Source organism: Bos javanicus, chromosome 27 (assembly GCF_032452875.1).
Source record: "Bos javanicus breed banteng chromosome 27, ARS-OSU_banteng_1.0, whole genome shotgun sequence".
Taxonomy (NCBI): Eukaryota; Metazoa; Chordata; class Mammalia; order Artiodactyla; family Bovidae; genus Bos; species Bos javanicus.
Genome location: NC_083894.1, coordinates 8,507,514 through 8,651,692, shown reverse-complemented (window position 1 = coordinate 8,651,692; position 144,179 = coordinate 8,507,514). Strand labels below are relative to the sequence as shown.

The 144,179-nt window shown below is 40.0% G+C and overlaps 1 protein-coding gene across 2 annotated transcripts; it reads right to left on the bottom strand.

Moving 5' to 3' along the window:
• Positions 1–23,442: 23,442 nt before the first annotated feature.
• NEIL3 (nei like DNA glycosylase 3) lies at positions 23,443–69,676 on the bottom strand. Of its 2 annotated transcripts, XM_061404115.1 has the most exons (10): positions 69,423–69,675; positions 54,424–54,551; positions 47,467–47,601; positions 46,949–47,162; positions 40,803–40,877; positions 38,902–39,068; positions 33,144–33,313; positions 31,278–31,695; positions 25,144–25,318; positions 23,443–23,799 (listed from the first exon to the last, which is right to left on the bottom strand). In XM_061404115.1, exons 1-10 carry the CDS (start codon positions 69,576–69,578, stop codon positions 23,617–23,619), a joined length of 1,821 nt encoding a protein of 606 aa, XP_061260099.1. In that variant the 5' UTR covers positions 69,579–69,675; the 3' UTR covers positions 23,443–23,616. The 2 variants fall into 2 exon arrangements, with proteins under 2 accessions (XP_061260099.1, XP_061260100.1); XM_061404116.1 differs by lacking the exon at positions 40,803–40,877 and having other exon boundaries at positions 69,423–69,676.
• Positions 69,677–144,179: the final 74,503 nt, after the last annotated feature.

The following is a 144,179-nucleotide window of genomic DNA, read 5'->3' as shown; positions in this document are numbered from 1 at the left end:
CCAGAAAAATATCTATTTCTGCTTTATCAACTATGCCAAGCTTTCAACTGTGTGGATCACAATAAACTGTGGAAAATTCTGAAGGAGATAGGAATAGCAGACCACCTGACCTGCCTCTTGAGAAACCTGTATGTAGGTCAGGAAGCAACGGTTAGAACTGGACATGGAATAAGAAACTGGTCCCAAACAGGAAACGGAGCACATCAAGGCTGAATATTGTCACCCTGCTTATTTAACTTATATGCAGAGTACATCATGAAAAATGCTGGGCTGATGAAGCACAAGCTAGATTCAAGATTGCTAGGAGAAATATCAATAACCTCAGATATGCAGATGACATCACCCTTATGGCAGAAAGTGAAGAACTAAAAAGCCTCTTGATGAAAGTGAAAGAGGACAGTGAAAAAGTTGGCTTAAAGCTCAACATTCAGAAAACAAAGATCATGGCATCTGGTCCTGTCACTTCATGGCAAATAGATGGGGAAACAGTGGAAACTGGCTGACTGTAGTTTTTGGGGCTCCAAAATCACTGCAGATGGTGATTGCAGCCATGAAATTAAAAGATGCTTACTCCTTGGAAGGAAATTTATGACCAACCTAGACAGCATATTGAAAAGCAGATACATTACTTTGCCAACAAAGGTCCATCTAATCAAAGCTATGGTTTTTCCAGTGATCATGTATGGATGTGAGAGTTGGACTCAGAAAGCTGAGCGCCGAAGAATCGATGCTTTTGAACTGTGGTGTTGGAGAAGACTCTTGAGAGTCCCTTGGACTGCAAGGAGGTCCAACCAGTCCATCCTGAAGGAGATCAGTCCTGAGTGTCCATTGGAAGGGCTGATGCTAAAGCTGAAACTCCAATACTTTGGCCACCTGATGTGAAGGGCTGACTCATTTGAAAAGACCCTGATGTTGGGAAAGATTGAAGGTGGGAAGATAAGGGGATGATGGAGGATGAGATGGTTGAATGGCATCACTGACTCAATGGACATTTGTTTGGGCAAATTCTGGGAGTTGGTGATGGACAGGGAGGCCTGGCGTGCTGATGTTCATGGGGTTGCAAAGAGTCAGATACGACTGAGTGACTGAACTGATCTGAACTGAAGCATTATTTTATTGGATTGCAAATTACTGTCAATGGCAAAGCAATAATTTATTGGGCAATATTTTTCATGCTTTATCTACCTTAAATGTCTCATGCTTCATTTCACATTTTCCATATATTGTGCTGCATTGTGCTTTCTGTGCTGTATTTGAGTGATTTCTTTTGCTCTATCTTCCCATTTAATTATCTTCCCTTCTGTCATGTAATGCTGTTGAATTTATTCACTCCTTTTTAACTTCATTGATTATAAAAATTCTGATGTAGAATTTAGTATTTAAAGACTGCACCCTCAACAGGGCTTCCCAGGTGGTGCTAGTGGTAAGAAGCCTCTGGTCAATGCAGAAGATGTATGAGACTTGGGTTTGATCCCTGGGTTGAGAACATCCCCTGGAGAAGGAAATGGCAACCCAATTCAGTAACCTTGCCTGGAGAATCTCATGGACAGAGGAGCCTGGTGGGCTATAGTCCACAGCGTTGCAGAGAGTCAGGCATGACTGAAGCAACTCAGCATGCACACACACCCTCAACAGCCTCTGTAGCAATCCTGCAGGCAGATTGGGTGGGCAAACATCTGAAGAGGGAGTCAGCCAGGCTGCACGCAGTGGAGATGAACGCAGAACCCAACCTCCTGCCTGGATGATTCACTGAGACCCCTACCCCCTCAACCCCCACCTTCCCTTTAAACACTGTCATGGCTGAGCAGAATCTTTGGAGTTGGTCTCCGGACTTGAGTGTACCTCCTACCCAGATTGCTGGCTTTTCTGATGAAAGCACCTTTTATTTCTACTGACACTTGCCTCTTGAATTACTGGCTTTTGAGGGGTCAGCAGCTGAACTTGAGTCTGATAACATTTTGATGTTTGTGTGAAGAAGAGAAAGAGATGAATCTATAGTTCTCAATGATAACTGCTTTGGTTTTCTTTAAAGACACCTTCATTTATTTAAATATTTTTCTTGAAATATTTCAAGTTTTCCGTTAATCAGAATGTCTTAAGCATTATGCTGCTGTAATGAATCACTTAAATTGCCAGGTTATATTTTAAAACTTTGGTTGCATGAATATTTACTGTAAAACAACAAGGACAATGATTTCTATTTTTATAGTTAATGAGAAGATTTGGAAAAATGATTCCAGTTGGTAAAAGTGAATGCAGTGCATCCTCAAAATTTTGTCAAAGTGAATATGGTGTAATTAGAAGAGCAGTGGAAGTGTCCTTATTAAAAGTTGAGCCACCCACACCTTAAGGTGGAGCTGAGCCACCAATAACAAGATGCTGCTTGGGCCTTCTTAAAATTCCCCTCCTTCTCACTGTACAACTCCATGTCTTAGTACATTTTCCCACAATTTTCAAAATATTTCGCACTCTTAACTCATTAAATAGTTACTTCCTTTATTGGAGCAATTAAGCCTGAATTTGGATCTCCCAGTGTAATTGTGATGACAATATTTACATGATTAATTACATTTAATTATACTATATATATATATATATATGTGTGTGTGGTCTTAAACCTAGCCTTAAAAATAAACCTTCTGTTATTCTTTAGGTTGAATCTGTCGTCTTCCTGAACTTTTATGTCAATTCATTCTTCTTTCTTTAAAGAACACAGTCTCCTTTTTGCTATGCTAGACAGCAGTTTGGCTTTGCTCTTTTTCCTTCAAAACTCCTACTTTTATTTTGCTCCCAAGGCCCCCAGTAGTTAAGGCATCCTTGACTTGAGGCTACCATTTCCTCCTCTGCCTTTCCATCGGTCACGCACCCTTGAACATGCCTAATATGAGCCCTTACCAGAGTCCTGCCTATGCTGAGATTCTTATTTATATCTTAATCATTTTCTATATAAAATACTACCTCTGTCTCCTTTACAGCCTTCTTAAATCTTTAATCTGTGGTTTCAGATGATCTAGGATTCTGCTGCTACACCATGTTACCTCTGCATTTTTCAAAGCTCTATATTCTCGACCTTTTCCTATAATCTTTAATGGCTTTTCATCCCTTTTTAAACTCAGTTACCAGCTCACTTGCTTTATCCTTGGTATCTTTTAAAGTTCCTTATGCTATTCTCTTGAAATGGTCCCATAAAAAATATCACAGCACAGTATACCTAATCTCGATTGCATTTCTGTGTTTATTTTCACAGTATTATTCAACATACAGTAGTTGAACTCCTACACTCTGTGCTAAAAAATGTGGTGGGCACTGAATATAAAATATGCTGTGTACATGTCATCTGTTGTTCCGTTTACTGAATTGATTACTCAGTGTCATCATTATGAACCTAGATTCCTATTCTAGGCTATAATAAAGGGATGACTTTAAAATTGAATGAGACAAGAAGCTCCTTACATTTTGAATTCTTGGTCTCTGCTTTTTGTGGTTTCCTGTATTTCTCTGTGTTGTCTCGCTTGTATCAGTGCGGATACCAAGAACCTCTCTCCCTACCTTTTATATCTGCTTTTTCTTCCCAAAGTCTAGAGCAACACATGAAAATAGCACATAAAGAGTAAACAGGCTGAGAATTTTATCCTATCCTTTTAAGGTGGTAGGAGTTCACCCCAAAAATAAGATGTGGAAATTTAGTAGTTGCACTTGGGACGCTGTATTTTATCTCCTCACACGCATGTTTTGCTTATGCCATGGTGTTCTATACTTCTGCATGACTGTTGGATACACAGGTTCAAAATAAAGATGTTTTTAAATCTGTCCGTGAGGTAGCTAGGGTATGCTAAGAATTTACTCATCTCTAAAATGCATGTGCCATGGTCACTCATTTAGGTGAAGAGAATAACATGAAGCCTTTTAGGAATGACGATGCTTTATGTCAGAAAAGCTAATTTTGAATTTTAAAAATGTATAGTTATTTGTAGTCTTGTTTTTCCTTTTCAAGTAAAGTTTTTTAGGCCATGTGTCAAGAGATTGCATTTTCTATAGATTAGTGCAGCATGAAGAAATAAACTTAAAATGAATTTTGTGTGTATTTAACCTTATAAACTTGTGACTCTCATTTGTCTTTGGAAGCAATTAGATGTAGACCTGGAGACAGAGCATGGGAAGGAACCTGACTGTATAAATGAAAGAGACATCTGAAATGCTGAAGAACAAGGACTTCCAAGCTATGAAGTGTTTGCAACGATTTTCTGATCCCTCTTCACCCTGGGAAAAGTGAGCTTGAATGTAAGTGGTTGGATATAAACTGAATTGTGTGTTTGTTTGTTTGTTTTAATGTGTAACATTGAGCAGTGAGAAACTTTCTATCATTATTTTTAACAAACTCTGCTCTGCCTGCCCTGCTCCTCCAATATATGCAAGACATTGACAGAAAGTTCAGTCCAAGGCCTTTGGGTGAAAAATTCATGAAAAGTCCTCTTATGTTGGTTGGTAATTACATGTAACTCTCGCCACCATTCGTCTGAGACAAGGAACAGACAGGAAAGGAAGAAAGAGGAGAGTGGTCTGCGGCCTCCACAAGCCCCAGCAGTTATTTGCCAAGGGTGGCTAGTCCTGGAGAAGGCAGGAGGGTCACTGGGGGGGAGTCTGAGATAAAGTCTTCCTCCAAGAATAAAATCAGAAAGATTCAAAATGTAATGGATGAGATTAGTTATCTGTGGAAGTGACATACCCTAAGGAACAGCCAAAAAGATTATGTGGAGAAATTCAGAGACACCCTGAGGAATCTGACTGTGGTGGCAGCTTGATGGTATCCCTCTATTTCCAGTAAGAATCTAATCAGGGTAAATGGATAAAGCTGTAACACAATCAAGCAAGAACTTAATCTGTGATAGTGAATAGATTAAGTATTCCAATCACAATCAATTGTACTGTAACCCACCTGAAGAGAGAACATACCAGCAGATGGTGGGGGTGGTGGGGGCATCTGTGAGAAAGTGGGGAGACCAGGGAGCCAGGATTTGTCTGTGACTCCTGCTCCCTCCAGCGTGAGAAGGGCAGCCTCAGCACTCCACTTCCAAACCCAAACCTCTGTTTCCATAGTAATTTGTATTTCAAAGGCTTTATTCACATGTGGATTTGCCTACAGGGGCAAGAGCATGCTTATTAGCAAAGCAGCGTTCCCTATCAGTTTGGAGGCCAAAGGACTGCATTCTAGAATTAAAATAACAGCCAAAGAGCAGTCAGCAAAATTAATAAAGTAATAGGATCCCGTTAATTCAACAGCTTCTATGGAACAACTACTATATTTAAGCCACTGGCCTAGGAGGTGGGGATCCTGTGACAGTAGAAGAAAAGCCGTGCCCACGTGGAGCGTTCGTTTTAAAAAGAAAGACAGACATTAAACAATTAGGTACCCAATATATTATTTTGTTGCGATTATGATTATTCATAGGCAGAAAATTCACAGGATTTATTTGAACAGAAACAAACAAACAAACAAACAAAAAAACTGCAAAGGCCCCTGAATTGATCTGAGCTTTAAAGAAAGCTCTTAGGAGATGCTCCCTTTGGTTGATTTATGCTTACAAAGGGGACACTCACAGAGTCGGAAACAACTGAGCAGCTATCACTTGCACTTACAAAGGGGAAAGGGATGGAGGAAAATGAGAATAAATACAAGTGATAGGAACAGAGTGAAGGGACAAAGTAGGTGTTTAAATAGTTAATCCCACTAGGAGATTATAAGTAGAAAAAATATAGGAGACCCCTGTAAGTTAGTGATCACTTGAGAGAGCAGGTTTGCTTAACTACAAAACCAAGCAGGCTTGCTTAGCAACAAAACCGTGCAGCAGAGGCACGAGGCATGGCTCAAAACTGTAAAACAACGGCGGCATGAGACCCACATCTGCCCAGTGAGCTCAGTGAGTCAATGACCCCCAGGACATGCTCTCTGCACACATGATAAACAATAATTTGTGGACGTAGCTTGACCATGAAGGGACAAAAGTACTCCCGTGCTCAACCTGGAGGAGGAGCTGATGATGGAAGCATTTCCACTTAAGAAAGACAAAGAATATCTTCTTCCCCTCCCCCACTTTTCCTTTGATTATAAAACTGTAGCCAGTAAGTTCTCAGGGCATGGCATTTCTCACCCGCCTGCTTGTAAACCTCACAAGGGTCCTATTCTAATAAATCACCTCTTATCTATCACTTTGCTCTCGCTGCATTCTTGTCTGCACTGAGACATAAAGGACTATGTCACCAGGGCTCTTTGGAGTCCCTTTAAGGACACGAAACTATTTCACAAGTTGAGGGAGTAAAATTAGATGAATACTGTGTATATAGTGATGTCAGTAAGTAGCTCAAAAATGACCTGTAACAAAACAATTATCCACAGAGAAACGATTTAGAAAGACTTGCTAATATTTAAGATTGGCTCCAAGAGAGACTTAGATAGTGACCCACATTCCAGAGATAATGTGCTCTCCAGAAATGAATACCTTCCAGTATTTTTAGAACAGATAGCCTTCACAATTTTATATCCCTGGAGTTGACCAGGGATCAGAATTATCTATGCTCACTCCCAAAACAAAAACGAAGATTTCTGGAGACAGCTTCTTTTTGTGTTATTGATGCAGTCCCTCTTAATAGCCGGACAATCAGCTAACAGGAGGTAAGACCCATCTAGGGATTCAAGAGTGGCCGGCATAAAGGTGAGATGACTGCCTGGCGGGCTACAGTCCAAAGGGTCACGGAGTCAGACACGACTGAAGTGACTTAGCACGCACACCCGACTGCAAATAAATGCTGAAAACAGAGCGTTCTGCTCTAATTTCCTGTTCGAGACAGAGAAGGGTTATTGAAGTTTTAGAGCGAGCAAGTGCATGCTTTGAGTGGGTCTCAAGGGTGCTCGGGCAGAAGCTGCATCACCCAGACACGTGTTAGGAGTGGGGGGATTGCCAAACCCTGCTCCATGGAAAAGAAGGGAGAGCCACATGTCAGCTCCCCAGTCAGAAATCACATCAGAAAGGGAGTGAGAGCAGGTGAAGCAGCAAATCTAAACGTGAATCAGAAGCTGCACCTCCTTCCGTGTAGTTGCTAAGTTGTGTCTGACTCTTTGCATCCCCATGGACTGTAGCCTGCCAGGCTCCCCTGTCCGTGGGTTTCTCTAGGCAAGAATACTGGAGTGGGTTGCCATTTCCTCCTCCAGGGACCTCCTTACAGAAATACAGAGAAAATATTTTGGAGAGAAGCTCCAAAAATTGTGAAGAAAACCAGTTTACTGACTGGGGCTAAGACTATACTGAGACAGAATTTAAAATTGTATACCTTAAGCTTTTATTGAGAAATTATTTGTTTGGAGTGTTATGCTAAACATTATGGGGGCTTAACAAATTCTGCTTTTTAGAAGTCTGCACTTTCATAAATGCAAGATTTGGTGCCAAAGCTGCTCAGCAGAAAGAAAATCAGCACCAGAGAAGATGGATAGGTGGAAGGAGACATGGTTGGATGGATGGATGGAAGGAAAGAAAGAAGGAAGGAAAGGATATTCTAAAGCACCATATACATAGGGAAGGGTTAAATTTTTTCCCTGGGTCTCTAGCTTGTGAAATCTTAAGTGAAACATTATTTTCTTCTTATTTTCTACCCCCTGTGAATTGTTTGCTTGACATTCAAGACAGAATATTTCACACTCTTAGATGAAGGCTATTTGTTTTGTTTTCTTCTGAAAGTCTATTGGGTAGTTTTCATCAAGGAGTCTTCATGGAAGTTTTAATATGTATAAAAGAGGATCTTACTTTAAATAACTGTGGAGTGAACCAACCACTGACCCAAAAGCAGGAAAGAAGAAAGAAAAGGTTTAAAAATGATGGACCAAAAATAGCAGACAGCAAGGGCTGCACTACTTTCAAAAGACATAAGAGGAGAAAACAGTTTAAAATCATCTGCAAAGAGACTGACATGATTAAATTTTTCAATAATGCAAATCTGCTGTTGTTGTTTACTCACTGAGTCATGTCCGATTCTTTGTAACCCCATGGACTATAGTCCACCAGGCTCCTTTGTCCATGGGACTCTCCAGGCAAGAATACTGGAGCGGGTTGCCCTTTCCTTCTGGTGATCTTCCAATCCAGGGATTTAACCCACATCTCCTGCATTGGCAGGCAGATTCTTTATCTCTAAGTCACCAGAGAAGCCCAATAATGCAAATAACAAATGTTAACACTCCTTCAGAACCACATTTTAGACTTGGAAAGGGGTTTTAGAAATATTCCTGTATAACCTCCTTGTTTTTATGGCTGAAAAACCCTGAGGTTCAAGATAAGTCCATAATCTTGGCAGGGTTGAACATTACTTGGTGGTGATTATTGTTACCATTTAGTGGCAGGGCTGGAATTAGTAACCAGTTGGCCTGACTCCCAGTCCATTCATTGTTTTTTTCAACCTTACATCCTCATTCCACTTCAAATTAATTTACCTGTTACAACACACTTTTAAAAAAATGTTTTACATGTTTATTCTAATTCATTTAGATTAATAAAAATTTTCTGAAACACATGCAGATACTCTGCTCAACAGTGGTTCCCAAACTTAACGTTATAGACAGGTTACCTGGAGCACTGTTAAAGCAGAACTAGCTGGGCCTCCATCCGGGAGAGTTTACTAAGTTCTAACATGATGCTGAGGTTGTAGTACATTTTTGTTTTAAATAAAGTTTTTAAAATTATTTATTTATTTGGCTACTCTGGGTATCAGTTGCAGCACACATCCACATTTTTATTAGCACTTTCCTGAGCACTGGTCCTAGGAGACAAACAATGGTTAAGCAAACCATTCTGGAAAGTTGGATGAGAACAACTGACAATTTTCAATGAGAGAACAACATGGGACTAATTACCAGTTAGTAAAGAATCTTCCAGCAATGCAGGAGACCTGGGTTCGATCCCTGGGTTGAGAAGATGCCCTGGAGAAGGGAACAGCTACCCACTCCAGTATTCTTGCCTGGAGAACCCCATGGACAGAGGAGCCTGGTGGACTACAGTCCATGGGGTCACAAAGAGTTGGACACAACCGAGCGACTAAGCACAGCACAGCTTAGCAGGTGTTAGCTCTATCACCATTCAGAGGTGTAATCAGTAGCCTCTTTCCAGGCCAAATAGGCCTTTACAAACACTTCTCTCTGCCCACAGCCTCTTCCTACGCCCTGCCTGGCACACTCCCCATCCCCAGCCTTACTCCTGGTCTTTCAGATTGTCATGGGAATTCCTTCCCCATCTTCTCCTTGTACCCTGTATCTCTGTCTCACTGAACTGTAATTGTGAGTGATGCTTTGAAGGCTCACTTCCCTCCAAAGACTTTAAACATCTTGAGGCAATATTCTTCATCTACATTTTCAGCACTTTGAGCCTAACACAGCAACAGGTACGGAAATAACATCTGTTGAATGAATGCTTTTATCAATGAGGATAACTCGAGAGAAAATAAATATAATATCCATATGATAGAACTAATTCTCTGTGAGTGAAATGCATGGTTCTCAGTTATATGTTTATTATCTATCCATCCATCCATCCATTTTATCCTTAGCAGGCCTAAAGCATGTGAACATGTGTAAATGTAATTTCACATGATACAAAACATTTCATGCAAGTATTCAAGTACTACCCAAAAGTTTAGCACCATTGATGATAATACATTTATTTATTGCTGTACGATCTCCTCTAGAGATGGGATTTTACAATGTACCATCTCCTCTAGTGTCTAGGATTTTACAATGGGAGAAAAAAAACCTTTGATAAAACCTGAGGTCCTTCTAACCACATCCACTCTGATAGGAATCAGATGCTGAATTTATTTGATGATACTCCTGGCTGGACCTAAGAACCTTACAGTTTACTCACTTCCATTTTAAGAATTCTAATTTTTGAAATTTTGTCTTTATTAAATATATGTCTCTTAGTTATGTTTTCTGGACTTGTATGGAATAAATATGATATTCTTTTTCATATCAGTACCTCAAATTCCTAAAGATAGTCATCATGGTCCATCCAGCATGTTTTCTTTAGTCAAAAAAGGGATTAAAAAAAAAAAGAAAGAAACTGTGTTTTTTGCATTTTTTAAGAAAGAAATACTTATCCAGTACCTTTACTAATTCAAATACAACTATATGTTTACATGGTATATATGGTATATATCACCATCTAGATACATATCAGAATATAATCTCATCCAGAAGGGATATGTGGGAATGTGCAAATCAACTTTGAACTAAAAATACAAACAAGTACAAATGATATACACTCATTAAGAGAACTTAACAACCAGATTTCTGTGTTATCCTATTTCAATTTCCAATTTTACAAAAGCTTTTTGGTCACTGGTAGTGTCCCTGCTTCCATTTCTCACTTACAGACTATATTCACTCGAACATTAGGAGCAGCAGCAGAAGAAAATCTGAAGTGGCCATCTGCTATCCAGCCTTAGAATCATCCTTAATTTTGTTTCATGGTGACACTCCTGCCTAGTTCAAGACATAGCTGACAGACCTCCCTTTCACTTGAAGTCTCCATGTCCGATAAAAAATGGGATACTTGAGTTTATGCAGCTGTTCACCAGCTAATTATCTGCAATCATTTCTGATTACTTAATAGGCCATGGTAGGATGTGTGTTTGCTGCTATGCAGAGTTTACACATTAGGTTTTAATGCGCTGATATAGTTAATTGTTTTGCTCACTGCTGCCTGTTAATAGACCATTCCTGAAAATGAGACCATATCTCAGTGGAATTTGGTTATTTATTTTAAATAAGTAATAACTACAAACTCAGATCCTAGATCCAGTGTTTACCATTTTAAGAACACACTTTTTAAAAATGCTGTATCATTACTAATGTGTTCAAATTATTCAAGTTTGGAGGAAACGAGTTATTAAACTAATGAGTCCATAACTGACTCAAATACTTAGATTTAACATTTTTCCTGCTCTGTTCAGTTTCCTAAATTGTTTTCTGCCATTGATAGCAAAATAAATTCTTTTTAAATGGAGCCAAAAACTGAGTGTACTAATATGAGAAAGATATATGCATATTAAAAGCAGATGAATATTTATTAATATGTAAATGAAGATACCAAGGCTAAGGATTGGAATGAAAGAGACGTGCATTAGGTATGGAATTGTTCTAATGAGACTGCTCCTTTGTTTTTCAGTTTTCCATTTTATGATAGCATTTAGTACAAAAAGCTAGTGCTCAGCTTTAAAAATTTACAAGGCTCTTCTTTTGTTAACTGTCTATATATTTGTGTTTCTGAAAGCTAAAAATGGAGGCTTAGTGTCCACATAGATGCTTTGGGCCTTTCTGTTTGTCTTTTCCTTTCTGTTGACAAGATTCTTTTCCTACCATCATTGTTTCATCTCTTTTAACTTCCTGTTATTTTTTCCCTCCTTCAGCCAATAGTATTTGAATAATAAACAGAAAAATTTTCAATCCTAAAACCCTTGGACTCTTGGAGTTTTTCAACCCTAAAACTCTTGGAGGAGGTCGTTATTAGCCCTACCATAAGCCCCACTAAGCAGATGACCCACAAACTGGGAAACAATTAAACCAAAGAAGTTTTCACACTGTTACGAAAGTTCTAGGAACAACAAAAGATTTCTCAACCTGGGGATCCAGCAAGGGGACTTAAAACACCCAGGGAATTTGACTTTGAAGTCCAGGGGACTTAATTAGAGAACTTGCACAGGACTGGGCAAACAGACTCTTGGAGGGCACAAACAAAACTTTGAATGCACCAGGACCCAGGAGAAAGGAGGAGTGATCCCACAAGGGACTGAGCCAGACTTGCCTGTGAGTGTCCAGGAGTCTCCAGCAGCCTGCTGTGGGGTCGGGGCACTGAATGCAACAGTCCTGGGAGTGGAGTGCTGGCATAAGTCCTTTTCAGGGATGTTGCCATTACCCCTACCGTCCTTTAGCCTGAGGCCAAACTACAGGGAGGGAACACAGCCCCACCCATCAACAGAAACTTGGATTAAAAATTTACTGAGTAAACTTAAAAATATCTGGAGTAACAGGCAAATTTGGCCTTGGAGTACAGAATGAAAAAGCTAACAGAGTTTTGTCAAGAGAATGCACAGGTCATAGCAAACACCCTCTTCCAACAACAGAAGAGAAGACTCTACACATGGACTTCACCAGATGGTTAATACTGAAATCAGATTGATTATATTGTTTGCAGCCAAAGATGGAGAAGCTCTATACAATCAGCAAAAATAAGACTGGTAGCTGATTGTGGCTCAGATCATAAACTCCTTACTGCCAAATTCAAACTTAAATTGAAGAAAGTAGGGAAAACCATTATACCATTCAGGTATGACCTAAATCAAATCCCTTGTGATTATACAGAGTAAGTGACAAATAGACTCAAGGGATTAGATCTGATAGAGTGCCTGAAGAACTATGGAGGGAGGCTCGTAACAGTGTATAGGAGGCTATGATAAAAAATATCCCCAAGGGAAAAAAAAAAGGCAAAATGGTTGTATGAGGAGGTCTTACAAATAGCTGAAAAAAGAAGAGAAAGGCAAAGGAGAAAAGGAAAGATATATCCATCTGAATTCAGAGTTCTGAAGAATAGCAAGGAGAAATAAGAACGCCTTCCTCAATGATCAATGCAAAAAAATAGAGGAAATCAATAGAATGGGAAAGACTAGAGATCTCTTCAAGAAAATTAGAGATACCTAGGGAACATTTAATGCAAAGATGGGCACAATAAAGGATAGAAACTGTATGGACCTAACAGAAGCAGAAGCTATTAAGAAGAGGTGGCAAGAATACACAGAACTATACAAAAGACATCTCAGTGACCCAGATAACCATAACAGTGTGATCACTCACCTAGAGCTGGACAGGCTGGAGTATGAAGTCAAGTGGACCTTAGGAATATTACTAGGAACAAAGCTATTGGAGATGATGGAATTCCAGTTGAGCTATTTTAAACCCTAAAATATGATGCTGTGAAAGTGCTGCACTCAATATGCCAGCAAATTTGGAAAACTCAGCAGTGGCCACAGGACTGGAAAAGGTCAGTTTTCATTCGAATTCCAAAGAAGGGCAATGCCAAAGAATGCTCAAACTACCACACAACTGCACTCATCTCACACGTTAGCAAAGGAATGCTCAAAATTCTCCAAGCCAGGCTTCAGCGATACACGAACTTCAGATGTTCAGATGAGAACTTCAGATGCTAAAGCCGGATTTAGAAAAGGCAGAGCAACCGGAGATCAAACTGTGAACACCCATTGGATCACAGAAAAAGCAAGAGAATTCCAGAAAAACATCTACTTCTTCTTCATTGACTATGCTAAAGCCTTTGACGACATGGATCACAACAAACTGTGGAAAATTCTGAAAGAGATTGGAATACCAGATGACCTTACTTGCCTCCTGAGAAATCTGTATGCAGGTCAAGAAGCAACAGTTAGAATGGACATGGAGCAATGGATTGGTTCCAAATCAGGAAAGGAGTACGTCAAGGCTGTATATTGTTACACTGCTTATTTAACATCTATGCAGAGTACATCATGAGAAATGACAGACTGGATAAAGGACAAGCTGGACAAGATTGCCAAGGGAAATATCAATAACCTCACATACAAAGATGACACCACCCTTATGGCAGAAAGCAAAGAGGAATTAAAGAGCCTCTTGATGAAAGTGAAAGAGGAGAGTGAAAAAAGTTGGCTTAAAATTCAACATTCGAAAAACCAAGATCATGGAATCTGGTCCCATTCCTTCATGGCAAATAGATGGAGAAACAATTGAAACATTGAGAGACTTTATTTTCCTAGACCCCAAAATCACTGCAGATGGTGACTGCAGCCATGAAATCAAAAGACACTTGCTCCTTGGAAGAAAAGCTATGACCAACCTAGATAGCATATTAAAAAGCAGAGACATTACTTTGCCAACACAGGTATGTCTAGTCAAAGTTATGGTTTTTCCAGTAGTCATGTATGGATGTGAGACGTGAACCATAAAGAAAGCTGTGTGCTGAAGATTTGATGCTTTTGAACTGCGGTGTTGGAGAAGACTCTTGAGAATCCCTTGGCAAGCCAGGACTTCATACCAGTCAACCCTAAAGGAGATCAGTCCTGAGTTTCACTGGAAGCACTGATGCTGAAGCTGAAGCTGAAGCTCCAATACTTTGGCTACCTGATGTGAAGAGCTGACTCATTTCAAAAGACCCTGATGCTGGGAAAGATTGAGGGGAGGAGGAGAAGGGACGACAAAGAATAAGATGGTTGGATGGTATCACTGACTCAATGCACATGAGTTTGAGTAAGCTCCAGGAGTTGATGGTGGACAGGGAAGCCTGGGGTGCTGCAGTCCATGGGGTTGCATAGCATCACACAGGACTGAGTAACTGAAATGCTCTGAACTGAAAACCGTTGGCTTTTATTCTGCGACTTCCAAGGACAATAGTGTTGACCCACTTTCTGTGTTTGGGGGCCTTGTTCTGTCTTGTGAAGCATTGGATTCACCTGTTTAAAAATGGATTTCTGCAACTGGGACCCTCTGTACTGCTTGGATTCATCACTCTGGTTGACCTGTAACCCTTGGCTCTCTCTATTATTCATGAATGATGGCTTTTCATAGTTCTTTCACACATTTTAATCCTAAATTTCTGACGTGTAATTGAAAACATAAAACTCAGCCCAGCACCTTCTTCCTGAAACCTTATGAGGTTCCAGACTCCAGCACACCTCCTCCTGCTCCCACACTTCCCTCACCCATCTCCCCTCCATCTGGAGTCCTGCTCTGCCAGTGAAACCCACATCCTTCTCTGAGGCTACTACCCCTGCTACATCCTTCCTCTCTGGGACCTTCCTCAATAATAGCTGTGATGGGAGCAGGAGGGGGAAGATTAATGTAGATAATAAAATGAACTCTCCTGTTCTGATGGCCAGGGACTGTGCTCAGCCCTTCACAGGGATATAGCACTTTATCCTTAAAACAGTGTTGGAGACAGCACCATCATCACCACCACCACCTAACAGGTGAGGTAAGTTAAGACTCAGTACACAGCATCCCAATTCTAATCTTACCAGTTTAGTTCACTCACTCAGTCATTTCCGATTCTTTGTGACCCCATGGACTGCAGCACACCATGCCTCCCTGTCCATTACCAACTCCCTGAGCTTGCTCAAACTCATGTCCATTGAGTCTGTGATGCTATCTAACCATCTCTTCCTCTGTCGCCCCCTTCTCCTCCCGCCTTCAATCTTTCCCAGCATCGGGGTCTTTTCCAACGAATCAGCTCTTTGCATCAGGTGACCAAAGTATTGGAGTTTCAGCTTCAGCCATCAGTCCTTCCAAAGAATATTCTGGACTGATTTCCTTTAGGATTGACTAGTCTGATCTCCTTGCAGCCCAAGGGACTTTCAAGAGTCTTCTCCAACATCATAGTTCAAAAGCATCAATTGTTTAGCACTCAGCTTTCTTTATGGCCCAGCTCTTGACATCCATACATGACTACTGGAAAAACCATAGCTTTGACCATACAGACCTTTGTTGGCAAAGTAACATCTTTGCTTTTTAATATGCTGCTTAGGTTTGTCATAGCTCTTCTTCCAAGGAGGCAGGGTCAGGGATGTGACAGGCCTTTGAACTAGCAGTCTGACTTAAGAACTCAATTGTTTTCTAGCATCTAGCAATTAAACACTGTAACTACCATATTGCACAACACTGGCAGAATAGACTCCTTTTCTCCTTTGCTTAGAAGGCCCTCTGATTGGATCATTAACCCAGCTGGGTCCTGATGCACACTGGCTTCTCCTCTGCCATGGGCTCCCTAAGGGGAGAGAGTGACATTTGTATCTTTGGAACAAAGACCTGGCCCATCTTAGAAACTCCATTTGTAGCAGCAAAATGGAGTGAATTCACCCTTTACAGATTTTCCCCGTTTTTGCCTTCATATTCCCTATAATCTAGCCAAACGGGATTCTTTGTTATTCCCCACACTTTCCCTGTATTCTGGGCTATATTTACTGAGATGCATTTGTACATATGCAGATCTGCACCCAAGTGAAATTCCAGTAGCCCTCTGTCCTGAGGCTTATCCACTCGTCAGTCAGGAGTGGGCTCCCTGCCTGCTCCCATCTGTCCACACTTTGCTTGAAGAACTACATCCTTCATCATTTCTACTTCACTTAGGTGTTGGTATCTACTTTAAAAATATGTATCATTGAAGTTTTCACATAATGGGTGCTCAGTAGGGATTAACTGAATTAAAAGCTAAGAAATAATTTAAACTGGTTGACTTGGTTTCCCGTAAAAGGAAGAAGTTCAAACATATGGGCACTGTGAGGAGTACTCACATTTTTTTTTCATCTCTATATGTTGTGAAGGATGGGATAGCAATAATGAAACCTTATTTTGATGGCTTCTTTACTTTTTAACAAATATATGCTCTTTGGTTTTTTTAAATATAGACTTATTTTAATTAGAGGCTAATTACTTTACAATATTGTATTGCTTTTGCCATACATCAACATGAATCCACCAAGGGTGTACACGTGTTCCCCATCCTGAACCCCCCTCCCACCTCCCTCCCTGTACCATCCCTCTGGGTCATCGCAGTGCACCAGCCCCAAGCATCCTGTATCATGCATCGAATCTGGACTGGCAATTCATTTTATATATGATATTATACATGCTTCAGTGCCAGTCTCCCAAATCATCCCACCCTCTCCCTCTCCCACAGAGTCCCAAAGACTGTTCTATACATCAGTGTCTCTTTTGCTGTCTCACATACAGGGTTATCATTACCATCTTTATAAATTCCATATATATGCGTTAGTATAATGTATTGGTGTTTTTCTTTCTGGCTTACTTCACTCTGTATAATAGGCTCCAGTTTCATCCACCTCACTAGAACGGATTCAAATGTATTCTTTTTGATGGCTGAGCAATACTCCATTGTGTTTATGTACCACAGCTTTCTTATCCATTCATCTGCTGATAGAAATCTAGGTTGCTTCCATGTCCTGGCTATTATAAATCGTGCTGCGATGAACACTGGGGTACACGTGTCTTTTCCATTCTGGTTTCCTCGGTGTGTATGCCCAGTAGTGGGATTGCTGGGTCATAAGGCAGTTCTATTTCCAGTTTTTTAAGGAATCTCCACACTGTTCTCCATAGTGGCTGTACTAGTTTGCATTCCCACCAATAGTGTAAGAGGGTTCCCTTTTCTCCACACCTTCTCCAGCATTTATTGCTTGTAGACTTTTGGATCGCAGCCATTCTGACTGGCATGAAATGGTACCTCATAGTGGTTTTGATTTGCATTTCTCTGATAATGAGTGATGTTGAGCATCTTTTCATGTGTTTGTTAGCCATCTGTATGTCTTCTTTGGAGAAATGTCTGTTCAGTTCTTTGGCCCATTTTTTGATTGGGTTGTTTATTTTTCTGGGATTGAGCTGCAGGAGTTGCTTGTATATTTTTGAGATTAGTTCTTTGTCAGTTGCTTCATTTGCTATTATTTTCTCCCATTCTGAAGGCTGTCTTTTCACCTTGCTTATAGTTTCCTTTGTTGTACAGAAGCTTTTAAGTTTAATTAGATCCCATTTGTTTATTTTTGCTTTTATTTCCAATATTATGGGAGGTGGGTCATAGAGGATCCTGCTGTAAATCCCTGGGATAAATCCCTGAGATAAATCATCCCAGGGATGCAAGGATTCTTCAATATCCACAAATCAATCAATGTAATACACCACATTAACAAATTGAAAAATAAAAGCCATATGATCATCGATAGATGCAGAGAAAGCCTTTGACAAAATCCAATATCCATTTATGATAACAACTCTCCAGAAAGCAGGAATAGAAGGAACATACCTCAACATAATAAAAGCTATATATGACAAACCCACAGCAAACATTATCCTCAATGGTGAAAAATGGAAAGCATTTCCCCTAAAGTCAGGAACAAGACAAGGGTGCCCACTCTCACCACTACTATTCAACATAGTTTTGGAAGTTTTGGCCACAGCAATCAGAGCAGAAAAAGAAATCCAAATTGGAAAAGAAGAAGTAAAACTCTCACTGTTTGCAGATGACATGATCCTCTACATAGAAAACCCTAAAGACTCCACCAGAAAACTACTAGAGCTAATCAATGACTATAGTAAAGTTCCAGGATATAAAATCAACACACAGAAATCCCTTGCATTCCTATACACTAATAATGAGAAAATAGAAAGAGAAATTAAGGAAACAATTCCATTCACCATTGCAATGAAAAGAATAAAATACTTAGGAATATATCTACTTAAACTAAAGACCTATACATAGAAAACTATAAAACACTGGTGAAAGAAATCAAAGAGGACACTAATAGATGGAGATATATACCGTGTTCATGGATCGGAAGAATAAATATAGTGAAAATGAATATACTACCCAAAGCAATCTATAGATTCAATGCAATCCCTATCAAGCTACCAATGCTATTTTTCACAGAGCTAGAACAAATAATTTCACAATTTGTATGTAAATACAAAAAACCTCAAATAGCCAAAGCAATCTTGAGAAAGAAGAATAGTACTGGAGGAATCAACCTGCCTGACTTCAGTTTTCTACTACAAAGCCACAGTCATCAAGACAGTATGGTACTGGCACAAAGACAGAAATATAGATCAATGGAACAAAATAGAAAGCCCAGAGATAAATCCATGCACCTATGGACACCTTATCTTTGACCAAAGAGGCAAGAATATACAATGGAGAAAAGACAATCTCTTTAACAAGTGGTGCTGGGAAAACTGGTCAACCACTTGTAAAAGAATGAAACTAGAAAACTTTCTAACACCATACACAAAAATAAACTCAAAATGGATTAAAGATCTAAATGTAAGACCAGAAACTATAAAACTCCTAGAGGAGAACATAGGCAAAACACTCTCTGACATGAATACATGCTCTTTGATCTCATTAGTTTTTGCCTGTCTGTGTGTAAGCAAATTTCTATCAAATGCCAATTTTTTTTTTCCATTTAAATTACTAGAAAGATTTAACAGCTTTTAGACACTAAGGAATTTCTCTTTTATGATAAACCAGTGAAACTCTTTTCAATGACATTTAAGTGCATTATGTTTGAATAGTGGTAACAAGGTTAAAAATGTTCCAACAGCGTGACATGATATTAAACCTTCATCTATTAGGTTCAACAAATGTTTACCAAGCTTCTACTGTGTACAGGCACAATCCTTGGTAAGATTCTGTGAAGAACAAAGAAGGATTACACGCAGTCCTTTAGGTGAACATCAGTAAATGCAGACAAGACAAGTTATACGACACAAGGGAAACCCTAGCATATGTTCCAGAAGAAATGCAAAGTGCTGAAAAGATATACAAAGAAAAAGGAGGTTAATTTTTTTGAAAACTCATTAGAACATTTGTTCTTTCATTCCACACACCAACTTGCTAATAATGGTAGTCTAGAATATATGATTGTGGGTACAAATAATGGATTAAAAAATTAATATAAATTAAAATTTTAAAGTAATGGAAAGTAATAGGCTTAAAATCAATCTATAGAAATTTTTAACACGACAAATTTAGTGGAAAAAATGACCATAATTTTATTATCACCTCACAATTATTTTCATTTGTATATGTTAGATATTTGTATATACTAATGACACACAATTCTGGATACAGCCACTTTAATTCATGGACAGGAAAGAAGCATATCCGCATGTTTTAGCAGTAAGCAAACTTCAAACCACAGCCTGTGTGACACACATTTCTGAGTTAGCCTATAGCAAGCCAGCTTTCTTAAACTGGAAAATTAGAAATAATAGGAACAGATTTCATGGGGCAGTTAAGAGGATTAGATAAAATAATCTATGGAAAGTGACAACTGCTGTCACCACATAAAAGTTCAGAAACAGCAGCTCTTAAAATCATCATTTTACCTTCTATCTCATTTTTGGCTTTCCCTGAATTATGAAAAGCCTTTGTATTCACAGTATAGTGGTTTGAAATATCAAGAAAAAGGCAGATAAACTCTAAAGGGATGAACAGTAGCAGACCACACAGCAGCTTCCAAAGATTCAGCACAAGGATACACCAATGTAGGACCTGAAGGCTGACTGTCTGGTCCTGGCTTGGGTGCTGTGGGAACCCACGCTGTTGATGGGGACAACAAAAACAACAGTTCCCTTCACCCGGTGACATGAGGAGATGCAGGGGCAGTGGCTCCTGCCCTCTCCCCTCTGAACAAGATGTCCCAGAAACACCAGACAGCCCAGGGATCACCTTTTCTGCCTACAGACAGCACCAGAGGGCTTGATGAGGACTCACAGCAAATCCAGAATAAAGCAGGCCAAAACTGGACTGAAAGGGCTCTGAAAGTTTATCTGCCTCTGGGAATAAAGCCCAAAATTTAAGTCAGAAACTACACACTCAGCTAAACAAAATGACTGCATGTCCTATTTACAGAGGACCAAGTCTCCTAACATAATAACCGAACATTAAAGAGTCTCCAAACATTAATAACCAAATACTTTTTATACAATTGAAAAATCATCTGTCCTGTTCTGAACTGAAAAACACACATCTGAAGGAGAAAAGATGCTCAGCTGATGGACATTTTAGGATAAATCAAGTATTGGGATTATCTGACAAAGATTTTAGAGCAGATACCATAAATGTGCTTTTGGAATCAATTATAAATTATCTTGAAACAAATGGAAAAAAATGGAAAAACCTCAGTAAAGAAACAGAAATCATAAAAAGAGAACCAGGTAGAAATACAGGAATGAAAAAAAAAAAAAAACTGAAACAAAAATTTTAGCTGGACGATCTCAACAATAGAGTGAAGACCAAAAACAATAGTCAGTGAACTGGAAGACAGATATGTAGGGTTTACCCAGTTTGAATTAGTGGAAGAAAGAAATAAACAGAGCCCAGGAGTCTGCGGGATAATAATAATGCAATGATCTAATATTTGAATCACCAGAATCTCAGAAAGAAGAGTGTGAACTAAAAAAGTACTCAGAAACAGTGGTTGAATATTTCCTAAGTCTGATAATAGGTATCACACACACACAAACATACACTTTTCGTAATTAGAATTAATATGGAACCATTCCACACAAAATGTAGAAAACTCACAACTGAATAGCTCCTTTGATCTCTTTGGGCTATCGTCATGTCTACATACATTATAAATCTTACAAGATTATATTTTTGCTTTAAAAAATCCCATATATTATAATGAAATTAAGAGACAAAGGAATACTTTTTTATTCAGATATTTGCCATTTCAGAGTTTCTCTATTGCTTCTTGAAGATTTGAATTTCTACTTGGCATCATATCCATTTAGCATTTACTTCACTGAGCAGAGTTGTAATAGCTGCTGTAAGATCTTTGGTGGGTAGTTTCAACATCTTGGTCATCTTGGAGTAGGTCTTGGGTGCTAAATCTTTTCTCTGAATCTGGGTCACATTATTCTCTATCTTCTTATGCTGTATAATTCCTGATGGAATAGTGAATGTGAATAAGAAGTGGTGGAATCTGGATTTGGTATATTCCTCTGGAGAATGTTGACTCTTGTCTAAGGCAATTGCTTTCATTGGGTTCAAATTGCAAATTCTCCTGGGCGGTAGATAAAATCTTGGTTCAGTTGGTGTATCTTTAGCTGCTCTATACATGAATGTTGTTCAGGGGTCATTCAAGGTCATGGGCAGTTTAAACACAGAACTTAGGGCTCCTCATCTCAAAGTGTCTTCTGAGATTTCCCCTTCTCAGGAGTTGTTGTTGCCCAGACTGCCTGCTGGCTCTTCAAGACAGAAAGATAGTGGGTTGAAACTGACTTTGTGCCACTCTCAGGATAAAAACTGTTTACCTCCAGCTAGTCTCTTCCTCCAAATTTCACAGCCTTCTAGAAGCTGTCTTCTTTTGTTCATTCTCCAGAATGTTTTATTCCAGAATCTAGAGCTGGGTTCAGTTGGAGCTTACGCCTCAATGGAAGCAGAAACCTCCCTGAGGTTTTCATGGGAAATTTCTTTAAAACTCAAAATTAAGTTTGGAAGAATGACCTTTTTTATTTTTTTTTATTTTTATTTTTTTCTTTGGGAATACTGATTTTGCACAACTGTCCACTGCTGCTCTCGCTGCGATGGCAGGGCCAGCCTACTGAAGGATCACATCTGTCCCCACCTTCCAGAGGTTTGTCCTGCTTGCTGATGCCTCTGTCGTCCTGGCCATAGTAACAGGTGGAGAGGAATACTGGAATGGTGCTACCGATCTGGTAGTTAAATCCCCTTCCAGAATGACCTTTTTTAAACACCCATCCTTTTCAATCAAGATGCTGTCTTGTCTAGACATGTTTCTTTGATGTGTCAGTAAAATTTTCTTCATATAAATCTTGCACATTTCTTACTAGATAATCTCTAAAATTACTATTTCATTTGCCTATATTTCCTCATAATTAGTTGCTTTGGGGGACTAGAATTTATGGAATTCTGGTTTGCAATAGGCCTTACCCCTTGTTGTACAATCAACATGTAGTTACTTTCTGAATGCACACCTTGTGTCCTTCACATCAGTCACTAACACCATCAATGGCCCAATTGAGCTCTAAAATTACCCTGTTACACGATTAAGATGAAGATCACTGATCTTAGGTTGGTTCTGTGTCTCTTCAGTGTAAAGTTTAAAGCACATGGTGATGAAATATGCTCTTTCCTTGTTGGTAATTTTGTATGCTGTTAACTTCCAGAGTGCTGCAGGGACTATTTGGTTTTAGAAGGGGCGTGAGGTTCCAGCCATCTTCCACGCTATCCTTTAAAATAGATTGAACCAGCTCTGAATGGAATTTTCCATAAACATGCAGAAATGCATTGAGATTAATATTTTTCTTTTCTTTTGGGAAGTAATTATACCTAGACTAAATATTTTAAAAAGAGGGGAGTTAAAACTAGAAATTAAAAAAATAGCACATTAAGCTTTTGAAATGAACTTAAGCAATTAACAGGTATTAAATCACGAGCAGAAAAGTTTAAACCAACTTCTCTTTTAAAGATATACAGATGACTTCTTCTTTTCTTAAATGTTACTTTTATATTCTGAATCCCCATAGCTTTTCACGAAAATGTGTTTGAAGTTATACATGTGTTCGGCATGTCTTTAGCATCTTGAGGAACTTGATGTTTGTTGAATAGAATAAAAAGAAAGAAAATATTTTCTATAAAGAAGATCCCATTTCTTACATTTCACTTAGGAAAACAAGAAGTTCCTTTAATCATATATTATGAATAGTGGTGATACATGAGAAATTATTCATCACAGACAGAATACCACATTATTTTATTGAACTGCACACTCCTCTCCTGAAAGAAAAAAAAATTACTGCTTCCCTAAAGAAGTTAAAACAGACCAAGAGCATATTAAAAATACTTTATTGTCATAACTAAATAGGTTAAACATACATTATAAATGGAATATATTGTATATTTGATGAAACATATAGCATTCATCAAGCAAAAAAAGAAATATACACAGCTTTTGAATGGAAAGATGACACACTTAAATGAATAGCTCTCAAATACTAGAAACTTAGCAACCTGGAATAATGTTTATTCCTGGCCCATTTTGTGCCCACTGGAAAAAATTGCACTGTTTTTCCTTCCCAAGAGGGCATACAAAAAAATTCTTTCCATTATTTGGTCCAATCTTCAACACTGTTCTCATGATGGAGCGTTTGCCATGGTTGCAGAATGGGAAGGACAAATCCGCCCACTAGAGAGAAACAGATTGTAAAGTTTAGATGGAGGTAGACTGATGAGGTGTACTTGATTAGTACTTTGTTGTTTCCACTCCTTTTCCTACTAATCTGACATTGTAAGATACATGTAAGTCATCAGTTATTGCCCTTTAAAAGCCTTATATCCTATAAGTAGCTTCTCTAACAAATTTGCCTGAACCACACGAGAAATTCTCATAATTCCAAGTCTCCTTCTTCCAAAGGCTTACTTACAGAAGTTCCTTCACTTTTTTGAAAATCTCACTGTAAAGCAAATCAGCAATGTTCCTGCTATAGATCTGTTTCAGTTCAAGCTATTAAGATCAAAGATTTATTATGACTTTAATACTAAACTTTCTTACTCTCTTAGGAAAAGAATCCAATACAGAATTACCCAGACTAATTACTACCAGATTCCACTGTATTATTCTTATCCTTATTAATTTTGGCCTCAAGAGAGTTACCAAGAAGACTGTGATGAATATTGTTAATATTTTCTCCAGTAAGTCTATACAAGCTTCTAGGGGAGATGTGTACATTGAGTAGGATGGAGTCACATCTCCGGCAGGGGCTAGGCTCTGAAATCATGATCACATCTTCCCTGGGGAATTCCTTAGGAAGGCACCACACTGAAGACAGATAACTTCTCTCTCAGTAAGCCCAACCAGCAAACTTCTGCTCCAGCACTGAAACAGATTCGTCTTTTCTTTTTCCAGTTTTTCATCAGATAAAGCAGTTGGGGAGAATACGTATCTTTAAACCTTAAGATGACAGTCAGCAGCATGAGGCTCACAATGAGGAAGGAAGCAAGACTGACTAAAGGACCCAGGTTCCTGGCTTCTGTCTCATAGTCATTCGGAGGGACAAACTCATAGACTGAAAGGCTGGGGAGTCACCTACATCTAAACTGTTACCATGTCATCACTTTTTTTGGCTAAGCCTGTGTAGTAGGAGTCGCCAAGCTTATTGTAAACCCAGGGCGTGTAAATTTGTTTCCCAGGTACCTCTACTCAATGCATAAACCAAAGGTCTGGATGTCACTCTGAAGTCAGGAAAAGCAAATATCTATCTTGGATTATCAGTCCCTGGCGACTCCATTACTTTTCTCTCTGTAAACCAAGGGATACTTCTTCCTGTACTGGTGGTTACAAATATACTCTAATAATGGAATAGCTGTCATTGAATTAATTTTTCTTTTTGGGATGAACACCTTTGAATTTTAACACCAGTATAGCTTTTATATTTAAAGATAAAACCATAAATGGACAGATATTTGCTACATTTTAGTGGCCTAAGTGTTCAGTGACACAATCATTGAGCTTGATGAATCATACACGTACTTCAAAAAATCCACACTGTGCTTCTCTTGCTAGAGGACAAGCATAGAAGTGCCTGCCCTTGTTTTCTCCACTCTTCCTCACCACTCGGAGAGCGCAGGGGCGGCCGTGTTTACTGCAGCGGGGACTGCCGGCATTTAACAAGCAAGGACCATCTGTCATACTGCTTTGAAGTTCACTGTAATGACAAGTTACAAAATAACTGCAGCACGACAGGGCTAAAAGGGATCATTCACACCACCTCACCTCCACATTAGAATCCCGCCTGTACAGAGAAATGCTGCCAAAAAGGGACCGTGGTCAACTTCACTTAATTACATACACTCCTGCTGCTGCTGCTGCTAAGTCGCTTCAGTCGTGTCCGACTCTGTGCGACCCCATAGACAGCAGCCCACCAGGCTCCCCCATCCCTGGGATTCTCCAGGCAAGAACACTGGAGTGGGTTGCCATTTCCTTCTCCAATGCATGAAAGTACAAAGTGAAAGGGAAGTCACTCAGTTGTGTCCGACTCTTACGTCGTTCTAATTCTTGGTTTTCCCGGGTAATTCTAATTTACTTCCAAAGGTACCTATTTATGCAAATTTAATTTAAATTAGACATATAATTCACATTTCTCAAGAATAATAACAGCTGACTTGCACATCCAATCTTCTTAGTTTTCATTTGTGACATTTGTTTATTTTCTTACCCAACATGACTGGGTGGCCACTTTTATTTCCCCTAAAATATTCTCAAGTCCAACAGCCCCCTGACCCGCAAATGAGCAAGAGTCACAATTTTCTCTAATTATTTTCTCATGGGTAGCAGACTGTCATCAATGGCTCTGACAAGGCCAAAGAGATCACTCTTTCTACTGCCCACTCTAAAGATAATTTTCTATGCTTTGCTTTGATCAAGGCTACATAATAGTTGCAATCATATTTCAGCAGGCTGCTGCCAGAGCAGAAATGTGTATCTGTAAAGCTAGCAAGGAAGCTTTATTCTTCCCCATGATTAGATCACGAGCAGCTGGAGGTTATCCCAGCATACAGCGTATAAAGGTCAGAAGCTGGCCTTCCACTGTATGTGGAATTTTCTCTTCAAAAAGGAGCTTCATGATTTAATTTTTATACTTTGCATATTTTTAATAATGCCTGTATAACAGTCTTTTTAATAAACCAATTGAAGAGAAAAAGAGCCCTTATTAAAACCAGAAGCCCTTTCCCTAATAGCCCAATTTTTAATTTTTAAATGATATAGTTCTTCCTTTCGTTAATTTCTGAACAAAATACCATTCTCAGGTGATTTTTTAAAAAATACTTATAAATCCTAAACTATATGCTTCACATACTCGTTCCTATATCTCAAGGCATCATATCTAATCAAAATGTTCAGAGTGTGAGATATTTTTTCCAGTTTCAAGTGAGATATAATTGACATACAAGGGATCTTTAATTTGTGATGAAGTTGGTCTACACTTGTTTATAAAAGACATTTAACTATATTGCTTTAAATGGACTCAAACATCCTGAGGGTAGTTTCTGAAGCTGTTTGTGCAGTGGCGTCTATGAGATGAAAGCAGCTGTGGGCATTGTGAAGAAACTGTTATTATGAAATATTCCTCCAGCAGGTATTTTGTTGGTAGCACTTTCAGTGTGGGGGATGGTGGCTTATCATTTAGAATCACAGGGAACACTAACCAGAAATAAAGAAGGCGAGGGCAAAAGACTTCTCTTTTCCACCTCCTTTGGTTTCATCAGTGCCTCCCAAAGAGTAAATATTAAAATGTTAACTCCAAGAGAAGCTAAACATTTGGATAGTGGTAGAGAAGTTGAGTAAATCAAAGCAAGAGGGCAATAAACAATGCTTACAAAAAATTTAGAGGAGGAGAAAATAAAGTTAAAAATCTTAACAGAAGGAAATAAACTGATGCTTTCTTTAAAAAAGTACACACATGCAAACATAATTTTATTATTTGGAAGGCTGGGGTTAACAATCAAACATTTTTGAACCTATTTGCTTCAACCTAGAAATCTCCAGCTTCACAAATCCAGGGAGAGGTTTAGATTCCCTTATTCGTAAAGCTATTTTGGAGAGGAGCATGGTGGAAGATAGGAGCAAGGTAGGAAGGAAAGACTCCAGTGTCTCCTGTAAGTTCCTCATTTCTGTCTTCCATTCCCTTTCTTCCTTAGTACAAAGATAAATTAAAAAACACCATATGCTATCTTATCCCGGCCCTCTGAGTGTGGTCCATTGACCAGAAGCATCAGGATTACTGGGCAGCTCCTCAGACTCATCGGCCTCTACTCCAGATGGCTTGTAGAATCAGAACCCCAGAGACTGAATATACACACACTACATGTCAGAGTACCGAGTTACTGCGACCAAGAACACACAGGCTCCAAAGACACACGACAAATCTTCATTTCATGATAACAAACATTACCCAGAATAATTAAATGTTCTGATTAATTGAAGATATTTCAGTTTATTGAGACAATTAAGCGTTTCCATTAACTGAGGACATTCTGGTTCCTCTTTCTTTCCATCATTACTTTAAAAAGTCTCAGTAATGTAGCAAAGCGTTTTCTTGGGTAAACAGCATATGGAATAGTTAAACTTGTTTTGATAACTAGGACTGTTATCTTAAATATTAATATTGGATTACAAATGGTCAGTGGAGGAGGGCATGGCAACCCACTCCATTATTCTTACCTTGAGAATCCCCAAGGACAGAGGAACCTGGAGAGCTACAGTCCATGTGGTCGCAAAGAGTCGGACACAACTATGCCTAAGCACGGCATAAATGGTCAATATAATAGATCAGGGTTGGTGAATTTTTTCAGAAGGGACATACTTTTAGGCTCATGGGTTTTTTGGTTTCTGTTGCAAAATATTCAAGTCTGCTGTTTTATCATGAAAAGTAGCCAGAGAGAATATGTAAACCAACCAGAAACGGGATTGTCTCCATAAAACTTTACTTATTAAAACTGGGGGTGGGCTGTCTTTAGCTCTGCTCATTGTAGTTTGCTGAGGTAAAAGTCATTAAACCAAGTGTAATGCTTATAATGCACAGTAGGTTCTCAATAAATACTTAATAATAAACACTGAACATGTTCAATAAGCATTGTTCAAATAATATTAAACAGATCAGACAAAAACTATTATCAAGAAGGAGGACATTACCAAGCACAGGTTTTAATTTTAAAGTGGGTATTTTTTTCAATGACCAATTTATCAAGATTTAACTTATTATACAGATCAGGTGATTATAATAAAAATATTATCTAATTTTTTAAAATTAATCAGCCTCACTGAATGTATATTTTGTAGTTCAGTAGTATTTCAAGGCAGAGAAGGCAATGGCACCCCACTCCAGTACTCTTGCCTGGAAAATCCCATGGATGGAGGAGCCTGGTGGGCTGCAGTCCATGGGGTCGCTAAGAGTTGGACACGACTGAGCAACTTCACTTTCACTTTTCACTTTCACGCCTTGGAGAAGGAAATGGCAACCCACTCCAGTGTTCTTGCCTGGAGAATCCCAGGGACGGGGGAGCCTGGTAGGCTGCCGTCTATGGGGTTGCACAGTCGGACACGAGTGAAGCGACTTAGCAGCAGCATTTCAAGGATCACAACAAACAAAGAGAGGTTAAAGGACTCATCCTGGATGTTCCCAGGTGACTCTGACATTCTTGGGGACTGAAAACCCCAAAAGGTGACCCAGATGCATGTATAAGGTGTCAGTGCTTCACTGGTGATTAGAGGTAGAATTTGGCAACCCTGGTGGCAGCAGACTGATTTTATTCCATTTCTCTCATCTACATGAGCCTTTGTATCAGCTCAGGAAAAACTTCAACCTAAAACACATGTATGATTTCTTTGAAGTGGTATCACTGTGTTTTGCTCTGTATTTACAATAATTGGATCAAAGACTTAAAACTGTCTAACAATCATTCTTAACTGCTTAAAAATTGGTTCAACTATCTAATTTATAATCCAGTAGCTGGATTCAATTCAAATCTGTCTAAAGACCAATTTGAAATCTGAAAATATGCCCTGTCAACATAGCATGTATCATGTGGTGATGAGATCAGTAATTAAAAGAACAAAAGGCAAATTAATTACCATATAATTATTAAAGAAAAAATGAACTGGCTATCACTTCTCTGAGTGGACCACCTGCTTTAATCCTATTATGTTGTGAGCTTCTGCTCAGCATCTTGTCCACAAGATGAACACTGTAGCTGTCAGACAAGGAGAAAAATGAAATAAATGACAGTAATTTGCAATTTATTCCTTGTAAAGTAGCTGGGTGCAGAAGGGCTGCTGGGTGAATGTATTTCATCACTTGACATTTATTCTGCTAGTTGATCTTCATTGATTTTAGAGTCGCATTCCTAGGGTTCTTATATTCAACACATTCGCATGCAGCAGTGTTTCTAAGTAATGCTGTGTGCGTGTGATTAATCATATGACCCTATTACTAATGGCTTATGAAGAAATCATTTAAATTTAAGGTTACATTAATGTTTTTTAAATCCCTAATTCATTAGTTAAATTGTCTGAGATTTTCTACAAAGCACTAAGGAAACAAAAATATGCCAAGATACTTCATCTGAGTATAAAAACAGCCACAATATTTTTAAACAATCACATCTGCTTCTTTCCACTTATGGGACACAACAAAAAAGGCTATTCAAAAATTATTTTCTTTCAGGAAAGCCTCCCAACTCGGACCCTCTTAACTAGCTCCTTCATGAACTTTCATCATGAAATGTTAATTAGCGTTAAGTGAAGAGATGGTGTACTGAATGAGCAGTTAAAAGTTTCCCCTCCCTAACTTAACTCAAATGTCTCTATTTTATGAGTATTACAGACAAAAGTCAAACAAGTTATAATAAGTGGTTAGGAAGAACAACAAAAAATTAGCTAAGAATAATTTATCAAGATGAACTGGTGGTAAATTTAGAACCAGTATGGGGAACTGGAGATTAAAGCATCTATTGAGCAAAAGTCATCTCAGAATTCTGTTATGAAATAAGTTACAAGGACTCCCGCAGGTTACTCTAGGTGTGTGCACCGGTGGTCCTTCGCCTCACTACCCAGAGGAAGAATCTTTCCATCGGCAAAGACACAGCTAATCAGAGGAGAGGGTGGAAACCAGAATCCCTCCTGAGATTACTTCAGAGCCCACCCACAGCAGCTCTTCCCCTGCTCATCTCCCACTGGCAAGAAGACCAGTGGGAGATGAGCTTCACTTCATTTAAAATATTCTTCCCTTCATGCAAAGATGCTGGATACACAATGTCTGCTTTCTGAAGGAAAAGAAAATTGTGGGGAAAAGTCTCTCCCTGACGGAGGTATGGTCATCTGGAGCCCCAGACAAAATATTAAATAAGGCTGGAGAAGAACAGTAGGAGGAGCTGCCAATAATCATTAAGGGACAAGGATGACATTGTTAAAGTCACTGTATCTCTGGTGACAGCAATTGGTGTCTTCTCCTGAATGTAGAGCTAGTAGTCTCTTAAAAACATATGTGGTCTGGTAGTATTCATTAACTGGAATTACAACCTTTTAATTTCATGTCCAAAAGTAGTACACATGCTCTTCAAGCCTTTTTGGTTGAAACAATGACTGCCACTCTCCTTGGCTGTTTGAAATACAGCCACTTTCTTTAGCAGAAATGTCACTAAAAATGTCTCAGAGCCCTCTCCTTTAGAACAGAGGACATTTACTAAATGAACAGTTTCCCTTTTAGAAGAACTATCTTTCATTGGAAGAAAAGTTAAAAAAAATAAAATAAAACACTGCTAACAGTGGAGACTGATAACCAGTATGACTGGGGGGGATTTAATTATTTGTATTCATACTTTCCAATATTTCCAAACATTCTGTATTAAGCATGTATATAGTTAAGTCAGAAAAACCAAAACCAAATTTCCTATGGATGGAGGAAATTCTGTTTTTCATTCCCTTCTCTTCTGTAGTATTATAAGCTAGAGGAAGAAAGGGATGCAAATTATTGAATACTGTAAAAGTCTTTCTGGGTTTGATTTACATTTCCAAGATCAATTAGGCTTCCTTAGCAACGGATGATTCTTCTTCATCCTTAAGACTTAATGCAAATACCTTAAAGACCAAGGTGAGAAGCATCATACCTGTTAGAAAATCCAGGGTTGCAACTTTTAAGATCCGGTGATGAGTAGTGGGTTGTTTTTAATTTTTTATGTGCTGGACTAAATAATTTATACTGAGAGCAGACTATAGGTGATATATTTACTTTGTCAGATGGTTGACTTCTACAGTTTGTTCTCTCCTTGGAGGTGTTCAGTGTATCGCTACCACACACTTTAGGAGGAGGGCTTGGAAACTCCCCATCCGGTATATGATTGTGGCTTTCTTCTCTTTCCAAAGCACTGTGTTTATTGCTGAAATCTGTCAAAACAAGAGTTGTAGTTCCAAATGCAGTTTTCCTGTTGATCTTCACTTTTGCCTTTGATTTTCCAAAGCTATTACAAGGGTATTTCATTAAGTTGTTAAAGACAATAGGATTTCCTTCATTCCTGAGTACTGAATCTGGAAAAAGAGACAAGTAATTCTATAGTATTCCTTTAAATACACTGACTATTTGAAACATCTTTTCATCTGATTAAAACATTCAGTTCATTTATTACAGTGACTCAATGTATATAACTAATAATACAAAGTTAGCTTGAGCAATCCAGAATTAGCCACCTTCTGATTAGGAAATAAAGTATTACATGAAGTGCAAAATTTCAACAACTTCCAGGGACTCAGAGGTGGGTTTAATAAAGATTTATATTTATTATGCTTTATTTTGTGTTTTAGCATTTAAAGGTTATTGAGCTATCAATTTTGCAACTATCAGACCAAATATTAATGCAGTGTAATTAAGAGGGGACATCCCACAAAGCTTTAGATCAGCAGTTAGAGCCTGTATCTAGATCATCAGGAATGTGTCTGTGAATGACAAGAACAAGTGAAAGGCTCATTACAAAAAAGTAAAGATGAATTACAAAGATTTACATTTATTAAATATGTTTCAAGAAAGCATCTTAAAATTTTAGAATATGTACTGTAATTTGTTCTAAATTGCTCTTGAGATATATGCCTTTCATATTCAGAAAAAATAACAAGAAAATAATTAAGATGTGTAAAGGCATTTCAGAATGTCAAAATAAATGTGAAAATCTAAGACTGTGATTTTCTGAGGGCCCTCTGTTGAATGATACTGAAGAAGGGAGGGCCAGAAATAGGAGACACAGTTCCTTCTGCTCCCAGTGAAGCTCTGTAAGGGGTGATGCCTGCCTCTCTGGCCCAGAGAACAAAACACAATATGACAGCTCACACAATGTGGGGTCCAGAAGTCAAGAATGAACTTTCTCCTCTCTAATTGAAGAAAGAAAGAACACAATAGAAGTCACATCAATGAGATGGTTCTTAATCACAGGTTTCCTCTGAGGTTTTACATTCTCTGAACGCATGAAATTGTGAGCTATGAAGAGTTATTTTGAAGGATTTGAATGAAATCAGTACAATTGTCTGGGTAAAGATTTTAATAACAAGGGGTAGGAGGGATAAAGAAAGAGGAGAAAATTCAGCATTTTTCTATTCCACCTGCAAAGATATTCTTACAGAAATCCTCCCTTTCAATTTATGAACCACTTGGACTGAATAACAAATTCAAAAGTTGCTGAAATCTGCATAAAACAAAGCTTTATTGAATAATTCATTAGAAACAGAGAACAGATGTGATCGTCTCAGTTTTTTGAGATACAAAGTCACATACCATGTCTTCCCTCCCTGTTTTAAAAAAAAAAAAAAGCGCTCAACAGAATATTAGCATGGTTTACATGCAAAGGCTGGCAATTCTTTTAAACCTTTCAGAAAGAAGGCATTTTAGTTAGTTGTGAAATATCAAAATGGAACAAGATATATACTTGACTTTGTGTAATTTATCCTCTTTGAAATGGCAGGAACTCAGAATCAAAATTCAGTCTTACCTGCAGGCCTTGAAGTCAGGCAAGCATCACATGTCTTAGAAGACGGCTTATTTATTAGAGTACAGACCTCACATGTCCACTGCTCTTCAGATTTCTGGGCCACACAGTCCATAAGATGACGCTCTCTACTAGAAGGCCAATTGACTGTGGTGTTTCTAACTGGCAGCATGCTGGAAGAGAATTTGTCCTAAAATTAATCATTAACACTTTTATTACGGCCTTGTTCTTATACATTCTGAGTACCCGAAACAATTACAGAACCACTAATACCCAAATGCTACACGCTTACTATTGGTTAGAAGTTCTATGTCTCAGAATGTTTTCACTTGGGTCCTGAAGATTGCTGTTAAAGACAGAACTAACAAAAGACTTACAGTCAAAGAACTGTATGTGTGTATGTGTGCTTTTAAACCAACTAAAAGCAGTTGACCTAACCACTAGGGAGCATTTCTGAACTAATTTTTAAAGTAAGTGGGACTCTTTCTGAAGCAAAACTATCTTTATCCAACCAAATTAGGGAGGGAAAAAGTTATGTAGAAATTAAAGCAATGACGGTTAAGATGAGAAAAGCTTCACATTTACTTTGTGTGCCTCTGGAATTTCTCAACAATGTCTACTCAGCACTGTGGCAATTAGTTGATCTACAATCTATTATGATGGGAAAGATATCTATACTTAACGTTATTTCCCTTCACATAAAACTCTCTCATGTTGATATCTAACTAAGAGATTAGTAAGCAAACAGTAAAACCAACCCCGATTTTTGCCCACAGACGTAAACTATGACTCTCTACCCTGAATTCCTAATTGACTCTGTATCGTTAAAGGAAGGGCCTTTCTAAGCTCTGATATAGTCCTGCTCTGTAGCACGTTTCTGGGTCTACAGAGCACATCACATGGCTTAGCAACCAAGGCAGTGGCATGGATTCCTTTCATGTGTCCAAACATTAATATTGAACAAAAACTCTTCCAGTAAAGGCTTTGTACCTTACATTTCACAACATGACTTCTTTGACTTTCAAAGGTAGCCAGCCTTGTCTCCTGTAATATATTGCTCCCTACATATAATTATAACAGGTTTTAAATTCAGACTTGTCTGGTAAAATCATAAATAGCATAAGAAAATCTGAAAGTGAGACACATCTCATTATGGTTCTTTTATCTTTACTTACCTTGACTTTTAATGCTATTCAATATTTCTTATCCCTCTAAATCAACTATAGTTTAATAAATTTAAAAAATATTTCTTATTCCTATATCAGACCTTCTAAAGAATTTACTTGACCTAATCCCTGCCCTCTACTGACTATGAGAGGCAGCAGCATCATGCATTTATTCATAATTAAGTAAAGCACAAAAAATTTAAAAAACCTTCAGATTTTTAATGTGCTCCAACTTTTCACCATTTTCATTTTCTATCCTATAAATTTACCATAAGAGGATATTTATTGTTACATACAGAAGCTTTGGAAGCATTTTCTCCTAACTGCTCCATGTCTTAATAATCTAGTAATAAATTATTTTCAGTCTCCAGTTGGACAGTTCACCAGAACTTCAACCTTAACATGTCTGCAGTAGGCTGAATAATGACCTCCAAAAGATTATCAGAGTGATCTCTTAATCCAAACACAAGTATCCTTAAGAGAGAGTGAGGCAGAGGGAGATTTGATACATGCAGAACCGTCTAGTCAAGGCTACGGTTTTTCCAGTGGTCATGTATGGATGTGAAAGTTGGACTGTGAAGAAAACTGAGTGCCGAAAAATTGATGCTTTTGAACTGTGGTGTTGGAGAAGACTTTTGAGAGTCCCTTGGACTGCAAGGAGATCCAGCCAGTCCATTCTAAAGGAGATCAGTCCTGGGTATTCTTTGGAAGGAATGATGCTAAAGCTGAAACTCTAGTACTTTGGCCACCTCATGAGAAGAGTTGACTCACTGGAAAAGACTCTGATGCTGGGAGGGATTGGGGGCAGGAGGAGAAGGGGACAACAGAGGATGAGATGGCTAGATGGCATCACGGACTCAATGGATGTGAGTTTGGGTGAACTCCAGGAGTTGGTGATGGACGGGAAGGCCTGGCGTGCTGCGATTCATGGGGTCGCAAAGAGTTGGACACGACTGAGCGACTGGACTGAACTGAACTGAAGGGAAAGATAGAGACTGGGATCATGTAGTCACAAGTGAAGGAAATTAGAATTACCAGAAGCTGGAAAAGGCAAGGAATGGATTCCCCGCTAGAGCCGCTGGGCTAGGGGTGCACAGCCTGCCCACATTGTGACTCTGGCCCAGTGAGAATAATGCTAAACTGCTGGCACTCAGAACCATGAGAGAATAAACTGCTGCTGCTTTAAGCTATCCGGTTACTGGTAACCTATTACAGCAGCCACAGGAAACTTATACAGATAAAAGTCCAGACCCCTGCCCCCAATCTGCAATCCTGCTGGTTTGTCACATCTCGGTAAATGGCATCACCATGCACTCAGCTGATGAGGCAAGAAACCTGGGAGCTGTCTGTAGCACTTTCCCTCATACCCAGTGTGTCAACACATCCTGTAGGCCCTGCTGCAGAGGCATATCTGCCAGACACTCAGAAAGCTTCCGTGGCTTGCTGTGTGGTCCTCTGTGGAGCGGGGAGGGGAGCGTGGAGGATGGAGGCAGTCATTCCAGCAGCACGAGGTGGAGGGCACTGTCTGTGGAGTCGGGCCTGGGGTTCTCTCTGGGCAAGGCCCACGTGCTGCCAGCACCACCGTGCACCTGCTCAGTGCCCAGGGACCACATGCCCTGGTGATGTCAGGGAGCAGGTGGACTGTCTCAAATGTCCAATTCACGAGATGCCGCTCCATTCCTTGCTTAGGGGATGTCATGACCGGGGCCCCAAGTCCGTTTAAACATGAACCATTCACCAGTTACCCAGGAACAGCCTGGTAGAGGGGCAGCTGAGGGAGACCTAAGGGCTGGTGGTCCTCAGAGAAAGGAGCAGCAGCACCATGTGGGAACGTATTAGTCACAGAGTTACTATTCTATTTTCTCTGTGCTATCCCAGCATCTGATGTATTGCAGACCCTAATAAAGTCAACAGCAGAAAAATGAAAAAGTGAGAAAGAAATTATAAAGACTCCAGTAAAGTCAAAGAATAATGCAGTTTCCCTTCATGGAAACAATACTCACATACACAGGTTTTGCTAGTTAGTATGTAAAGAAGAGCCAACAATACACGCGTACAGGTATGCAAAGTATGGTGTGACCAATAGACTAGAAAATCTGGGTAGGACTTCAGGAAGGACTGAAGTAAATTTTTAGTGACTGAAGGAACACAAGAATTTAGATCATTATGGTGGGGACTTTTAATATTTCATTTGAATTTGAAACGACTTTGAAACAAAAAAAGTTTCGTCAATATAAAATGTGCTCAAATGCTCATCCAGACAATGACTAGAATATACTTACTTGTAGAAATCTCTAAGAGTGGGGCAAGTATTAATTGTTTTCAAATGCTTTATTATGTACACACTTATTCTGCAATAAGTCTTCAGCTGGCTGCCAACATATAAAACAGAACCAGGTTAGGAGGAAGGGACTTGAGAGCCCAGGACATGTCCAGTGCACCATGCCTCTACAGCTCACAGGTGACTTCCAAGACTCTTTCAGGGAACCCTTGAGGCTTTGAATCCTAGTTTCAAAAGGCCTTTGCTTATTTGACAATCTGGAAAAATATGAATTTTTAAAAATTTCAAAAGCTATCAGTTCATAGAAAACAAATACATACGGAATATTAATCACTTATTCAGTAGACGAATATATATTGAATGTCTTCTGCCAGAAACTCTTACACATTTTTGATCGAATAAATGTAATATTAAAAATAAGAAACCCCTATATTTGTGTAATAAAACATTATCTAACCATATTTCAGATCTCTGATAGTAAAATGGGGTGAGGAAGCTGAAAAAAAGGGAATATAGCATGGTTTAGAGAAAAAGTAATTGTTAACAAAAGGTGATGAAGAAAATGAAACATAGGAACAAGGAAGAAAAAACAAAAGACAGCTGGAGACATACTGATGGAGACGTAATGGGGACCTGGACCACATCACTCCCGTCCCAGGGCCCTGAGCTCCCCAGACAAAACGGTGCCTCCGCCCTCCCAGGCCTCCTCACAGACGTGTATTTCCCTGCTTACCCTCCTGTCTCCAACCACCGCATCCTGTTCCCTCTCTGCCCCTTTCCATCCTACTGTGTAGTTAGGGATACCTCCAAAGCTCAGACCTTGCTTCTTTTCTCTATACTTTTCCAGGGAATCAATCCTGTGTTAATACTTCCACCAACAACACAGGTGTAACCATCAAGCCTTCATCATCTACCGTATATGGATCTGGTCCACATATCCAAAACTCGATTTATCTCTTCCATTCCACCCATCTTTCCCAGTGCTGTAAAGTGAAAATTTCTGTTTGGGGGCTTGGAACTTTTTGCATTACCCCACATATCAAATCTGTCATAATTCTTGCTGGCTTTAGGTGACTATTTTTTCCTCCATTTCCAGTGTCTTGACCTCAGGCCTAGTAACCATCTCTTGCCCATTATACTACACAAGCTTTATGTGTGTTTCTTCATTTTCTATCCTAACATTGCTATAATCAATTAAAAAGTCTTTAATCTACTGATTTAGGTGAGACATGAACCATTCCTAGTACTACTGGTTCCGACTGGTTAACCCCACCCTAACTGTAAAACTAGCTTTTCCTATTTAACAGCGTACAGTCTTCACGTGGCTTGGTCAGTGTTACCATCAATGATTTGAGGTTTGTGGCAATGCTTTTCCAATTAAATAATGTCTGCTTGCTCATTTACTTAGCCAAAATTATATCTCTAAAAGAAATATCAAATTACACTTTTTCTACGAGATTTTCCCAAGCTTTTGTGTGCCTATAAACAGCTAACGTCCCTGCACTCTTGTAGCACTTAATGTGCTTCATGTCTGTACTGATTATTCTGACTTAAAATCACAAATCCTGCAGCTCCTTTATATGGTTAATATTTCACCCAGCCTTCCCCAAAGAGACCTAAGGTGTCTTACCAGGGTAAGTGTACATTGGGGAAGAACTCAGCAAACGTTTTGCAGACTACAGGACCCTAATTCTGAACTGATACCTACTTCAGGAGGCCTTAAGTACCACTGTGCTCCACGGGTCAGAGCAGGGGCTTTTGCAGGTCAGGAGATCAACACAGTTTTAGCTCAATTCTCGCAGTGGAGCCAGTGGGTCCTTGAACCCACCCAGTGGTGAGTTCCCTGCTCTGGAATGCAGAATGGGAACAGACTGACTCAGCCACTGGCTGAATCACTGCGTCTATGTTTAATAAGTAGTTGGTTGCTTCACCAGGAAGACAGCAGTTCTTTAAAGAGAGTTTGCTAATGTTTTCTACTATTAATTAAGAACTCTGGAAAGTAGTTGCATTTTTCCAATTATTGACAAAACTTCACTTCCCGGTAATCATTTTATAAATGAGACAAAAGCCAAAGCCTGGATATTAACATCAAACTTACAGCTTTTCTGCAGAATCAGAGAAGGCTCATAAGTCATCTCCAGCTCATTCTGGTTTTTGGATGATATTATTTACTATTTTCTTCCAAGCCTTCAAATACTTGTGAGTTATGTTCTGTTCTTAATAGCCTGATAGCTCTTCAGCTGTGTTCTCTTATTAATAGCCCTTTTGTTAAGAGAAGTGGGGCAAACAGTACACTTTAAATTAGATTTCTCACCATATGTCAACATGCTGAGGATTTTCCTTCTGACAGTGAGGACAGAAATATGTCATTCTGTTATTCTCCCCTAAGCGACACACAGTTATTTTGCAGCAACACTGACCACAATTAGGACGCTTGTAAACCTTATAGTGTTTAGAGAGAGCAGATCCCACTTTGCAGCACTAAAAACAAACAAAAAAACATTATGTTATATACAAAACAGTGTTGATATATTCTTGAAAGTCATTTCTAAAAATGATTTGTTAAAAATTTACATATTTTATACATATGTCCTCATAATCTTTCTTTCATCTGAGAAAAAGATATTGACAAGATTCAGCAACATTTGTCAAATAAGATTTGTTTGAAGTAATTAAGCCATTATTTTATAACTTATTAGTATTTAAAATTGCTCTTTGCATGGTTTTTTACCCTCTTATCTAAATAGGATACAAAAGTACTATAATTTAAAATGTCTTTCATGCTTTTAAGGTTTTTATAATTAAAAATAATTATGTGGTTATAAGAAAAAGACTAGATTAGCTTTAAATCTGATTATTTTTAGAACACTGAAGCTGCTCACTTTGTTTCAATAGCCAAAAAATTTATTTCTACAGGGTAAAGCTTAATAAGATCATCTTCTTCGCTGACCTGAAAAGGGTCAGTTGTTTTTAATCTTACAGGTTCAATTAAAAAGAAGAAAAATTCAAATGCCATTCTAGCAGCAAACATGTTCCATTTGGCATAAGTTCTATTTCAAAAGACATTGATTATTCTCTGTCACAGTTTTATTCTACTCACATACACATAAAGCTCCTCTAAAGACAATGTTTGGGATTTATATCAGCAGTGTGAAAATTTAAAAGCTCAGAAATACAGCAAATAATAGTACAAGCTGAAAATTAAAAAAACAACCCATAATAATTTAAGCCAAGTATTGAAATACACATCTTAACCTGGGCAGAAAATGGGTAGTTATTTGGAATCATCTTTCCCTAAAAGCACAAGTGGGCATATATAATATTAAAACAGCCACAGATACTTAGGACAGGTATATAAAGCTAAAGACTCATTAACACTTTAGGCCAACTAATGAAGAATCCTAAAATACCTGACTTTGTAACAATAGCAAAAATAAACATTTTCAACATAGAAAATGGAATGTAGAGAAAAAAGGACATATTTATGATAATTTGTTTAAAGATAAAATATGTTTCTGTTTAGTTGCTCAGTCATGTCTGACTCTTTGCAACCCCACGGACTGTAGCCCGCCAGGTTCCTCTGTTCATGGGATTTCCCAGGCATTGGGACTGCCATTGCAAAGGGTTGCTATTTCCTTCTCCAGGGGATCTTCCTGACCCATGTCTTCTGCATTGTCAGGCAAATTCTTGATGGGTGAGCTACCAGGGAAGCCCATGCCTATATACACAACTTTCAAAATTTACAGTTTAGTTAGGACTTATTCTCAAAACAGCCTCTGTGTTAAGACAAATATTATCCTATTTTATAGATAAACTAAACCTAAATTAAGTAACCTAAATAATATTAACCACACAAATGGTAAGTGGCAAAATGTGACTGAACCAAAGTCTATATTTATCCCAAAGTATTGACTCTCTCTCTAGACTACCTACCTTTTACTTTTATATGCCCAAAATTAGAACATGAGTCTAAGTAACATGCCAACATACCTGTTCCCCAACTTAGTATAAACATAATTTAATGTAATTATAGTTAGTTGGGACTAACCTTTGACCTAAAATTTTAAGATGTTAATTATGCCCACAACATGTCACTTCTTCCCACTGTGCTTCTAGGCTCTTACCCTTAGATGGCTACATAGAGCCTTAACATTTTTGCTGTAATTAAAGGGAAATAAGCAACATTTTGAATAGTTGAAAAATGTTTGCTCTTACCCTGTAAAAAAGGATGCTGAAATCACGTATCATTTTCACAAGGTGATGGATCTGTTCATCTGTTAACTGACAAACCTTAAAACAGAAAAACTACTCAGGACGGTTTCATAATTTGTTCATTACTGTAGACAGTAGTACCACTTGCCAGTTCTAAGAGTACTATACATAGATTTGAAATATATGCATCTCTTCTAAAACTCATGTATCTATTTAGTGTTCTTAACAGCATTGACCATTTCAAGCACAGATAAACACCATTCTAGAACTTTTTTACAAAACAGAAATGAACTCAGAGACACAGAAAACAAACCGAAGGGGTACAGCAGCAGGGGTGAGAGTGAGTGTTAGTCACTCAGCTGTGTCCGACTCTCTGGGATCCCATGGACTGTATCCCGCCAGGCTCCTCTGTCTGTGGCATTTCCCGAGCAGGATACTGCAGTGGGTTGCCATTACTTTCTCCAGGGGATCTTCCTGACCCAGTGATCGAACTAGGGTCTCTTGCACCGCAGGCACAAAGGAAGCTGCCAGTGGTGGGGTGGGGGAGATAAATTAGGAGTTTAGGATTAGCAGATACACGCTGCTATATGTACAATAGACAATAAGGTCCTACTGTATAGCACACAGAACTATATTCAGTATCCTGTAATAATATATAGTGGAAAAGATGTTGAAAAAGAATATGTACATATACGTGTGTATAACTGGACATGGTCAAGCAGGAGATGGTAAGAATAAACATCGACATCCTAGGAATCAGCAAACTAAAAAGGACAGGAATGGGCGAATTTAATTCAGATGACCATTATATCTATTACTCTGGGCAAGAATCCCATAGAAGAAATTGAGTAACCATCATAATCAACAAAAGAGTCTGAAATACAGTACTTAGGTGCAACCTCAAAAATGACAGAATGATTTTGGTTCATTTCCAAGGCAAACCATTCAACATCACAGTAATCCAGGTGCCAAAGAAGCTGAAGCTGATCACTGCTATGAAGACATAGAAGACCTCCTAGAAGTAAAACCTAAGAAAGATGTTTTATTCATCATCAGGGATTGGAATCCAAAAGTAGCAAGTCAAGATATACCTAGAGTAACAGGCAAATTTGGCCTTGGAAAACAAAACGAAACAGGGCAAAGGCTAACTGAATTCCGCCAAGAGAATGCACTAGTCATAGCAAATATCCTTTTTTTAACAACACAAGAGACAACGTTACACATGGACATCACCAAATGATCAATACCGAAATCAGATTTATTACATTCTTTGCAGTCGAAGATGGAGAAACTGTATACAGTTAGCGAAAACACGACCTGGAGTTGACTGTGGCTCAGATCATCAGCTTCTCATAGCAAAATTCAGGCTTAAACTAAAGGAAACCAGGAAAAACACTAGGTCAGCCAGGTATGACTTAAATCAAATCCCATATGCATTCACAGTAGAGGTAACAAATAGATTTAGGGGACTAGATCTAGAAGAACTATGGACACAGTTCTGTAATATTGTACAGGAGACGGCAAACAAAACCATCCCAAAGAAAAAGAAAAGCAAGAAGGCAAAGTGGTTATCTGAGGAGACTACAAATAGCAGAAGAACGAAGAGACGTGAAAAGCAAGGGAGAGAGGGACAGGTACATCCAATTAAATGCAGAGTTTCAAAGAATAGCTAGAAGAGACAAGAAGGCCTTCTTCAAGGAACAGTGCTCAATGACAGAAGAAAACAACAAAAGGGGAAAGACCAGAGATCTCTCCAGGAAAACTGGAGACTTCAAGGGAACATTCCGCCCAGAGATGGGCACAATAAAGGAAAAGAATGCTAAAGACCTAGTAGATGCTGAAGAGATCAAGAAGAGATGGAAAGAATACATGGAAGAACTGTATAAAAAAGATCTTAAAGAACTGAAGTACTGCGATGATGTGGTTAGTCACCCAAAGTCAGATGTTCTAGAGTGCAAAGTCAAGTGGGCCTTAAGAAGCACTGGTGCAATAAAGCTACTAAATGCAATGAAACTCTAGCAGAACTATTCAAATCCCTAAAGGACGATGCCGTCAAGGTTTTGCATTCATTATGTCAGCAAATCTGGAAGACTCAGTAGTGGCCACAGGACTGGAAAAGGTCAATCCTCATCCCAATTCCTAAGAAGGGTAGTAACAAAGAATGTGCCAGCCATCGAACAATTGCACTCATCTCCCATGATAGTAAGGTCATGCTTAAAATCTTGCATGCTGGGCTTCAGCATTATGTGAACCAAGAGCTTCCAGATGTCCAAGCTGCGTTTAGAAAAGGAAGAGGAACTAGAGACCAAATTGCCAACATAGCTGGATTATAGAGAAAGCAAGGGAATTTCAGAAAAACATCTATGTATCATTGATTATGCTAAAGCCTTTGACTGTGTGGACCATGACAAACCATGGAAAGCTCTTGCTGCTGCTGCTTCTGCTAAGTCGCTTCAGTCATGTCCGACTCTGTGCAACCCCATAGACGGCAGCCCACCAGGCTCCTCTGTCCCTGGGATTCTCCAAGCAAGAATAAATGGAGTGGGTTGCCATTTCTTTCTCTAATGCAGGAAAGTGAAAAGTGAAAGTGAAGTCGCTCAGTCGTGCCTGACTCTCAGCGACCCCATGGACTGCAGCCTACCAGGCTCCTCCATCCATGGGATTTTCCAGGCAAGAGTGCTGGAGTGGGTGCCACTGCCTTCTCCAATGGGAAGCTCTTAAAGAGATGGTAATAGCAGACCATCTTACCTGCCTCCTGAGAAACCTGTATGCAGGTCAAGAAGCAATGGTTAGAACCTGTATGGAACAACTGATTGGTTCAAGATTGAGAAAGGACTACAACAGGGCTGTCTGCTCTCACCTGCTTCTTTAATCTGTATGCTGAGCACATCATGAGACATGCCAGGCTGGATGAGTTACAAGCTGGAATCAAGTTAGGAAGGAGAAACATCAACAATGTCACATGTGCAGATGACACCACTCTAAAGGTAGAAAGCAAAGAGGAACTAAAGAGTCTCTTGATGAGGGTGAAGGAAGAGAGCGAAAGAGCCGGCTTAAGACTAAATACTAAAAAAAACTAAGATCAGGGCTTCAAGCCCCATTACTGCATGGCAAATAGGGAACAGGTGGAAGTAGTGACAAATTTCCTCTTCTTGGGCTCCAAAATCACTGCGGATAGTGACTGCAGCCATGAAATCAGGAGATAACTGCTTCTTGGCAGGAAAGTGAAGATAAACCTAGACAGAGTGTTGAAAAGCAGAGACGTTACTCCACCCGACAAAGGTCCGTATAGTCAAGGCTAAGGTCTTCCCAGTGGTCATGTACTGTTGTGAAATCTGAACCATAAAGAAAGCAGAATGCCAAAGAATTGATGCCTTTGAACTGTGGTGTTGAAGAAGACTCCTGAAAGTCCCTTGGACAGCAAGGAAATCACACCAATCAATACTAAAGGAAATCAACTCTGAATATTCACTGGAAGGACTAATGCTGAAGCTGAAGCTTCAGTATTTTGGTCATCTGATGTGAACTGATGACTCATTGGAAAAACCCCTGATGCTGGGAAAGATCGAGGGTAGAAGGAGAAGAGGGTGTCAGAGGATGAGATGGCTGAACGGCATCACCGATGCAATGGATATGGACTTGGGCAAACCCCAGGAGGTGGTGAGGGACAGGGAGATCTGGTTGCTGCAGTCCACGGGGTCGCAAAGAGTCGGGCATGACTGGGCGACTGAATAACAACATAACTGAATCACTCTGCTGTACACATGAGACTAACACAACATTGTAAATTAACTATACCTCAACTTTAGAAAAAGTGAAAATTAAAAGAAAAAGAAAAAATACCATTCTTATTTATAAACTTTAATCCTAAGTTCAAGTATTTATTGAATATCTACTTTGTATGGACATCTTCAAAGCCCCAACATTGCCTATCACAGCCACCTTGAAAAGTTTTGCGGGGGATAAAGAGGAAAAGAAAAAAAAAAAAGACCACAAAGAAAGAGGGGAGGGAAAAACAAGCAGAGGAGTAGATGACCACCAAAGTCACTGTCAAGTTTTAAAAAGATATGAATTTATAGACATGCATTAATACTAAAGTACTTGTTAATACATGGAAGAACTCAGAAACAGACTTTACTGAAGATTTTTTTTGTGCATAGCCTAGTATAAATCTCCGGGTTCCCCTTGTAGAATTAGTTATCATTTGGCACATGTAGTTTCAACAGCAATTCCAGAACAAATTCTTCCTGATGACTCACTTTTGTTGTGTGTAATGAATACATTTTTACACAATGGAAATAGATTTATCAGTGCCTAAAATCTAAAACTGTTTAATCAACAAAATCCTTCTAAAAGTAAATATTATCTATTTTTTCATTTATTTAAAGCTTAAAACATATGTATTATACTTCTCAAACTCATTTATTTTTTACCACATCTTATGTACTATGTTCAGTCATATCTTAAAATGCTAAACTATACTTTTTCAATCATTATACATATGCTTTTAGGGAACTAATAGCTTACCATTAATTTTTAACCTACAGGCATTATGGGCAAATGATCTCCTACTAGATGAATGGCTGGCTAGATATAGTGATAAAAAATAAATTGCCAGTTTATCAAAGATAATAACAATGCTCTGGATAAAAACACTCAGTTCTTTTTTCAAAAATATTTTCCATAGAGGTCAAGGTGATTTTAAAAAACTCATAAACTCATTCCTGTTATAATTCTGTTATGTTATTCTGAATTACAGAAATTTGACTAGCTTGTTCCAAGGGTCAAAAAACAAACTGAATCTATAACAATTATTAACTAGTTTCTCTGAAAACTTATTTCCTACTTATTTGGATTGCATAAAACCTACCTGGGAAGAAATCACCTAAAATAAATAGTTATCTTGGGAAATATGTAAAAGATGGTTTAGTTAATAGATACTACTTGGGTCTGGATAAAAGCTCTAATGTAACTTTCTTCCCTGGAAACTAAAATGTATGTATCCTTCCACCTGGATTTGAGTTCTAACCTCTCTGACCTTCTTACAACTTGGCCTATTAATCACCATTTTCTTTTTTTTAACCTCTCCCGCTCTGCCAGTTTCACCCCTCGCCAACATATAAATAAGTTCACATCACTTCAGTTGAAGAACAAGGAAAAAAAAACACCTAAAACCCAGTTCTTATCCTAACATCTCCCTCTGGCAGTCAAATATTTTCCCTTTGCTCCAATCTAAGCAGAAGGCAATGGCACCCCACTCCAGTACTCTTGCCTGGAAAATCCCATGGACGGAGGAGCCTGATAGGCTGCAGTCCATGGGGTCGCTAGGAGTCGGACATGACTGAGCGACTTCACTTTCACTTTTCACTTTCATGCATTGGAGAAGGAAATGGCAACCCACTCCAGTGTTCTTGCCTGGAGAATCCCAGGGATGGGGGAGCCTGGTGGGCTGCCGTCTCTGGGGTCGCGAAGAGTCGGACACGACTGAAGTGACTTAGCAGCAGCAGCAGCAAGTTACCTTAACAATTACTCTAAATTTTGCTTCCATTTCCTCACCAATCACTTATTCTTAGTCTTTGCATCCTGACTTCCAGTCTTACCATTCCATCAAAACAGCATTTTCTAATGTCACAAATAGCTATACTGAGTGAGTGCAGAGTATGAATTTAAAATGCCAGATACTAAGAGAAATTGGTGACCTTAGTTCCTTTATACATTCACCAGATATTTCTTTAATGCCTTCCATGTGCCAAACACTGTATCTAGATACTCAGATATGTCATTGAAGCAAACGGACACTTTCCTCCTAAGAGACTGTATTCTAGCAGAGAACAGATCTTACATACTATATATGTAACAAGTAAACATCAGGCTGTATTTGAAAGTGATCAGTCGTATGGAGAAACAAAAATGCAAAGCAAGTTATAGAAGACTCGGGGGATGAAGTGGGCACAACCAACTTTAAAAAGAGTGGCCAGGGTTGGCCTCATAGAGAAGCTGACAATGGGCAAACATGCCCTGACGTCTGTTGGGGAGAGTGTGCTACTGACATTCTCTCCAAACATGTCAGGCCAAATTTAAGTGTTCCTCGTCGAGCCCTTCACAATATTTAAAAATATAAAATTATTTAAAAAATACTTAAAACCTACTTTGACAGAGGGATGGAAACCACTGTCAAAGAGAGCTTCATTTTTGATGATGTTTCCCACCCCAGGCAACACTTTCTGATCCATTAGCACGTCACATAGCATCCGTCCTTTCTGCTTTTTCACTTCACTTTCTGCTCTGGAGAAACTAAATCTAGGTGAACACACATCTAATTCTTCCATCACTCTTATTCTCTGTTGGCTTTCTGTTGAGTTTCTAAAGAAAGGAATAGACAACACATTAATCATGGGCCTGGTTACAATCCACAGAGTGTCATTTTAAATGAGCTTGATATAAACCCTTCACATTAACCAGCATAGAAAAGTTCTATAGCCAAACAATGAAGATCCTATCAAACTATGTTATTTGAAGACTCTTTTAAATAACTTTTTAAAGTTATAAACCACTTTTTAAAAATTTGTGTTTATTTTTTTCATTTCCACATGTGACATCCCAAACCCAACTGCAGAGCCAACTTTGCAGTTTTGCAGCAGAAGCATTTTCTAACTTAATTTTTTACCTGATTTCTACTGATGAGTCAAAGAAACAAATCAGATCTTTGGTGAGCTGTACTTCAAAAACAGGAGAAACTCCATTCTTATTTTTAGACTGAAGTGGATTAATCACGAGGGAGCCTTTCATTCCAAAATGAATCCTGGAACAAAATCAAACCCATTTTTGAGCAGCAGGAAGTATACTGTGCATTAAATTTTTGTTTCTTCATTTATTGAAATATAAGCAAATACCAGTCACAATAAACACTCAAAGGCACAAAATGATAGCTAATAGCACATATTTTTGTTGTTGTTGTTAATGGTTTTGCATCCTTATAAAACAAGATATGGCAATCATTTTTTCAACCCACAAATAAAATAACTTCCTAGAGAAATAATAAGACCCTGACAATAATCCCAAGAAAACATCCCCCCGTTCTCTTTTCTTGTCAGATGAAGTATCTTTTTTATTCACACAACAGTCTACTGTTTTCTCAGCCTTTTCTGAGATTCAAAGGCTTGGGGTGAGATAAGGCTAAATTTAAATTGCCTACAGTTGGTGTTTTTATGAATTCTACAAAGCCATGAACACTCACATTTCTTAGTTCTAGCCACAGTGGATTGGAAATGTTCCCACTCCAAAATGAGATCTATAGCTTAAGACACTTATTCTTTTTTAACCCCCTCCCCTGCTTTGGGATAACACAATGAAACAATTTTTTACAAAATCTTTCAGATCAAAAGAAAAGAGAACAAGTCAAAATACCATTGTCTTAAATTCTTTTAGATTCCTTCTACCTTCATATGTATTGGGAAGAGGGGATTTATAAATATTTACAGTTAACTTGAAAGCCACAGTGCAGTGATGAAAAATTCATAGTCTTTCAGTTTTTATAGGATTGATTAGTATGTCCAGTTAAAAAATAAAGAAAAAAAGTGGTTCTATGAGACTTCTGATGATGAAGATCAGAAATGATTCTCAAGATGAAATATTGTGTCCTGCCTTTCAAATCCTTCTCCTCATAGCTTTGTTGAGTTAATAAATATGGCTTTTTTGGCAGCAAATGTTACCGCTCTATGCTTCTAATTCCAAAGCACCATGTTACAGTATTGTACAAGGTTAACCAATCTAACTTTAAAAATGTGGGTTTTAAACTCTGTGTGCCCTACTATCAATCATATATGCATTTTACATGCCCCATAGTTCTTGACAGGAAAAATGTGTGCCTGTAAGTACTCTATAATTTAGCTTATGGAGGTTCAACCCCAGTGAAAGGTGTACAACTGTCATGCCCAGAAGCCATCATACCTAAAATCTTTTCAGCTGCATGGCTCATAAAGTGGATTCTAAATCATTTTCTATAATGAAACTGCATCCACATATAAAATCTCAAAGGTTAAGACCCAATTCAAAGGCAGGAGTAGTCTCAGTAAGAACCCTGGATCAAATACACATACGTATACCTTTTTTTGGTCTTACGAATCTATTTAGGGAGAAATGTGCATAAAAATAACTTCTTATAAACAAATTTTAGTTAATTTTTATGAAATAGCAAACTGTTGTGATAACCACACCCCAAGAAAACAAATTTTGTTTATTGTTACATACCCTTTGTCTAAAACTAAGAAAAACTTAACAGTATCATGAAAATTTTCAAGGCATAGTAAATACCTGTACTGTTACTACAATCATCATACTGATGTCTTATAAACTAGGACATATATCCTTATTGTATTTGCATTCAAGAGTCAGATTCGTTTTCAAGATTCCTCATTGTTATCAACCCAGTTTAGGAAAATTTGATTAGATCGTTATTTCTTGACATCTCAAGTTCCCTCCACCCCATCCAACTGGTTTCTTGAGCTCATTCACTGTGCATAACATGACTGCCTGCCCACAGTGGGCTCCAGGCCCCACCAGGGGCGGTCTCTGTCCCTTCCTCTGATCCCACACTTTTGACACAGTTGATTCAGGAATGGACACCTGAGTCAAGCTGGATTCATCAGAGTTCTCCTGACAAACTTATTTGGGACAGAGAGAGATCAGTTTCTTGTTAGGACTGGGAGACCTGGGAGACGGGAGCTGTCTGTGATATTACTGACAGGGCACTGGGCACCAGAAAAGCCAAAGGAGGCCTGTCTGCACAGACACAGACTGTAGAAAATTTCAGAGGAAGAGAATCACGGAATGCAGAGTCCTCATAGCATTTAGTCTTTGCTTCCAGTTCTACCTCAAGGCTGACTCCATTATCTTCAGGTATTAAAAGACACTCATATTCTGATAACAGATAATGATTAAAATTGTTTAAATTGACCTGCTGCAACTTACAACCAACATTTTAATATGAAAATTGTGTCCAAACTAAAAGCTGAAGTGATAGTAAGAAAATTGTATATTTTCTCCAGTTACACATAAAACCATTACGGTAACTAAAATAGAAAGTAAGTTACTGCTTCAAAACCTTATTTTTCACGAATTAAGAACTTACCGATGTACAAGCTGGATTTAGAAAAGGCAGAAGAGCTAGAGATCAAATTGCCAACATTTGTTAGATTATAGAAAAAGAAAGATAATTTCAGAAAAACATCTACTTCTGCTTCATTGACTATGCTAAAGCCTCTGACTGTGTGGATCACAACAAACTATGGAAAATTCTTAAAGAGATAAGAATACAAGACCACCTGATCTGCCTCCCGTGAAACCTGTATGCAGGTCAACAAGCAACAGTTAGAATCAGACATGGAACAACTGACTGGTTCAAAATGGAGAAAGGGGTACATCAAGGCTGTATACTGTCATCCTGCTTATTTAACTTACATTCAGAGTACATCATGAGAAATGCTGGGCTGTATGACTCACAAGCTGGAATCAAGATTGCTGGGAGAAATATCACCAACTTCAGATATGCAGATGATACCACCCTAATGGCAGAAAGTGAAGAGGAACTAAGAGGCTCCTGATGAAGGTTAAAGAGGAGAGTGAAAAGGCTGGCTTAAAACTCAACAATCAAAAAACTAAGATCATGGAATCTAGTTCTATCCCTTCATGGCAAATAGAAAGGGGAATAATGGAAACAGTGGAAAATTTTATTTTTTGGGGTTCTTAAATCACTGCAGACATTGATTGCACCATGAAATCAAAAGATGCTTAAACCTACGCAGCATATTAAAAAGCAGAGACATCATTTTGCCATCAAAGGTCCGTATAGTCAAAGCGACGGTTCTTCCAGTAATTATGTGTATGGATGTGAGAACTGGACCATAAAGAAGGCTGAGCACCGAAGAATTAAGGCTTTCGAACTGCAGTGTTGGAGAAAACTCTTGAGAGTCCCGTGGACTGCAAGGAGATCAAACCAGTCAATCCTAAAGGAAATCAACCCTGAATATTCACTGGAAGGACTGATCCTAAAGCTCAAACTCGAATACTTTGACCACCTGATGGGAACAGCTGACTCACTGGAAAAGATCTTGATGCTGGGAAATACTGAGGGCAAGAGGAGAAGGGGATTAACAGAGGATGAGATGGTTGGATGGCATCACTGACTCAATGCACATGAATTTGAGCAAACTTTGGGAGATAGTGAAGGCCAGGGAAGCTTGGCTTGCTGTAAGTCCATGGGATCGCAGAGCCGGACACAACTTGGCAACTGAACAACAACCCATAGATACTTTAATGATCAGGTTTCTTAGATTGCAAGTGACAGAGACTCAGCTCAAAAAGTTTAGGCATTAAGGGATATTTGGTAGCTCATGGGTCTTCCCAGGTGGCTTAGACGGTAAAGCGTCTGCCTACAATGCGGGAGACCTGGTTTCAATCCCTGGGTTGGGAAGATCTCCTGGAGAAGGAAATGTCAACCCACTCCAGTACTCTTGCCTGGAAAATCCCATGGATGGAGGAGCCTGGTAGGCTACAGTCCATGGGGTCACAGAGTCGGACACAACTGAGCAACTTTCTTTCACTTTTTACTTTCTTGGCTCTTAGGAAGGCTGAAGAATCAAAGTGCAGGAAAGCTGTATCTTAGGGACAGAGGGAATAAGGGATGAAGATGCCTTGGGGACTCTCTGTTTTACAGAGACTGGCTGTATCTTCCATCACCTGGTCTTTCTGGACAAGCTAGTGGCCACATACAAGTCCTAAGACCTCGCATCCCAGCTTCCCTCCATCACAGAAGCTAACTCTCCTCAGCTCCACCGGAGAAAGTTCACAAAAGAACTCAGATTGACCCAATCAATTGTGATAGGAAAGAAATGCTAAATTCAACTTGAACTCTCCAGTTATTGTGACCAGATAACCAGTTTCCAGAAGAAATGCTGTCCCCAAAAGTTAAGAGGGCAGACTGGACAAACAGAAGGTATTTACTACTCTAAAGTGTAAAATCTGGAGTCGTCCTTATCACACTCCAACTTTTCCTAACATGTTATGTAACAGATTACAAAGCTACGTTTAAGATGTAAAACCCTCTTATATGCAGCATATCATGGATTCCTTAAAGATTTTCCAGCAAGCTAAAAAAACTGTCACATTATCTTTTGCATTTCTCCAATAAATTACTAAATTACAAAACTGATAATGCATAATGCTTCACTAAAATGGCAAAACATCCAAAGTATTTCAGATACAGGTTTTGGTCTCTGAGTATGTATGTAACTATTATTGTATGTATGTATGTATGTATGTAATAATTATTCATATAAACCACAAGTTAGAAATAGCAAATTCTTTTTGGAAAAGATACCCATTTAAAAATATATTTACATACAGGTTAATCCACAATATAAGCTGTATCATTTTGATTGAAAATAGCGGCCTGAAGGGTGGGTGAATAGATTTACAGATACACACACACACAGCATCGGCAATATATGCACCCACGGTTAGTAGATATTCTATTCAGTAGTGGGATTGTGAAAGTATACATTTATTCTTATTTGTTCATTATCCTTAGTTTGCTCTAATGAGTATTTGATACATTATTTAACAAAAAGTTAAACATGACTTTTTTTGTTACATATTAAAAGCTTCTAAAAAGTGTTTAGAAAGAGTATATGTATTAATCACACATAACACAACTGTGCTCCTAAAATGAATGTATGTTAAATCATTTTTATTATTTTCTGGTACTGTTCCAAGTGCTTGAGCACTTAGATACATCTTTTAGCAACAGAAATAGTATCTAATTTGTACCTTTCTGAAGGTACAGAGGCCTAGGCCTGTATTTTACTTTGATAACAAATGACTCCCAGGAAGACTCACAGCCTGACCTATAAGATGCATCAAAATCCAAGGGCAGTTTTAATTGTGAGATGCTGCCTATGGAGGGAATACTGTAAGTGATCATTAAGCACGTTTCTAGCTATGGGCTTTCGAAAGAGCAGACCAGCCTGGTGAGGAGAAAACAGGTCAGAAGTGAAGACAATGTTCCTATCTCACACTCACAGACGTGCAGCCTCACACAGGATCCCATTTCTCTGACAGTCATCCATCCTCCTGAGCAGCTTAAGTCAGGAGAGCATTTCTGTAACTTGTGCTAAACTGAGAAAGGGAATACAGTTGAATTTAGGTTGCTTACTTCATATTCAAATAGCTGATCTGCCAATGACCTTGAATTGTCACATTAAATAGTATTTGAGGCTGCAGAAACTGCAAAGAAATAGGGACCATGCTGCTCCTCATTCATAAGCTGAGACGCATACCTGCCAGGGATGGTACTATGTCACTGAATTTGAGGAAACAACTGCACTGGTTGAGAACTTCAGTGGACACCTACGGACAGCCTTTCACTGAGAAATGATTCCCCTTATCAGTCTAGGGGAGAAGACATGATAAAAACCTCCCTCTCATTCTACAGAAATAAATCTGCACCTCACACCAGAGAATCAATAACACATCAATGTTTTCAACTATCTCACATGGATCCCATTGCGTCCTTCTCTGTTCACAACAAAGAATTTTCAATCACATCAATCAATCTACTACCACAACAATGCAGCCTGCTCCTACATGAACTGAGGGGTTATGTGATGTTATCAATTCCAGACGAAGAAAAACCATGAAGGGACAGTGCTCTCCAAGGACAGCAGCTGCTGACAATGCGAGAACAACACGTCAAAGGAAAAGCAACTAGGTAAACTCTGAGGTACTCAAAACAAGCAAAAGATGAGATGCAATAAGTAACAATCATGTAGTCATATTATCTATGACACTATTCATCTTCACGGGGTCCAACAGCAGAACTTTCAAGAAGGTGAAAACTGTTTAACATCTAAAAGAAAAATGTTTTAAAGTTTAAAGTTTACAGTTTGTGATAGCTTAGGCTAAACTCCAAGAAGACAAAATTGACAGATGTATTATTTCATAGGACTTTTTCATATTTTTTGCAAAAAACCAGATAGGTGACTACATACATTTCAACACCTTTATCACTAAGTCAACCTGTAAGTTAGCAACTAATTTCCATAAGCACTGTAAAACAGCAGAGAACCAGTTACTTCTGTGGAAAGTTTTTGAAATGTATAAGTAAGCTTCCATTTCTGTACAAGCCTTTGGAGAAAGAAGGAAGAGAGAAAAATATACAAATCTGGAGAGACATTCAAATCAAACTAGGAGGTGTCATAAAGAAAATGATGTCACTAATGCAACAAACATTTGGTAAAAACAAGAGGGGGAAAGGGCACCACAGGGAGTTTGGAGATGAGCAAAACAGAGATGCGTTGTTCTAACAACCTTTGGGAAACCTTGCCAGACTTTTTTTTTTTTTTTAAGAAATAAATTGACTAGCTCTCCAAGTAATGATGACATCACACTTTATTCTACTTGCTGCTTTCCACGATAATTTCAAAAATTTCAACCTCTTGTAGTAGAGCTCTCTTAAAAGTGGAGTACTTTCTCTGTGATTAAATGTGACATGTAGCAAACCGCAAGAAAGCCTTCTGCAGATCTTTAAACATAGAGAGGTCAGAGGTATTGTACAGGTTTATCTTACCGTAAAGCTTTTGGCCCAAAGTACATGAAGAGCTCCTTCCCCAAAGTTTCCACACCACTGTAACCATGTCCATTAAACAGTCTCAAGAAATCGTGACTGGAATTTTTATTATTATTCAGTGCAGCAGCCTAGGAGAAAATACACATGTGTAAACACACAAACTTGAAACAAAAATCGTAATTTAAATCTTAACATTTTTATATTACTCCATGCTCAGGTGCATCCCAATGAGAAGAATCATCTCCAATAAGTCGAGTAATGTAAATAGCTGTTTACATATATTTTGTTAAATTACTAGGCAGTTATTTACAGAGAGAGAGGCCAAAAGAAAAAAAAATTAAGTGGAAAAAAAAGTCATTAGCACAGAATCAAAATGAATTTCTCCCAGGACTATACTGCTCTGTGCATGTGAAAATAAGGCACAGGGAAATGACATGAATGTTTTAAAGTTAAAAACTAGGGCACAGAGTCTTTCATTTCCAAAGTACAGCCAAGGTCCTTGGAAAAGCATTCAGATAAAAACATCTAAATGTGGTAAAGAATACAGGTAAATAGTATATTTTGGTAAAGAATAAATTTTGACCTGTGATGATGGACTCATAAACCAGTAAGGAAGAAAAAGAGGGCAAAAGCCAAGTAAAAGTGAGAGAGAACCCCAAAAGTAAGGAGCCAGATTTTATCGGAAAGGCATTTACCGGACATTAAGACATGAGACCTCTGGTTTTCATGGCTCTGTGGGACATAGAGGGTCAGAAGTGGAGTCCAGATCACCCTGGGGAGGGGACGCTGACTGCAGAGCTGCTCCTCTCCTGCTCCCCAACTGTAATGTTCAGAATAAAGGAAAAAGAAACCCAGTACACCTTCCCCCATCAGCATGGAAACCAAACAACATATTGGTAGAATTACAACATATATACTGAACATTATAAAAAGGACCAAGGTAATTACAGATGTAAAATATCAGGACTCCTGTGGGTGAAGGGAAGGAATGCATTGAGTTTACATATACCTGAGAAGCCATGTCAACTAACCATTTTATTTTTTAAAGAAATAAATTGACTAGCCTTCAAAGTAAAAATGCATAATGACAGAGAAAGTGATGACAGATATAAAGCTTTTTTCAGAAGCTGAGCAGTATGTATGCTGTGATTATAAAACTATAAAACAGTTCAGATACTGTCTATGAACAAAAGGAGACAGTATGTCACTAGAGAAGAGTGGAGAAATAACTCCAGAAACAATGAAGAGACAGAGTCAAAACAAAAACAACGCCCAGTTGTGGATGTGACCGGTGATGGAAGTAAAGTCCGATGTCGTAAAGAACAATGTTGCATAGAATCTGGAATGTTAGGTCCATGAATCAAGGTAAATGGAAGTGATCAAACAGAAGATGGCAAGCGTGAACCTGGACATTTTAGGAATCAGTGAACTAAAATGAACTTGAATGGGTGAATTTAATTCAGATGACCAGTATATCTATTATGGTAGGCAAGAATCCCTCAGAAGAAATAGAGTAGCCCTCAAAGTCAACAAAAGAGTCCAAAATGCAGAACTTGGGTGCACTCTCAAAAAACAACAAAATGATCTGCTTGTTTTCCAAGGCAAACCACTCAATAACACAGTAATCCAAGGCTATGCCCCAACCAGTAATGCTGAAGAAGCTGAAGCTGAACGGTTCTATGATGATCGACAAGGCCTTCTAGAACTAACACCAAAAGAAGATGACCTTTTTATTATAGGGGACTGGAATGCAAAAGTACAAAGTCAAGAGATACCTGGAGTAACAGATAAGTTTGGGCTTGGAGTACAAAATGAAGTAGGGTAAAGACTACTAGAGTTTTGCCAAGAGAACACACTGATCATAGCAAACACCATCTTCCAACAAAACAAGAGACAACTCTACACATGGACATCATTGACCAGATGGTCAATACCCAAATCAAACTGATTACATTCTTTGCAGCCAAAGATGGAGAAGCTCTACACAGTCAGTAAAAATAAGACTGAGAGCCGACTGTAGCTCAGATCATGAACTCCTTATTGCCAAATTCAGACTTAAATTGAAGAAAGTAGGGGGAACCACTAGACCATTCAGGTATGACCTAAATCAAATCCCTTAGGATTATACAGTGCAAGTGACAAATAGATTCAAGAGATTAGATCTGATAGACAGTGTCTGAAGAACTATGGACAGAGATTCATGACATTGTACAGAAGGCAGGGATCAAGACCATCCCTAAGAAAAGGAAATGAAAAAAGGCAAAATGGTTGACTGAGGAGGCCTTACAAATATCTGAGAAAAGAAGAGAAGCTAAAGACAAAGGAGCAAAGGAAAGATACACCCATCTGAAAGCAGAGTTCCAAAGAATAGCAAGGAGAGATAAGACAGCCTTCCTCAGTGATCAATGCAAAGAAATAGAGGAAAACAATAGAATGGGAAAAACTAGAGATCTTTTCAAGAAAATTTGAGATATCAAGGGAACACTTCATGCAAAGATGGGAACAATAAAGAACAGAAGCAGTATGGACCTAACAGAAGCAGTAGATATTAAGGAATGGTATCAAGAATACACAGAAGAACTATACAAAAAAGATCTTAATGACCTATATAACCACAATGGTGTGATCACTCACCTAGAGCCAGACATCCTGGAGTCTCACGTCAAGTGGCCCTTAGGAAGCATCACCATAAACAAAGCTAGTAGAGGTGATGGAATTCCAGCTGAGCTATTTCAAATCCTAAAATATGATGCCGTCAAAGTGCTGCACTCAATATGCCAGCAAATTTGGAAAACTCAGCAGTGGCCACAGGACTGGAAAAAGTCAGTTTTCATTCCAATCCCAAAGAAACGCAATGCCAAAGAATGCTCAAAGTACCACACAATTGCACTCATCTCACTCGCTAGTAAAGTAATGCTCAAAATTCTCCAAGCCAGGTTTCAGCAACACGTGAACCGAGAACTTCCAGATGTTCTGCTGCTGCTACGTCGCTTTAGTCGTGTCCGACTCTGTGCGACCCCAGAGACAGCAGCCCACCAGGCTCCACCGTCCCTGGGATTCTCCAGGCAAGAACACTGGAGTGGGTTGCCATTTCCTTCTCCAATGCATAAAAGTGAAAAGTGAAAGTGAAGTTGCTCAGTCGTGTCCGACTCTAGCGACCCCATGGACTTCAGCCTACCAGGCTCCTCCGTCCATGGGATTTTCTAGGCAAAAGTACTGGAGCGGGGTGCCATTGCTTTCTCCGTCCAGATGTTCAAACCTCCTTAGAAAAGGAAGAGGAACAAGAGATCAAATTGCCTGCCAACATCCTTTGGATCATAGAAAAACCAAGAGAGTTCCAGAAAAACATCTACTTCTGCTTCATTGACTATGCCAAAGCCTCTGACTGTGTGGATCACGACAAACTGTGCAAATTCTTAAAGAGATGGTGATACCAAACCACTTTACCTGACTTCTGAGAAATCTGTAGTAGGTCAAGAAACAAGTTAGAACCGGACATGGAACAAGAGACTAATTCCAAATTGGGAAAGGAGTACCTCAAGGTTGTATACTGTCACCCTGCTTATTTAACTTCTATGCAGAGTACATCATGTGAAATGCTGGGCTGGATGAAGTATAAGCTGGAATCAAGACTATGGGAGAAATATCAATAACCTCAGATATGCAGATGATACCACTCTAGTGGCAGAAAGCGAAGAGGAGCTGAAGAGCCCCTTGATGAAAGTGAAAGAGGAGAGTGGAAAAGTTGGCTTAAAGCTCAACATTCACAAAACTAAGATTATGGCATCCAGTTCCATCACTTCATGGCAAATCGATTGGGAAACAGTGGAAACAGTGACAGACTTTATTTTCTTGGGCTCCAAAATCATTGCAGATGGTGACTGCAGCAATGAAATTAAAAGACGCCTGCTCCTTGGAAGAAAAGTTATGAGCAACCTAGATAGCATATTAAAAAGCAGAGACATTACTTTGCAACAAAGGTCATCTAGTCAAACTTATGGTTTTTCCAGTAATCATGTATGGATGTGAGACCCGGACCAAAAAGAAAGCTGAGCGCTAAAGAACTGATGCTTTTGAACTGTGGTGTTGGAGAAGACTCTTGAGAGTCCCTTGGACTGCAAGGAGATCCAACCAGTCCATCCTAAAGGAAATCAGTCCTGTGGAAGGACTGATGTTGAAGCTGAAACTCCAATACTTTGGCCACCTGATGGGAAGAACTGACTCATTTGAAAAGACCCTGATGCTGGCAAAGATTGAAGGCAGGAGGAGAAGGGGACGACAGGATGAGATGTTTGGATGGCATCATTAACTCAATGGACATGAGTCTGACCAAGTTCCAGGAGTTGGTGATGGACAGGGAAGCCTGGGGTGTTGCATTCCATGGGATCACAAAGAGTTGGATAAACTCTAGCACCAGTCAGTGGTTATGAAGTACTGGCACAGCAAGCCTGAGTACTCAGTGAGGGAAAAACATTGTTTCACATTTGCCTTATTTTTATAAATAAATCACTTAGAACCCTAAACTGAGAAGCACCAAGAATTTGATATTTTTCTACTGAATAAGACTTTTTGCTGTCTCTTGCATACACTTCAAACCAAGTGTAGATTACAACAGTAGTTTTGAGGTGGGTTTCCATGACAACCAATTAGTATTTAAAAATTCTCATAAATTAGCCCAGAGACTTTGAAGATGATGATTAATAGAGCAGATATAGATCAGTTTTGAATAACCTTTGCCTCAACATAGACTAGGTTTTATATTTTTCAGGATTTTGGCCATAACGTCTTATGACCTTTTAAACCTTCCTTTTCTAAATTAATGGTTCAGGGGCCTGTGTGTCTGTCACTCTAGAGCCAACAGCCTCTTATCTCTCCCAGTATCCTTTACTAGCAACTGGTTTTAACCATGTCCTCTGACGTCCTCTGACTTTTGTTCGGGTTCCCAGTGAAGAAGGCTGGTGGGAATCTGGCCCTGGTTCACACGCACAGCCCTGGACACCACAGCAGCATCCCCCACTTTTTGGTTAGGAGATAATGTGCTATGACTGTCACCCCAGTGTTTGCATCTTCCTTTAAGCTTTACAAGTTAAATCTAAAACCCATCATCTATCACATATGCAGGAAAAGGTCACCATGCCAGTCCGCACACCCTTCGCCCTGCCTTGAACCTAGGATACTTCCTTTCTGGGACATACAGAACCCTCACAGCCTGCGCTTGATTCCCTTGTGAGGGAGTCTCTCCCTGTTCCAGGTTGAGTGCACATCCCTATGTTTCCCTAAGCACCTGTGTGCACCATGACCCCAGTGTTCAGACCTCCTGTTCTCTCCTTGATCTGGCTTTACCAAGTTCTGTAATGGCTCCTGGCAGAGACAGAGACGATAACCTTGAAATAGACAGTGGTGTTACCATATCTAATAAAATAGTAAATGGGTCCCTAATGTCTCCCTGGACGGAGAAGGCAATGGCACCCCACTCCAGTACTCTTGCCTGGAAAATCCCATGGATGGAGGAGCCTGGTAGGCTGCAGTCCAGGGGGTCGCTAAGAGTCGGACATAACTGAGCGACTTCACTTTCACTTTTCACTTTCATGCATTGGAGAAGGAAATGGCAACCCACTCCAGTGTTCTTGCCTGGAGAATCCCAGGGACAACGGAGCCTGGTGGGCTGCCGTCTATGGGGTCACACAGAGTCGGACATGACTGAAGTGACTTAGCAGCAGCAATGTCTCCCTGGGAGTCTGCTCACAGAACTAAATTAACCATTTTGCAAGAACTTAACACCATTTAGTTTAAAATTATCAGCCAACAGCTACCACAGTTCATGTCACTCACTTGGCTATCTACAACTTTGACATCCTCTAAGGATAAAGATGGCAGGTGGCATCTGGACACACACCCTCCACATAAAAAATGTACCATTCAGGGCTGTTGAACTGGATTTATTCATTTTAGAAAAGCCTGTTGACTTTCTACTATGTGTGAGGCCTTGCGAGGCCTTATTCTAGATATCTGAAAACCAGATCATATTCTGGGGAAGTTTCCCACTCTGTAAGGATAACTAACTGCTCACTGTTCAATGACTAGACTGGGCCATCTAAAACCTTCCCATTATCAAAACACCCAGATGTAATTCAACAGTAACATATCATTGGGTTTTGTTATAATTAGCTAAACAAAATCTCTGAGTACAATTCATATCAAAAAATTTTGTGCCACGTATTCTTAAACCACTGTAACGTCCATTTCAGAAGGTATAAATTAAAAGAAACCATAAAACCCTGGGGAAGGGGGAAATATGGGTTCTTAATGAAAACCTCTACTTTTTCTTGCTCCAAGTTAAATGCCAGGGTTCCTAATAATGTCCAAATCTAGCTTATCCTGATTTTTATCCTAGATTTTCCCTGGGAAATTTCTAACTCTGTGCTAGATATTCCTATTAGTTCCTACAGTCCTGAGGGAGTTTGGTTCCATGTGTAGCTAACGGAAAGCACGGCTGAAATGCCCTCTAGATGAAGATTGAGGGGCAGATTAAAAAGAGAGCTTTTCCATATAGTATTAATCTGTTAAGACATCACAGGCTGTCCTGGAGTATGCATCTACATGCTGTCCAATTACTGCCAACCATCAGAGGTTTTAGGAAGTCTAATGGATCTGACCATGGGAAATGTCTCTCCAGCCAAAGGAGGATTCAGCAGAAGGCCCTCCCAAATGTTAGGGTTCCTGGACCACTTACTAACAAGACAAAGAGGAGCATGTGCCCTTAGACATACATTGCTTGTACATAGGAGGATGAGTCAAAAAACACAAATGCCAATATACTTAAAATGCATGACACCAGTAAGTCTCTTCACACAACTGTCCACGAGAAGTGAACCATGGTGTCCTGATGGACAGAGCCGCAAGGAACCAGAAGCCAAATCTTCACAGGTGTGCTGCTTTTGTACTCTAGTCTCTATAATCAAAAATAACGCAGGACACCAAAAACAGAATGTGGAAAGGGATGATATTAAAGTCTCTACAAATATTGAAAAAAGATGTTTTGGGCCTGATGAAGGTGAAGGTGACTATAACAATACAGATGTCAGCAGAGGGCAGGTGGGGAATGATCACAGGTGGAGAGGCCAGAGCTGTGGAAACACACAGACCTGACACCGTCCGATGCCTTCTGTGGCACAGCCTGCTCCAGCTCCAGACGCCGCGAGCCCTTGGCTCAACTGTGTGTCAGAATTAGTTTTTTAATACTTGATGAGGTGCTTGGGAATTAAAAAGACATGTTAGCACAACCTCTTCCCTGCTCACATACACGGTTTGTCACTCGCTATACACTCCAGTACACTCGCTGGGACTAGAATTTCCCTGTCTGGGAAGCAGAATCATCTTGAGGCTTTCTACGTGCCAAACCCAGCACAGGGCTTTCTACAACCACTGCGCTGGCACTTACCGACTGAACAAGTGTCTGAGACTCGTGTTTCTCCCTTTTTTGTCTGTGAGCTCCTTGTGGACAGCAGCTATGGTGTTTCCTTATCCCTGGGCGCTTCACACGATGCCTGGAGCTCAGGAAACATCTGTGAACCAGATCCCTCCCTCCTGCCCTCTTGGTATTCCCCACCCATCATCCCCATCTTGCTATACCTTTCCCAAGGTTTCTTGGCAAAAACTTCTGTTCCACCAACTGTTTTAGCTCCTTTGAGAATTATTAAATCCTAGTCTCTTATTTTCTAATTATCTTCAAAGAAATGAGGCTTAAATATAGGAGTACCAAGTTACTACCAAAAGCTAGGTGGATGTAAAATATTATAGTTAATCAGAATTTCCCATTAAGTAAAAAGAAATTTACGGGAAGGTTTAGGATTTCAGCAAGCAGTCCCAGCCTGCCCTGGTTTTTACTTAAGATGTTTACTTAGCATTTAAATGACTGCTTTGAAAACATCTATTCTAATACCTTATTTGGGTTCTGAGGGAGATGATACAAACTGTCTATCATGTGGGCACTTGACCCAAATCATCTGATCCCCAGTACACTATCATTTCTAAAATAATCTGCTCTAGAGAATATACTCCAGGCAAAATAAAAATTTCAACTTATAACTGACCATCTCAAACACCTGCATACATTTTTAACTATTTTTTTTCTTTTAAAACACCATTTGAGGGATAAATTCTTATGTACCAGTGATGGTTTGTTCCATTTATTTTGAGAGCTCTTATGTACAAATGGGGCAAGGCTTTTGCAATAAACCTAAGAATTACAAGAGATTCACTTGCCCTACTGTAGAAAATGGGGTTATCACCTCTTCAGACAACATTCGACAGCCCATGCAAATTCAAAAATTAATTCCCACAAGCCTATTATTTTTGCTGTAACTGTACACAATTGTCCAATATATACCCGACTTTCTCATTTTGACTGTTATAAACTTGTTACTGTATTATCTGAACATTTCATTCTTTTTTTTCCCCCTGAAATAAGAGAAGAAAATATCCTTTGCCATAATTTTAAGTATGATTGAGAAGGGTTCATCTTCCCATTTTCAAGTGGCTTAATAATAGGAAATCATCAAAACAACATATATCTTTGGAGACAGCACATGATTTATTGTGCTGATTACCATTTATCCTGCCTATCCATGGGTGAACAAGGAAGATGAACTTTTCAGAACAGAATAAGACTTTTCCACAGATAAATGGTTTAACTCTAGCACAGTTACATATTTCCCCTAGAGAGGAAAAATATATCATATTTATAATCACAGTCTCTCCTTTTTGTCCCCCACATGCTTTTTACCCCCAATACAACAATACTTTTAGTAATCACAAGCCACTTATCTATCCATTTAAACTATCAAAAAAACCTAACTTTAAAATGGTCTCTAAGCCCCCCAAAAGAGGTCTTTACATAAAAATCTGTTCTACAATTTTGTAAGAGCAGAGGCTGTTACACTTACTTACACTAAGCACTTACTCTGAGGTTAAATGTTTTATACACAATATGATTACACCAAAAGATTCAGATCAGATCAGTCGCTCAGTCGTGTCCGACTCTTTGCGACCCCATGAATCGCAGCACGCCGGGCCTCCCTGTCCATCACCAACTCGCGGAGTTCACTCAAACTCATGTCCATCGAGTCAGTGATGCCATCCAGCCATCTCATCCTCTGTCATCCCCTTCTCCTCCTGCCTCCAATCCCTCCCAGCATCAGAGTCTTTTCCAATGAGTCAACTCTTCACATGAGGTGGCCAAAGTACTGGAGTTTCAGCTTTAGCATCAGTCCTTCCAAAGAAATCCCAGGGCTGATCTCCTTTAGAATGGACTGGTTGGATCTCCTTGCAGTCCAAGGGACTCTCAAGAGTCTTCTCCAACACCAGACTTCAAAAGCATCAAGTCTTTGGCGCTCTGCCTTCTTCACAGTCCAACTCTCACATCTATACATGAACAAAGGAAAAACCATAGCCTTGACTAGACAAACCTTTATTGGCAAAGTAATGTCTCTGCTTTTCAATATGCTATCTAGGTTGGTCATAACTTTCCTTCCAAGGAGTAAGTGTCTTTTAATTTTATGGCTGCAGTCACCATCTGTAGTGATTTTGGAGCCCAGAAAAATAAAGTCTGACACTGTTTCCACATCTATTTCCCATGAAGTAGTGGGACCGGATGCCACGATCTTCGTTTTCTGAATGTTGAGCTTTAAGCCAACTTTTTCACTCTCTTCTTTCACTTTCATCAAGAGGCTTTTGAGTTCCTCTTCACTTTCTGCCATAAGGCTGGTGTCATCTGCATATCTGAGGTTATTGATATTTCTCCTGGCAATCTTGATTCCAGCTTGTGCTTCTTCCAGCCCAGCGTTTCTCATGATGTACTCTGCATATAAGTTAAATAAACAGGGTGACAATATACAGCCTTGACGAACTCCTTTTCCTATTTGGAACCAGTCTGTTGTTCCATGTCCAGTTCTAACTGTTGCTTCCTGACCTGCATACAAATTTCTCAAGAGGCAGATCAAGTGGTCTGGTATTCCCATCTCTTGAAGAATTTTCCACAGTTTATTGTGATCCACACAGTCAAAGGCTTTGGCATAGTCAATAAAGGAGAAATAGATGTTTTTCTGGAACTCTCTTGCTTTTTCTATGATCCAGCGGATGTTGGCAATTTGATCTCTGGTTCCTCTGCCTTTTCTAAAATCAGCTTGAACATCAGGAAGTTCATGGTTCACATATTGCTGAAGCCTGGCTTGGAGAATTTTGAGCATTACCCCTTCATAAAGTCATCACCAGATAGGTGGGTCTGGTGAGAAAGCCCTGATCTAGGAGAAAAAGGAACAATTACCAGGACATTTACTGCAGCTCAGACAGTAAAGAATCTGCCTGCGATGCAGGAGACCTGGGTTCGATCCCTGGGTCAGGAAGATCCCTGGAGAAGGGAATGGCGATGCACTCCAGTACTCTTGCCTGGAGAATCCCATTGACGGAGGAGCTTGGAGGGCAGGCAACAGTCCACGGAGTCACAAAGAGTCGACACAACTGAGTGACTAACACTACTATTACTTCTTATTTTGCTAGGCACTAAGCTAAGAGTTTTATGTGTCCTATAATCTGATTCTGACCAAATAGGCAAAGATGTGAGTATAAGCAACATAGGAGCTGGAATTCAAAAATCAAGATGATCAGATGTTTTCTCTACATCATCCCCAACACTTTAGGGTTCACTAAAAGCTCCAATGGCTGTGGAGAATCATCTCCCTGAGCTTCCTTAACCGTTCTCTGTTCACTCTTGCCCTATGACTCCATGTAATGCTGAATGCTGGTAGCAATGATCCTGAGTTATTAAGATGAAACCATTACCCGGATCCATGGAAGAATGTAAGCAAATACTATTATGCATGTTATATACAAGTTAAAAAAACCTCTTTCTAGATTTAAACGAATAAGCTTCATTTAGCTAGAAAATTAATCTCTGTGGATAAGCTCATTCCTTCATATAATGGCAATCAAATGAATTATGAATTCCACTTCGTCCACTACAAAGAGAAAGGAGGGAGGAAAACTTTTATTATGTGGCTTCATTACTTTCGTGTAATAGAAATTTCCATTTAACACGCATAACAAAATACACACTCATAGAGAAAGATTCCAAATTGAATTTATTTTAAAATCTTTCATCAAAACTATTTTTGCACTATTTAAAACTTTGCTCTTCTCCATCCATTCAAATGTTTACTAAATAACTCAGACACTGTGAAGAGCATATCAAGATGAGTAAGAATAGCTAGCATATTATATACATATATCAAACCTTAAGGAGAGAGAGAGTAACCAGAGAATCATGTTTCAAATGAAATGAATGCTTATAAACTCTGTTTCATATTCTGTTTTGTGAAAGGAAACTGAAAACATATGCAGATTACACACCGATATCACCAAAATATTGTATGCACCCAACAATTAAAATCGAAGGATTGACTCTTCACAGCTCATTAAGCAGACATGTTCATTTATATTCCAGTGTTGTTTCTTACCATAAGGTTCCAAAAGCTCCAGCAGAGTTTTATGCAATGTGCTTACAGAGTTGCATAATTTTATGCTGACAAGACAGTGGATCAAAACTCAGAAGTGATGTAGTGCATGGACGACTAGCAAACACTGGGCTTCTATGGCTAGGCTTTCTTCTTCAAAATGGGGGTCACCTGTCACAAGGAGACATGCCTTAGAACATGCTCTCCATGAACTTCAAACCTGAGCCAAGAGAACGACTACAGGCCACAGTAGCTAATTCATTACAACAGTAGCTACACAGGTGGGATTCTTCTTTTTGGTACAATAATTATCTGGAGTTTAACTCATTTATTTTAAATGCCCAATTAGTATTTATTTAACTCTCCTTTGTACTTTTTCATGTTTATTGCAATATAAAGAAGACCATATGCAGTTATTATTTTTCAACTGCTGCCTTGTGAAAACTAACGATTTCAAGTCAGTAGCAGAAACCTTTAAATAGTTCTAAGGCTCAGGCATAAAGGTCTAGGAAACATGGGATCACCTATTTAAGTAGTGATCATGCCAGACATCTGTGACAACCTACCACATTTTGATGAAATTTACTATAGGGCTTCCCTGGTGGTTCAATCGGTAAAGAATCTGCCTGCAGTGTGGGGGACCTGGGTTCAATCCCTGGGTCGGGAAGATCCCCTGGAAAAGGGAATGGCTACCCATTCTAGTATTCTTGCCTGGAGAATTCCATGGACAGAGGAGCCTGGCGGGATCTCAAAAAAGTCAGACACGATTGAGCGACTAACACTGTGGATTCAATGCCCCTCTAAAATGCAAAGACCCTTCATGTTTACAAAGATTATTATTTCTTTAGATCAAGGGCCCATAAAGTGAAGCTATGGCAAAACATTTAGAATATTCCCAATGATAAAGAGATTATTAATTCCATATTGATTTTCACAAAGGGGTTATTCATTTCTTATTGATTTTCAAAGCCAGTTCCCATAGAACAAGATTTTTGATTCCAAATCATAAAGACCTATTCCAACTTTTAATACCTCTTTATGTCAAAGTATTAAATATAGTAATGTTCAGTGATTGCTTCCAAGTGATATTATTAATTGCCCAACCACTGACAAAGCATCTACATTATATTATCAGGCTGCACTGTGAATATGGGAATGGAAGCCATTAGCATTACCAAAGTAGGTAAGCCAATTGGCTAAACTGAACAGAAGTAAAAATGGTGGCAGATCAGCCAAAAACTTAACGTCTCACTTCTCTAATTAATAAGTAGTCACCACTATATGCTGAGCAGTATGGTATTCTTGCCAAAATGAATCAGTCATTTTCCTACTGAACCTTTTATAACTGAGGGGAACTATGGTTGAAAGTGTAGGGTTTGGAGTTTGAAAGAATGGAGATTAAACCTGGTTCAGCCCTTCCTAGTCATGTGATACTGGGCAACTTAATTGTTTTAAACTCACTTCAAGCTTCACATTCCTTATCTGTAGAATCAGGTTAATCCTTTATCATGGGGTTATTATTTTTTATAATGAAATGATATATAACAGTTCTTCAAAAGCACTTTATGCCTTGGAACTGAAGATAATCATAAATGGAAAGGAAATGTTCATGCTGGTCTGGCCTAAAGACCAATGAGGTAATGTCTATTTAAAACATTAAATGGGATTCTCAAGGAAGTAAGTTTATCTGACTCATCTTGTATCCTCAGGAGCTAGTAATAGCTTAAAACTTAATACAGAATATATTACTGTTTAATGATGTAAATTATAATATCTGTAACATATTCATGCCATATCCATTACCACACCCTATTCCCTTTACTTCCAAAATAGCAATTCTGTTCCCTTCTCTTCATTTCTGTCACCAGCCCCCTCCTCTGTGCTCCAGGCAGCCTTCTCAGATTCCTGTAATCCTCACCTGAGAAGGCAGCATGTACCCTGGCTTTCTGCCAGTCTTATAATTTTCCTTTGCAAGGAGAATGATCTTTCAAAGTGTCACTGGATCTTAACACCCTTCAAAGACCCCCATTATTCCAGAATGAGTAGATTCCCAGGATCTGACTTCGACCAGCAATCTCAATTTTGTCTTATTTCAAATCACGTTCCCTGTATCTCATCATCCCCTTTCCAGCCACACCAGATTTCTTTCAATCTCTCTTCCTTTGCTATTGCCTGCAGTGTTCTGCCTGCCAACCTTCAGTTCAGATCTAGGTATCTCCTCACCCTTCACATCTCAGCTTAATTGTTACTTTCTCAGCAAAGCAATCCCTGAACTTCCTGTAAGTTCTCATGGAACCATGTATCTTTACTTTAGAGAATTTATCAACTTATATTTCTCTCTGTTTTTATCTAATGAATGTCTATGTATCTTCCCAACTAAAGAATAGCCTCCACAAGGGGAAGTGTTACCGACGTTCCTTGAGTATTCAAAATTCTGTTGAATGAGTGATTTTTCTATAAACATTAATACTCTTAAGAGACTACTCAGGATTCATCTCTGTGGTATCCTGAAATGATTTTGAAAGAAACACTATAATAAAGGAACAGGTACAGAGTACTAGCTGACATATAGTCAAAATAAATAAAACACAAGGGCAGTTGGAAGGAGATGCAAAAATTACTCTTTGTCCAAGTTTGAAAATGTATTTTCTCAGACTTAGAACTTCATTTCTTTCAAGCTGTAAGCATATGCTAATTTCATAGCAAGCAACTCTTTCTTCCAAGACCAAAGGCTATGATGAAGCTTTGCAGGAGAAATTGAAGTACAGTGCAATAATGCATGCATTCATGAAATACAATCATCCGTACATCTGAAGGGCTTTTAAGGCACGAGGTTTAATCAGAATATTTTCAGTACAAGTTCTAAGTTCTTACCAAATGAAAATCACACCACCTGCAATGCATGCCTGAGTGGCAAGAAGCTGTGCTACAACTTCCTTTAAAAAGAAATGAATTCGCTTAAGGGATCCAAAATGGCTCTGCCCCTTCATTAGATGGCAATATTGAGTTGAGTAGACAGGGTGGTGCTAAATCTTCTGTGTGAAATGTTAAGATTATATACTAGTTGTAATACATTTTCAGTTGCAGAATATTAGGCAGGCGAGAAGCTAGAATTTTATCCTACAAGCTTACTGTTTTTAAAACGTGAAAAACAAACAGAAAAAAAAAAAAAAAACAGAGGTTGCAGGCATCTGCTAATATTAACAGCAGATAATATCTGATAATATTAACAGCAGAAAATGCGGCTATGGACAGAAGGAAACCATCTTTTGCTGGGTTGTAAAGAAGCTGCGCAAGGTGGCATGGAATAAAACACCTTCCATCACTTCCCACCTGGGCATCTCCAACGCGGCCTTAACTCGGCGGTCCAGCAACCAACCCTCAACCGCGCAGGCGCACTAGTAAGGCACTTTGGACCCTGGAAACCCGATGGGCTTTTTGTTGTATCTCCCACTGCTGGTCCCCTAGCGAGACACGGAAGCTGCTCACCTGTGAGGAGCCCACAGGCCCGGAGGCGGCGGGCGGCGAGCCGGGCCGCCCCAGGCCCTGCAGCGCGCGGCCCCGCACGTCAGTCACCGCCTGGCCCGGGCGCACACGCGCCCGAATCTTCTCTCCATTTAGAGTACAACCCGGGCCTTCCACCATCGCCCGGGCCCGCGCTGTGCCCCACTAAGCTGCAAAGCCAGCCGAGAAAACTGCCGCGTAACTTCACCTCCGCGGAGGTACTTAGCTCCTCCGAGAAGTTCAAATCTCGCGCGCTCCTGGCCCCGCCCCGGCCCCGCCTCTCCAGCCGCGCCCTCCCCCAACCCTCCCCGAGGGCCCGGCTTCTCGGCGCAGGCGCAGTGGCCCAGCCTTCGGGCCCGGACGCGGGGCTGCAGTAGAAAGGAGAGAATTGTTGCTGCTAGCTCACCACCCTGCCCTGGGGGCCGAACTGTACATCCTCAGAAGCTCCAATTTTGTTTTCTTTGCTTTGAGGTTTTGCCGTTGTCCTTGAGCTGCATGGTACACGCACGTTTTGTGACCTGATTCTCTTGTTCTTCCCGAAGTCCGAGGTGGCCTGGCAGGCCTCAGGTTTCTGCAGGCCCTCCTCGGGCTTGGGTGGGTGCAGAGGGACTCAGGGTAAGGTTTTTACAACAAGCAGCTTTTACTTTTCTCCTATAGGTTTAGCATGTCTTAGAAAACGTGGCCTACTATGCCAAGTATATCTTAGTGTCTATGTTAAAATCCTCTTCATTTTTTGATACCTGAGCTAAGCAAGACTCTACAAAAATTCATGCAAATATTCTGTTTTGGGATGTCCGAGATGAGCACCATTTGAAATTGCTTTGTAAAAAGGCAGCTCTATATAAATTTGAGGCAATGCATAGTTTTTCGAATTTACACAATGTAGCACACATGAAAATATATAATGACTCCATAAACCTTTTTAAATAATGAAAAATCTAATTCTTTTTCAAAATTAAAATATAGCATATTAAAACACAACGTCAATTTATCAATAATTTAGTAAGCATATCACAGCTGTTGTTAAACCAGAAGAATATATATACTAAAGATTTAAATTAAAAAATTGGAAAAGTAATGTCTTTCTCTCTGTAGGGAGAGATTAGTCATCAATAGTTAGCTGGATCAGGCTCAGGATTCTTTGTATTTACTTGTTTAATTACTGTTTACGCTTCTAGGTCAGGTTACAAAATAGTCAAGGAAGAATCCTATTACCTAACAATCCAAATTCAGTCATGATTTCTGCCCTTTGATGGAAGGCAGTCTTCATATGCCCAAGCTCAGGGGCGGTGGCCAAGAGGAGCTACCCCACGCTCAAGCTCAGGGGCCATGGCCGAGAGGAGCTATCCCATGTCCAAAGTAAGGAACAGCAGCTGCACTTTGCTGGAGCAGCCGCGAAGAGATACCACACGTCAAAGGTAAGAGGAACCTAAGGAAGACTGTAGGCGCTGAGAGAGGGCATCAGAGGGCAGACAGTCTGAAACCACAATCACAGACACCTAGCCAATCTGATCACATGGACCACACCTTGTCTAACTCAAAAAACTAAGCCATGCCGTGTGGGACCACCCAAGATGAACGGGTCATGGTAGAGAGGTCTGACAGAATGTGGTCTACTGGAGAAGGGAATGGCAAACCACTCCAGTATTCTTGCCTTGAGAACCCCATGAACAGTATAAAAAGGCAAAAAGGACACTGAAAGATGAACTCTCCAGGTCAGTAGGTGCCCAATATGCTACTGGAGATCAGTGGAGAAATAATTCCAGAAAGAATGAAGGGATGGAGCCAAAGCAAAAACAGCACCCAGTTCTGGATGGGACTGGTCATAGAAGCAAGGACCGATGCTGTAAAGAGCAATATTGCATAGGAACCTGGAATGTTAGGTCCACAAATCAAGGCAAATTGGAAGTGGTCAAACAGGAGACGGCAAGAGTGAATGCCGACATTCTAGGAATCAGTGAAGTAAGATGGACTGGAATGGGTGAATTTAACTCAGATGACCATTATATCTACTACTATGGGCAGGAATCCCTTAGAAGAAATGGAGTAGCTACCATGGTCAACCAAAGAGTCTGAAATGCAGTACTTGGATGCAATCTCAAAAACCACAGAATGATCTCTGTTCGATTCCAAGGTAAATCATTCAATATCACGCTAATCCAAGTCTATGCCCTGACCAGTAATGCTAAGAAGCTGGGGTTGAATCGTTCTATGAAGACCTACAAGACCTTTTAGAACTAACATCCCCCAAAAATGTCCTTTTCATTATAGGGGACTGGAGTGCAAAAGTAGGAAGTCAAGAAACACCTGGAGTAACAGGCAAATTTGGCTTTGGAGTACAAAATGAATCAGGGCAAAGGCTAATAGAGTTTTGCCAAGAGAACGCACTGGTCATAGCAAACACCGTCTTCCATCAACACAAGAGAAGATTCTACACATGGACATCACAAGATGGTCAACACCAAAATCAGATTGATTATATTCTTTGTAGCCAAAGATGGAGAAGCTCTATACAGTCAACAAAAACAAGCCCGGGAGCTGACTGTGGCTCAGACCATGAACTCCATATTGCCAAATTCAGACTGAAATTGAAGAAAGAGGAGAAAACCACTAGACCATTCAGGTATGACCTAAATCAAATCCCTTATGATTATACAGTGGAAGTGAGAAATATATTTAAGGGACTAGATCTGATAGAGTGCCTGATAAACTATGGACAGAGGTTCGTGATATTGTACAGGAGACAGGGATCAAGACCATCCCCATGGAAAGAAATGCAAAAAAGCAAAATGGCTGTCTGCAGTGGCCTTACAAATAGATATGAAAAGAAGAGAAGCAAAAAGCAAGGAAGAAAAGGAAAGATATACCCATTTGAACGCAGAGTTCCAAAGAATAGCAAAGAAGATAACAAAACCTTCCTCAGCGATCAATACAAAGAAATAGAGGAAAACAATAGAATGGGAAAGACTAGAGATCTCTTCAAGAAAATTAGAGATACCAAGGGGACATTTCATGCAAAGATGGGGTCAATAAAAGACAGAAATGGTATGGACCTAACAGAAGCAGAAGATATTAAGAAGAGGTAAGAAAAATACACAGAAGAACTGTACAAAAAGATCTTCACAACCCAGATAATCACAATGGTGTGATGACTCACCTAGAGCCAGACATCCTGGAATGTGAAGTCAAGTGGGCCTTAGGAAGCATCACTACGAACAAAGCTGGGGAGGTGATGGAATTCCAGTTGAGCTATTCCAAATCCTGAAAGACGATGCTGTGAAAGTGCCTCATTCAATATTTCAGCAAATTTGGAAAAGTCAGCAGTGGCCACAGGACTGGAAAAGGTCAGTTTTCCTTCCAATCCCAAAGAAAGGCAATGCCAAAGAATGCTCAAACTACCGCACAATTGCACTCATCTCACACGCTAGTAAAGTAAGGCTCAAAATTCTCCAACCCAGGCTTAAGCAATATGTGAACTGTGAACTTCCAGATGTTCAAGCTGGTTTTAGAAAAGGCAGAGTAACCAGAGATCAGATTGCCAACATCCACTGGATCATCGAAAAAGCAAGAAAGTTCGAGAAAAACATCTACTTCTGCTTTATTGACTATGCCAAAGCCTTTGACTGTGTGGATCACAATAAACTGTGGGAAATTCTGAAAGAGATGGGAATACCAGACCACCTGACCTGCCTCTTGAGAAACCTGTATGCAGGTCAGGAAGCAACAGTTAGAACTGAACATGGAACAACAGACTGGTTCCAAATAGGAAAAGGAGTACGTCAAGACTGTATATTGTCACCCTGCTTATTTAACTTATATGCAGAGTACATCATGAGAAACGCTGGGCTGGAAGAAGCACAAGCTGGAATCAAGATGCCAGGAGAAATATCAATAACCTCAGATATGCAGATGACACCAGCCTTATGGCAGAAAGTGAAGAGGAACTAAAAAGCCTCTTGATGGAAGTAAAAGAGGAGAGTGAAAAAGGTGGCTTAAAGCTCAACATTCAGAAAACGAAGATCATGGCATCTGGTCCCATCACTTCATGGCAGATGGATGGGGAAACAGTGGAAACAGTGACTAATTTTATTTTGCTGGGCTCCAAAATCACTGCAGATGGTGATTGCAGCCATGAAATTAAAAGATGCTTACTCCTTGGAAGGAAAGTTATGACCAACCTAGATAGCATATTCAAAAGCAGAGACATTACTTTGTCCACAAATGTCCACTAGTCAAGGCTATGGTTTTTCCAGTGGTCATGAATGGTTGTGAGAGTTGGACTATAAAGAAAGCTGAACGCAGAAGAATTGGTGCTTTTAACTGTGGTGTTGGAGAAGACTCTTGAGAGTCCCTTGGACTGCAAGGAGATCCAACCAGTCCATCCTAAAGGAAATCAGTCCTGCGTGTTCTTTGGAAGGACTGATGTTAAAGCTGAAAGTCCAATATTTTGGCCACCTGATAAGAAGAGCTGACTCTTTTGAAAAGACCCTGATGTTGGGAAAGATTGAAGACAGGAGAAGAAGGGGACGACAGAGGATGAGATGGTTAGACAGCATCACTGACTCAATGGACATGAGTTTGGGTAAACTCCAGGATTTGATGATGGACAGGGCAGCCTGGCCTACTGTGGTTCATGGGGTTGCAGAGAGTCGGACATGACTGAGCTACTGAACTGATACTGAGTCTTCATACAGTTTATTCAGGATTACCTTTTTATTCGTTTTTTTTTTTTTTTTTTTTTGCTATCTAACAAATTATTTTGTTTCATATTTTCAAAGTTCTACAGGTCAAGAATTTGTAGGGGTTGGGCTGAGTGGTTCTAGATCAGTGCTTGTCAAGCAGTTTCAGTCTAAAGGCTTGATTGTAGCCAGAAGACCCATATAAGGGATGGCTCTCTTGCACAGCTACTGGCAGGAGGCCTTGGTTTCTCAGTTTATAGGTCTCTCCAGAGGGGTGCTCAGCTGTTTTCCTGACATGGCAGGTGACATCCCAGAGTATGTGATCCAAGCGAGAAGGCAAGGAGAAAGCTGTAATGGTCTTTACTCCTTGTCTCTGCAGTGTCACACCCACACCCTCACTTCTGTTCATTAGAATCCAGTCATTCTGAACAGCCCACAGAAGGTAAGCGAGGAGAATTAAGCTTTATCCCTAGAAGCGAGGAGAATCAAATAATTTGTCAACATATAACCATCACAATTTTCAGTCATCTGACTGATTCGTCATGGACTTATTCTCTTTAGCTGGTGTGTACTGGTGCACATTTGGATCAAATAAAATCTTTAATTAGAATTAGATTTACCATCCTCCAGAGAGCTGAGTTAAGAGCTGGGGAGTAACACTGAAGACATTGCGAGATGTCACTATGTGCCCCTCGAGGCCAAGACAGACTTTGTTTCGCTGTGACTAGCCTTTGAGTCTTTGGATATTTCTCTGTTGTCCCCCCTTACATGCAATTAGGAGCAAACTTACATGCACTGTGCGTGTGCAGTGTTTATAAAGAGTCATGTCACCATTGCAAGTAAACCTACTCTGCTTTAGACTCTGTTTCTTCTTAAGCATTATTTATTACTTGATGACTTTATAAAAGTCATTCATTTTCTCTAGAACGCACTTTTTTCTTATGTAAAATAAAACATACTTTTCTTATAAACCTCCACATGATGTTTTTTGCTTTAATTCACAATTAAGGTACGATATAGGAAAGCACTTCAAAAACTGCAAAACACTACAAATTCAAGGAATTAGGATAAATTCTATTTGCTGTTCTCTGTACTTTCTGTTTCTCGGCTCATGCTGTAATTCTCATGTTTTCTTAACCTTTTGTCTTCATCCCAGTTTCCTGAAATTCTCCCAATCTTAAATCCTAGCTGAATGCATATCCTCTAAGAAACTTTAGAGATACATTTTACAAATGTAAGAACTGGGGCTCAAAGAGGTTATGTAACATGCTCAAGGTTACAGACTTGGGATTCAACCAGGCCAGCCAAGGTCTTAGCCAAATGTTTTCAGCAACATCCTTTATACGACACTGCTGCTGCTGCTAAGTCACTTCAGTCATGTCCGACTCTGGGCGACCCTGTGTGACCCCAGAGACGGCAGCCCACCAGGCTCCCCTGTCCCTGGGATTCTCCAGGCAAGAACACTGGAATGGGTTGCCATTTCCTTCTCCAATGCAGGAAAGGGAAAAGTGAAAGTGAAGTCGCTCGGTCGTGTCCGACTCTTCTCCACCCCATGGACTGCAGCCCACCAGGCTCCTCCGTCCATGGGATTTTCTGGGCAAGAGTACTGGAGTGGGGTGCCATTGCCTTCTCCGAATTATATGACACTACACACAGTCAAATATATTTAGCAACAACTTATGAAATGGTGGTTTAGAGGAAACATACATCTTAGTCAGCCTCATATGGGAATTAAAGACAACCTCAAAAGCTTCCTTTAGCTTATCTGCTGTTGTTGTTTAGTCACTAAGTGGTGTCCAACTCTTTCGTGACCCAATGGACTGTAACTCACCAGGCTCCTCTGTCCACGGGATTTCCCAGGCAAGAATACTGGAGTGGGTTGCCATTTCCTTCTCCAGGGGATCTTCCCGACCCAAGGATTGAAGCCACATCTCTTATGGCTCCTGCATTGGCAGGTGGATTCTTTACCACTCAGCCACCTTTAGCACATTAAGCTTTGACACATTTTATGTAATGAAACTTTGTTTTTACTCTTCTCTTTACAATGTCTGTGGACAGGTTTTTAGCTTGAATGATAAAAATGTAGTATGGGGGAAATTTCTTTTAATTTCTGTTTTACATAAGTTACCTGAATATATTTAACAAGTAGAGAGAGAACACCCATCCTCTCTGAACACGCTCTTAATTTGAGCTCTGAATAGAGGAAATAGTCATTAGTGAACATCACATGCAGGTGTTTTCAGTGATATTTACTAAAGAGTCTCCAGTTTCTACCCATTAAGAGAAACTTTTAATGTTAGGCTATAAGAAGAAGCATAAAATGCATAGCAACAGAAACCATTTTTGACACGTCTATTATTTGAAGCAAATACCAAATGCTGAAGCTTTGCAAAGCAGCAGATTTCATTTCATTGTGAAGGCTGGAAGTGCCAGGTGACAGTTTTCTTCTTGCAAAGTCAAAATCAAAATTGCAGAACCAACCATGGGCTCCGAGGTGGCCCACAAAACTGCTCTGACACATCTGACCTTTTCACAATGATGTGAAGTCTAGGATTGGGCACTGTGATTTTGCCAGACTCTCCATGAGAAGGAGTTTTCTAATTCATTTCTTAATTTAAGTATAATTTAGTAAGCAAAGGTAGTTTCTGAGCATGAACTTAATTTGAGACAAACAATAAGCAGTTCATAAACACAAAACACCACAGATACTCTCTTTGTAGGGGGTTCTTTCTATGAGAAAGGGTAGGAGAATGAATTTATTTTCTGTTCTGGAATAGAAAAGTGTATTATTTTTGTAAATATCTTGAAGCAACATTCCTCATCTGTTTCGGTTACTGGAGAGCATGCTCAAGTTGAGGCATGAAAGCCAGCATTTCCTCATTAATTCGAAAAGCAGTGAAATTATTGGGCCCTGAATTTGTTGCAGGAAGACGGCTAGATCCATGGAAATGGATAAAAGTCAGAGATCTAGACAGGTCACCAACCAGTGCAGAGAGAAGAGGAAATAAACACCAGCATGCAGATAGAGGTAACCTCAGGTGCTCCCAGCAGACACGGGGAGGAGACCTTGGTCCCAGGCATCTCAGCCAAATTCTGAAGACACATAAGTATGAGTTCATTGCATAAAGAAAAGGGAAATGGGGAATTTTAGGCAGATGGGGGAAGCATATTTACAATGCCAGGAGGTATGAGAGAATCTCATATCTGGGGAACTACAAGAATATCTGAAGGACAAGAGGACAGGGAGTGGGGGCAGACGGGGCCGGGAGAAGTCAGAGAAGCCAGGTTACGGAAAGTTGAATGGTATGCTAAGTGTGAGGGGTTCTTTCTATGAGAGAGGGTAGGAGATTCTGTTGAAAGGAATAGGGGGACAAACAGGATTCTGTGCAGCAGATTAACATGTTTAGATCTGCTTTATTAAATGATCCCCAGAAGGGCATGAAGCAGTGGGTCTTGATCCATAACATTTGGTCACAACCAGGGGGAGGAGATAGTTTTAGGATCTAATGGGTCCAGGGAAAAGATGCTGCTAAATATTCCATAGGGTTCAGGACAAGCCACCACAGCGAATAATTAATTATCCATTCAAAAGCACTAACTGTGCCAAGGTTGAGAAAGCCTGGGGTGCAGGGAGAGGGCTGAATAATGCTCCCCTCACCAATATGTTTATGATCTGATCCATGGAATTTGTGAACAAGTTTCCTTAAATGGCAAAAGGCATTTGACAGCTGTGATTAAAGAGTGAGAAATAAGGAGATGATCCTGAATTATCTGAGTGTGCCCTACGTAATCACGAGGGTCTGATAACAGGAGGCATGAGCGTCAAAAACAAAAAAGGTAGTGTGAGGACAGACGCAGTCAATGAAGCAGATGTGATGACAACTTTGAACATGGAGGAGGGAGCCAGGCACCAAGGAACGCAGGCAAATCTGCAGAAGGAGCCAGCCCTGCTGACCTCCTGGCCAGGGAGACTGATTCTGAACTCTAACCTTCGGAACAGTTAGAGAATAAACGTGTGTCATTTTAAGCCCCTAAACATGTACTACTTACAGCAGCAACAGGAAATTAATGTCTGTCTTGGAGACTTGGGCAGATGGGACGTGAATCTTGAGGCAGAATAAACGCTAAGGAGGAAGGGTCAGTATTGCCAGGCACTCATCTGAGTTTTGGGGATACAACAGCAATCAGGGCAGAGAAAAATTTCTGTTCTCTTGAAACATACAGTGTTTTCCTTTCTTATATGTATGTATGAGTTCTTATTGTATTCCAGGAAGTAATGAGGTATCATGCTAACTGCCTTTCCCAATTTATTGACTAACTTTTCTATCTTCAGTCTTATTTTTTATTTGTTTGAAGTTATCAGTATTTTACATTATAATTTGTACCCCCAAGTCCAAGGTATTTTAATGTTATAAAAATACCTCCCCACATTTTTTCTATTAATGTTGTTTATAGTTTTATTATGATAGATTGGTTGTTATTCATAGTTACCCATTCACTCCTTCACATCACTGTTATTAACCATTCCTGCCATGTGTCCCTGTAAAGGAATAGACTTCACCACACCATTGACAGGACCAACCATCGGACTACCTTTGGCTGACTGAATGCACATTCTTTTATCTGATCATAAACTTGCAAGTAAGAAATAAAAAGTCTATTGTTGGAAGCCAGTGAGACTTTAGGTTGGCTTGTCACACAGCATACCCTCCATAAATAATGTTTACATTTAGGCCTCTTACCTGTGATGCCACTGGGCTTTCCCCATGGCTTATCAGTAAAGAATCCCCCTGCAATGCAGGAGCCACAGGAGACGAAGGTTCGATCCCTGGCTTGGGAAGACCCCTGGAGAAGGGCATGGCAACCCACTCCAGTATCCTTGCCTGGAGAATCCCATGGACAGAGGAGTCTGGTGGGCTACAGTCTACGGAGTGGCAAATAGTTGCATATGACTGAAGTGACTTAGCACACGCACATCTGTGATGCCATCATTGTTATATGCAGTTATCCTTCATATATAATTCTGCTTGGTCTCTTTATTCTGCTCTGTTGATCTATCCGTTCCTATACCAATGCTATACTGTTTCTTAGTACTGTGATATTATTATATGTCTTAATATTTCATGAGTTCCTACTTAAGTCTTCCTTCTCAAAACTATATTAGCTTCGTATGAAGGTGTTAACCTTATTATATTTAAAATCAGCTTCATGTTCTCCTGCAAATTCTACTGAGATATTGATTATATATTATATATATATAATACATATTATGATATGAATATAAATATTATAATATATATATAATATTTTAATATATATTATACATATATTCGGAGAAGGCAATGGCACCCCACTCCAGTACTCTTGCCTGGAAAATCCCATGGATGGAGGAGCCTGGTGGGCTGCAGTCCATGGGGTCGCTAGGAGTCAAAAACGACTAAGCGACTTCACTTTCACTTCTCACTTTCAAGCATTGGAGAAGGAAATGGCAACCCACTCCAGTATTCTTGCCTGGAGAATCCCAGGGACGGGGAGCCTGTTGGGCTGCCGTCTATGGGGTCGCACAGAGTTGGACACGACTGCAGCGACTTAGCAGCAATTATATATATAATATATAATCAATATCTCAGTAGAATTGATATATATATATATGATATATGATATTATATTATATATATAATTATATATATTATATACATAATATTTTATGTTGCTGCTAAGTCACTTCAGTCGTGTCCGACTCTGTGTGACCCCATAGACGGCAGTCACGAGGCTCCCCCATCCTTGGGATTCTCCAGGCAAGAACACTGGAGTGGGTTGCCATTTCCTTCTCCAATGCAGGAAAGTGAAAAGTGAAAGTGAAGTCGCTCAGTCGTGTCGGACTCTTCGCGACCCCATGGACTGCAGCCTATCAGGCTCCTCCATCCATGGAATTTTCCAGGCAAGAGTACTGGAGTGGGGTGCCATTGCCTTCTCCGAATATTATATATTATGATTATATATATATATATATATATATATACAATCAATATCTCAGTAGAATTTGCAGGAGAACATGAAACTGATTTTAAATATAATAAGGTTAACACCTTCATACAAAGCTAATGTAATTTTGAGAAGGAAGACTTAAGTAGGAACTCATGAAATATTAAGACATATAATGATATCACAGTACTAAGAAACAGTATAGCATTGGTATAGGAACGGATAGATCAACAGAGCAGAATAAAGAGACCAAGCAGAATTATATATGAAGGATAACTGCATATAACAATGATGGCATCCAAACTATGCCCCAACCAGTAACGCTGAAGAAGCTGAAGTTAAATGGTTCTATGAAGACCTACAAGACCTTTTAGAACTAACACCCAAAAAAGATGTCCTTCTCATTATAGGGGACTGGAATGCAAAAGTAGGAAGTCAAGAAACACCTGGAGTAACAGGCACATTTGGCCTTGGAATACGGAATGAAGCAGGGCAAAGACTAATAGAGTTTTGCCAAGAAAATGCACTGGTCATAACAAAGACCCTCTTCCAACAACACAGGTGAAGACTCTATACATGGACATCACCAGACGGTCAACACTGAAATCAGATTGATTATATTCTTTGCAGCCAAAGATGGAGAAGCTCTATACAGTCAGCAAAAACAAGACCAGGAGCTGACTGTGGCTCAGACCATGAACTCCTTATTGCCAAATTGAAGAAAGTAGGGAAAACCACTAGACCATTCAGGTATGACCTAAATCAAAAACCTTATGATTATACAGTGGAAGTGAGAAATAGATTTAAGGGCCTAGATCTGATAGATAGAGTGCCTGATGAGCTATGGAATGAGGTTTGTGACATTGTACAGGAGACAGGGATCAAGACCATCCCCATGGAAAAGAAATGCAAAAAAGCAAAATGGCTGTCTGGGGAGGCCTTACAAATAGCTGTGAAAAGAAGAGAAGCGAAAAGCAAAGGAGAAAAGGAAAGATATAAGCATCTGAATGCAGAGTTCCAAAGAATAGCAAGGAGAGATAAGAAAGCCTTCCTCAGTGATCAATGCAAAGAAATAGAGGAAAACAACCAAATGGGAAAGACTAGAGATCTCTTCAAGAAAATTAGAGATATCAAGGGAACATTTCATGCAAAGATGGGCTCGATAAAGGACAGAAATGGTATGGACCTAACAGAAGCAGAAGATATTAAGAAGAGGTGGCAAGAATACACAGAAGAACTGTACAAAAAAGATCTTCACGACCAAGATGATCATGATGGTGTGATCACTGACCTAGAGCCAGACATCCTGGAATGTGAAGTCAAGTGGGCCTTAGAAAGCATCACTACAAACAAAGCTAGTGGAGGTGATGGAATTCCAGTTGAGCTATTTCAAATCCTGAAAGATGATGCTGTGAAAGTGCTGCACTCAATATGCCAGCAAATTTGGAAAACTCAGCAGTGGCCACAGGACTGGAAAAGGTCAGTTTTCCTTCCAATCCCAAAGAAAGGCAATGCCAAAGAATGCTCAAACTACTGCACAATTGCACTCATCTCACATGCTAGTAAAGTAATGCTCAAAATTCTCCAAGCCAGGCTTCAGCAATATGTGAACCATGAACTTCCAGATGTTCAAGCTGGTTTTAGAAAAGGCCAAAGGAACCAGAGACCAAATTGCCAGCATCCTCTGGATCATTGAAAAAGCAAAGAGTTCCAGAAAAAACATCTATTTCTGCTTTATTGACTATGCCAAAGCCTTTGACTGTGTGGATCACAATAAACTGTGGAAAATTCTGAAAGAGATGACTACCTGACCTGCCTCTTGAGAAATTTGTATGCAGGTCAGGAAGCAACAGTTAGAACTGGACATGGAACAACAGACTGGTTCCAAATAGGAAAAGGAGTACGTCAAGGCTGTCTATTGTCACACTGCTTATTTAACTTATATGCAGAGTACATCATGAGAAATGCTGGGCTGGAAGAAGAACAAGCTGGAATCAAGATTGCCGGGAGAAATATCAATAACCTCAGATATGCAGATGACACCACCCTTATGGCAGAAAGTGAAGAGGAACTAAAAAGCTTCTTGATGAAGGTGGAAGAGGAGAGTGAAAAAGTTGGCTTAATACTCAACATTCAGAAAATGAAGATCATGGCATCCGGTCCCATCACTTCCTGGGAAATAGATGGGAAAACAGTGGAAACTGTGTCAGACTTTATTTTTCTGGGCTCCAAAATCAGTGCAGATGGTGACTGCAGCCATGAAATTAAAAGACGCTTACTACTTGGAAGCAAAGTTATGACCAACTAGATAGCATATTGAAAAGCAGAGACATTACTTTGCCAACAAAGGTCCATCTAGTCAAGGTTATGGTTTTTCCAGTGGTCATGTATAGATGTGAGAGTTGGACTGTGAAGAAGGCTGAGCGCCGAAGAATTGATGCTTTTGAACTGTGGTGTTGGAGAAGACTCTTGAGAGTCTCTTGGACTGCAAGGAGATCCAACCAGTCCATTCTGAAGGAGATCAGCCCTGGGATTTCTTTGGAAGGAATGATACTAAAGCTGAAATGCAGCACTTTGGCCACCTCATGCGAAGAGTTGACTCATTGGAATAGACTCTGATGCTGGGAGGGATTGGGGGCAGGAGGAGAAGGGGACGACAGAGGATGAGATGGCTGGATGGCATCACTGACTCGATGGACGTGAGTCTGAGTGAACTCCGGGAGTTGGTGATGGACAGCGAGGCCTGGCGTGCTTCGATTCATGGGGTCGCAAAGAGTCGGACACGACTGAGGGACTGAAATGAACTGAACCTAATTTGTTCATTCTGTTGGGTTTTCTATGTAATCTTATCAGTGACAATGACAGTTTTATCTCTTCCTTTCAAATTCTCATCATTGTTAATTATTTTCCTTGTCTTATTGTGTTGGTTAGGGCCTTCAGTACTATACTGAATGGTAGTGGTGATAAAAGATATCCTTGCTTTATTGCCTTCAAATTTTTGTCAATAAACACTATCTAACTGAACCTTTTAAATGAATACTTTTCTTAAGTTAAAGACATCATATTTGCTCCCCGTTTTCTTAGTTTCTTTTGTTTTAGCATTAAATAAGTAAAACATTTATTAAATATCTTTCTTCATCTACTGAGGTGATCATATTTTTTTAGTCCGCTGTCACGATGAATTACACTGATAGGGTTTGATCAGTAAACCCCTGTGTCATTCCTGAGATTATTCCTACAAATTCACACTGTATTGTCCTTAATAGACAGTATTTGGCTAACATTTTATTTAGTATTTTCTTATCTGTGTTCAGAAGTGGACTATCTATTTCCCTGTTTCTTTTGTATTATCCTTATATAATTTTAATATCAGGATATTAAGCTCATAAAATGACTTGTGCAGTCATTTTTTCTGGAAAAGCTTTTATATGATAAAATTATCTGCTTTTTAAAGTTTCTCTTAACCTCTAAAGGACCTTATTTCAACTAACTCAAAGTATTTAGTTACCTAAGAAGAAAAAAGGATACCAAAACTGTACTGTGGCATTTTCTAGAGAAATTGTATTTAGTCAGGTATATATTTTCTGCAATTCATCATAAGTGAGCTTTAAAGTTTCATAGTACAATTTTGAAATACGTGGTATTTGGCAATTGTGGAAAAGATTAAGAACTTATCCTCAGTTGGTAAAGAATTCACCTGTAGTTCAGGAGACCCCGGTTGGGGCTGGGTCTGGAAGATCCCCTGGAGAAGGGACAGGCTACCTACTCCAGTATTCTTGGGCTTCCCTTGTGGCTCAGCTGGTAAAGAATCCACCTGCAATGCAGGAGACCTGGGTTCAATCCTTGGGTTGGGAAGATCCCCTGGATAAGGGAAAGGCTACCCACTCCAGTATTCTGGCCTAGAGAAGTCCATGGACTATACAGTCCATGGGGTTGCAAAGAGTCGGACACAAATGAGCGATTAACTCTCACTTTACACTTTTCAAGAACATTAGTACTTTTGTATATTTGCTTCATGGCATTGTCATTCAGTTACCAACCATTTTCCAAGATAGTTTCCCCACAATTCCTGTCAAATTACTTATGAAAAGAATTAAAATAACATCAATGTAAATTAAGTTTTATTGGGCAAACTGAAAGATATAAAGGAACCAGTTCTCAGAAGGTAATTACTCTAAGCATTAGATTTCTGGTGAAGACCACATTTGTTCTAGTGAGAAATTATATCAAGGATATCCTTCTTCAAAAATGTGGCATTGCACAGTGAGTTGCACTCAATATTTTGTAATAACCTATAAGGTAAAAGAATCTGAAAAAAATGTACGTATTAGTATGTGTGTGTGTGTACATATGTTTGATTGACTTTGCTGTACACCTGCAACTAACATGACATTGTAAACCAACTATATTTCAGTTTTAAAAAGGAAAAGAATCCTCATGTTGTACACTTGAAATATTAAAAGCGTGGCATTGCCGCTTGAAGCACATGGATGGGCAACAATATATTACCTGCCTTGACTGGGTCAGAATGTGGGGAAGGGTTTAGTGAGGCACTCATCTTAAGAAACAAAAGTTGACAACAGAGCTCTTAATAGCTTTCAGGTAGCAACCCAGGCAGGCACTTAGTCATTTTAGACCACAGATCAAAACTATAAGAGGTAAAAAAACAAACAAACAAACAAACAAAAAAACTATAAGAGGTTTGAAATCTTCCTACTTGCAGATTCATTGTTTTTATTTTAAATCCCTGCCAGTTTCACATAATGAGTTACTGCGAAATTCTTAGGGCGTCAGCAGCCTGTGTGTTGTTTTAGGAAATGCAAGTCATTTGGAGAAGTGGAAGCAAAACAGAGAGGGAGGGGAAAGCAGACAATAGGAGCAGAGATTAAGCAAAGTATTTCTGGCCATGCCAGAGAACAAAAGAACACCAGAAATTGTCCTGAAGCTGAGAACGGACCTGGAGCTGAAAGCAGAAGTGCCTGGATCCTGTCATTATGCCGTGCTATCTGCTTTGTGGACAGTCCAAATTTGGCTGGACAGCGCTGAGGCATGATTTGAAGTGAGGTAACACTGAAACTCGGAGAAGGCAATGGCAACCCACTCCAGTACTCTTGCCTGGAAAATCCCATAGATGGAGGAGCCTGGTGGGCTGCAGTCCATGGGGTCACGAAGAGTCGGACGCGACTCAGCGACTTCACTTTCACTTTTCACTTTCATGCATTGGAGAAGGAAATGGCAACCACTCCAGTGTTCTTGCCTGGAGAATCCCAGGGACGGGGAGCCTCGTGGGCTGCCGTCTCTGGGGTCGCCCAGAGTCGGACACGACTGAAGCGACTTAGCAGCAGCAGCAGCAGCACTGTAACTGATGGCTTTGAAATGACAGCAACAGATGGACCTCGCTAGCATGAAGCAATCAAAGGTGTGTGCAGTTTACAGAAAAATACTCAATCCTGAGCTTGACAGACCATATAGAAGCAGGTTACATCATCAACTAAAGGTCAGATATAAATATACTGAGCTTGTTTAAGATGGTTCGGCATGCTCTAGCCTTCTTAATCACATTTATCTACCTGGCAATAACACATCAGCTCTATGTGTATCCACCTCTATCTATGTAACAGAACAAACAAAAGTCCCAAGAAGATGATTTAGTCCAGTCTATTGTATTTTGATGTTTTAATAAGAACACAATGGTCATAATAAAGTAAAATAGATTTATATTCCTAGCAGAACAAAGTTCCAGTTCAGCAGACAAATATAAGATCACTTTTTGTCAAACATTTAGCACATGTAATTTTAATCAGCTGCCCAAAATCACCACCAACAAAAAACTCAGTCTTAAGTAATTTGTAGCTGTCTTGAAACTTACACAAAAAAACTAAGAATAATATTTTCACATTGTTCATATCATACAGACAGGGTTCAGAGTTTATCTGTTAAGCTTCAAGAAGGATACTTTGATATTTCTGATCTCATTGTTATTGGCTTGGATCCAATTTGGACTAGTGATTAATTCACAATAGGCTCTATTTTCCATTATTAATCTCTTAGTCTTGAAAAGTTTATCAGACTCAAAGCTGTTAGATATCTGGAATTCTGCACTTTTCGCTAACTTGTTAAATATTGACTCCAGGTTTTTTTTTTTCTGTTCCATTATTTTCATTCATGAAGCAATTGGAAAATGCTAGGGTGTGTGTGTGTGTGTGTGTGTGTGTGTGCACACGTGTGGGTGCGTGCATGCACACGCATACCTGTGCATGCACAGATACAAGTTTCACAGTCTTTCAGGAATAAGCACTCAACTTCACAAAATATTCAAATTTAGGTTAGCAGAGCTGAGAAGCACTGCATTCTACTCATGTACAAACTCTCGACCTGGGCCTTCAGAGCCTTATCCAAATGTCGACTAGAATTGGTATCTTTTTCAGATGTAGAAGTTGGCATCAGTAGATACTCATGTGACAGCTTGATTGTAAAGGGGTCGATTAATTCCCCAGCACAAGCATGTAAGAAATTTCATCTGAGGTTCAGTGCTAATGCGAAAGGGATTTGCACCACACACTGAGAATTCAGCACTCCCCAAAAGAAAAGGATTAAATGTGATGTCAGTTCAAGAGAGAAAAGGCCAAGGCAGTTATAGAAACACATTTGCTGAGGTCCCAGATAAGAAAATAATTTTGTACAAATTTCACCATGTAATGTCTTTCAAACTGTGTAAGAAGTCAAATTATTCTACAGAAGGGCAGTCAACAATCTTCCTTGGTATGGCCTGGGCTTAATATTTCATTTCAGAAAAAGAAGTGATATTTCAAAGAGAGAGAAAACCACTGTTTGGAGGACTTCTGATAACCAAAATGATGCAAAATGGGTGAAAGCCTGCACTGAGTTCTTTGCATAATAACATAGAAAGTTTTGAAGTTTACTTTTTATAGAAAATTTTTCAAGAAGAGTAGAAAATATGGAAGTGTAACTCTCAGGCCAAAGTTTGAACTTGGCTTCTGATAGAGCCACGTGTCTCTTAATAAATTTCTCTTTTGGGGTTAGTTAGGGACTAGGTTCAGAGAAGGCAATGGCAGCCCACTCCAGTACTCTTGCCTGGAAACTCCCACAGATGGAGGAGCCTGGTAGGCTGCAATCCATGGGGTTGCACAGAGTCAGAAATGACTGAAGTGACTTAGCAGCAGCAGCAGCAGCAGCAGCAGGGATTAGATTCAGCTGCATATAAACACAATTATGTTAACCAAATTAGGCTGTTTCTTGTCCTTATATATTAAGTCTGGACATAGGCAGATGACATTGGTGCAGTAGCTTCATGATACCATCAACACCCTGGATTTATTTTGTCTTTTCGTTCCTTCACCCTTATGGTTACTGCATGGTTGCAAGATATCACTAGTCTCCCTTCTGCATTCCAAGCAGGAAGAATAAGATATGAGGAGGAAGAGCTGACACCCATGCCAGAAAAATGAAACTACATAGGAATTCCTGGTTAGGTTTCAGTTCATCTCAGCAACAAAGCCATGTGCTGTGGGCAGCCTTTGCTGTCATAGAATCTGAAAAATGGTAGGGCTTGTTTGTTTCGGGGTTTTTTGTTTGTTTGTTTGTTTTTTGGCTATATTGCCAATAAAAGCTGAAAACAAGGGTTCTTTTAATGAAAAAAAAAAAGGAGAGAATGGATTTTGGCTAGGTGAGCAGCAAGCTGAGACACATGTTGCTTCAAGATATTGACCAGGGTCCTTTCTGAGCTGGCACTGCCATGACATTCTAACTGCTATTGTGTATAGTGTGCCCTCTTGCCCTTATTTTGCTGGATTAGAAGTAGGTTTTGTTCAACATAGCTTTGCTGCAGAGTGGATGTTCTCAGGGAAGAATGACAGGCTATAGGTTTGTTGCTCGAGTACCTTCCTCCACAGGACTCCAAAACAACCACAAGAACAACCACAACCACCCAACCACCCGTCCATGCAGACAGGCTAGGGGCGTATGTTAGACTGTCAACCTGGATACGAAACCAAAAGCAAGCCTGACATCATTCTTCGTGTGGGGCTGCCCTGAGAGCTGAGACTTAAGGGATAAACTATGTTGATAACAAAAAAACCCAAAGTAAACACTGGAAGAACAATAGGGCAAATCCAATGGAGATTTTAGCACTCCTTATCAGGTACATGGAGCAAAATCTCCAAGATAAACTATACATTGGGAAGAAAACATATTCAATAAACTTAAAAGGCTTGACTTATAAGGAAGTTAGCTGACAATAACAGACTTAAATTAGAAATCAATAACATATCTAGATAAACCTAGACATTTGGAAACTGAAGCGCTCCCTTCTAAATATCAAAGAGGTCATAAAATTGTGTGAAAAAAAATCACAAAGAAAATGAAAACTTTATTTGAAAAAAATTATAATGAAAATATAGCCTATGAAATTTTATGGGATGTTTCTAAAGCAGTACTTAAAGGAAAATTCTTAAATTAGGAAAGAAAAAAGACTTGAGCTTACTCTAAATTTCCACCATATGAATTTAGAAAGAGACAAGCAATTTAAACCCCAAATACAAAGGGACAAAAATAATAGACATAAGAGTAGAGATCAATAAATAGAAAACAAACAATAAAGGAAATTAACAAAACTGAAAGTAAGTCCTCTGAAGATTAACAAACTATTTCCTTTGATAAAGACAAGAAAGTTAAAATGAAAACCAAAACTATTTCTTCCAGGAATACATGAGAGTTTGGCTTTTTCCATATATTATAGATATTAAAGAATAATAAGGAAATATTATGAACAAGTGTGTGTGCGCTCAGCTGTGTCTGACTCTTTGTGACCTCATGGACTGTAGCCTGGAGGCTCCTCTGTCCATGAGATTTTTCAGGCAAGAATACTGGAGTGGGTTGCCATTTCCTCTTTCAGGGGCTCTTCCTGACCCAGGAATCAAACCTGTGGCTTTTGTATCTCCAGCATTGGCAGGCAGATTCTTTACCACTGTGTCTCCTGAGAAGCCCATATGAACAATTATATGGCAACATATATGACAATTTAGATGAGATGAACAAATCCCTTGTAAAACAAGTTACCAAAACTGACAAAATTAAAAAGTCTGTGTAGTCACTTAAAAATGGAATTGAATCTATCATCAGGATCTCCCCACAGGTAAAACTTGAGTCTCAAATGGCTTTGGTGGTGAATTCCATCAAGCTTTTAAAAAGGAAATAACACAAATCCTATAGCTAATTTCACATAAAACAGAAAAGGAGTTAACAATTCTGAAGTTTTTCTTTGAGGCTGTTATCCTGCCTGGCAGTTGATCTAATCTGACCTACAGGTTGATAAATTAACCTGTTTCTGTTTCATAGGTCCTGGCAGAAGACATGAGACTCTTGGGTCAGAGACAAAGGACTTTGCTGCTCATAGGCAGCAAAGCAACACGAGAGCCAGCATGCTTGCAGCTGCTCCTCTTGTTCTCAAGTCCCATGGAGGTGACACAAAGGACCCAAATAGATGCTAACACATGCAGGGAACCTGTGACCCAGGAGAGGAGTCCTGAGTCTGGAGAACCCACTGACTTATGTGTCTGCTGACACAGAGCCTGCATGAAAATCAGGAGAGAGGGTCACCTTTCGGCCTGAAAATGTCCATCTCCCTCACCCTACAATTCATTTGTTACCTAGGGATCTATAGTTTCCTGACATTTATATTTAAGATTTCAGATTTAATACAGTATTCTTTTCATATCCATTTAAAAATATCTCTCGATTGTGAGAACAAATTAAATAAATATACCAAGCTATTATATGGAAGTACCTAGCAAACATCCAGCTATATGTGTACATAACTATATATACATATGTACATGGATGTATATATGTGTGTAGATATATATATGCATGCATGCATGCTTAGTAGCTCAGTCATGTCCGACTCTATGTGACCTTTGGCCGGTAGCCCATCAGGCTCCTCCATCCATGGGATTTTTCAGGCAAGAATACTGGAGTGAGTTGCCATGCCCTCCTCCAGGGGATCTTCCCAACCCAGGGATCAAACTTGTATCTCCTGTGTCCGTTGGGAAAGCCCAGATATGTCTATATAAATTGATAAATACAGGCATATCTCAGATATTGCCACTTTGGTTCCAGACCATGGTAAAAAAGTGAATATCACAATAAAGTGAGTCACACCAGTTGTTTTGGTTTCCCCATCTACATAAAAGTTATATATTTAAAAACAATTCCACCAATAACACATGCTCTACATAACACTATGTTTGGCTTTGAGCCAGAGAAAACTTGAAACACAATGGCTTAAGCATAGAAAGGGCTCATATACATTTTTCTCATATGTAAGACATTGTGTAGGGAGTCCAGGGCTGCTATGGTTGAAGCCCCACAAGACCATCAAGGATTCAAACTCCTATTTCCTATTCTGCCCTCCTCAGCACGTGGCCTTCACCCTCATGATTGCATAATGGCTGCTTCCTTTCCAGGCATCACATTTTGATCCTCCATGGGAAGAAATGGAAAGATCCAGAAGCCTTTCTCATAAGGCTTTGCTTTATCTTGAGAAGGGATGCTTTCCCCAGACACGTCTGCCTATATCTTATTGACAAGAACTAGGTAACAGAGCTTTCCCAAGATGCAAAGTTATTTGGAGAAAGTGAATTTATATATTAAGCAGGAAACACTGATGATCATCTCCAGCAAAACTGGAGTTCTGTTAGCAAGGAGGAAGGGAGACCAGACCGTGGCAAGTGATAAGCAATTTCTGCCATATGCCTACTCTAGAAAATCAGAAAAAAACAGAGGCATTTGTCCATTCTTTTTGTTCATTTATTTATTCCTTTATTTAGTCTTTTGGCTTCTGTCTCCTGATCAATACCTTCTTTGAAAGTAGAGACCGTCATGGTGGCCTTACGTCAGAGAGTTAAAGCACCTTTGAAGCTCTATCCTTAAGTGGATAGCTTTCTGATACAAATAACATCCTACCCCCACCCTCCCCATTCCACCTCCCCACCACTGGGGATTTAATATCACGAAGACAGAACCTTCAAGGGGAAAAACATGTAAATAAGGTTTCAGGGCAGAAAATGGTTTCGTGACAGACTGTCAGCATTTTATCTGGGTCAGAAAACAGGCCATTTCCTGTCCTTCCAAAGCCCCGTGCCTCTTCAGTCACTGCCCTGTAACCCGGGCAGGCGTGTGGAGATAGACTCAGAGGCCACAGAGGCAGCAGCCTCCTTTCCTGCGCAGTCGGCCTCTTGCTAATGGCTGTAGAAGCTGATTGCAGGGCGCGGGCCTGTTCATCATTGTCATAATCCCGTGGATTACATTTTTGAGTACCCACAGGGGGCACGGCCCTGCACTGTGCAAAGTGTTTACTGTCCTATTTCTGCTTCCAAGTCGTTAGATGTTGCGCTCGCAGTGAGCCGAGCTATGATTGCCAGCAATACTGTCCACTGCTGTCTGCTTACCTAAAGTTGAAACTTTTCATGCTGTGGACATTCCCTGAAGGAATCTGATGAAACGGTGACACTACCAGCTTTTTGGCTAAATTTCTTCATCGTTAATGGATTTTCTCAACAAGTCAATCAGCAGGTACTACTTTCTTCGTTACAGAGCTCAGCGATGGCATCGCTGACTTCAAGATTGGCCAGACCTTTGGGATTCGGAGGCAAAAGAGCTAATACTGATCAGTTCTGGGGACAGTCTTACACACTACTATACATAGAATAGGTAACTAACAGGGACCTACTGTGTAGCACAAGGAACTCTATTCAGTACTCTGTAACAGCCCGTATGGGACAAGAATCTAAAAAAGAGTGGGTATATTCATAATGTAGAACTGATGCACTTTGCTGCACACCTGAAACTAACACAACATTGTAAATCAACTATATTCTACTAAATTAAAAAAAAAAACAAAAATAAATACTTTATACTTCATTCTCCAGTTATTCCTCTGAAGGCATAATCAGGACACATTTTGTAGATGAAGCAGCTGATTCTAAGAGTTTAGATGAGCTGTCCAAAGTCATGTAAGCTGGTAAAAGATCAAAATGGAACTTGAACCTGGGTCCTAATTTAATTACCTTTCAATCCCAGTATATTGTCCTTTAAGAAGAGTCATAATATTTCACTAAGAGGTCACAAACCTAACCTTCATCAGTGAAGTGGCTTTAACCTAAACTGAGGGTCCTCACTCGCCTCTTTGCTGACGTCAGCGGTTACCCTGCATGAGGAGGAAAAGGTGCTTTTACAAGGTAAGTGAAGTGACTTTAGAAGTCTAAGAGAATTCAGGAATAAGGCATAGTCTTTTCTTCAGGGTATATTAGGTACTGTGCACATTTAATGTAGCAGAACTAGAATTACTCTCTGTTCCTGTTTATCACGCTTTATTTCCCCTGTACATATTCACATTTTATTCCGCGTCCTGACTTTATGAGTTCTCCATCACAGTGATAGTTTTCCTCAGAGTTTATCCTTGCTCTTAACTCTTCTTTCGTTGAGCAGCAGTTTCTGGTGATACTATATTTGACTCGCGCTTTCTTACTTTTGTTCGAGCGCTTTCATAATTTTCATCCTCATTCACATCAGCCTCATTCTCCTCCTGCATTATCTCTGAGTGGTACTAACTGCACATTTATTTCCCGCGTATGTGTTAGAACCTCCCTCTCGCCTCTGTATTTGACAATTGCAGATGTCTTTTCGGCAGCATCCTTCTTTTCCCAGTCTGCGCTTGTCAGAGCTTGAGGCTCCCGCTCACTTAAATAACGATTCAGTGAGAGCCTGCATCTGCACATCGTGGTTGCTACTGAGTCTAACCGCGCCTTCCATTTCACAGGTATCATGGTTTTCCCTCCATCTACTCATTTCATCTGGGATGATTTTAAGCTGTGTCATAACTTTAAAAGGAATCTTGAAGACCTTTATTTTTGCATGTCTCCTTCTTTACAGATTTTGCTATAAAGATGCTGTTCTTTCCTGCAGTCATTCTCAGTAATGGAGACTGTTTGTGGTGGTGGTTTAGCTGCTAAGTCGTGTCCTACTCTTTGCAACCCCATGTAGTATAACCTGCCAGGCTCCTCTGTCCATGGGATTTTCCAGGCAAGAATACTGGAGTGGGTTGCCATTTCCTTCTCCAGAGGATCTCCCAGACCCAGGGATCAAACCCTAGTCTCCTACATTGCAGGCAGATTCTTTACCAATTGAGCTACTAGGGAAGCCCTGAAGTGTTTATATCAGAGACTAAAGTTCAAAGGTGTAGCATTCACCTTTCCTGTTTCTTACCCCATACTCTCTGACCTTGAACCCACATTTCCCATCTGATAACATGAGATACACCATGTTTGCAGCTTTTTAGAGCATTTTCATTAGCCTCATAGTCTCTTGATATTCAGGCACTGACTTTAACAAACACGATTATATAATAATGTAATATTCTGGCCCATGTACTTCCCTATGATTATATGGTTAGTAGAAGAAAATGATCAGCTATACAATATAAGCTGATAGAGACTAAAATAAAATATAATAGCAAATGTAAATATACTTTTGAAATAAATAGACCAATTGCAGGAAAGAAGGCTTGCATAAAAACAAACATATACAAAGAACTTTGGAACTAAATGTAAAGGGATAGTAAAATAGTAACAGCTGTCTATAAAATATGTGAAAATTAAACATCAGGTTTTTGGCATATTTTTAACTCAGAATCCGAATACAGTTTTTAACCCATTTGAAAATGGGTTAAAGAAAATGAGCAACCATTAAAATTACCCATAGTAATTGAGCAAAATATGAACTTATTAGCATTTTGCTCAATTGAGGTTCAAGCTTAGTTTTCACTATGGTCTGAAATTTTAAGATTTAATTTTGAAAATAGATTCTGTATTATTTATATTTTTTGAAATATAATCTATAAGATTTAAATTAGGTAGAGAAATGCAAATCCAGACCATAATGAGCTACCACACCAGACAGAACGGCCATCATTAACAAGTCTACAAACAATGCTGTTTGTATGCTGGAGAGGGTGTGGAGAAAAGGGAACCCTCCTACACTGTTGATGGGCATATAAATTGGTACAGCCACTCAGAAAACTAAAAAGAGAATTACCATACAATCCAGCAATCCCCCACCTGGGCATAGATCAAACGAAAGTATAATTCAGAGCAATATACATGCACCTCTATGTTCATAGGAGCAATATTCACAATAGCCAAGACATAGTAACAACCTAATGGAGAAGGCAATGGCACCCCACTCCAGTACTCTTGCCTGGAAAATCCCATGGATGGAGGAGCCTGGTGGGCTACAGTCCATGGGGTTGCAAAGAGTCAGACATGACTGAGTGACTTCACTTTGACTTTTCACTTTCATGCATTGGAGAAGGAAATGGCAACCCACTCCAGTGTTCTTGCCTGGAGAATCCCAGGGACGGGGAAGCCTGATGGGCTGCCGTCTATGGGGTCGCACAGAGTCGGACACAACTGAAGCGACTTAGCAGTAGCAGCAGCAGTAACAACCTAAATGTCTACTGACAGATGAATGGATAAGGAAGATGTGGTATATATATGCAAAGGAAAACTACTCAGCCATTAAAAAGAGTGAAATAATGCCCTTTGCAGCAAAATATCTTACTAAGTGAAGTAAGTCAGAAAGAGAAAGACAAATACCATACAATATAACTTATACGTGGACTCTAAAATATGGGACAAATGAACCTATCTATGAAACACAAATAGACTCACAGACGTAGAGAACAGACTTGTGATGGCCAAGGGGGAGGTTGGAGGGGAGAGATGGACTTGGAGTTTGGGGTTAGTAGATGCCATACAGAATGGATAAACAAGGTCTTATTGTATAGCACAGGGAAGTGTGTTCAATATCCCAGGATAAACCATAATGGAAAAGAATATAAAAAAGAATGTGTATATGTGTATAACCGAGTCTCTCTGCTGTACAGCAGAAATTAACACAACACTGTAAATCAACCACACTTCAATTAAAAAAAAAATTTAAGTTAAGACAAAAATAGCTCTACATGGCTTTAGGAGAGAAACTGTCCTTTTACTGTTTGGTACAAATATGTACATGTCTTTGGTAGAAATACAACATACTTGGTATATGAATACTAAGTTCTGTTAAACTATTTCCTTGAGTTTCTTTCTTTTTTCTTTAATATACCATCAGCACCCTAATTTGATGCGTACTTGAAATTCAGCACTGGGCTCTTTAAACCACATTCGAATGTCACTGCCCATAAGACCAGGGTCTGGACTGTGGCTTTACAACTGTGTAGTCAGGAGCCAAAACAGAAAGGACCAATCAGACTCTGACAGGAAGAACCAAGTTAATTTATTCATGATTCCCTAGAAATGTGCTTTATCTGAGGGACCTCATATAATGAAAGAAAACTCTAATCTGGAGTGTGCACGTGTTTCTCCTTTAATCAGCCCAGTGCTGCATCATGACTTTTGTTACAGATTACCAGAAAAGGAATTGGGCATTGCTGTCCACCTCCAATACACTGCATCTTCTCCTTAGGAGAATCACCAGCTTGTGCGGATTGCTTTTCCATGTTCCAGATCTTCTCCCGCCCTACAGCAGGGCTGGATCCTATGTGTTCCTAGACTGCAGCAGAGAGCCTGGCACATAGTCCCCAACTCAAATAAACATTCACCAAAGGAGAGAATGAACCAAAGGATGGTCATATTAGACACTCACAGTGCTATCCCCATTAGACAGATGAGGAAAGAAAGGACCAGACAGCTTAATTAAGGGGTATTTCACAAGGTCACAAGGTCACAGCACTGAGCCCTAAACCAGACCCAGAGCCATGATCTTTTCAGTGACTCCAGGCTGCTGCTTCTGGCAAATTATTAAGGCTGTACAAATTTTTAAACCTGACCTATCAAGTCACATTATTTTCAGCAGGCTGTATTATGAATATTTCATACTTTGGTCTCTAGCACTCTTAGGGTGTTTGAAATCATGAAACAGCATTACATTTCCTCAGCACAAAAGCACCAGGAAGGCCAGTTGAGAAACTTTGCCACAAACTTTTCATGCATGTCTGTAGAGGATTAGGGTCCCCATAAACATTCCAGGGCACTCCCCAGGAGTTTGGGAGCATACTGTTTCCCAAAGCTGTCCATAAGGTCCATGAGGTTAGGAGCAGTTCTGTGCTGCTTGGGGAAGTGCGGTGTCTGCAGACTCTGATTTTCTAGGTCTAAGCCAAGAAAGTGTTGGTGAGGGAAACTGTCTTTGGGGGCTCTGTCTACAGAAAGCAAGCTCACTTATCACAAACAAACCATTTGTAAGAGATCAACAATTTTGTTGACTGCATTTAAACATGGAACATGCAGTTCCCGAGTGCAATTTCAGTTTTTCAAAGGACAGTTTTATTCTTTCTCAGAAATGCCAGGGTGATTATTTTTGTTGTTTTGTTTTGCTTAGAAGGGCCGCTTAGCGTGCCTCTTTAGTCAACATGTAAAGGAAAAGAACAAGCAACCGAATGATCCCCTGTCAGCTTCAAGGCAGCAGATTGAGGACTTAAACACAAACAGGTTCTCTAGGTGATGCCAGTAAAGACTTTCAAATCAGGCGAAAATTCTCATCGAACTCTGACCCAGTCAGATTGATTCAGATTAAATGTTTTCTTTTTTCCTTGAGAATGTCTGTTTTCTACAGTGTTTTTAAGAAATCTCTTAAAAAATACTGAGATCTCAGTAATATGATGTTAATCTCTTACATTAAGAATTGGATTAAATTTACTTAAAGCAGCCAGTCTTGGCTTTTATTACATTTGGTATACGATTTTTTTTTTCTTCTGACAACTACGGTATAAAAATTACTGATTCTTTTCTAAATCTGTGCTATTAGGTGTTAGTATATGTATATACAGGTTTCCCAGGTGGCACAGTGGTGAAGAATATGCCTGCCAATGCAGGAGACTCAGGAGGAATGGGTTCAAACCCTGGGTTGAGAAGATACTCTGGAGTAGGAAATGGCAACCTGTATTTTTTGCCTTGAAGATTCCATGAACAGAGTAACCTGGTGGGCCACAGTCCTTAGGGTCACACGACTGAGTGGCTGGGCACACACACACACGTATGTATATACACATATGTACTTATTTATTTTTAGGCAAGGACTTTATAATGGGGCTTCCCAGCTGGTGCTAATGGTGAAGAACCTATCTGCCAATGCAGGAGACGTAAGATGTGGGTGTGATCCCTGAGTTGGGACAGTCCCCTGGAGAAGGGCATGGCAACCCATTTGGCACTGGAACCAGCAAAGGCATCAATACTTGAGGACATCTGTATACAGTTTGGCTATGTAGGGGAGGAAAATAGTTTTCTTTACCCTTCTGAGTTCTTAGCTGAGACCCCTTTAATGAAAGACAAGCTAAGCTAAGTCACTTCAGTTGTGTCCAACTCTGTGCGACCCCATAGACGGCAGCCCATCAGGCTCCCCTGTCCCTGGGATTCTCCAGGCAATAACACTGGAGTGGGTTGCCATTTCCTTCTCCAATGCATGAAAGTTAAAAGTGAAAGTGAAGTCGCTCAGTCATGTCCAACCCTCAGCGACCCCATGGACTGCAGCCTTCCAGGCTCCTCCACCCATGGGATTTTCTAGGCAAGAATACTGGAGTGGAGTGCCATTGCCTTCTCCGAATGAAAGACAGGCTAATAGGAATAAAACACACAGGCATGTGATTAACGGGTAGACCTCAGTGTATATGTGGGAGATGGCCAGGGGAAAATGAGTGACTCTCAAGGTGGCTTTGGAGAAGGCACTGGCACCCCACTCCAGCACTCTTGCCTGGAAAAGCCCATGGACGGAGGAGCCTGGTGGGCTGCAGTCCATGGGGTCGCTAGGAGTCGGACACGACTGAGCGACTTCACTTTCACTTTTCACTTTCACGCATTGGAGAAGGAAATGGTAACCTACTCCAGTGTTCTTGCCTGGAGAATCCCAGGGGCAAGGGGAGCCTGGTGGGCTGCCGTCTATGGGGTCGCACAGAGTCGGACACGACTGAAGCGACTTAGCAGCAGCAGCAGCAAGGTGGCTTACAGCTCAGGCTTCAATACCGTCTTAACAGGGAGAGAGGATGTATGGACCTCTTAGGGGAGAGGAAATGATTATTACAAAAGTGAAGGGCCCTTAGGAGAGTCCATAGAAGGTGTGCTAGTCGGTGACAAACCGTGTCTGGGTATGGTGACTCCTTCTAGTCTCCTCTCCAGTGACAGAAGTCCACCTTCCCTGCTTGATGAAACTCCTGGGAGGGGATTTATGACAATTGGTTGCTTTTGGAGCATCTGTCTTGAGGCAGATAACAGAGTTCAGAGAAAGCCTTTCCTTGCATTGCTGTTTTCCAAGTGCCTACAGCTCCCCGGAACCAACACGCCAAAGTGGTGGACTTTGGGCTGGCCTGTTCTGCAACCCTCCGCCTGCTGTGCATCTCTCCTATATCCCTTGTAGGTAAGATGTCAGTGGTCAAATATGTGCAATCCCTTAGAAATAACACAATTTTCCCTGTTTAGTTAAAAGCTTATAAGTAACGTCATGACTATTTTTATCTGTGACAGATAAAATTTATACTCTATAAAGTTGCAAAAAAATCTTTTCAGGATAATGATTTTGGTAATATGAAGGATGGGTTTAAATCCAGGTTTGTTTACTGTGAGCATCCCACCAGACTAGGAGCTTTGGTAGGGAATACGCTCTCTATCGTCATTGCTATATCCTCCACACTTTGTCGGATGACCTAGTAAACATCCAATAAGGTTTTGCTGACAGAAGATCATTAAATTATACACCTTATGTGTCCATCCAGGGGTCAGCACACTGGGGTCCAATTTGGCCCATAGCCTGTTTTCATACGTCCTCCAAGCTGAGAATGTTTCTATATTTTTAACGGGTTTTAAAAATAACAAGGAATAATACGGGATGGAAACTCTATGACCCACAAAGTCTAAAATATTTACCACCTGTCTCTTTGCAGAAAAACATCTACAGATGAGTCTTTACTCTTAAATATACACCTGGTTTCTAGATATGCTTTACTGCTGAAGAAGCTGAAGTTGAACGGTTCTATGAAGACCTACAAGACCTTTTAGAACTAACACCCCCAAAAGATGTCCTTTTCATTATAGGGGACTGGCATGGAAAAGTAGGAAGTCAAGAAACACCTGGAGTAACAGGCAAATTTGGCCGTAGAGTATGGAATGAAGCATGGCAAAGGCTAAGAGAGTTATGCCAAGAGAACCCACTGGTCAGAGCAAACACCCTCTTCCAACAACACAAGAGAAGACTCTACACATGGACAACACCGAAATCAGATTGATTATATTCTTTGCAGCCAAAGATGGAGAAGTCAGCAAAAACAAGACTGGGAGCTGACTGTGGCTCAGATCATGAACTCCTTATTGCCAAATTCAGACTTAAATTGAAGAAAGTAGGGAAAACCACTAGACCATTCAAGTAGAACCTAAATCAAATCCCTTATGATTATACAGTGGAAATGAGAAATAGATTTAAGGGGCTAGATCTGACAGAGAGAGTGCTTGATGAACTATGGACAGAGGTTCGTGACATTGTACAGGAGACAGAGATTAAGACCATCCCCAAGAATAAGTACTGCAAAAAAGCAAAATGGCTATCTGAGGAGGCCTTACAAATAGCTGTGAAAAGAAGAGAAGTGAAAAACGAAGAAGAAAAGCAAAGGTATAAGCATCTGAATGCAGAGTTTACTGTGCATTCTGTGCAGAGTTCCAAAGAATGCTGCTACTGCTAAGTCGCTTCAGTCTTCAGTGTCCAACTCTGTGTGACCCCATAGACCGCAGCCCAGTAGGCTCCTCTGTCCCTGGGATTCTCCAGGCAAGAATACTGGAGTGGGTTGCCATTTCCCTCTCCAGTGCATGAAAGTGAAAAGTGAAAGTGAAGTTGCTCAGTCGTGCCCGACTCTTAGCGACCCCATGGACTGCAGCCTACCAGGCTCCTCGGTCCATGGGGTTTTCCAGGCAAGAGTACTGGAGTGGGTTGCCATTGCTTCTACCCATTTCCCTTGTTCCTTACAGAACTGGTCTAATTGTAGAACAGTATTATACTTAAGAGACCCTCCAACTGGCCACCGTTCGCCATCCTCCAATGGATACCGTGGCCATGCAGCATCACATAGGAAAGAATAGCAAGGAGAAATAAGAAAGCCTTCCTCAGTGATCAATGCAAAGAAATAGAGGAAAACAACCAAATGGGAAAGACTAGAGATCTCTTCAAGAAAATTAGAGATACCAAGGGAACATTTCATGCAAAGATGGGCTCGATAAAGGACAGAAATGGTATGGACCTAACAGAAGCAGAAGATATTAATGAGAGGTGGCAAGAATACACAGAAGAACTGTACAAAAAAGATCTTCATGACCAAGAAAATCACGATGGTGTGATCTCTCACCTAGAGCCAGACATCCTGGAATGTGAAGTCAAGTGGGCCTTAGAAAGCATCACTACGAACAAAGCTAGTGGAGGTGATGGAATTCCAGTTGAGCTATTTCAAATCCTGAAAGATGATGCTGTGAAAGTGCTGTACTCAATATGCCAGCAGATTTGGAAAAGTCAGCAGTGGCCACAGGACTGGAAAAGGTCAGTTTTCATTCCAATCCCAAAGAAAGGCAATGCCAAAGAATGCTCAAACTACCACACAGTTGCACTCATCTCACACGCTAGTAAAGTAATGCTGAAAATTCTCCAAGCCAGGCTTCAGCAATATGTGAACTGTGAACTTCTAGATGTTCAAGCTGGTTTTATTTAGAAAAGGCAGAGGAACCAGAGATTAAATTGCCAACATCTGATGGATCATAGAAAAAGCAAGAGAGTTCCAGAAAAACATCTATTTCTGCTTTATTGACTATGCCAAAGCCTTTGACCATATGGATCACAATAAACTGTGGAAAATTCTGAAAGAGATGGGAATACCAGACCACCTGACCTGCCTCTTGAGAAATCTATATGCAGGTCAGGAAGCAACAGTTAGAACTGGACAGACTGGTTCCAAATAGGAGAAGGAGTATGTCAAGGCTGTATATTGTCACCCTGCTTATTTAACTTATATGCAGAGTACATCATGAGAAACGCTGGGCTGATGAAGCACAAGCTGCAATCAAGATTGCCAGGAGAAATATCAGCCTCAGATATGCAGATGACACCACCCTTATGGCAGAAAGTGAAGAGGAACTAAAGAGCCTCTTGATGAAAGTGAAAGAGGACAGTGAAAAAGTTGGCCCAAAGCTCAACATTCAGAAAACTAAGATCATGGCATCCAGTCCCATCACTTCATGGCAAATGGTTGGGTAAACAGTGTCAGATTTTATTTTTGGAGGCTCCAAAATCACTGAAGATGGTGATTGCAGCCATAAAATTAAAAAGATGCTTATTCCCTGGAAGGAAAGTTATGACCAACCTAGACAGCATATTCAAAAGCAGAGACATTACTTTGCCAACAAAGGTTTGTCTAGTCAAGGCCAGTGGTCATGTATGGATGTGAGAGTTGGACTGTGAAGAAAGCTGAGCACCGAAGAATTGATGCTTGAACTGTGGTGTTGGAGAAGACTCTTGAAAGTCCCTTGGACTGCAAGGAGATCCAACCATTCCATTCTAAAGGAGACCAGTGTGGGTGTTGCTTGGAAGGACTGATGCTAAAGCTGAAACTCCAATATTTTGGCCACCTCTTGTGAAGAGTTGACTCATTGGAAAAGACTCTGATAATGGGAGGGATTGGGGGCAGGAGGAGAAGGGGACTACAGAGGATGAGATGGCTGGATGGCATCACCAACTCGATGGACATAACTTTGAGTAAACTCCGGGAGCTGGTGATGGACAGGAGGCCTGGCGTGCTGTGATTCATGGGGTCACAAAGAGTCGGACATGACTGAGCGACTGAACTGAACCGAACTGAGCAAGGACTCAAACTCTTTGCAGAGTGAGGTTATCCAGGGAGGGAGACCCTGGTCACTGCCTACTCAAAGTCATTCTCCTTCCTTCTTAGTAACAGAACTCCTATTTTGTACCCACCTCTAGGGATGAAATGCAGTTATGTAAAAGCCAGTCTGGGCAATCCCACTCGACTCTACTAGGACCCTGCCTGGGGTAGATGTGTGATTCAGTCCTGGAAGATGAAACAGAAATGGAAATGTTCAGGGAGGTATCTGGGAAGGATCTTACTGTGAAAGCAAACAACGGAATATACCTGCTTGCCTTCCCACCTTCCTTCCTTGGGACACAGTTATGTGCTGATGACACACGTTTGAGTCCTTAGCCGTCCCTTTTAAGCATGACTGGAAGACCGAACAGCTCACAGTGATGCTGGCCCAACCTTCTGCCACTGTTGGGCTGGCACCCTGACCTCAGAAGTACCCACCTCCAGTTTCCTTGATGTGTGATAAACACATTATCATTCAGGCCATTAACTGTGTCTTCTGATACTTGCTGCCAAGATATCCAGATTCATTCAGGTTGTAAATCTGTCCTATTAATGAGCTAGATTGCATTATTAAAAGTTTGTTTGGAATGAGGAGTTTTCTCAAATGACCTTGGAAGTCTTGAATGAAATTATAGGATAACTCAGATAGGGATTAACATAACCTGGTGTTAACATCGTCTTGGACATAACTATTTGGGCTTGAACTTGGATGTGAAGAAACCACTTGGAGAGCAGAGTGAATTCAACCATGAAATCAATTTACCTTTCCTATCTGATAAAGAGGCAAGTGTGCTGTGTATTTATGCGTTCTGTGTGAACATAGAAGGTATGGATTACATTTAACTAGATATCATTCAGAACATATCAGACTAGGAAAAAGAAGAGAAACACGTCTGACCTCAGTAAAGACATTACAAATCCATTCTGTAAAGTTCAGGCTTCTGAATTTCATTAAGAACCCCAAGTTCCTCCCTCAATGCTTGTTTCAAAATGGATAAAAATGCAAGGTTATCTTGCAGCTATTTACCCTATTTCTTTATTTTGACATCCCAACTTGTGAACTGCATTTTCACTGCCACACAGGGAACTTCTCAGGGCTCCCAAGTGCAGAGTGACACTCTTCAGACTCCCACTGATGCTACATTAGCTTCGTTAACAACTGCAAAGCCTGCTGCAAACTAACATTCTTTTTAGCTGGACTGCATATCTTCTGAAAGCTTTCAAGTAATTTTATGATTGGCACAAATCGAATAACACTTTGGATAGACACTCTACACCTTCATCCATCTCTGACTTGTTATTACTTTCTATTATTGGTTAATCTATGAAATTTCATGCATTATTTTATTTCTGTCCATTCTTGTGAGCTTTTAACTACCTGGCAGGGGTCTGTACTTCCTGAATTTTTGAGGAGACAACTCCTTATCCTCCACCAAACTGTTCTCATGTAATGAACTAAGGATAGAAAACTTCTTTGGCTAAAGAAAAAAAGGGGGACTTCCCAAGTGGCACAGTGTATAGGAATCTGCCAGTCAATGTAGAGAACACAGATTCGACTCCTGGCCCAGGAAGGTTCCGCACGTGGTGAAGCAACTAAGCCTGTGTGCCACAACTTCTTAGCCCGTGTGTCTAAAGCCCGTGCTCCTCAACAAGAGAAGCCACTGCAATGAGAAGCCTGCTCACCGAAACAAAGAGCAGCCCCAGCTCGCTGCAACTAGAGTAAGGCCACATGCAGCAAGGAAGATCTAGCACTGTTGCTGCTGCTAAGTTGCTTCAGTTGTGTCCGACTCTGTGCGACCCCATAGACGGCAGCCCACCAGGCTCCCCCATCCCTGGGATTCTCCAAGCAAGAACACACAAGTGGGTTGCCAGTTCCTTCTGCAATGCATGAAAATGAAAAGTGAAAGTGAAGTCGCTCAGTCATGTCCGACTCTTTGTGACCCCATGGACTGTAGCCTACCAGGCTCCTCCATCCATGGTAGTTTCCAGGCAAGAGTAGTGGAGTGGGTTGCCATTTCCTTCTCCAAAATGATAAAATAATAATTAAAAAAAAATATATAAAGGCAACTAGGGGTACATTTCTATAATGACATTCTAGCATGTATGTCACACTTTACAGTAAAAAATGCATTCCTATTTCTTATTTTGTCCTCATAAGAACTTCATAAAGTCAACAAGGTATGGCTTGTTGTATCTGTTTCATATTGAAAAAGCCAATCTCAGAAAGTCTGAGACCTGCTGAAGTCACTCTCCTTTGAAGAAACAGATTCTGGCTCTAAACCTAGGTCTTCTAACTCTAACCTCTCACAGAACTTGGCCACTTGAACTGATTTTTTTTTGGTACTGCCACCATCTTTTTGAATGACTTTTAGAGATGATTAATTTTTGAAACAGAATTTTTGTTGGAGGTGTCCAATTAATTTACCAACATCTGACTTCTTCACTGAAATCAGGAAGCCTATTTAAAAATGTCTCCATCCATTTGTCTTTTAAAAACATATAGGAGAAATGTTCATTCCTCAATAAAAACACACAGAAATATTTTGGAAATGTCTGGATACCGTGTGTCAAATCAGCTGTAAATTCTCTGGTTGTAATGTGTCAGATGTCAATGTCCGTGGAAGATTGTAATGAATGGTGTAAGCATGAAGGTCCCCAGTGAATTTACTATACTATCCATCTTCTCGTGTCTTCTCAGCAGATGACACAACTCTGTGTACCTGCTGGTCAGGTTTTCCTGGTAGCCCACATGTGTGCCGTGTTCGTTCCATTTTAATTAACCTCAAGGCTCTAGTTCATGTGGCAGAGCTGGGTTCTCTAATTATTTTCATAAAACTAGTGATCTTCTCAGAAACAACGGGTGAGAGATGCAGTAAGCCATCAGAGCCACTGCTAAATCTCACACAAATAGGCAAGGGTACCAGGAGACGTAATAAACTATTGCTGTTTTTTAAAGACTCTCATGGTATTTAATTTTTGTTGAATGGTGTTACCGTTAACTTGAGAAATGATTCAGGGGCTAATTCTTTCTCTTTCTGGACATCTGTCTATCTATCTATATATACTTGGAGTATATTAAAGAACATATGCCCAACAGTTAATAGTTTTCATTTTCATAACATATGTGGAAAATTATTCTTGTTTTATCCTCTCAGGATAGCTGAAATGGAGTTGAATTTACTGTTGCTCACATGCTGGCCTTGACAAAGAAAGGCCAGGATTATCTTCAGAATCAAAGCTTCATTACTGAGATAAAATGAAAAGAGACCTTAGCGCTCTTTATGTAATTAAATGCAATCATTATTATGAAAATTTTTCTGCACAGCTGCTACGTTGAAAAAAATTTGCATTAACAGTAATCCCTTTATATCTTTGACATGACTCATAGCTCCTCACGTATTCCCTGGTCTGAAAATGAAAGAGAATTTGAAAACTTCCATAGGTGTATTGCTTATTTGTTGCCTGAATAGCAATTCTATACCTTGTTTTTATTAATTCAGGGAACCATTCAAATGGTTAAGATGCCATGTTCTTACAATTCATCCACTTAGTGGCTTGTAGATAAAGGATCAAATGGCCAAGAAGGTCATAAAATAGTCAATTCAGTTTAGCCTCAAACACTGACAACTGAAGCAGTAGCCTCCATTGCGGCTGCTTATTAGGCAACTCTAATGTCATACCATAGTGTGCAGGGGGAGGTTATGTTCTGTCCCAACACAAAGGTTGGGTAGGTCCGTGGTTGGCCTGGGATGACCTAACCTACCTGACCACATCTGAAAAACTTTTTCAATATATTTGTTAGTATTAAAAATATATTTTGATCTTCTTTGACTGTCTAAATCTTGAACGATTCTGAACTCAGGTAGGGAAGATAGAGGTAAAATATACTAGGATCCTTACAAACCTATGTATTAATCCAAGCTCCATAATGAGTCTAAGCTGAGACCTGAAAGGTCTGGGAATTTCCCAGTCCAGTCCCATGACAAGCGGTCCTATGTCCTTTTGGGAAAGACCAGAAAGGAAATCAGCAGTCACAGGTCCTTCCTGAAGGGAATCTGTCTTACTTATTTCCTTTCACTCCTGGTTTTGAGAAGTGATTTACACCTAAGGATTAGATGAGGTGGCCTTCTACTCCTTTATGTGTCAAAGTCAGGCTTTTGATTACGACACTCGAGACTTTTGAGCTGACTCAGACCAAGTTGGACTCTAACTGTCTGCCAACCATTTCAGTCTAAGAGGGCCCCTGGTAAGTCAGAAGCTACCAGAGATGTCTATGGCACAAATTATCCTGATTATCTTTCTGTCCCCGCTGCCTATTTTTGTGATCATGAGCACCTTGTTTCTAGCATAGCTGCCAATTGGTCTTTTCCTCTCTGGGGTCCAATCCTCCTCATGGAAATCAGTGAGCCTATATCAATGGCTGCATGTCCACCTTCTTATATAAGGCCTGCGGGGGATATCTTTTAAAGTGCTGGGTGTATTTCTAAAATAAAATATATACTAATTTTTAAATTTGGAAATAATTTCAAACTTACAGCATAGGTGAAAAAATAAGCCTATATGAAGAACAATAAATGCCCCTTTACCTGGTTCACTCTATTGTTTATGGTTTGTGCCATTTGCTTTATCAATGGATTCTCCCCTGCAACACTAGGAAGTAAGTTGCCTATCTCTGGGTCTTCTGCCACTAAAATTTTAAATCCTATGCAAAAAGATATATTCTCATGTAACAACTGTTACATTGTCATCTTCAGTAAGTTTAACATAAATTTCGTACTTTTGCTTTATCTATCATACATTTTTCTCTTTGGTCTGTTGACCCAGTAATGTCCTGTTGAATTTGTTTGCATAAAATGCAGTCAAGGGTTAGACATTACATTCAGTTGTCATGTTTTTTGAGACTCATTGAATTTAGAACATGTCTAAAGCCCTTCTTTAGACATGGAGAAGGAAATGGCAACCCACTCCAGTGGATTCTCCCTGGAGAATCCCAGGGACGGGGGAGCCTGGTGGGCTGCCATCTATGGGGTCGCACAGAGTCGGACACGACTGAAGCGACTTAGCAGCAAAGCCCTTCTTATCTTAATATTTCTACTATTTACTACTATTAGCATTCATGCAGAATACAAACCTCCCCTACCTTTCATAAAACAGGAGGAAATGTTCCTGTTTTGTGTTCATTTGATGTTTCCTAGTGATTGAATGCAGGGTATGTATTCCTAGCCAGAACACTACATATTAGCCATCCTTCTCAGGGTATCAACTCAAGAGACACACAGTGTCAGGTACATCTTTATCACCCGGAGAGCGTGTTGACTGATTTCTTCACCATATGTTGCAGTGACTAAACAATCTACAGGGACAATTTAAGATCACACAAATATTTTGCTTCTTATCAAAATCTGTCCCTCTGGTTTCCACATCAATTGATGATTCTTGCCTGTATCAATATTTACTATAACCAATGTTTACTATAATTCCAGCACTCCCTCACACTTACCAATTAACAGTTGGTATTCTCCTAAAGCGAGAGCACTTTTCCCTTTTTCTTTCTTTTGTATATATTAGTATAAATATTTATGTTTCATAGATAACAATGCATATTTTCTGTATGTCTATACCAAAATATATACACATATATATATATATATATATATATATGAAGGTGTGTGTGTGCGTATATATATATTAATTTGGTCTTCCCTGGTGGCTCAAATGGTAAAGAATCTTCCTACAATGTGGGAGACCGGGATTTGATCCCTAGGTTGGAAAGACCCCCTGGAGGAGAGCATGGCAACCCACTCCAGTATTCTTGCCTGGAGAATCCCCATAGACAGAGAAGGCAGGCTGCAGTCCATGGGGTTGCAAAGAGTTGGATACAACTGAGCAACTAAGCACATATACTTATTTATATATTTAATATATTTTGGTGTGGACTCATATTTTCCCATTGTTTCCTCCAGTGGTTTATAGCCAATTTATTCCTAAATGCTAGGTAACAGGAGACTCCTTTAGGTACCTTCAAGAGAAACTCTTGTAGATTGAGTGACTTAGGGGCACATGTAAGTTTAGAATTCTTTTTTTATATTACCCTAATACTTTCAGGCATCTCACCTTCATTTAGTGCAGGCCACCGACGAACCAAGCCAATATTTAATACCATATTGGGAAATTTGCATTGGCACCTTGAGCATATAATCTCTGGTAGATACACCCATGTTGATACACTTGGCCTAATCAATAGTTATATTTCTTTTTCCTCTGTTTAGCCCTCTGAGAACCTATCCTCACATATAGTCTTTAGATTTCCCTCAATAAGCAGTGTCGTGGATCCATCTGGATGGATCTTGCTGGGACAACCTGGGGGCCCACTCTTGTCACAGGTGTAGTGTCTACAAGGTACAGGAGAGGCAGAGGTGAAGACGAGGTGCTGTCCTCCCTTTGAGCGGTGAAGTATCAGAGGATCCACACCATCAGGGCTTGTTTCATTAGAGCGGGGGCCTGCTGGCAGAGGCACTTTCACTGGTCTTTGGGAATACAGAGTGATCAAGTGCATCTGAATCCACCAAAATGTCCTTTAGGATTCTACTTTCTCTTAATAAATGTTCCTGCTTTGATGTATGAGTCATAAAAGGCTTTCCATTCAATTTATATTGCAATTTAGCAAATTATTGGAACTGATTCTGTGTCTGATCTCTAGCTATGTCAGTTCTGTGGCTGCAAGAGATCATGCTAAATGGTCCTTAATTTTCTAACCATGTCTTGGGCTGAGAATTTAAAACTCAGAGAGTGTGTCCTTTTTCTTTCTCTGTCTTCTTCTTTCAACTCTCCAGTGTAATGAGAAGTAGCCGGGGTTTCGTGCTCTCTATTCCCTCTAAGTGGTCTATCCCAACAGGCTTCTGGTCCCTCAAAGCTTTCCCTCCAGTCAGCACTTCATCTCAAGAGACCAAATGTGATAATATGAGTAACTGGGTGCTGTGAGCACGCACTTGTTTTCCATTTGTTAACTTTGCTCCACACCCAGACAGGTCTCACAGTTACTCCTGACTGCTCACCCCTGAGGACTTCTGCTTGCAACTGCTTCTACTACTAGACACTGTATCAGCCAGAACCCAAAGTAAAAACGATCCACCCCAAATATTTCGGTGAGGAAAAGATGAACACAGAGAACTACAGGCTTACCTTAAGGAAGACTGGAGGGACAGCTTCTAGTTGAGGCCCTAGAAATATGTCCACAGTCGAGGGCAGATCCCTGGGGACCAATTCTCGGGGACAAACACTGGGTCTGAGGCTGGTCCTGGTGCAGGGACCAGCAATGCCGTCCCATGAGGCTGACTCCGCACGGCCTCTGATGCAACTTCTATGGAGACAAAAGAAGCAGGAAAAGGGACAGTTGCCGAGGCAGAAAATCTTCAATTTCCATGACATTGTTTTGTCAGGAAAACATGGTTTTGACCTCATTTTCATTTTACAAAGCTCACTCAAGTACATGTAATCTGAGGAACCTGATATGCAGCCAGAACCCTAGATAACATGGATCAATGATGTTTCCAGTTTTCCCACATCTCAATCAGAGATAGGGTGGGATCTAGCCTGAAGTGTCAAGCCAACCGCAGTGTTTGTTTAGTGTGGACCACCATCGATTGAGAACTGCCACACTTAGATTTGCAATCAAAACCCATTTATCTATTTTTAATGAGAGTCATAAGCAGCAGATACTTGATTCAATTCTCATAGTGTGTATGTATAAACCGTATGTCATGAGACTCCTAAAACAGATGATGCCCACTCCCCCAGACAGGACACCTCTTTTCCTTGTTTAACATTCTTAAATTATGAAAATAAATGGCACCCAGCTCATGGACAGAGGGATTTTGATTTTGTGTTATACTTAATGGTAATGCATCAAAATCACTGCAGATGGTGACTGCAGCCATGAAATTAAAAGACGCTTACTCCTTGGTAGAAAAGTTATGACCAACCTAGATAGCATATTGAAAAGCAGAGACATTACTTTGCCAACAAAAGTCCGTCTAGTCAAGGCTATGGTTTTTCCAGTGGTCATGTATGGATGTGAGAGTTGAACTGTGAAGAAAGCTGAGCGCCAAAGAATTGACGCTTTTGAACTGTGGTGTTGGAGAAGACTCTTGAGAGTCCTGTGGACTGCAAGGAGGTCCAAGCAGTCCATTTTAAAGGACTGGGTGTTCTTTGGAAGGAATGATGCCAAGGCTGAAACTCCAGTACTTTGGCCACCTCATGTGAAGAGTTGACTCACTGGAAAAGACTCTGATGCTGGGAGGGATTGGGGGCAGGAGGAAAAGGGGACGACAGAGGATGAGATGGCTGGATGGCATCACTGACTTGATGGACATGAGTTTGAGTGAACTCTGGGAGTTGGTGATGGACAGGGAGGCCTGGCGTGCTGCGATTCATGGGGCCTCAAAGAGTCAGACACGACTGAGCAACTGAACTGAACTGATTTGTATTTTCTAATAAAGCCTTGATTATATTGAAGTCAATCAACCAATAATTGCATTTATTGCAATTAATATATTTGTAATTAATTAATATAAACTGCAATGAATATATTTGCACTTCCGGCAGAGCAAGACCCGCCTTATCTTTCAACGGCAGGGTATGGAAGGTTCAGTCCACCTCGAGGTAAGAAGAGTCTTATCTCCTCACAGGGGCAGCTGGGCCAACCTGGGTGTGCTGAGCGTGCGATAGCCTCTTGACTGCTAACTAAAGGCTCTCCTCACTTGATGCGTGTGTTGATATAGGTCTGATGTAAACATATCCTCTGTGTCATTTTTGCTGTTTTTATCAGTAACTGTGTTTTAAACTAAAGTAGAAATTCATAGGGAAAAAAGGAAAAATACAACTGTAGGCTAATTGGCTTTGAAGCTCTGGGGGATTCATTTTATTATGGAAGATTCAACTGAGAGATAAACGCACATACACAGCAGGAACAGTATCGACCCCACGGAAACCGCAGGAGAAAGCTCAATTGGCTCCTGAAGCTATCTGAGGCAGAGGGGCAGAGACATAAACTAACTTCCATTGTGTTTGTTTTATTTATGCTTATTTATCTCTTTGAAGCAAGGACTTATTATTTGAAAAAGAATTCATTGAAAGGGGAAAAAAAAGACTCAGTAAGAGAAGAAACTTTTTAAAAAGTGTCTTTCTGATACCTTGTTTGAAGGTTTTCACCTTGTGGTAAATTATTTTGTTGCATTTTACACTTAACTTGTGCTTGCAAACTTTTATTAGTTAATACATTAACCTTTGTCATTTTTGCCTTAAACATATTTATTCCCCAAGCTCTGTTAGGAGAAGACTCTTTTTTAATACAGTAAGGTGGTTACATATTAGAGTCCAGTTTCAATTGTTATCTGGCCTTTTGTGTAGGAGTAGTTGACACTTAAGAACACCTTTCTAAGGCAAAGCCCTCTGACTGCTCTGAAGCAATCTGTCCATGCTGGGGTTGCAAATACCAATGGTGTCACAGGGAAAAAACACAACTTTACTTCTGACTGAGAGTCTAGAAGACTCACTCTGCTCTTCAAATCTCTCTGAGCTATGCAGATGGATCTCTGGAAGAGATAATCTTAAAGCTATATGGTGCAAAATTTTAAACATTCCTTCACATGGTATTTTTTAATTTACTGAAAATCAGTATTTTCAGTTGTATCACAAAAATCAAAATTCTGACTCCAACTACAGATACAGAAGATGACATGTAACAAATATCATTTTACAGAATAAGAAGAGGTAGCTGGGTTTGTCACAGCAGAATTTAGATCCATATGGCGTGTAAGTATAAAAGGAATTCCTAATGGACAGGGCTGGAGGACCATTGTATCTCACCCTTGAAATGAGCCATGAGAAGAAATGCTTCAGCTGAGTCAGTGCTGTGATGACACGGGGTTGCACATTTGAAAGGGTGACACGTACCCAGTGGATGCACGCGTGTGAGGCTTTAATGCATGTAAAGGGTGTGGTGGACAGAAGACTTCACAGGCAACCACCGACCACAGAGACTCCTGAATCCGTGCAGGCACAGTCCCTCCGAGTCCCTCCTCAGTCCCACAGGATGCGCCTCATCTCTGGACGTGAATCACCAAGACACGTATGGGCTATCTCAGCATCAGGGGACTTTGATAACCGTACTGCATGCAGGCAAAACGGGAGGGATAACTAGCTTAAATCAGGTGCAAACTATCAGCTGAGCCTGCTTTACAAACCCTATCAGCACACATAACCAAGCCCCCACCTCTACCATTTTTTGAAATTTTACTTCTCTTTTCTTGTTTCCTAATATATCGGTATCCAAATTCCTGATTGCTCATCTGACTTTTGTTCTTGGAATCACTGACTTCCCTTGACCGCTTTTCCCCATCAGCATTGCTCATCAGCCTAGCGAAGGGCTTGGTAGAGAAAATAAGATCAAGGACATAAAACCTGACAATTTTTCTGTCTGCAAGACTTTTTTATATTAATGATATTTGCTGGTTCATTTGGCGGGTTAGGTTGATAGGATGGGGATTTGTGGACAAAGAATTTTAAATGACTTGTTTGGGAGGAAGGCACGAGCATAATTGCCTCCCACGATATTTAACTATAGGGCATTCAGTGTAAAGTTATCAACTGTATACAGAAAAGAGTTTTTGGTTAGATGGCGTACACTGTGTGATAAGATTCTATCTGCATTTCTCATTTTTATATTCACAATTTTGTGTGTAGAGGGAGACCTAAGAGATCTTATTGGTAATATGAGAGCTTTTAACTTTAAGTACAGCCAGGCTGAGCCACCATTCACCACACAGAACATGCACATCCCATTTTCCCATAACATCGCCAAGGCTGTCTCAGTTGAAACAGGATTCTCCTGTCCCTGTACTGACCCGCAGTGCTCCCATGGCATGAATGACTGGTTTTTATCTCCTTGTCTTTCTTATGAAGGCTGATTTGACTGTGCCTGCTGACCCACAGCTCCTTTTGAAGTTGCCAGAGTGAACTTAATTGGCATTTTCAGCATGTTCAATGTCTTGAAGAGTCTAATATCTCCCCAGTGCATTGTACAGAAATCAGTTCCTGGAATAAAGACTCTCTTGGTCCATCAGGAGGCATATCACAATAATAAGAAAACTAACATTAATTCAGAACTATACAAGTTACATGTATTGACTCATTAATCCTCAGTAATTTTATGAAACAATAATTGTTATTATCCCCACTTTACAGATGTGGAAACTGACACACAGATTTGCCCAAGTCTGCAAAGTAGGTGTTCTTGCCTGGAGAATCCCAGGGACGGGGGAGCCTGGTGGGCCGCCGTCTATGGGGTCACACAGAGTCAGACACGACTGAAGCGACTTAGCAGCAGCAGCAGCAAAGTAGGAAAAGTCTTATCTGGTATTAAGTAGATACATTAATAAGAAGGTCAACAGTCAACAGTCAACACAAGATGAAACAGAACAAAGCAAGAAAAGCTACAGTAATGATAATTTTAAAGATTTTCCAAAAACTACTCTTCATACAAATGTGTCCATGGATTATGCGTTTGAGTAGCAACCATTACTACAAGGTACACTGAGAAGCGCTTCATTAATTTACTTAGATTTTCCTATGGCCTTTTCTAGAAAAGCTCCAGATCAGCTCTGAGATTCCACAAATGCTCAAGGAAACCTGAGTAGATAGATCTGGAATTCCCGGGGGTGGGTAGAGAGAGAACACCAAACATTTCATCATATTTACTTTAGAAATCCACAGAGAGTTGGAGATAAACCAGAAGGTTTCCTATGGTGACAGAAGGCACGTCCCATAAAGGAGGAGTTTTTTGTTTGTGTGCTTCTCTTCTATATCCCTGACAGTCAGAATAATGCCTACAGCATAGTAGGTGCTCAAAAAAATGCTTTAGGAATTAAATAGCTACCATGGATCATAGCCTTTCTATACACCAGGTGCGCTCGAAAGCCTGGAGTGTAGGAGCGATGGTAAAGTAGAATGGAAAGCGACCTTAATGTCGGTCACACGCGCCCTTGCTCCTCCTAGTTCTCATCCTCATTCTTTCCCCCAAAACACTGAAGAAAATTAAGATCCATGTCCCTGTGAACTGGAAGAGTTCCTTCCTTTGATATATAGATAGATGAGGACAAGGAAAAGATTTTCATTCACTAATTCAGATGGTGAACACTTTTCAATATTATATGTTAACCATTGGATATGAAGTGAAAAAGAAAGTACTGTAAAAGTACTTATATAGTAATTACTATGGGCCTTTAGGCAACCCACTCCAGTGTTCTTGCCGGAGGATCCCAGGGATGGTGGAGCCTGGTGGGCTGCCGTCTATGGGGTGGCACAGAATCAGACACGACTGAAGCGACTTAGCAGCAGCAGCAGCAGCATGGGGCTTTAGGGCTTCCCAGGCGGCACTAGTGGTAAAAAAACAAAACAAAACAAAACAAAACAAAAAAACCTCCCCGCCAAAGCAGGAGACACAAGAGACATGGGTTTGATCCATGGGTCAGGAAGATACCTGGAGGAGGGCGTGGCAACCCACTCCAGTATTCTTGCCTGGAGAATCCATGAACAGGGCCTGGCTGTCTACAGTCCAAAGGGTTGCAAAGAGCCGGACATGACTGACGTGACTTAGCCTGCATGCACGCATGGGCCTTTTACTTAATGAATCCTCACCACATTTTACATATGAGAAATATGGATCACAGAGGTTGTACATGGCAAAGCTGGGATCACAACTGGCTAGCCATGTTGTTAGCCAGTAAGTGAAGACCCCTACTCCAACTGTAGCTGAATCTAAAGACACATAATCATGCAAAGCCTATCAAAAATGACAAATCTAACAAGTGCCAGGAAGATCACAGCAGACGGTGTTGTGGGAGAGTGTGGTGGAGCGAGAGGCAGGGTTGGGCTCAGAAAATGACATGTAACCTGACATTGGACAGGAGAGTAGCAGTGAGTCAGGCAAAGAGCTGGAGGAATTCTCGATAAGGGGAATTCTGAGTGAGGGGTAAGACCATGTGGGCATGCTTGCTGTTCAGAGAAGCAACAGAAGCACACTGTGATGTGAGCTTAGGTGCTGGGAGCGGGGCAGGTAAGAGGAAGGGGGTCATGTCAGGATTTGGAGCCTAACTTCTGCATTTTTATTTCAATAGGAAGTGACTCTAAGATTTTACCAGAGATGTGACATGATCTTATTTATGTTTTATAAATATCACTCATTCTTCTTTTTTACTTTTACAGCAATCAATGTCATGATGATTAATAAAGCACTGACCAACCTAGATAGCATATTAAAAAGCAGAGACATTACTTTGCCAACAAAGATCCATCTAGTCAAGGCTATGGTTTTTCCAGTGGTCATGTATGGATGTGAGAGTTGGACTGTGAAGAAAGCTGAGCACCGAAGAATTGATGCTTTTGAACTGTGGTGTTGGAGAAGACTCTTGAGAGTTCCTTGGACTGTAAGGAGATCCAACCAGTCCATTCTGAAGGAGATCAGCCCTGGGATTTCTTTGGAAGGAATGATACTAAAGCTGAAACTCCAGTACTTTGGCCACCTCATGCGAAGAGTTGACTCATTGGAAAAGACTCTGATGCTGGGAAGGATTGGGGGCAGGAGGAGAAGGGACGACAGAGGATGAGATGGCTGGATGGCATCACTGACTCGATGGACGTGAGTCTGAGTAAACTCCAGGAGTTGTTGATGGACAGGGAGGCCCGGCGTGCTGCGATTCATGGGGTCGCAAAGAGTTGGACACGACTGAGCGACTGAACTGAACTGAACTGTGACACAGTATTTATTCCTTTTAACAGATGTTTTCTCCATGATTTCAGCTAGTTCATTTGTATCACAGACACCATGTAGAAGATGCTTTTGAAACTGTGTTTAAAACTGTTTCTGAAAGATGTGTTTTAATACACAAATAAATGTGATATATATATAAAGCAAATTTAGAACATCTGTATATGTTATTATGAAACAGAAGAGATGTGACAGAAAATATTAAGTGCTTTATAGTATTGTTGATTAAAGTTACAATGAGTTATAGTGCTCCTTGTAGGTTAAGCACATGTTAACATTAATATATTTAAATATTTAGACAATATTCTCTATAAGGAATACTGATGCAGCAATATATAATTATAAGGCAGTTATAATAATATCATTATAAACTATTATAATTATTAATACATAATTCTATAATAGGATTAACAGACTCAGGTTTATTATTTAATTCATGGCTTAAATATAACGAATTAAAAGGCAAAAAAATGTCAGCGTTTTCGTGGAATTCAGTAAACAGAATGCTTATACTGGCCTGTATAATGAACTACTAAGACTTTTGCAGAGACAGTGCATGTTTTTTTTGCAAAACCATCACCTAGAAAAAGAACCTAGCTACCTTTAGGGTGCTGGGTGTTTGTATCTCATTCGTATCAACAAACTGTCTTTCGGAATCAGACGTAAAAACCGTAGCTTATAGCACTGGTTAAAAACGGCGCTATTGCTCTTACAGAGCGTTTCTGCTTGGGGCTGGCAGGAGGCGGGCAGGAACCCGGCGCTACACGAGAGAGCAGGCTCGCGGTCCAGCAGCGCCCCCTGGAGGACAATAGCAAAGTAGCAGCCTATCCGGCCGCAGAAGAAAAGCCAGGAACCAGGGACCCTGATGGGCTGCAGAGAAGTGGGCGGACGGGTTGGGAAAGACGGCGGGGGCTGGCGGATGACTAGACAGCGAGAGAAACGACACGGCAGGATGCGATCAGTAATGGGTCTAGCAGCTTTCCGTCGCCGAGAATGTCACAATCGGTAAGGGAAGGGGGCACATATGACTTCTCTTTTGATAACAGGGAAGTCCTTCTAAAATTTGAATGCTCTTGCCTATCAGGACATGTGGAAATACTTCGATGGTGATAATAAAGCATTAAGGCCAGTTGTTTTTTTTTTTAAAGCTGTATTATGGAATCTGCCTCTTGTCAACTTTGAAAATGCCAATGAAAAGAAACCTAGCAATACAGCTCAGGATATGTGCTGGTCATTCTGCTGTTGTGATGAAAGGTGGCCCTGGTGGTTAATTCACAGTTGATAAATTTTTGATACAGCTGAATGATCACTGGGCTCTCACTAAACTGTACACTAAATATTTTAAGGTGATCTAAAAACGCATAATGCTTAAAAGACAAGAGGGGGAATATTATTAGCCAGATCCTTCTTCTTTCTAGTGATGCACAGATGGAATTATTCTTCTAAGTGGGGTTGGATAAGAGATGCTCCTGAAATACTGGGAATTCTGCACATGGGGATTTGAGATGCTGGGGACAACTGTGGTTTATCATCAAGAGGCACGGATAAACAACATTTTCAGGCCATGATAAGGGGGTGTAAGGAAGTGTATGGACCCCTCTTTGCCCCAGGACTTCTGAGGGTTTTGGCTCCATGCCAATCACTGTGATGGGGCCCTTTGATCAGCGCTCCTTGAAAACACCATGTCTTTCAGTTTGAGCTTAAAAAGCCTCTTGTTTAAAATGTGAGTTAATACTGGTTCTAATCCTAGATTCATGTGGTAATAAAAGAATACCAGATCAAGGCCCAAGGCCGTCTTTTTCACCTACCAACCACATCAGACATTGAATCCACAGCTTCAGAAATATTTTTTTCACTTAAGTAATTGTATAACTAGACATAAGATCATAACTTTTTAACAGCTCTGAAGACTAGTGTTTTATGAAGCACATACCTCTGCATAGTCAAGGACTATGTTGAGAGAAAAGCACTGACATACACACATTACCACGGGTAAAACAGACAGCTCACGGGAAGCTGCTACATGACACGGGGAGCTCCACTCAGTGCTCTGCGGTGACCAAGAGGGGTGGATAGGGAGTGAGAGGGAGGCTCAAGAGAGGGGATAAACATACACTTATAGCTGATTCAGGATGCTGTACAGCAGAAACTGACATAACATTGTAAAGCAATTGTCCTCCAATTACACAAATAAAATGAAATAGACATAAACTTCCCCCTTCATGGAACCCTAGAAGATAATTATTAATCTTACAGTAGTTGTTGGTTTGGTTAATTTGTTGCTTGCATTTACATTTTTTAAAAGTTTGAGGTAAGAAGTTAGAGCCCCACAGATTATTTCAAGCAAGTGCAGAGTGAGGCCCGTATGGCAGTAAGTAGGCTGGAGGCATTCTAGGCAAGGCATTCTAGGTCTGGGCGTGATGTTCAGCCCCCATGGGGATTATCCAATTTGATCCTCATATTGTTTGATGAAGTAAATGTTCTTTCTACCCACCCAGTACTCAGGGAATCTATGGTTGAGCTACAGTTAATTAACTGCCCAATGTTATGCAACTACCAAGTGTATTTTGGTATTTCTCACCCAATTAAAAATTTAGAAAATGAAGATTTTTAGAAAAAAATAATTAAAATAATTAGGCTTCAATACACACAAATGACTATTAGTAAAACCACAGATTTGCCAGTGACTGACATCATAATGGACTCAATAATCGTGCTGCTGCTGCTGCTAAGTCACTTCAGTCGTGTCTGACTCTGTGCGACCCCGTAGACGGCAGCCCATCAGGCTCCTCTGTCCATGGGATTCTCTAGGCAAGAGCGCTGGAGTGGGCTGCCATTTCCTTCTCCACAGTAATTGTGAGGCACCACTATCTGTTTATTTTGTCTTATTGCTCCTACAAACTGCCAGCTATTTCCTGCTAATGCTCATTCCAGAAGCAAGTCTTCGGAATATTAGAATGATTAGCCAGGAACCTGAAAGGTGGAACCGTCTGTCAGGAACCATCTCCTGGTTTTCAAAAACGAGCTCTTTTAAGCTGTTTGTACACAAATCATTCAGCCAAGAGCAAGACATCAGAAATTCTTAGCAGGAGGCAGATGGGAGGTCAGAGCAGATTATTGCAGCGATGAAAGAAAGCTTATAAAATGAAAAAAAAACAAAACAAAAAGGTTTTGCCTCCTTTTGTGCATAATAAAATGCTGACACAACTTTAATTATAGTGATATGAACAGTGCTGTTTGGCTCCGCCATATGGGACCGAGTACCATAAATACGTTATAGATTGGTTCTTAGGAAAGGAAAATTTAGAATATGCTCTTTGTAAGAATCATATTTTTATGAGCCTGCTGAAGAGTAGCTGCATGTTGAATCGAGTCAGGAATTCTCAAGACCGTCATAATCAGAGCAGGCAAAGTATATATTTGCTCAGGGAAACATCTGTTGAGGAATTTCTCCCGAGTCTCATCAGTGGTTGGCAAGCTTTACTGCCTTAACTGTGTTCTCATTATTGGCCTGTCGGCAGAATAGTTTACATGAGTTGTCCTTCTATCATTAATTCACTGGAAGAGAGACAGCCTTTTTAATGGCCTGTCTTTGTTGAAAATGCTTACAACAAAATTTAAACTAAAAATCCACTGGCTGATTTGTATTTTATTCTTGAATTTTTTATATATGCAAAGAACTCTAAAAAGGATATAAATAGCAAGCTATGAAATGACTGTGAATCAACTGTGGTGTTAAAATCAACAACTCAGCTACTTTTAGAATATTACGGAAGCTGTGTCTTGACCTCTTTACCTGTGGCTTTGTTCATGGAGGTCACACCGTCATTTCTGAGGTTCTCAGTGAAATCATCGAAGTTGACTAAATTATATACATAGAAAAATCTTCTTTGCTCCAAATTGAGGTACTTTCTGGCAAAATATACTTTCATCAGACTCTCAAATCAACAACAGGTAGTAAAGCATCTTCTGGGAAAAGAGAAGAAAGCCAAAAAATCATCATCTTTGATCCATTTATCTCCTAGATGTATGCTGCAGGAAGCATACATGAACTGCAGGACAGGCTTCTGGGATATGCCTGACGTTAGACACTAAATGACATTAGAAGACTAAATGACCAGGATGATGGTATTTCCTTTCTAGCTTCCATTTGGTGCTTCTCATGTGACATCTAGTCAGTAAAAGGCTGTCTTGATAAACCTATTTATATTTTGTTGCATGATGTTACAGTTACTTAAAACCTGTTAAGAACACTTGGGGGCTTCCCTGGTGGCTCAATCTGCCTGCCATGAAGGAGACCTAGGTTTGATCCCTGGCTGGGGAAAATTCCCTGGAGAAGGGAATGGCAACCCACTCCAGTATTCTGACCTGGAAAATTCCATAGACAGAGGAAGCTGGTGGGCTACAGTCCATGGGTTCACAAAGAGTCGGATACGACCGAGTAACACACAAGAACATTTAACATGAAATCTACCCCCTTACGAAGACACAATCCAGTGTTGCCACTTATAGGCACCATGGCAGATCTCTGGTTGGCTTAGATGCTCAGTCACGTCCAACTCTTTGTGACTCTATGGACTGTAACCTGCCAGGCTCCTCTGTCTGTGGGATTCTCCAGGCAAGAATACTGGAATGGGTTGCCATGCCCTCCTCCAGGGAATCTTCCCAACCCAGGGGTCAAACCCACGTCTCTTGCTACTCCTGCATTGGCAGGTGGATTCTTTACCACTGCTCCAGCTGGGAAGCCCGATCTCTAGAAATTGTTTATTTTGCACACATGACACTTCATATCTGTAGAACAGCAATTCCCCTTTTCCCCTACCCCCAGCCCCTGCTAACCACCATTCTACTCTCTGCCTCCATGAAAGTGAAAGTGTTATTCACTCAGTTGAATCCAACTCTTGTGACCCCATGGACTGTAGCCCACCAGGCTCCTCTGTCTGTGGAATTCTCCAGGCAAGAATAGTGGGGTGGGCTGCTATGAGTTTGACTATTTTAGATTCTTTATAGAGTCAGAATCATGCAGTCTTTGTCCTTCTGTGACTGGCTTATTTCACTTGGCTTCATGTTCTCCAGGCTCATCCATGTTGCATACAGGAGGCTTTCCTTCTTTTTGAAGACTAAATAATATCCCATTTTATGGATCTACCATATTTTCTTTATACATTCATCTGTTGATGGATATATAGGTTGTTTCCATGTTTTGGATACTGTAAATAATGCTGATATGAACATGGAGATGCAGATATGTCCTCAAGATCTTGATTTTAATTTTAGGATGTGAAGAGACTGGAACCCTTGCACACTCTTGGTGGGAATATAAAGTGGTGCAGTTGCTATGGAAAAAAGTATTGCAGTTCCTAAAAAAGTTAAAAATATCAGTACCATGCTGCTGCTGCTAAGTCACTTCAGTCGTGTCCGACTCTGTGCAACCCCATAGATGGCAGCCCACCAGGCTCCCCCGTCCCTGGGATTCTCCAGGCAAGAACACTGGAGTGGGTTGCCATTTCCTTCTCTGAGCAGTACCATATGATCCAGCAATGCCACTTCTGGGCATATATGCAAAGGAATTATTTTTGATATAGTACTTACTAGTATCATATCAAAATATCATATAACTACTAATACAGAATAAGATTCCAATTTTGTTTAACATTTGCTCTGGTCATAATATTAATATAACCTGGCCAATGATAAGCACAGATGACATTGGATGTTCTATTTCTGTTGTGAGCAGTATTAACCTGCAGTTGCTGATGCTATTATTAAGTTTCAGTAAAATAATCGCTTAGGTCATCAATCTCCGCAAGCACCTTTCAGAGTGCTTGATGACCGTGCAAACATCAAGCTGTGCCACATTAAAAAATGATGAATCTCTGTCCAGGTAAAGTTCTGCCCTTTGGCTATCATAATGTATCACCATTTTGTTTACAAATGGGTATTCACTGTGCGAAATGGCAACAGGGTACATGGGATTTTATAAATAGATGGAATGTTGGCACTTGCTAATATCAGAACTTATGTGGCTGACAGTGCAACTGGAAATCTATGGAAAATAAACAATTCCCTGTGAAATAAATGATTTGTTAAATTAAAATCATGGTGATCATCTATTTAAGTCCTTATAGATTATTTGTTTAAAGTATTATGCTCTTTATAGGATAACTCAATTTGTAACTTTAGATTTTCACTCTTAAAAAATGAAGTCCATGCTTCCTACTTAAACACAACTTTACATCACAGACATAATTTTGGTAATTCATAAATTTCAGAGGAATGTGTTTCTGATCTTTGCTGTTAGATTCATTCAGTCATTAACCATATTGTTAGTAAGGCCATATTATTTTATTATTTTAGTTCTGGACAAGAGGATTTTATTTTTGACCGGAAATTTACTTCCTGAGTACACAATGGAAATGACTGTCTTTATCCTCTATTTACTGATGGGTTTATCAGGCAGCTGTGCTTCACTCCAGTACAACCTTCTTGTCAGTTGAAGGTGGCATTTTATAGACACACAGAGGAAAGTTGTATGGGGCTTGCTGTAACTCCTTTTCTATTCTTTCCTTTCCTCTTCTTTTCTTTTTTAAACTCAAGTATTTTGTCCTGCATCTGTACTTACTATGATAATTATGCTAGTTTTGGCTAAGTTAGCATTCTTTATTCAATGAACATGGTAAAAACTCCATTTTTCAGCATTTTTTTAAGCACACAGAAAACTATGGAGACACTACAGTCATCACACAACAAGACACCACTTAAGTTTTATCGAATGTGCAACAATTTGATAAATTGAGTTTGTTTTTTTTTTTTAAGAAATGAGAGATCACAGAAAGAATTGCAGTACTTGGCTACCTTTCCCAGACTGCCTCCCTCCCTCCATTCATATCCCTTTTACTAGACTGCTTGCCAATTTTGAGTATTCATTTATACTATTACTGCACAAGTACCTATCCTTACACACTATGTCATATTTTATACACGTTCTGTCTTTATACAAATAGTTTTGAGACTGAGTATCATTATTTACCTTGCCTTTATTTTTCAGTATTCTGTTTTTGAATTTTCACTACATTAATACATACATTCCTGAATGATTCATTTTTAGGTCCCGTATGTTATGCTCTTGATAGGGTGCATCACAGTTTATCCAGTGAGCAGCCAGGCCTGTGCCCAGTCTTTCACTGTGATAAACAGAGGTGTGCCTCCAAATGTATGCTTGACACGTGTGCTAGCATTTCTCTGGAAGAGTACCTACTGAAACACTCACATGCTTGTATTATATCTGCAACTTTACCAGGTCGGTGTCCTGTTGCCCTCGGGGGCATTTGTATAACTTTACACTTCTGGCAGTGCATGAAAGGTTCTTATTTTTCCACAACCTTGCCAATGGTTAATATCATCACCCACTTTCAGTTTTGTCAGTCTGATGGGTATGAACTAATATTTTGTGATCTTTTTCACTCCCCTACTTAGAAATGAGTTTGAGTATCTTTTCATATATTTATTGGACATTATATTATTATTGTATTACCTATTAATTTTTTTCTCACTTTTTTTTGTTGGCCTGTTCTGACTTTTAAAAAGTTAATTCCAATATACTTTCATAATACAACTACAGTAAGTATTATCTATAATAATTGTATGTTGATTAAGGATTAGAAATACTCTTTTTTGTATTGAGAATTCTTTGTGTGTTATTCCATAAATCTGACAGGAAGTGCTCAGTTGCACCATTTATTAGTGGTAGTAATACAGTAATCCTCATTTGAGAATATCAGAATAGCAAAGTAAGTGGATATCATTCTCCACATAAGTTTAAAATGATCTTATAAATACAAGATGCTAGTAGCTATTACATATCTGCATTTACATTGCTTCAGATCAGATCAGATCAGATCAGTGGCTCAGTCGTGTCCGACTCTTTGCGACCCCATGAATCGCAGCACTCCAGGCCTCCCTGTCCATCACCAACTCCCGGAGTTCACTCAGACTCACGTCCATCGAGTCAGTGATGCCATCCAGCCATCTCATCCTCTGTCGTCCCTTTCTCCTCCTGCCCCCAATCCCTCCCAGCATCAGTTACATTGCTTAGTTTGATATAATCTGTCATAAAATATTATAACATTCAACGTAGTGGAAAAAACACGGAAATACATATGGACTCTAAAAATTTACTTTATTTTGTTAGTAGACCCAGTAAAATTAATAACATGGTATTTATGAAGTCTAAAAACATTATGGTGACTGAAAAATTAGCACTTTTTGGTGTTAGAGTACAGAAAGGTTTATGTCTAAGCATCCTAAAGTGCTGACAAAGAAACTTTTTTTCTTTTATTGCAAGGAAAAGTGCTGTATGGTAACTTTTACATTTAAAAAATAGTGAGTAAGAAGTAAGACCTTTAAAAATTTAAATCTCATTAGACTAGAAGAGAAATTTCAACCTCAAAGAGACCTTAGAAATAATCGAATCCAATCCCTTCACTCATAATGACATTGAATTTTAAGGAAGTTAACTAACTTCTCTTAGAAAACAGAGCATATTAGTCAGAACCAGAGCTACAGCTGAGGCCTGCTACTCCCTGTCAGGTGTTCTTTCCACTGAGCCAGGCTGTGTCTTTAGATACTGTGTTCGTTGAGAATGCATTTTAAAGAATTTGAGATTGTACTTTTACTGCAAATTCATTCCATAGCAAAGTTCATGAATCTTTGGCTTAATTGCAGGACAGAATGGAGTGTATAGTATGGGCTAAATGAACTCTTTGCTGCCACTTACCCAGGAGAAAAAGAAGTATTTTCATTAACTCAATATTTCCCCCACTTCCTACTTTAAGGATAATAACCCATTATTATGACTGACTATGACTGTCATCATCAACTCGTGTAGAATTTTTCTTCATGAAAGGGCTTATTCATTCAATGAGATTTTATTAAAGCATCTACTTACTATTAACCATAAACTGGCCTAGGCATGGGAGTGCTCCGTGAAATAAAATGAAGACCCATAACCTTCATGGAAGATACATCCTGTAGTATAAGCAATCCTTACATGTTCTTTTTGTTTGAGTGCTCAGATGAGAATTGAAATGAAGCTAGGAGGCAGTTGACGGTTTGTAAGAATAAAGTGACCCAGGGATGGAAGTCTCCATGTAAATGAAGGATAGCTGAAGCCACAGTGAGAAAATGTGTGATCTAGATATATGACTGGGTCAGAGGGAGGGAGCTATTCTGGAGCTTAGATGTTCCAGGGATAATAAGATGTACTAGCGAGATGTATTGGAGAAGGCAATGGCACCCCACTCCAGTACTCTTGCCTGGAAAATCCCATGGACGGAGGAGCCTGGTGGGCTACAGTCCATGGGGTCGAGAAGAGTCGGACATGACTGAGCGCTTGCATGCACTGCAACCTGCTCCAGTGTTCTTGCCTGGAGAATCCCAGGGTCGGGGAGCCTGGTGGGCTGCCGTCTGTGGGGTTACACAGAGTAGGACACGACTGAAGCGACTTAGCAGCAACAGCAGTGAGATGTATTAGTGAGAGAATAGAGGCTATATATATATCTGTATGTATCTGATCGATAGGTAAGAAGAGAGTGAACACTATGGACTGAATTGAATTGTGTTCCCCTCCATGCCCCAATTCATATGTTGAAACCCTAACCCCCAGTGAAATGATATTTGGAGATGGGGCTTTTGGGAGATGATTAAGTTTAAATGAAGTCTTAAGGGTAGGACCCTCATGATGGGATTAGTGCTCTTATAAGAATAAACTCCAGAGAGCTTGCTCTCTCTTCCTTCCCATCATGGGAATAGTAGATGCCATCATAGTAAGTAGGTGCCATCTGCAAGCAGGGAAGAGAGTCTTCACCAGGAATCAACCCTGTTAGGACCTGGATGTTGGACTTCCAGCCTCTAAAACTATGAGAAATAAATTTCTGTTGTTGAAGCCATAGCCTGTGGTATTTTGTTATAGGTGCCTGAGTAGACAGAGAAAGGGTAAGAGAGAGAAAGACAGTGAAAGAGAGAGAAGTAAAGGAATTGACCCAAGCAATTATAAGTCTTGCAAGGCTCAAGTATGTAGTTCAGGCCAGCAGCCTGGACACTAAGGTGAGAATTGGTGTCACAGGGTTGAGTTTGAAATTCACAGGGCAGGGAGGCAGGCTAGAAACACAAGCAGGATTTGGATGCTCAGTCTTAAAGTGGGATCAAGGGGTGGGTTGTAGAAGTGAAAACAAAACATCTGCCTTTGGAGTTGACAATGAGCACATGGAGAGCTACACTATTGGGTGATTCATCCACAGAAGTCATCCACTTGGTGGTAACATTAGGTGCATGATGCAATGAATGTACCTTTCTTATTCTTAGAACACATTGAGAATCTTTCTTGCAGTTAATACCTTCAGTGATCCAAATTGCAACATGAAGACTGCATGTGTGTGTGCGTGCTAAGTCGCTTTAGTCGTGTCCGACTCTTTGCGACCCGCTGGACTGCAGCTCACCAGGTTCCTCTGTCATGATATCCTCTAGGCAAGAATAGTGGAGTGAGTTGTCAGGCCCTCCTCCAGAGGATCTTCCCAACTTAGGCATAGAACCTGTGTCTCTCATGTCTCCTGCATTGGGAGACAGGTTCTTTACCATAAGTGCCACACGGGAAGCCCCAAAGATTGCATAGCCAGTGATATTTCCATTGTATCTTCAGCTTAGTCACTTTGGGCTATATTTTTTTTTCATTTATACTTACAATATTTAATATTTTCATATATCCTTTTCATTGTGGCCTAACAGTAGATTATTTTCTCAAAAATACATTTACTACCATGACTACTGTCACTTCAATTTTACTAAGTGGTTAAGAATTATCAAGGTATTAATCAGCCTCATGTTCCAATGACCAACCTCTGATTTTAAAGAGAATTTGGCTTTATTATTTGTATTATAAAAACTAAAAGGCAAAAGCAATGCACAGATGGTTATGCAGAGGGAGCCCCTGCTTCGTATTTGCAAATCCATAGATGCAGTATACGCATTGATTTTTGCAGCTGGAACATCATTAAGCCAGGTGGAAGCCATTTATTTGTACCACAGTAATACTGTTCTACATTTAAATATAGAAAGACTCTGAGCTCTCATTCCAGGTTGATAGTAGCTTTACTTGTGAAAAATAAAATAGTTAAACTAAGAGAATTAGGTGTGTAAATCTTATTCATCATAAAAATAGAAAGTTAAACTGTTTGCAGAGCAATTGAAGGAATGCAGTAGGACTACCAAGATACTGACTCTTTTCCATTGTACATATGTTTTAATAAAAATATGGTGATCCAAGCATACCTTCCCAACAGCTCTATACCTGAAACAATCCAGTTAACCTTCATGCAGCAGGGACATTTTTACTTTACATATTATCTTATAAAGGCTTCCCTGGTGGCTTAGATGGTAAAGAATCTGCCTGCAGTGCAAGAGACCCTATTTCGATCCTTGGGTCGGGAAGATCCCCTGGAGATAAGTATGGCTACCCACTCCAGTATTCTTGCTTGGAGAATTCCATGGACAGAGGAGGCTGACAGGCTACAGTCCATGGGGGGTCGCAAAGAGTCGAACATGACTGAGCAACTAACACAAACACATCATCTTATAAATATCCATATAAAGTTCATGAAACCAGAGGATTTCCCAAAACATGCCTACTTGATATAACACCACAGATTCATACTTTAGCTAAAGCAAAAGAAAAAGAGAACTTGCATGTTCTATGAAACTCCCATTCTGGAAAGTGGGAAAAAAAAACCACATTCACAGATTGGTTGATTGTAAATGGATTTTTCAGGGTATAAGGAATTCCCTTCCATCACAACTCTTCATCCTCATCCTGTTTAACCTCCACCTTCTGGGGCTCAGATGCACAAAGTGAAAGAAATGAAGATATGATTCAAGATTCCAACAACAGAAGTTCATTCTGAATATTTCAATGTCATCTTTTTACTATGGCTTTTTGGATGACCTTAAACATGCTGATTGTACCTAAACATGGTGTGTTAAAGAAAGTACACTCCTCTTCTGCTTGATACACTTTTATAGTATTATTAATGAGTTAATCTTCTGGTACTTTAATTGTATTTTAAAAGTTTTAGATGCTTTATTACAAATCTACTGGTATATTGGAAATGTACATGCCAGGATCGTTATAACCTTCCTTTGAAATTCCCTGATATCCATCAAGTAAATGACTAAATTAGCAGATAAATACATTACACACGTCGTTACTGCCTCTAAACCTGGAGTCACCAGAGGCGAATGGTCAGGAATGACTGATTCGTGCCCTGGGGCTTCTAATCACCCCATGATGGATAATCTGAGTCTCTAAATCCAAATTAATCTCAATTGCTTTCTGATAGCATATTTCCTTTTACATTTATGAAATATATTTGTGATAAACAAATGCAGATTAGGAGGATGTATGAAGAAACAACTAGAAACCTGGCTTCATTTTTTCCCCCCACGGACGATTTTGCATTTTGAAAGTGTTTGTCGCCTTTACCTCTGTGACCCTTGTCAACATTTGCTGACAGTCAGCGTGCACCGTCATTTCTTCTACTTAATAAGTGTGCTTGTGAGTATTTCAACATTTTCTCATCAAGCAAGTGTAAATGTTAAGAGCAGTTCTGCTGCTTCAAATCACTGCTGAGTGGCTATGAGCTGCAGGCTTTATCTGGATGGAAATATCAAAGAGTGTGTAAATGTTGTTGATATTTCCTCCAATGTTTTCCTTGAGAAAACATAAGAAGCTACAGGCACAAGTTCTAATGTTTGATTTACTTATGTTTTCAAGTTATTCGTCCAGCAATAGTCATCATCACATTTATTTGCTCTCACTTTTACATATCTTTCTTTATGAACTGAAAGTGCCACCCAAAATGAATTTCTAATGTCATACTATTAAGATGAGCTTTCTTTAAAAGGTTTTGTAATATTTGTCCACATTATAAATAGACTGAGATCTACTAACGGACTCAGGATTGATGAAATCAATTTATGCCTTATATAGAATCATGCCATAATAATGATCACCCTTCATTTCTTTTTCATTGTGTTCTTGTTCTTGTGCACATAGTCATTGAAGATTGTTCTTGCATCATAGTGGAAATGCTGACCAATCTCATGTAACAGTAACACTCCAGGAAGAGCTATCCAAGGAGGTTACTTTGAAAGGGAGCTGTGGTTTAGTCTGGATCATGAGTGAGGACATTGCCAAGTTCTAAAATACTGTCAGAGGTAACACTGTAAAGTGGTTCTTACCCAAACCATTCAGTACAGCGGTACAGGCACTAATTCAAACTAGTTTATATATCAATCAGAACTATTAAGATTAAAGGTTTCAAAATTCAACTCAAATCTGCTTAATCAAAAATGGGAAAGGAATGGTTCACATGCCTGGAAAGAAAGGTAAAGAGCCATCGGGTGTAACTGGATGCAAGTCAGGCGAGATCAGCAGACTGTTTATTCCTATTTCTGGACTATTTCTAGACCCTGCTTTGTCTGTGCTGGCTTCATTCCTCAGCTCTGCACTGGGGTTCCTGGACCACCTGGCTCCCATCACAATCAGGGCTAGCAGTCACATTCACAAACAGCACATTGCTTTCCCCAAAGTCCCAATAAAAAATCCTTAGCTTGACTTTTCGTTGGTGCAAGCCGGGTGATAATCTCACCCCTGAATTAGTCTCTGGGGATGGGGGCTGTGATAAATTCAATGTTGGTCACTTGCTCTGTCTGGTGCCGGTGGTTGGATAGGCCTTGCCTAAACCATGTGCACCAGCGTGGATGGAGGGGCTGAGGTGGAAGGGCTAAATTCTACCCAACACGACGTGCTGCCCGTACGTCTGGAACCAGGTGGCCTTGAGTCACGGGACCACAAGGTCCCATCCGCATTCTGCCCTGCAGGAAAGGCCACCTAGTCAAACAGCCGTCCTCTAGAGAGGACTGGGGGCTGTTCCTGCTGGTCCTGGAGTTCACTTCTCCACCCGCCTGCGGAATTATTCAAACAAGCTCATCACCTCCTTCCAGGGAATGAGAGGCGCTCCACTGCCTCATTAGGACAAAGCCACAAAGCCTGAGTCCTGTGCTCACTCAGCTCCCAGCTGCAGCCTCCGCGGCCTGCACATCCTCCCCCCGCTGACTGTGCACACAAGACTAGAATCTGTTCCAAACCTCCTCGGGGCAGTTTCCTGTGTTTGGCCATCCCCAAAGGCAAGAGTGGGGATCCTCTCTCACCAGTGTGAATGAGAAGTGATTAAAGAAAGACGATTCTCACAAAAATCAGGGGTTAATTGAACATAAGGATGAATGAATGCTGAGGGTAGGTCCACAAGCCACTAAAGTTAAGTTCGGTTTTGATTCCCAAGGCAACACACCCAGAACTCCTGGTAGGAAGACAGACTAAAACCAACAGATCTCCTGAGAGAACTTGAGACTTTAGAACCCCTTACCCGATGAGGGTCAGGAAGATAGCATGAAGGGAACTGGGGCTGATTTTCTCAGCTCATGAAGCATTGCATGTTATCATCTATTTTTTTTTTTTTATTATTTTATTTTATTTTTTAACTTTACAATATTGTATTGGTTTTGCCATATATCAAAATGAATCTGCCACAGGTATACATGTGTTCCCCATCCTGAACCATCCTCCCTCCTCCTTCCCCATACCATCCCTCTGGGTCGTCCCAGTGCACCAGCCCCAAGCATCCAGTATTGTGCATCAAACCTGGACTGGCGACTTGTTTCATACATGATATTATACATGTTTCAATGCCATTCTCCCAACTCATTTTGTTTTTGGAAATTTACTGCATTCAGTAACATGTCAAGGCTCTGATAAGTCCTGTTGTAAAAGCATCTAATCAATATTTTATATTGAGAATTTCCCAGACATATTTGACAGAAAACATTTGAATATCATCTACTAATACTGAATGAGGATATTTAATAAGATATAACACTTTTAGGGAAAGCTGACATTTTTCATCTCTGGAATGTTATATCTTTTAATACTTTGTTTAGAATACCGTGGGAATATTTCAAATCATATAATTCTACTGAATACAGTCACTGGAAAGGAATATTGTGAAAATTATTTATGTGGTCCTATCCTTGACAGACCTATGTTATTAACAGAAGGAGAATTAGAAACTCAACTATTTAAGCTGAATTTCAGTTCTTTAATTCATTTCTCTAGATTAAATCCCCTTAAAAGCTGTTTCCCCCTTAATGTAATTTTAGAATATAAATCCAATTGTTATAAAACCCAAAATATTATTAAGATAGGTGTCTCTCTTTTTATCATAAACCCATGGAGGGGAAAGAAGATTAATTTCAGACTTTCTGACCTAAAATACCAACATATTTTAAAAGACTAATATTTCAAATACTAATTTCTTTTTTGAGAAAACTATGGGAAAAAACCCATTTCTAGTATATGTGTCTTCTGTGGCCTTCACCGCACTCCTGAAAGAGCATATTAAAGATAACATGTGATGCAAGTTATGATAAATTGTTCACACAAATTTTCTGCACATTTCTTGTTACACAACAAGGAATCAGTTATGCCAATAAAAATAACAATAACCCACAACCCACGATCAAGTAGTGCAGATCGGTTGCGATTTTAAGTGTATTTCATTTTTTATTCATGATCTAACTAACAGCTATGTAAATATTCTGAGATACTTATCTTTGTTATCTTTAATCTGCACCATATAATTATGCAGAAACTGGGGTAATCTTTTTTTTCTGGAAAAATGTGACTATTAGTGAGGAAGGTGGTTTTATTTCTTACAATGTAAGCAATCATGATAATTCAGATATAACAGGAAAATACCAAGGTAGCTGTTGCTTTTGAAACATTATTTTCAAATATGAAGGTAAAGAAATGTATTTGCAACTCTTATGGAAGACATAATCACAAATATTTTGATGATTTAAGAATAAAATATTTTAGATGGGAAGTGTTCATTAGCAAAGTATTCTGAAATGGGGGCCAATATTTAGGATTTGGGGGATGTTTCATGTTAAATATGAAAATATTCCAGCTTTCTAAAACCTCAGATGATTCTACTTGGTCCAGAACATTTATTTTTGAAATCTCTGTTAGTAATTTGCTTTTTAGAAAATATGCTTGGATCCTCTCTGGTTCTACATGGACAATACAGACAGGAACAGGTACAAGTGACAGACTAAGTGGTGCATGCAAAAATTCCCATCTTCTTCCATCTCTTCTTGACAATTATTTTTTGGATTTATAGACATGACACAAAATCAAATCTTCTTGAAGTCTAAACAGATGATCCACTCTGTATCTATAACTTTGGACCACTGGGAAAACTGTGTGTGTAAATTTAGTCCCTGGTCTCTTGACAAGGGAAGTTCAGTTCAGTTCAGTCACTCAGTTGTGTCTGACTCTTTGCGACCCCATGAACCACAGCACACCAGGCCTCCCTGTCCATTACCAACTCCCGGAGCCCACCCAAACCCATGTCCATTGAGTCAGTGATGTCATCCAACCATCTCATCCTCTGTTGTCCCATTCTCCTCCTGCCCTCAATCTTTCCCAGCATCACAGTCTTTTCAAATGAGTCAGCTCTTCACATCAGGTGGCCAAAGTATTGGGGTTTCAGCTTCTACATCAGGCCTTCCAATGAACACCCAGGACTGATCTCCTTTAGGATGGACTGGTTGGATCTCTTTGCAGTCCAAGGGACTCTCAAGAGTCTTCTCCAACACCACACTTCAAAAGCATCAATTCTTCGGTACTCAGCTTTCTTCACAGTCCTCTCACATCGATACATGACCACTGGAAAAACTATAGCCTTGACTAGATGGACCTTTGTTGACAAAGTAATATCTCTGCTTTTTAACATGCTGTCTAGGTTGGTCATAACTTTCCTTCCAAGGAGTAAGCATCTTTTAATTTCATGGCTGCAGTCAGCATCTGCAGTGATTTTGGAGCCCCCAAAAATAAAGTCTGACACTATTTCCACTGTTTCCCCATCTATTTCCCATGAAGTGATGGGACCAGATGCCATGATCTTCGTTTTCTGAATGTTGAGCTTTAAGCCAACTTTTTCACTCTCCTCTTTCACTTTCATCAAGAGGCTCTTTAGTTCCTCTTCACTTTCTGCCATAAGGGTGGTGTCATCTGCATATCTGAGGTTATTGATATTTCTCCCGGCAATCTTGATTCCAGCTTGTGCTTCTTCCAGCCCAGCATTTCTCATGATGTACTCTGTATATAAGTTAAATAACCAGGGTAATAATATACAGCCTTGATGCACTCCTTTATCTATTTGGAACCAGTCTGTTGTTCTATGTCCAGTTCTAACTGTTGCTTCCTGACCTGCATACAGGTTTCTCAAGAGGCAGGTCAGGTGGTCTGGTATTGCCATCTCTTTCAGAATTTTCCACAGTTTATTGTGATCCACACAGTCAAAGGAAGCATGGGTGTTTAAGCACAGAAAGCTATACATCTCAGCACCTACCAGTTATAAATATGTGATGATTTGTGTGTGTTTATAATAGTCCCATTCTTCCTCTAGAGTCTTACTCAAAGGACAGGCAACAGTGTTGGAGGGCTGGCAAATACAATATAGACATCAGTCTGTATCATATACATATCATATACATGTAACACTTTTTATTGCTGCAGTGACAAGTTATCAAAAATGTACACCTTAAGACAACACACATTTATAGCTCATAGGTCAGAGGTGTCACTGGGCTGAAATGGAGGCATTAGGCAGGCTGTGCTCTCTCTGCAGGCTCTCAGGAGGACTTATGTCCCTGTCTTTTTATAAAGGCCTCTTGCTCCCCTGGTTCCTGGCCCTTCCTCCATCTTAAAAGCCAGCTGTGTAGCCTCTACCCATCACCCCTGATTCTGACACTCTTGAGTCCCTTCCATAAGGATCCTTGTGATTTCACTTGGTCTGCCCAGATAAATCAGGATAATCTCCCATTTCAAAATCCTTACCTTAACCACATCTGCAAAGTCCCTTTTGCTGTAACAGTACCATATTCACTGGGGGTTAGGTTGTCAGCACCATTGGAAGACCACGATTCTATCTGCCACAGGTACGGTATATATCTAAACACCTGTGTCTATATCTAATGGATATAATTCTCAGCCTACACGTTTAGAATTAAAATAAATATAACTTTACTCTTCATAACTCAGTTCAAATTATCTTTTGATCACTGATTTAGTAAGGGTCTCAAACACAATTTCAACCAGGTTGGAACTGCATCCATAGAATGTCAAGGTCTAGGGCGTGGGTATGTGAGGAGTGACCACAAGGACCCGAGTTCTCTAGTCCATACAGCTTTGCCACTGAGGACTCCTGCATCCCCATTACAGAAGATGTATTACTTAGTAGCAAGAGGTCATCTAATTCTTATTTGCTATGTATTCATCCATCCGTTCGTTCAATAAATAGTCATTGAGTGTGTCTGTGTGTTGGCCCCTTGAACCTTTGGAATATAAAACATGAATAAGGCATCAAAGCCACTCCCAAACAAACTACTGTCTAATAAGATGAATCCACAAATAAATAGCTGTAATACATCTTAGTAAGTGCAATGATGGAAATGGTCATGATATATTACGAGAGTACTGAGAACAGGGATCCAATCTTGCTGAGAGTGGTGTAAATTTTGATTAGCAAGGGCTCCTTGAATTGCTGACAGTTGAGACTTAAAAATGAGAAAGAGTTAGCTAGGGGTATACAGGAACTGCTAGAGCTGAACCTCAACATTCCTTGAGGACTGAAGATACATTTTCAATTCAGCTCAACAGATACTTATTGAACTGTGATGCATGCTAAGGAAAAGCATGATGACCTAGGAGAACGTTTAATACTGATACTTCCCTTGTCAGGGGGATTATGGAGAGCCTCTCTGAGGAAGTTACAGACATTAAACACATAATTACAAGTGTGATGAGTGCTATGGAGCAACACTATGGTGATGCAGGGAAAAATAATTTAACCCCGTCAAGAGGGTCAGGGACTGCTGCACGAAGAAATTAATGTTTAAACTGAGACCTCAGTGGTCGGTAGCATTTAACAAAGGAAAGTAGGAAGAGCTGGGGGTTGGAAGAAGAGGAAGCTGCTACAGTGTCCAGACAGTATCCTGACTTGGGCTGAATGGTGGCAGCAATCCATCTATTCAAGAAATAGTTAGGACACACAGTATTTATTAAGCCCCTTTTACACTGAAGGCATTATGCTAAATGCTGGAGCTACTATCATGAATGGAACCATGCTAAATATTTTCAACTTGATTCATGTTTGAGACACGGAGTGAGCAAGACACAAAGACATGGGCTAGATCACAGAAGTTTTATCCCCAACTGTCATTTTGGTGTTTCAAACAAGGGTGCATTGACATTGGAGCATTTGCTTTCAGTCATTTAGTGCCTGTTTGGAAGATGAATTTGAGGAGGACGAGGTTCTAGAAGGGAACAGATGTAAAGAGACCACTGAAGTAGTTCAAGTAAGTGATGATGGGACCTGAACTAGGAGATAATAGGAGAAATACTGGTGAAAAGTAGTTGGGAGGTGAAATCAGAATTGATGGTTGAATGAGGTACAGAGAAAGAAAATCAAGAGCCAAATATGAACCACAGTTTCTAATACCAAGGACAGAGAATGACACATGAATCCAGGGACAAACAAGGTTGAGGTTGCAGGCACAGAGTGAACGTCTGGGACTACTTGTCGATGACATGTAATTACATCCTGGATTATCCTGCCAGCTTAAACCCAAGTAAAGATCCTGCTTTAATCTTCACCTGACTTTTCCACGTGATGAACCCAAGTTTTAAACTTTTATTTATACCATTGGTGACAATTGTTGCACTGTCAGTCTTGTTTTGATGCTTTGCTGTGATGCAGGGAGAATCCCAGAAAGTGTATTGGGAGAAAATTTCTTACTAGTCTACACATTTTTTGGTAGTCAATACACTTTCTCCCTTGAGTACACATTGTTCACTTCTCTGAGCATTGGAAGAAGAGCTACTGAAGAGTTGTTTATTTTTATAGGAATAGCTTTCAGACAAACTGTTTGCTGATATTGATCAAATTACAAAGAAAACCATACAAGCAAGAACTCCTTCCACAGAGCCACTCTTCTCTACTGGCCATCACCCAAGCAAAATGACATTCTGGGTAAAAAGTAGGAAATACATGAAACATAACCTCCAGAGACCAACAACAAAAATAGCTTCCAAATCCCAGACTCGGTGCCATGCGACACAGTTCACGCCATTTGGAGGTTCCAATATTTGCCTAGCTATTGCTGGCTGCACTGTGTCACATAGCTTGTGACACATCAAATGGTTTTGTGACTTTATTTGTGACTTTATTTCATAAAAGAGGTGACTTTAATTTTGCAATAATATATTAAGGATTGTTGATAATCACATAGAGAAAGAACTGCATATAGGGGTATCAATAATGAAAAAAGAAATGCCCTTCATAGAATTGCATTCTTGTTTCTGAGGCCATTTCTTCTAAAAAAAAACCATATTTTTTGTTTGGCTATAGTTCACTCTTGTCATAACTTTTATAAAACTTGACTTTCTATTCCTCCTACATACTGTATTGACTTCAATGTGGTTAACATATATAATAAACTAGTTATAATTTTTTATAAAAACAGAATTTAAGGCATATACATGTTTATCATAAATGGCTAAGAGACCTAGAGACTGTTCTACAGAGTGAAGTAAGTCAGAAAGAGAAAAACAAATAGCATATATTAATGCATGTGTGTGGAATCTAATGAAAATGGTATAGATGATCTTATTTGCAAAGCAGAAATAGAGACGCAGATGTAGTAAAGAAGCATATGGACATCAAGGAGGGCTATGAGATGAATTGGAAGGTTGGGATTAACATGTATACACTATTGATACTACATATAAAATAGATAACTAATGAGAACCTACTGTACTCAGCACTCTGTGGTGATTCAAAAGGGAAGAAAATACAAAAAAGGGGATATATATATATATATATATATATATATATGTACACACACACACACACACATAACTGATTCACTTCACTGTACATTAGAGACTAACAGAACATTGCAGAGTGACCTCATGGACTATAGCCCTCCAGGCTCCTCTGACCATGGAATTCTCCAGGCAAGAATACTAGAGTGGGTTGCTATGCCCTTCTCCAGGGGATCTTCCTGACCCAGGGATAGAACCCAGGTCTCAAAGCAACTAAATTCCAATAAAATTTAATCTTAAAAAATGGCTAGGAGAGAATGACAAGCAAAACCTTTTTTATGCAGACCTTTTTAGACCACAAAAAAGATAGATATTTTCAGCTTGCCAGCATTGCTAGCCAAGTTAATAACTCATCCTGACCTGTGGGCCCAGCAGACTAATCACACCAGCCTTTGAATTTGGTTAAACAATAGCAACAGAGGCCCACACTGCTCAGGCAAGTCTGAATGGAGCTGTCTTGCTCTTTAACATGGACTTAAAACTGATATGTAAGAAATCATTATGCTCAACTGAAGCTATTTGCTCAAGTAAACTTCTGGGAGTATCTTGTTTCTTTGGAGGTTTTCTGAAAATATCCAAGTCTTCTTGATCAGGCAGATACACACACACACACACACACACATAAACCCCAGAAAGTCTGGTTTATGATAATGACTGGTAATGACTTAATAAAAAAAAAAAAACAAAACAGAGCCACAGGTTAGGGTCCCTCCCTTTCAGACACAAACTTTCAGGCCACTCATTAGAGTTTTCAAAATCAAGAGGAGACTTAATTCCTCCAACTTGAACATTTTCCACAGCTCTGAAAAGTCAGGGGATTTGCAAAGTGCCCATTGTTTCAGGAAACAGTTTTCCCAGCTGGATTTTAGCATTTTCTTTGTAAGTAAACTGGTTTATTTTAAAGGCTGGGTAGGAAATGGTCACATGGTAAAAAAATCTGCCTGCACTGCAGAGGACCTGGGTTTGATCCTTGGGTTGGGAAGATCCCTTGGAGAAGGGAATGGCTACCCACTCCAGTACTCTTGCTTGGAGATTCCCATGGACAGAGGAGCCTGGCAGGCTATAGTCCATGGGGTCACACAGAGTCAGACACGACTGAAGCGACTTACTACACACACAAGAACTGAAATACAGTTGAGATTCTCTAACACCGACTCTATGAGCAGACAGTCTGTGAACTTAATAACTTAAAGCTTCCTCTGATCTCTCTGGGCAGTAGTCCTGATTACTATTGTTTTATACAGTTAGGAGCTTCACTGGTGGCTCAGCGGTAGAGAATCTGCCTGCCAATGTAGGAGCTGCAGGTTTGATCCCTTGGGTGGGAAGATCTCCTGGAGGAGGAAATGGCAACCACTCCAGTATTCTCGCTGGGATAATCCCATGGACAGAGGAACCTGATGGGCTACAGTCCATGGGTTGAAAAAGAGTAGGGCATGACTTAGAGACTAAACAACAACAGACAGTTAGGAAGGAAGGCAGGGAGGGAGGGAGGGAGGGAGGGAGGGAGAGGAAGACAGAAAAGAAGGGATCTTCCCACTGAGCGGGCTGCTTGGTGAGGCAGCTCCTGCCCCCGCGGTCAGGACTCACAGGCCTGCAGGACCCTGCGGCAGGTGAGGCCGGGTGGCCCTGGCCTTGTTCCGCAGACTGGTGGGGAGCCGCCTTCCACTGAGGACCTGGCTGTGGGCCTCAACAGGAAAGAATGCCTCTTTCCTGGTGTTAAACTGACCATACTGTCCCTCCAGGCCCAAAAGACTGGGGTTCCCAGGACTCACGTTTTATGACACCGTGGCTGGAGTTGCTCACAGCCATTTTCAGTGGTTCAAAATCTGCAGCTCAGAGACACGAGCAGGAGCCACAGCCAGGTGTGCCACTAACCCAGAAACGGCATCTGTTACCACCTCAGGCTAGAATTAGGGCCATCACTCCACCCTGACCGACTTTCACAGGCCTTTATCTTCATTTCGGGAATCTGCTGTCCTTCACTGTCCATCTCGCCTCTTTCCACCAGGTCTTGGAGAGGCCCTTCTCCATCTATCCCAGCTGACCTGAAAACTCAGAGAAGAGAGTTTTGATCTCTTCCAGAAGGTCTGGGGGTCCTTTTCAAACCTGTTCCTTCTTCAGTTACCTTTGAGCTCTCATTAGTAATGCTTTCTTGGAAAGAATAAAGATCTCTCTTATCAGTGAGAAATGGAGTATTTCCTGCCACATCAGTACACAAAGATGTCATACCCATCAGTGATTCTGGCCTTGAAATGTGAGTTTCTGCGCCTGCAGGAAGAAGAACCGTATCTGCAATCAGGCAGCCGTCAGACTGCAGCCACTCCCTACGATGAGCTCCGAGGAGCTCAGACAGTGAAAAACACAGGACACTGCACCCCAGACAGCTGAGGGGCATATGAAAATAATTATTTCAGTGAGCCCAGACTCTTTCACCTTCCCATATATAGAAAAACACTAAGTTCCTTAACTTGAGATATCTGGTTTTCTTTAACTTACAGAAATACTTTGGATGTTCAGACCACCTGCCCTCTGTTGCAAACTTCTATATAACCCAACTCCCTCCCCTGCCTCCTTGGAGCAGTCCTCTCAGAGTTACTTGAGATGCTGCCTCCAGACTTAAGTCCTAAAAATTTCTGCTGAATAAAACATAACCCTCAACTTTTAGGTTGCAACTATTTTTAAAGTTGACATCAGCTATATTTGCTACAACTCTGTAGGTACCAAGCTGTTGAAAAACCTTCTACTCAATCTGTATCTGGACCATAGCTGTGTCCCAAACTACCCCATCTCTATTTTTATTTCTGTTTCCATCCTTCATTATATCTCCATCTTTCCCCTTTTCTCTTTATATTTCTTTAACTAACCTGTTAATTTAATTTACCTGTTCTTCTGCTTAGTTCTGTTAAATATTACTAGCAATAATTCATCGATTGATGAATAATCTGGTGTGTCGGGACCTTGATGGGTTCTTGGATTTGAGCTCACATGATGGCTGGAAAAGGAATCTGGAGAAGACATGGGGGTGTGCTGAGGAGAGGTGTGAGGGCTTGATGAGCAGTGATGTGAACAATGGAGGAAAGACAGACATTCAAGACGACTCCATGCATAACCACCTGACTGATTTAAAGCATACTGGTGGGATGAACACCATTAGGAGGGTGAAAAGACATGAACTATTCTGTAGGGAAGGCACAGCTTCAATTTGAGAATACAATTAGATATCCAAGTGTGAAAGGCCATCACACTGATAGAACTTCCATGACCAAAGATGACCACAGTGAAGCATCCTGGTAATATCTTTGTCGTTGTTCACAGATGGTAAAATTAATCCTTGATTCTCATTTAAAAATAAAAGTCACCATCAGTAAAAGTAAATTTTTACTCTTTCAAAACAGAAAATGCTGAAGAATATTAAGGTTCTCATATATTTTACATGAAGCAACAGGAAGAGTGTATACTGAGTCTTAGTGGGCTTCTGTGATTCTACTGTTCAGGAGACTCTGCCTGTGAAATATTTTCAGGGCCAAGGAAATCTTAGACGCATGCAGCAGGTCTTGGATACATCTCAACAGACTGGAAAATCTAAACCTGTTGTAAAACACACTGGAAACAAAATTTACCAAAGAACTTCATAATTCTGGCCCAAGCCCTAACACTGAAAAAAGGAGGAGAAGGAGAACCTTTAGCAAAAACGAACCCAACACTCTTTCCATCAACCTCCATTCTCTTAATGACTTTGCTTTTTACTTTTGAATTTATGTCCAGTCACATGACTATATTTTTAAGCCAATTAGGATGAAAGACTGTATAAAAATGGAGAGGGGGGAAGAGGACAAAAACTCTTGTATAAAGCCTAGTTTGATGAAATGTTATGAGCCATTAGAAAAAAAGAAAGAAAGTGAAGTTGCTCAGTCATGTCTGACTCTTTGCAACCCCATGAACTCTATGTAGCCTACCAGGTTCCTCTGTCCATGGAATTTTCCAGGCAAGAGTACTGGAGTGGGTTGCCGTTTCCTTCACTAGGGGATCTTCTGACCCAGGGATCGAACCTGGGTCTCCCTCATTGTAGGCAGATGCTTTACCATCTGAGCCACCAGGGAAGCCCCATTAGAAGGACTTTACCATCTGAGCCAGTAGAAGGCACAGCTAATGAATAACCTTTTGTGATTCAATTATAAACAAAATACTTCCTCTACTTCTTTTTTCTTGTCTTCTGACAAAACTTCATTAATTACACCTTTAACGCTCATGAAAGAGCTTTAGGACATGTCTTTCTAAACATATAAGATGGTACAAAACTGGGCAGCTAGACACAGTGAAGTAGTTAATATCACCTGGCACTTCCAATTTTCGGCTTGAGAGTCAAACTTCTTTTTCTTTCTGCAATTCTTGATGTGGGTAAACTGATTAACACCACTCTCTCATATTTGTAGAATTATTTTTTAACCATTTCAGATAAAAGAAATACAAAGCCAAGGTTCAAAACTTATAAAACATTCTAAGGGAATACATTCCCACAAAACTAAAATGTCAATTCCTATTGTCTGTAAATAAGCAATTTAAATACACAGTCATTTTTTAAAAGACTGAACTGTACATTAGAATTTATCTACTCACAAATTCTCATTTTACAGATAACAAATCAGAGGCCAAAGATGTTAAGACACTTGCCTGCTAGCATTGGAAATATTCAGTATTGAATCAGAGATGTCAAAGTCACTGGCTTGGGGGTGGGGATGGGGTGGGGGTGGGATGGAAGTGGGGATGTGATCTTCACAAATGATTTAGTAAAAGCCAAAGAAAACAGACTATGATCAAATTAACTGAGCTCCACAGATCTTCAAATATCCTACTTTTTATAAAAGCAAATGAAAAGATGAGTACGGTGTATTTCCATAGGCTTTAAAATATTTTCTTATTTAAAAATCACTTTCAGTAATACCACAACTGAAATACACTTGGCAATTTTTTTTTTTCAGGTTCACACAAGTTCATTATGTTGACCAGAAATCATGTGACAGTTATTACAAGTTTTGGCAGAAACTGCTAGGAAAAAAAGTCCCTTTATAGTCAGAAATGACCCTTTCACTCTCTCAATCAGAGACTTAAAGAGCGGGAATATCGGGGAATTAACATTTGGCTCAGGACTCTTATGACTTCTCCAGGCTGGCCGTCAGCACAAGGCATTGCTTATCTTAGCTCTCATAAGATTTTCTAGCTCAGTGGGTCAGGAATGCTCAGATCACTTTGGCTAAGTACCCACATTAATTTCTTCCTTCCCCATCATTTATAGACTGGAAACCCCCTCTTACTTTTCAATTTATGAATATGAAACAAATGTCAACATTTTAGTTTGAAAAAGATACTATTATTCAATACTCATGGGCATATTCAGCAAATTTTACCTCTAAGAAAGCTAATGTTGCTAATAGGGGAAGAAGATACAGTTATTTAATATTCAGCTTTGCTTCTTTTTTACCTCTATTTTTATATGTTGCTTGCTGTAGTGATGTGGACCAAGTATTTTTCCCCTCCTTAATGTGTACTGAATAATTATGCTGAAGCGCAACACTAAGCACTTATAGGCTGCTTGTATAGAAACCTTCACATGCTACTTCAGAAATTACAGGGACAGGAAATTTAGGATTACTGAGGGTTTAATATACATGGAACATACCTCCAAAGAATGCAATTATGAAACACAAAACGTGGACTGCTAAATGGCCGCTAGTCTGCTGGCATTAATGTTTTCAGCATGGCGCCCTCTAATACTTGATGGAGTTTATAACTGCTTGAGAGGGCCCGTTGCCCAGATAGGTTGAGGTGCCATCCCAGCACACCTATGATATCAGAGTCCTCTGACTAACTCAGCTGAGTGGGTTAATGTATGGTTACCATGAGCTCAAGGTTGTGATCATCCCTTGCTTCTCAAAGAGAAAAACTGCTCAGCAACCATAAACTGGAGGCCCTTCTCTATTCATAGATGCCTGAAGCTGTCCATTCCTGGCCATAGAAAGTGATAAAATGCAAAACCTAGCATTTCCATTACAGAATAAACTTAAAGCTCAGAGATTAAAATATCACGTTGCCTCGTGGCCAAGTGCACCGTTTGGAGTTTCATCAGCCTGTGCTGAAGTCACAGTTCAGGAGTTTAAAAAAAAAAAAATCACAGTTCAACCTCTGAGTCATGTAATCTTGTGGAAATGATTTGACTGTTTGCAGAGGTCAAATATGATATTTAACTCATCAGCTTTCTGGGAGATTTAATGTACCTGGCAAATGGGAGTCAATAAACATTAGCTATCTCTATTAATTATTTCATTTTTATATACACATGGCTGGTTTCATGTCCACTGTTTCAGTAAAATGGTTAACATTTATTCGTCTGTTGAGATCATTCTAGAAGCACTTCAGCTGTTGACACCCAAACACAGTTTGCATTATTCAGTGCATTGCTAAATCACTTTTTGAAATGCTCTTCATTAACCTATTCTCTCCACAGTTCTTAACAAAATCGATTTTCCTCATGATAAATTTTCTTCATATAGATAGGCTAAAAACGCTAAACAAGTGATGAGCACCCTTAATAAAATTTTTAAACTTACAGAGAAATTGCATATTGTGCAGAGTTTTCATACTCCTCCTTCACCTTCCCCTGAAGCTTACAAACTACATAATCATGGGATAAAAGTGGTGATATATTATTTTCAACAAAAAGGAATACTTAATGATTGAACTTAAAAAATAATAATATTCTAAAAACAATCAGTTATAAATAGAGTCACATTTGTAAAGAACAGATTTATGATTGGTTACCAAGGTGGGGGGAGAGGGGATGGGGTGGTTTGGGGTGGCTTGACATATATATTTACTACTATATAAAATAGGTAACTATGAGACCTTACTGTATACACAGGGAACTCTATTCAGTGCTCTTTGGTGACCTAAATGGGAAGGAAATCCAAAAAAGAGAAGATATATGTATACATATAGCTGATTCGCTTTGCTGTACAGCAGAAAGTAACAACACCAAAAGTATAGTTGAAAATCAACTATACTCCAGTAATAATTAATTTAAAAAATAATCAGTTATAGCCTAACTTATTGTGAAGTGTCATATTTTTCTTTGAAAAGCTCATGTGTGTGCTCAGTCATCTCTGACTCTTTGAGACCCCATAGATTGTAGCCCGCCAGGCTCCTCTGTCCATGGGGTTCT

What these genes read in the sequence shown, in the direction of transcription:
- NEIL3 (XM_061404115.1), bottom strand. Translation starts at nt 69,578, where the DNA reads ATGGTGGAAGGCCCGGGTTGTACTCTAAATGGAGAGAAGATTCGGGCG. An exon ending in GTTTCCATCCCTCTGTCAAA is followed by an intron (nt 40,878 to 46,948) that starts GTAGGTTTTAAG and finishes TTCTGTTTTAAG; the next exon opens with GTTTGTCAGTTAACAGATGA. An exon ending in AACCCTGGATTTTCTAACAG is followed by an intron (nt 25,319 to 31,277) that starts GTATGATGCTTC and finishes TTGTCATTACAG; the next exon opens with TGAACTTCAAAGCAGTATGA.